General features: G+C 38.5%; 12 protein-coding genes and 1 long non-coding RNA gene across 15 annotated transcripts; 7 read left to right on the top strand and 6 right to left on the bottom strand.

Annotated features, from left to right (window-relative positions):
- Window positions 1-2,332: 2,332 nt before the first annotated feature.
- Window positions 2,333-8,955, top strand: LOC122649186 (phospholipid-transporting ATPase 1-like). The gene is made up of 7 exons (XM_043842562.1): window positions 2,333-3,882; window positions 3,987-4,290; window positions 4,624-5,305; window positions 5,408-5,531; window positions 6,771-6,990; window positions 7,441-7,899; window positions 8,569-8,955. Exons 1-7 carry the CDS (start codon window positions 2,346-2,348, stop codon window positions 8,795-8,797), a joined length of 3,555 nt encoding a protein of 1,184 aa, XP_043698497.1. The 5' UTR covers window positions 2,333-2,345; the 3' UTR covers window positions 8,798-8,955.
- Window positions 8,956-14,049: 5,094 nt separating this feature from the next.
- Window positions 14,050-16,744, bottom strand: LOC122647042 (WUSCHEL-related homeobox 11). Its single transcript, XM_043840563.1, has 3 exons — window positions 16,130-16,744; window positions 15,344-15,519; window positions 14,050-14,128 (listed from the first exon to the last, which is right to left on the bottom strand). The coding sequence occupies exons 1-3, from the start codon at window positions 16,692-16,694 to the stop codon at window positions 14,111-14,113; spliced, it is 759 nt and encodes a 252-aa protein (XP_043696498.1). The 5' UTR covers window positions 16,695-16,744; the 3' UTR covers window positions 14,050-14,110.
- A 13,743-nt stretch (window positions 16,745-30,487) lies between these two features.
- Window positions 30,488-33,673, bottom strand: LOC122642616 (cyclic dof factor 2-like). Its single transcript, XM_043836151.1, has 2 exons — window positions 33,419-33,673; window positions 30,488-32,210 (listed from the first exon to the last, which is right to left on the bottom strand). The coding sequence occupies exons 1-2, from the start codon at window positions 33,548-33,550 to the stop codon at window positions 30,816-30,818; spliced, it is 1,527 nt and encodes a 508-aa protein (XP_043692086.1). The 5' UTR covers window positions 33,551-33,673; the 3' UTR covers window positions 30,488-30,815.
- A 33,506-nt stretch (window positions 33,674-67,179) lies between these two features.
- On the top strand, window positions 67,180-69,982 carry LOC122649066 (cinnamoyl-CoA reductase 1-like). Its single transcript, XM_043842425.1, has 5 exons — window positions 67,180-67,341; window positions 67,433-67,587; window positions 67,867-68,052; window positions 68,135-68,487; window positions 69,792-69,982. Exons 1-5 carry the CDS (start codon window positions 67,224-67,226, stop codon window positions 69,961-69,963), a joined length of 984 nt encoding a protein of 327 aa, XP_043698360.1. The 5' UTR covers window positions 67,180-67,223; the 3' UTR covers window positions 69,964-69,982.
- A 3,470-nt stretch (window positions 69,983-73,452) lies between these two features.
- Window positions 73,453-74,123, top strand: LOC122649069. The gene is made up of 3 exons (XM_043842429.1): window positions 73,453-73,575; window positions 73,708-73,763; window positions 73,876-74,123. Exons 1-3 carry the CDS (start codon window positions 73,488-73,490, stop codon window positions 74,017-74,019), a joined length of 288 nt encoding a protein of 95 aa, XP_043698364.1. The 5' UTR covers window positions 73,453-73,487; the 3' UTR covers window positions 74,020-74,123.
- A 3,761-nt stretch (window positions 74,124-77,884) lies between these two features.
- LOC122649067 (transcription factor IIIB 90 kDa subunit-like) lies at window positions 77,885-88,533 on the bottom strand. Of its 3 annotated transcripts, none has more exons than XM_043842427.1 (8): window positions 88,325-88,533; window positions 87,548-87,617; window positions 87,297-87,418; window positions 86,635-86,715; window positions 83,901-84,038; window positions 80,020-80,109; window positions 79,753-79,806; window positions 77,885-78,293 (listed from the first exon to the last, which is right to left on the bottom strand). In XM_043842427.1, exons 2-8 carry the CDS (start codon window positions 87,555-87,557, stop codon window positions 78,060-78,062), a joined length of 729 nt encoding a protein of 242 aa, XP_043698362.1. In that variant the 5' UTR covers window positions 87,558-87,617; window positions 88,325-88,533; the 3' UTR covers window positions 77,885-78,059. The 3 variants fall into 3 exon arrangements, with proteins under 3 accessions (XP_043698362.1, XP_043698361.1, XP_043698363.1); XM_043842426.1 differs by lacking the exon at window positions 88,325-88,533 and adding an exon at window positions 87,990-88,170; XM_043842428.1 differs by lacking the exon at window positions 88,325-88,533 and adding an exon at window positions 87,990-88,170 and having other exon boundaries at window positions 83,901-83,975.
- A 4,744-nt stretch (window positions 88,534-93,277) lies between these two features.
- LOC122648119 (FT-interacting protein 7) lies at window positions 93,278-110,585 on the top strand. The gene is made up of 3 exons (XM_043841401.1): window positions 93,278-96,293; window positions 96,328-96,337; window positions 110,574-110,585. Exon 1 carries the CDS (start codon window positions 93,287-93,289, stop codon window positions 96,272-96,274), a length of 2,988 nt encoding a protein of 995 aa, XP_043697336.1. The 5' UTR covers window positions 93,278-93,286; the 3' UTR covers window positions 96,275-96,293; window positions 96,328-96,337; window positions 110,574-110,585.
- On the bottom strand, window positions 102,470-104,509 carry LOC122648399 (beta-glucuronosyltransferase GlcAT14A). The gene is made up of 4 exons (XM_043841643.1): window positions 103,901-104,509; window positions 103,732-103,807; window positions 103,471-103,586; window positions 102,470-103,152 (listed from the first exon to the last, which is right to left on the bottom strand). The coding sequence occupies exons 1-4, from the start codon at window positions 104,385-104,387 to the stop codon at window positions 102,635-102,637; spliced, it is 1,197 nt and encodes a 398-aa protein (XP_043697578.1). The 5' UTR covers window positions 104,388-104,509; the 3' UTR covers window positions 102,470-102,634.
- Window positions 109,945-111,389, top strand: LOC122666657 (protein PNS1-like; the record flags this gene model as incomplete). The annotated part of the gene is made up of 2 exons (XM_043862731.1): window positions 109,945-111,105; window positions 111,220-111,389. Coding segments are annotated over 2 exons (1,296 nt in total), but the record flags the coding sequence as incomplete, so codon positions are not given.
- A 1,404-nt stretch (window positions 111,390-112,793) lies between these two features.
- On the bottom strand, window positions 112,794-119,845 carry LOC122648476. Its single transcript, XM_043841684.1, has 3 exons — window positions 119,690-119,845; window positions 113,466-113,730; window positions 112,794-112,879 (listed from the first exon to the last, which is right to left on the bottom strand). Exons 1-3 carry the CDS (start codon window positions 119,843-119,845, stop codon window positions 112,812-112,814), a joined length of 489 nt encoding a protein of 162 aa, XP_043697619.1. The 3' UTR covers window positions 112,794-112,811.
- Window positions 119,729-137,454, top strand: LOC122648484. Its single transcript, XR_006331086.1, has 3 exons — window positions 119,729-119,857; window positions 128,813-128,817; window positions 137,431-137,454. It is a non-coding gene; the product is annotated as an uncharacterized LOC122648484 (long non-coding RNA).
- LOC122648305 (cation/calcium exchanger 1-like) lies at window positions 128,694-130,588 on the top strand. The gene has a single exon (XM_043841564.1). The coding sequence runs from the start codon at window positions 128,839-128,841 to the stop codon at window positions 130,528-130,530; it is 1,692 nt and encodes a 563-aa protein (XP_043697499.1). The 5' UTR covers window positions 128,694-128,838; the 3' UTR covers window positions 130,531-130,588.
- Window positions 137,455-138,560: 1,106 nt separating the features above from the next.
- On the bottom strand, window positions 138,561-140,529 carry LOC122648210 (cation/calcium exchanger 1-like). The gene has a single exon (XM_043841481.1). The coding sequence runs from the start codon at window positions 140,392-140,394 to the stop codon at window positions 138,577-138,579; it is 1,818 nt and encodes a 605-aa protein (XP_043697416.1). The 5' UTR covers window positions 140,395-140,529; the 3' UTR covers window positions 138,561-138,576.
- Between the last annotated feature and the right edge of the window lie 3,650 nt (window positions 140,530-144,179).

Genomic DNA, 144,179 nt, shown 5'->3' with positions numbered 1-144,179 from the left:
GTTTAGTTAGACAACAAATGTATGTTATTATTGCTCACCTAATCCTTAACTTTCGTTAGATTTTATTCCAAAACTATTGCATTATTTGTCACTTATCAGGTGAGTTCTTCTAGGCAAGATTTAGTAAAGGGAAAAATTAATACATGGCGGACTCTATTATAGAATTTTGATTCAAATTTTGACAGATGAGCAGCAATCCACATGGTTAGTAGTTTAAATTACCAAATTTTTTTAGGGGCTCAATAGAAAAATATGCTCGATGGTAGACCACTTTGTTTTAGATGGGCCCTTGAAATGGATCAGATTAGTGGATTTAGATAACTATCTATATTGTAGATTATTCTTTAATGAACTTAATTTGTTTTTTCATAAAAAAAACTAATGGATCTACAAAATAGGATCATCTATTTGGGGCAAATTCTACTCCATTACAAAAATTTACTCATGTTCAAAATGATACTTATTGCAAATTTATATACCTATAGTGTTTAAGGCCATCATATTCACACTCCCCTTTTACCACCAAAAAAACAAACAAAAAATCACACTCTCCTTATTTCTCCTTACCATGAACAAAATTCTTGGCTCAGTGTTTTAGAAATTGGATCGAGTTTTTCACATCTACCGTCAAGGGAGACTATGGGGATCAATACCATCAGATGGAAATGGGGAGGGAGGGTACTTTCGACCAGTACAATAGGGGGTGAGACATCGCATGGTCAATCACCAACGGAGAGGTGGGGTTTCTTCCCACTCTATTGGTGTAGGAAAACTTCTGCCTTAAAAAGTTTACGTGAAAATGTAAAATCTATTTGAAAATTATCGAATGTTGGAAGACAAAAATAAAAAGAAAACATTTATAAACAATTTGACATGTGGCTTGTCAAAAAACTTAATTATCCAATGATTATAATTCTTTTGCTCTCTATATGAGAAAATCTCTCACTATCTATGGAAGAAACAATTTCAAATAATTTCTTTTTGGATCAATGCTTTTTGTGGTGTAGCAGGCTGTGTCTAGACACATGGATGCAGTATTTTTACCATTTAAAGGATGAAACGGTCATTTTACCCACCATCGGGGGGCAGCTTGCGTCTGGCACAGAGAACATTTGGCTTTTCCTTTTACTTAATCACTTAAAATTCCATTTTACTATGTTTCAGTCCCTATTCTCGAGCTTAGGGCATAAGTCCAAAAAGATTTCGTTGATTTGGTTGACCAACTGAATTTTGAATGAGATGAACAGTTAGATTGATTGGTTGAACCAATGACCCAGATGATGGACCAGATCGAAGGCCGGCCATTTTTCAGAGTGTTGGTCTAGGGATTCGACTCCTCTACTTCCAAGGTAGGCAGTACTTCCGTGCACCCAACTTTGTCCAGCATACAAGGTGGGCGAAAAATACCGCCTTACCCCCGCTCGGGCAGGGTGCTCAAGCAGGGGGCAAGACGGTACTTTCTGCAGCCTTGTATGTGAGGCAAAGTTAGGCGCACGGAAATACAGCCCACCTTGAAAGTAGAGAAGTCTCTTCCGTTGGTCCAGTGACTACCCCAGGTTGCAGAGGAAGAGAGGAAGAGAGGAAGAGAGGAAGAGAGAAAGAAAAGGGTGGGGAACAAGGGAAGAGAGGAGAGAGGTTCCGTGAGAAGAACGGTGGGGGAACAAGGAAGGAAAGGAATGAGGTTCCGTTAAAGGTCGTAGATTGAAAATGATGACGAAACGGCTTACGAAAAAAGTTTCTAAATTCTTATAATTAATTTTTTTTTAAAATTTTCGTTAAAGGAAGAGTGGCCGCGTGTGGAAAAACAATGAAGTCAAAGTCAAATCCATGAAATTTAAGCGCTCAGTTTTGACTTTTGATTCTAATTCACCCCTTCTGTTTTTCTTCTTCCCAATCCTTAATTTTTTAAGTCTTCTAGAAGCGAAACAAGAACAGTCTTCTCTCTCTTGGCCCCCAGGCTTCCCTTCTCTCTCTCTCTCTCTCTCTGTGGGTGATTTTTACTTCTTCGCATTTCCTAATTCATTGGTCTTTGTCATTATCTGTTATTGCCTCCCATAATCTCCATTACGATTTAAGACCTTTAACGATTCTCATTCCTTGTATTTGCATCTCTCTCTCCCTCTCTGTGAGTTGTTGACTTGTCTTTACTCTCTGCAACTGTAATAAGAAGAAAGAAAACCCAGAAAGAAAAATCCCTTTTCTCTGTTCTGCTTTCCCTTTGAGTTCTGGGTTGTTGCTTTTGTTACTACTCTTTCTTGTTGCTAATTGGTAGAGGGAATTGAGTATCAGTTGGAGGTAGAACATGGGTGCTTTATGAATTTAGAGTTTGCAGTTCCTTTGCTGCAATGGATCAGCCAAACCCAGGTGATGATCAAACCAACCCAGGCACCGTAACAAAGTCGTCTTCTTGGCGAAGTTTGTCTATATTATCCAAGGACTCCAGTAGGAACTCTGTCGGGGAGAGAAATTCTGTCTCTATAGATGGCTATGGACGTTCAGGATCCAAGCCTGTGCGATATGGGTCGACGGGTGCTGAATCCGAGGGGTATAGCGCGTCTCAGAAGGAGATCAGCGACGAGGAGGCTAGGTTCATCTACATCAATGATCCGCAGAAGACAAACGATAAATTTGAATTAGCAGGAAATTCGATCCGAACAAGCAAGTATTCTGTCCTCTCTTTTATACCCCGAAACTTGTTTGAACAATTTCACAGGGTTGCCTACATATATTTCCTTATACTTGCCGTCCTCAATCAGCTCCCTCAGCTGGCCGTGTTCGGTAGAGCAACTTCAATCTTGCCACTGGCCTTTGTTCTTCTCGTTACGGCTGTTAAAGATGCATATGAGGATTGGAGGAGGCACCGGTCTGATAAGATTGAGAACAAACGTTTGGCATCAGTTCTGGTAAATGGGCAGTTTCAGCAAAAGAGATGGAAGGACATTAAGGTTGGAGAGATCCTCAGGGTCTCCTCGAATGAGACTATTCCCTGTGACATGGTATTGCTATCCACCAGTGATCCCACAGGGGTTGCTTATATTCAGACTATCAATTTGGATGGAGAATCCAATTTGAAGACTCGGTTTGCGAGGCAGGAGACCCTTTCCAAGATGATTGAGAAGGAAGGTGTACTTGGGCAGATCAAGTGTGAACGTCCCAATAGGAACATATATGGTTTTCTGGGAAACATGGAGATTGATGAGAAGCGGGTGTCCCTTGGTCCTTCCAACATTGTTCTTCGTGGTTGTGAGATCAAGAACACATCTTGGGTGATTGGTGTTGCAGTCTATGCTGGCCGTGAAACCAAAGTGATGCTCAACAGTTCTGGAGCTCCATCAAAGAGGAGCCGGTTGGAGACCCATATGAATAGGGAGATCTTATACCTCTCTGCCTTTCTTTTTTCATTGTGCACACTGGTTTCTGTCTGTTCTGGGTTTTGGTTGCATCGCTACAGTGATGAGCTTGATTACATCCCTTTTTTCCGAAAATTGGAGTTCTCTGATGAAAATGATAAGGATTACAAGGAAAAGAATTACAATTATAATGGATTGGCATTGCAGATATTCTTCATATTCCTCATGTCAGTCATTGTGTTCCAGATCATGATCCCTATCTCACTCTATATTTCAATGGAGCTAGTTCGCCTTGGCCAGGCCTACTTTATGATTCGAGATAGAAGGATGTATGACGAGAAATCAAAGTCAAAGTTCCAGTGCAGGGCTTTAAATATGAGTGAAGATCTAGGACAGATAAAGTATGTCTTCTCAGACAAAACTGGGACACTAACTGAGAACAAGATGGAATTTCAGTGTGCCAGCATAGGAGGAGTAGATTACAGCGGTGGGAGAGCTGCTCTCCCCGAGGAAAATGGATATTCTGTTGAAGGTACTGGAAATTTATCTTCTTATGTAACTAATTCATGCCTGTTTGTTTTTTAAAGGGGATACCTAAGTGCAAACTTTCATTTCTTTTTCTTCGTCCAAAATCAGAGGATGGACAGGTTTTGAGGCCAAAGATGACGGTGAAGGCTGACCCAGAGCTCCAACGGCTTCTAAAAAGTAGCAAGATGGAGGAAAGAAAACATGCTCATGATTTCTTCCTTGCACTTGCTGCTTGCAATACAATTGTGCCTCTGGTTGTGGATACCTCAGACCCTTCTCTAAAGTTAGTAGATTATCAGGGTGAGTCTCCCGATGAGCAGGCATTGGTTTATGCTGCTGCCACATACGGTTTCATGCTCATAGAACGAACCTCTGGCTACATAGTCATTGATGTTCAAGGAGAAAGGCAAAGGTAATTTCAAATTGGTTATCATTTTTTTTTTTTTTTGGTTAGTGGGGTACTTAGTTATCTTGTTTCTGTGTTTCTAGTGATGTCCCATTGTCACAGTAGCAGTAGTTGCTGTTTGTTGCTTTTATTGTGACTAAGTATTGGTTGTGAAGGTGTAATGGTGGCACCATAAGTATTGCATTTTGGTGTTGGTTCTGGTGGGGTGTCTAGTATTTAGTGTTGGCTGTAATATTCTCTTAGTATATGAATCTCTTGTCATGACATGATCTATAATTTTTCTGAAGCTGTTTATTTATTTATTTATTATTCTAAATCTTCATATCATGGGCAGTGCAGGTTTGATGTTCTGGGTATGCATGAGTTTGATAGTGATCGGAAAAGAATGTCAGTTATAGTTGGTTGCCCTGACAAGACTATGAAAGTATTTGTGAAAGGTGCAGATACTTCCATGTTTAGTGCAATTGAGAGATCTCTAAATTTGGGTGTGATTGGTGCAACTAAAAAGCATCTCCACAGCTACTCGTCATTGGGTCTGAGAACTCTGGTTGTTGCAATGCGGGAACTGAGCAGTCCAGAATTTGAACAATGGCATTCAGACTATGAGAAAGCGAATACTGCATTGAGTCGTAGAGCAAGGTTACTCCGTACTGTTGCATGTAATGTGGAAAAGAATCTCCACATATTAGGAGCCTCTGGCATTGAAGATAAGCTGCAAGAAGGTGTGCCAGAAGCCATAGAATCACTGAGGCAAGCTGGGATTAAAGTGTGGGTCTTGACAGGGGACAAGCAGGAAACAGCCATATCAATTGGCTACTCCTGTAAGATCCTAACTAGAGACATGAACCAGATCATAATAAACAGTAACTCTATGCAATCCTGTAAAAAGAGCTTAGAAGACGGAAAGGCAATGTCCAACACTCATACTAGAGGAGGTGTTGAACCTGGTGGAACCGCTCTTGCTTTGATCATTGATGGTACTAGCCTTGTTTATATTCTTGACACTGAACTTGAACAACTGGTAAGCTTGTGTAAACTACAAGTTCTCTACTGTACTTTCTTTTCTTTTTCTTCTCCGGTTGCATTGTATGCTGACCTGAGTTGGTTTCTTGGGATGCTGTAGCTGTTCGAATTAGCCACCAAATGCACTGTGGTTCTCTGTTGCCGAGTGGCCCCCTTGCAAAAAGCTGGAATAGTAGCCATCATAAAGAAAAGGACAGAAGACATGACCCTTGCTATTGGAGATGGTAAGTAATGTTCCCTTGGCAGGCCTCTGTGTGAGTGTGAGTGTGCATGCGAGTGCGGGCGCACATGTTTCTCAGGCAATTTCCCTTTCCAAGTGTCGATTTTGAGTCCCTTTGCTCTATGCCATGTGGTTAAAAGAGTGGTTTTCTAAACCCTTGTTTATTTACAAAAATTCAAGAATATTGGATGGCTCTTTTATGTATAAGTAGACCATAGTGGTGTCTCGATAAATCAGCTGAAGATGTGGCTTATTCAGAAGGTTCCTATCATTGGGACAGTTCGGACTTGCCACTTCAGCTTTCGCATGGCATGAAACACTCTGTTGATTAGAGTATAAAGCCTCCAGCATCCAAACATAAAACCTCTGAGCCTTTGTGGAGAAGCTACCCTAGTTGGGACAGTAGAACTGCATGAAAGGTTGATTTGGTTGTTCTGACCATTGGGTAGATGTTGGCGCCATCTAGAATGGCCATTTCTCAAATTTCCTAGCCACTTCACATCTATGGTCCACCATTTATTGTACTTCTCCCTTGCATTGTATCCCACCAACCTATTTAACCATTCTTGTTTAAAAAATATTGACTTTTCAACCAATCAATTTGGAACTTTCTTTTCTCCCTTCTCTAGGCACACATACAAAACATGAACTCCTGTTTGGTGAAACGCATGACATAGTTAGATGGTCGCCATGGGATATTTCTCTCTTGGTGACCTCTCTGATTGGGTGGATCATATATTTCTTCACTCAGTAACAACTCCATTAAACCAGAGAAGGGATAATAAAGTTGGTCATCAGACTAGTCAAGGTACATTAACTAGGGGACTTTTTGGATTTTTCCATATGTCTAGTTCTGGAGTCAACCGAAGCAGCATTTCTGCAATATATCTTGCTTCCCATTTTGTAGTTAGGTAATCAAAACTTGAAGTTCCCTAATATGAAAATAAACAAAAAAGATAGCTTTATTTTTCTATATGGCATAATGGTTTTGGGCAGAATCATAAGTAGATGGTAGATCAACATTTGTTTTCTTGTGAACTGCTAACTAAGATTTCACATGAAGATTTCGGTGGTTATCTAAATTTCAGCTAGCAAAGAATTCCAGTACCCTCCCCCTTTTTGGATAAATTTCTTGTCAGCTTATTAAATAATCTTGATTTCTTCATTAGTTGAATCACTTAGCAAACCCATGCCACATGTATATATTGGCCCTGTTTTTGAAATTCTATTTGATGCTAACCAGGTGCAAATGATGTTTCGATGATCCAAATGGCTGATGTGGGAATTGGCATCAGTGGCCAGGAGGGTCGCCAAGCTGTCATGGCATCAGATTTTGCAATGGGACAGTTCAGATTCTTACTTCCACTTTTATTGGTCCACGGACATTGGAATTATCAGCGTATGGGCTACATGATATTATACAACTTCTATAAAAATGCAGTTTATGTTCTTGTCCTGTTTTGGTGAGTATTTTCATTATTGATAAACATGGCTGTATCTTTTTCTTTTCTGTAGTTCTTTCACGATTATCAGGATGGGATTTCATTGTTCTCAGAGATGCATATTCCATTGTTCTGTTATTCAATGGGTTGGCTTTCTTGTCCAGGCCATGTAACCAATGGAGTTCCATTGGTTTCTTTATGGTTGGTCATTACAATTGATTGAACCTAACCTTCCAATAAATCATCGAATGTTATGTGATGACTACACTAAGGTTGTAGAATCTGAATACAGCTGCAATTTTTAGAGAGATGCATCCAGTCATCACATCTTGTGGGCTTTTGGACAACAACAGAAAATCATGGGGATAATTATTCATAATGAAGAGAATTCCTTTTGCGTTACATTTATGATTATGCTTTTATGCTTCAAATACATAATAGCAGCTGACAGATTTTGCCCTTTTGTCTCAGGTATGTGCTTTACACTGCCTTCACGTTAACCACTGCAATCAATGAATGGAATAGTGTGTTGTATTCTATTATCTATACTTCCTTGCCTACAATTGTTGTTGGGATTCTTGATAAAGACTTGGGTAGGGAGACCCTGATGAAATATCCTCAACTATATGGACCTGGCCAGAGAGAAGAGTGCTACAATCAGAGATTGTTCTGGCTTACAATGATGGATACTGTGTGGCAAAGTGCTGCTACGTTCTATGTTCCTTTCCTCGCTTATAGGCACAGCACTCTGGATGCATCTAGCATAGGAGATCTATGGATCATTTCAGTGGTGATTCTAGTTAATATCCACTTAGCCATGGATGTAATACGATGGTCATGGATTACTCATGCTGCCATGTGGGGGACTATACTTGCAACATGCATTTGTGTCATCATCATCGATGCTGTTCCTGGATTGCCGGGTTACTGGTACTCTCTCTCTCTCTCTCCCTCTCTTATATAGAGAAAGGCATACAATGTTAAAAATTATTCTTTTTACATCTGATTTCTTCTGTTTTTGTTTTGCATTATTGTTCAAGACATTTTTCATAAAGCTCATTAAGGAAGCATTTTAAAATTTTGCCAGTTGTACATTATGGTCTTTAATGTAGTAGTTCCTGCAATATGGTGCTCTGCCTAGTTTGCCTCACATTGTAGTCCTTACTGTTATAATTGACAGACACCTCTTTCAGTAGCTGCAATGGAACATCTATTCCTAATTAGAATTCTAATGGAAAGTAGATAACAGGAGTCCACAGTGAAAAATTCGTTTTTTTTTTTTGGCGCTTACAACTTTCCCCCTCACACTCCATCCCCTCTAAACCAACCCGACAGAATTCCCCAAGGTGAAGACAGGATTTGATTGCAAGACCTGGTGACAACAGGCCAAGGTCCTACCCATGCGTGAGGCTGGTGTAACTTAAAAAATTCATGGTTTTCAAAATCCTAGGGTTGAACATATTTACTGGTCATGATTTATCATACAATTTACCTGTCCTGCTATACATGTACATGCCCATGGATTATTTTATATCTTTTTTTTTTTAAATAATTTCATATCCTTTATTAAAGTGTCTATGTGGACCTAATTTTTTGCAGGGCCATCTTCCTTCTCGCAAGGACTGGAGTGTTTTGGTTTTGTTTAATTGCAAGTGTGGTAGCAGCTTTAGTTCCTCGTTTTGTTGTAAAGGTTTTTAATCAATTATTAAGTCCAAGCGATACTCAGATTATAAGAGAAGCTGAGAAGTTTGGGAATACAAGGGAGTTCTTGGGAGCAGAAGTTGTAATGAATCCAATACGGGAACCCTCACAGGAGATGCCAAGGTGAATTTGTACCTATGCATTTCCCCTTCTATTCTTTTGTTAGTTTTGTATTCTTTAGGCTGCGTCAGCTGTGCATAGTGGTTACCATTTACAGGGTTGCTTCTATCCGAAGGATAGAGTTTGTAATATTTTTACATTTATATCTTAACATTTAAAATTTTTGTAATAATCTTCTTGTAACCAAAGTTGGTGAAAAAGAAGTTGATCCAACTAAATTTTGTAAAAAACTTTCCTGTTCCTTGATGCTATTTGGAGAGTTTAGTCTGAAAACCTGTGTCAATGTGGGTAGCTTGTGTGCTATATGAGATTAACACTTTCATTGTTAGGGAAATCTAGTGTACCTGTATATTGGATTCTAAGGTACAGCGTTCTTGTCCCACATATTCAAGGTTTTAAAGCATCCTAAAGGGGTTGTATTAGTGATCTCCTGCGCTGGATTTCTGACTTGATGATATGCCTGGACACTCAAAATCGTTGCCATTAGGAGGTTGGATCCGCTCTCTGGAGAAGAGGTATCAAGTCCTCTTCATTCTCATAGGTGGAAAGAAGCAAATTAAACTCATATAAGAGTGTAAATATATGCAGGAAAAGAGAAGGGGGAAGGGGGGGGGGCATGGCCAGGGCTCCAAGCCGAGCCCCTCACAACCCTTTGCTAACATTACATCAAGGCGAAAGTTCTTCACCTGCAGAGGTCCATGGGTGAAGTGACTATGTGATTGCATTCTTCAGTCATTACACTCCCACTCGCATTGATGAGGTTAAAATTACTCTTCCCTTTGGCAATTTGACACTATCATGCCCATGTTGAAGGACCCAAGGGTGAAGAAAAACTCGGTCCTAACATCAAATACATGGGGGTAAAATTGAGTTGAGTTTGAAAATGATAGGTAAGACCTTGATAGTGTTGGGAAAAACAAACTTTTTCCCTCCTATGTGCAAATTGATAGAGATACACAACAAGCAAGTATGTAGAAAGTTGTAATATGATGACAATGGAATGTGAGAGATGGGCTTACCTTATACTCTTATGGCTAACCAAACACAATGTTACTGCCATGTCGAATGTTTTCATGAACTATCATGTATGAACTTGTATTGCACCAACAAAGCCTATAATTGTCAAGAGCTTTAAGACTGTAGATTCTCTCTTTAGTGCAAACTGGGTATTGTGAATCAACCTCAAAGATGAAATAGCCTTGCGGGCCCTTCTGTAGTTGTTATACTCACTTATTAGGTCATGTTGTGTTCAATCAATAAGACAAAGGAACTCTCTAGACTACGCAAAATAGTACTTGAAATTAACAAAATCAAAGAGGGAGTTAAAGAGAAGAAAAGTGAGACAGAAGAGGTTTAGGAAACTTAGAATATTTCCCTAAATGCCCAGGACATCTTCAAACAATTGTGTCCCCCAATTGTGTCTCTCGTAGAGATACAAACAGAAAAAGGTAATCTCCTCTAAACCCTTAGGGTTCCAAAACCCTATCTCACAACTCACAAAGAGAAGGGGAGAGAGCATGCGATTTTACAAAGGTAGAGAGAGACAGAGAGAGAAGGGGAGAGCATGCGATTTTACAAACGTAGGGAGAGAGAGAGAGAGAGAGACTAATACGGAAGGGATAAATGCTATAGTATTTCTGAATCCGGATCAGCTACTCACATGGGGATGGGTGGGGACAGATCTGACCCCTCCGTGGGCTGTGGGTCCCACATCCTAGAGGCGGATCCCTCACCCCCATGGAGGGTTTAGATTTGTCCCCACCCATCCCCATGTGGGTAATAGATGTGAATCTTACCTTGTTTCAGAGTAATGGTCTCATTATGAGATGTGTGGTGGGTTTCTTTATTTATTTGAACCGAGTTTCCCTCCACCCATGGTTAATGGAATTTCATTCACCACAGGGCGGTAGCTGAATTTTTTTCACCTACGGTTCCCCTGCCCGGTACGGTTCCCTAGTATCTCTAATAAAAGGGGGGTGGACCCTACCCAGGTAGTGTATTCGGTCAGGGGGTGGAATGGTTATTTTTCCCCTCCCCCTCCCCCTTGTTAGGGGCACTAGGAAATTGTACCGGGCAGGGAACCGCAGGTGAAAAAGATCCTGCGAGAGCTAGAGGGCAGGAAGGGATATCCGGAGGGTATCCCTCCAACTAACATCTGATGGATGGAGACACTCGGGATGTGTGGCCGGGTGCCCCCAGCTGTTAGATGCGCGCTAGATAGGATCCGGGTCATATGTCAATAGGTGCCACACTGCCACAATGACTTTCATAAAATTGCTTTACATGGTCCACATATATCTTGTGGGACCATATTAGACCAATAGCATAAGGGCCCAAAAAGCCGTCGTATGGGCTAACTTCAGAAGCCCCTAAACAAGTCATTGGGCTTGCTCCCATTGTAGCCCGGGGTTGAGTCTTTTTCGATCATTATTGATTTTTATTATGGTACATATATTCCACATTTTACCCATCCATCAATCAAATGCCTACTCCACATATTATTTCCCTCTTTGGCAGTTACAATATGCAGCCAGTGATGAGGTAACCATATATGTGTATTATTGAACTTTAATGAGACAACTGTACGTGGTGATGTATTGGTACCACTCTCCAATTCGATCAGTACTGTATTTCACCCACAAACCTACGTATTATGAGCTTTGATTAACGCTAACCCCCGCTCTTTGCTCTTTGCTCTTTGCTCTTTGCTCCTCGCTCGTTTGTCATTGGCAGAATTTGCATACAATTGCTCTATATATATGAGCCATTCAACTGGTTATATTCCTTTCATGATTGTTTATTGGAGGAAAGAGACTTGAGATCTTAATTGTACCTATTCCAATTTCCTGGGAAACCTCTTGTTAAGGTGGAGGAAATTGTTTCTCAGGTATACCTTATACATGACAATTGTGCAACAGAACTTAGAGGTAAGTTGGGAAAATTATAAGAAAAATGGCATCGGCGGCATCGTCGTCGTGAGGTCATCTTTGAGCCTAGAGATTCTGTTTGGGTACTGTTACCATCATTAGAGCAGCATCTAATGTTTTAATGTGAAAAATCTGACACTTATGTTCGAGATACGTCAAATGATGGAGAGCCAAATTCGAGGACGACTTCCTTTCTAACTTGAGTGGAATTGATTATGCAGGCCCAAACCATGCATATTGATGAAGTGTTGTTGGAGGCTTGGAGCAACAAAGGTCCTTAAATCGAAGATATGCAAAAATAATCAAGACCTGCAACAACAAGGCTGGACTCGGTCCGATCCACCTCAGCAGCTCAAGCCTTAGACCAACAAGGCCAGCTCGGTTAGGGTTACCTTGGCAGTGTTTTGAGGCAGCAACACTGCCTTGTTTTGATTTTATGTTTTTAGACATTAATAATTTATCAAGGAATCCAACTCTGTTAGGGTTACCTTGACTTTTTATTTTATTATTTTTTTATTTTATTGCTTTTGATCTTTCATTCTTATTAGCCATAGAATTATATATAGGAGTCGAGCTTGAGGATTAGGGTTTTTATTTTCTATTTAAATGTAACTTTTTGGTTGGAGAATTAAACAAAGATTTTTGTTTTTTTATTACTGAATTGACTCAGTCAAGTTGAACGTAGAAGATTTCATTCTATTGAAATCTAAAAGAGTTTCATTGCATCGTTGAAGAGTTGTTGCTTTTCCTTTTCGGCAATTTTCTATTTTGTTGTGTTCAATTCCCTTAATTAGTTGCTATTAAGTTGCACATCTATGCAATTAAACTCGTGCTCTAACGCTTCCACCAAGATTGCATCAAGTTCTTTCGGTTCCACCAAAGTTTCATATATGGAAAAAAGAACACTAATTGGTTGCATGGTTCTTGTGTCCAAGCATAAGACCATACGAAATTACCACTCAGTCCTTGATGAAATAAAATATCACATTCCAGATAAATCCTTATGAGGGTAGACCTTAGTGTAAACAGTAAGATTGCTCTATTTTGACCAAATTAGAATGGGTTTTTTGGAAACAGCCTTTTTGTGAAGTGAGGGTTAAAACTTTTTGGCCTGCCTGTCCGTAGTAGTCATAACAACACCCTAATGAGGTGTGCTGCAATGACCACCTTACCCCTGTCCGAACTCCTTGCCCGAACAAGGGTAAAACGATCATTGCAACTCACCTTATTAAAACACTGCTATGGGTGCTACAGGCAGCAGGCAGACCATCCTGAGCCCTCCTAAAACCCCGTGTGATGGAAGCCTCGTGCACCTCATTGGCCCTCGTACTAGTGCAGGTGCTACATATTCATAATTAATAAATGAGGTTTTAAATGATTATAATGGATGTGGGGGTTCTGTATAGGAAGACTTTAAATCACATCAAAGATGCCACTCATGAATGTAGAATGCCGAAAAGGAGTCAAGTAGGGCTGCAAAGTAATAGTTTATTGGTAGAGAACGGCAGGTAGTAGTAGTAGCAGGCAGAGAGGAATTGAAGTAATTAAATTAAATTTAGGTTTTAAAAATTTCATGCCGACCAATGAAAGTTGTCGACTTCATTTTCACATGATCCTTTCCTCAATACCCGTGCACCTTCGCACCTTCGCACCTTCGCACCTTCGCATTGGAATAAACTATAACAAACATCCGTCTCCTTTGGATTGGACATAAAGACCGGTGGTGAAGCCAACTTGCCTTTTTAATTTTCTCTCCATGACTCCATCATCATCGATTTTAGAGAACCAACCAATTTTCCAAAACCCCACTCATACATACTAATGTGTTCCTATCAAAGCTGCTTGCTTCTTTATCATGAAGTTCATCAACTCCAATGGTTCCAACTGGTCATCATCCTTTTTCTATTGTAATAAAGTAAAAGAATAATAATAATAATAATAGAAGAAGAAGAAGAAGAAGAACCCGGCAAAGAACTCTCTATAAAAGTACTGAAAAAAGGGTTTTCTTTAGTTTCCAAGAAACACACCATGCCATGGACCTTACCAGCTTACATCTGAATCTGTAAATTAAAACCCATCCATAAGAGGAAGATCTCATCTTTACCTAGATTTTCATGAATTTACCCCTCCTTCCCTCTTCTCATTGCTTAGTACAAAATTTCAGTCTTCTCATGTGTTACAACATATATATCATGTTTCAACTCTCTTATTACTTAACTTATCAGGGATAACAAAAACCAAAAAGGAAGGATCGAGAAAGGAGCTTAACAAAACAGAAATGAGAAATTTTGAGAGAAAAAGGCAGGTTGGCTTCCTTAATTAGCTTCTAAATTAAAGAGTCTTGAATCCAGATAGAGGAAGCTCCCATTGGTGGCTGCAACTTGGGCTTCTATTTAAATGGGTCTTGAGACCTGTAAACATATATTAATTAATTAATTAAACTATAAAAGCACTTTTAAGTGTACCTAATTAAACAACCCATTAATCTATCTACATAAAATAAAGAGAGAAAGAAAATAAATGGGTTAATATCTTTGGTGGTGCAACTCCAGCATCGATTCCTCGCATCTAATTTAATATCAAATCCAATTCTAGTCTTTGGTTTCTATTGGCTACCAAATTCTTGCAAACTCAAGCAGGACCACAAGCTAGGAACGTACACACTAAAAATGATGAGCTATAAATGACACATGTCAATGATTGAAGTAAGACAAATGTTGCCTTTGGAGTCAGTACCCTAAACTGGAAAAAAAAAATTATATGCTCATCTCTTACACACGTTTAGAGAGAAAGAGAATTAACCTTTATATTAAGCAAATTAAGAATAAGAGTGAGACTAATAAGAAACTTAGTTCAAAGGACACCCGGCCAATGATTATAATCAAAACAGAACAAGGCTATTTATAAAAATAAAAATAAAAAGTAATTATAAAGCATCCTACCAAACAAACCCTTAGAACCCTAAATTACGTGGGAGAGGAAATAGTCAAAATATGAGAAAATAGAGAGTTATAGTTTGTCAACAGGTGGCCATGGATTTTCCCATTTCCTGTCAAAATCTAAGGAAAACAAACAAACATATAGAAAAAGAAAGGAAAATACTTCCAGCCATGCACCCACCCATTTCCCATTTCTCGCATGGATTCGCGTTTAGCTGGAAACCCATTTCGAGACATTTATCTACCTACCTCCTAATTACTACTATACTGATCCTGCCCATCTTATCAGGGGTTGTGTGTGTGTGTGTGTGAGAGAGAGAGAGAGAGAAAAAGAGATGAGTGAAGCACAGTAAGAATTGTTTTGGGGAATAAGAAAACAGTGGAGATCGAGTTTGCCGGAAAGTGTTTGAAATCTGAGGAATCCTATCAACCATCTTCAACTACATGCATGACACGTCGTGTACAAACAGAGTGTAGTGGGCATGCAATGGAAGGAAACCCTTTTTAGCCTTTATCAAAGTTTTGGCCTCAACCACCACACCTTCCATGCATTGGGCAATGGGAGGAGCCGAGGAGAGAAATCCAGCTCTGGAGTTTCAAGGATTCTTCACCCAAATTGCTTAAACCAAACAAATCAAATCAAATCAAACCAAATCAAAAGAACCCTAATTAATCAAAAAATCTTACCAGGAAATAGCTTTCACCAAGCTGCAAGCTCTGCAATGAAATTCCAAATTCATTGAAAGGAACAGGAACGCCTGAGGAGTGCACCAACAATAAGTCTTGACCAAACATGGCTTTCAAATCAAGTGGTCCTCTTGGAACCTCAGTTGGAATCCCATTGATGAACACTGTTATGAACTCTGCAAATCATGTGAAATCAGATGCTGATGTCATTAATTAAATATCATCTTCTTTTGGAATCAGTTTTCTTTTTTCTTTTTTTTGTTGTTTTTGTTTTTGTTTTTTTTTTTTCCATCCTAAACTTACCTTTAACCTGTCCAGTTATGAGGAACTTCAAAGCAGAGGTGAAACCCTAAAAATTGTACAATTCTCCTTCAAAAAATAAAATGATATGAACAGTACAAGTACAATATAGGGAAAAAGGGAATTGATGTAGGAATTAGATGATTTGTTTCCATTAGTTTATATACTAACCCTCGATCAGTTAGGAATTAAGTGCAGCATTGACCAAATCTTCCAGGTAGAGAAGCCCATTCTTTTTTCTTTTTTTAATTTTTTCTTTTTTGGGGGAAGGTTGGGGAGAGGGAGCAGGGCAAAACTACTATTAGAAATTTAGAAACCTTTAATTACAAGAAACAAGCATCTCTTACCTGAGTAATTGAAAATCTAAATCAAATGTGATTTGGGTCTTAACACTTAAAACCATACAAAAACTTCTTCACAGAGGTGAAATAACTAGAAACCATAAATTATTAAAAAAAGAATCTTGGATGATGAATAAGGAATTACCAGATTGATATTGCAGATGGGAAGTATTAGATGGGCACCAGATGGGAGTAACAGTGGAGCTTTGGTCTATCTCTGGAAGACCCATTTGATGAGAGAAGGAAAAGAGATCATCAATACCATCATCCCCTCCACATGATGAAGAAGAAGAACCAATAAAACAAGAAGGAGCTGGAGATACAGAGACGCTAGAAGAAGAAGAAGTAGTAGCAAAACATGCAGCAGAGGAAGTGGGTTCATGATATTGAATTGCACCAGAGGTAGTTACAATCGGAATTCGGGTATCACCGGCAAGCTCGGCTTGCAACTGGCGTTGACGGCGGCGAGATCTTGATCGGCGGTTTTGGAACCAATAGAAGACATTAGCATCTCCAACAGTTCCGAATTTCTCAAGTAACTTCCTTATCCTTACAGTCTCATCCTTAGGAGGGTTAACCACCCCACTATTGAAGATGGATTCAAGTATGAGGATCTGCTCAGGCTTAGGAGTCCACCTTGACCTCACTGGTTCACTTCTCTCAGAACCATGGCTTGGACTGTTGGTGTCTCGGCCTCCTCTATCTTCCATTACTGCACCAACTGAGGTGAAGAAAACTGCTAGCTACTTAGGGGAGCCAAAGTCAAAAGAACCGACAGACAGTAGAGTTCATCAAAAAAACTGACCAAGGTGTAGGGTATTTAAAGGCATGATATGGAGATGTAGGGAATTTTTATCTAGTAACTTTGGGAGTGAAATAAATTACCTTACAATATTACCCTCATTTTTCTTTCCCGGAAAACTGAAGTGGGTTTATTATGTAGGAAGCATGACAATTGAGAGGGATTCGAAGAATTTTAGACATGATTGATTTTACCAAAATACCCTCTTCATTGATGGGAATCGACTGGTTTTTTTTGGTTGGTATTGGGTGTAGTATGAAGTTTCTATCTAGGGTTAAAACGGGGTATTGAATTGACACTTGTTGCTTTGTAAGTTTAAGTTGGGGGTGGGAAGAGAGAGAAGAGAGGTAGGGTTTGAATCGGCAGTGGGAGTACATGTGGGTGGGGGGAATACATGGGGAGCAGAGTCTAGTGAGGAACAATCCAAAGGGAGGGTCAAGAAACACTGCCCTAATTTATTAGGGTAGTGAGTTGTGACGAAGAGTATGTGTGTGTGTGTGAGAGAGAGAGAGAGAGAGAGCCAATAATGGACAATCCTGCAAGCTATATATTAAAGTAGAGGAGGGAAAATGGACACAGGGGTGGCTTAAACATCGAACACGTTTGTATCCCATACAAGACGAAAACAAATTACTTGTCCTAAACGCACTTTTCCTCCTCCTCCTCCCCCTTCTGCTTTGCGTTGTTCTGTTTATGAGATGTTGCTTCCTAGTTCCCATCGTCGTCAAGGTTACCACCTTGTTAACTTTTTGTTTTTATTTTTTATTTTTAGGAAATATTTTTCCGAGTGTTGATAAGATTGCAATTCAATTTGGTTTGATTATGTGAACCAGCGTGGTGCATGACAGCTTGGTACAAAAAGATTTAGTGAATGCATTAAGTGTGAATGGCAAAAAATTGGGAAAATATGAGAAAAGATTCATTGAATTGTGGCATCTTGGCTTGGATTTTATTGTAATATATGATGCGGAAAGGGTGTTGGGGTTTCACATGGAAGGCAAAAAAAAATAGTCTCATATCGGATATGAATGAAAAATATGTGAATGTGGGGTGAGGTGGGGTGGGGTGGGGTGGGGTGGTGGTTATAGGTACGTGGCACCCTCAGTTTAATGGTTACCTTTTGAGGATGAGTTCTATCCAAGTCCCTAACAAGTTGTATCAAAGCCAAAGTTGTGGTAGGATCAAACTTGGGGCAAAGCCAGGGTGTGTGGGACCTTTATCCCTTGAGGTTCGTTGACCGGTATGGTTGTGCGGTTCTTCTCATAGGGGGGTTGAAATGACCATTCCACCCCCTGACCAACACACTGTCCGGGGGGGGGGGGGATCTACCCCCCTTTTATTAGAAGCACTAGGGAACCGTACCGGGCAGGGGAACCGTAGGTGATAAAAATTCGGGTGTGTGAACCCGGTGTGATCTTGGTAGCTCCCGCATAGAGGGGAGATGGAGTAGATCTTGGCGTCCACAGCCTTTTCCTTGTATATGATTTTATAACAGTTATTTTGTCTGTATAGGGTTCATATATGCACTCACTCGAAAACAAGAAGAAGAAACAATCATACAATCACATGCAAGGATTTACAAAGTTTGGCAATGTACCTATTATTGGGAGAATAATCCCATGCCGATTGCCCCTGAGACCCTTTGTCCTCCTCATTTACCTGTGGAGTTCCTCTACTTAATAGTTCAAGCTTTTGGGTTATATATTTACATGGTATCAAAACGAATTTTCTACAATCACACAATTTTTGTTCTGCTTACAAGTGAGGGGAGGGGAGTGGTAGGAGATTTTGAGTTGGATATTTACATCTATGTTCATAGAGTGATGAGAGTTGTTTTCACTAACAATTGAGAATATGTAACACACTCTCTTCCTCACACCTATTTGTGTTTACAAAGAATTCACATAACCTAATAACCTCCATCGCAACAATTTATCGAGAATCAAAATGTCCCATTTAACGATCCAACTTTTCTCTTGGCATGATATTGTCCGTTTTGGCCCAATAAGTCTCACATCATTAAAACACGTTATACCAAGTAGAGGAGGCTACTCTTTGTCAATAGCTTATGATTTCCCTCCTTAGCTGATGTGGACTAAGTTTGCACTCCCACACCGATCTCCCAAACCCCCTGGTACTAAGTTGTCTTTTGGTGGGTACCCCTAAACAATCTCCCAAATGCATTACTATACGTCTCTTAGGTGTCACAAGACCATGCCAAGAAAGAGGCTGGGTCGTTACACCCCATGCAAATCCTAAAAAATTTTCTCAAGGGCGGCGCATGGATCCCCAAGATCTACATACTTTTAATGGTTCTTTGGAGTCAACCCACGATCCAATCCATAGCATACAAGATATCAAAAGTACTCATTCGAATGTCTACAAATGAAATCAAATACGAGAAATCAAAGAATCAAATGCCTTTACTAAGAGGCTAAGAATGAATGTTGTCATTGATGCCTATGCCAATCGACATGGCCTGTGACTATTTGTGTAATAAATTTTATTCATAGATAAAATCAACTTTATTAATTGCAAAAAGAGAAGAAAATATGAACAATACAAAAGGCAACCCCACCTACTACTTTTAGAAAGAGGGGAAAAAACTATACAAGGCAACGGCAATCCTACCTGCAACTAAGGGACATACCAAGAACGAGAAGGAAGCAATCAAGGCTAACAAAGCCACAAAGCAGAGAATCAATTGATGGACCAAATAGGGGTGATCCCTCAATTTCGAACAAGAAACTGGTTTGAGTGACTCCTAGCCCCCTTGGGGGTATTCTCTTTGCAACCATCCTCCACGTCAGCACAAATGGCCTTGATGATAGATGGGAGGGTTCTAGTCTTGTTAAAAAAGATGCGAAAATTTCACTCCATCCAAATTTGAGAAATGATACTACTAAATGCAAGCTTGCTTATGCCACCAATAACATCATCTCCTTTAAAGGCATTTGCAACCCGGATGACAAAAAGAATGACACTAGATCCTGAACTTCTTAAAGGAGATCGAGCAGAGTTTGAGAATGTCACCCCATTTTAAGTAGTGAAGGCACACTCGAAAAATAAGTGATCTCTACTCTCAAGGCCCACCTAACAAAAGCAACAAAAAGGAGTCACTTGAATATTTTTCTTCCAAAGCTAGTCTCTAGTTGGGACTTGGGAGGCCATCAACCATACACCGCCAAGCTATAGCTGGCTGTCTTGGAATGCAATTCTAGAACCACACACTAGAAGTCCAAGCAACGGGAGGACTAGGGGTACAGATAATATTCCAAGCCAACTTGGAGGTGAAAAGACCAGAGGATTTAAGTTTCCAAATGATCAATTCTGAATCCAAGGCTCCCAACCTGGTTATAGGGCTCAACTGATCCTAGATATGGATGAGGTCCACAGCAGAAGGACTAATAGGGTCCCAAAGCTCATCTCACAAGATAGTGGCCACGGCAGCAAGCTTATTAGAGTCTGCATCATACCGAATCCAGTCTCCAAATCTATTAATAAGAATTCTTGCCAGATGCCAGAGATCAAGCCATAACTGAGTAGAATCTCCATTTCCAATCACATGGATGTTAAAGAGCACCACGAGAACGAAAATTGAGAATCTTTCGCCATACCCAAGAACAATTAGCAGAAAGGTGAGCAATCCATGAAAAGTCAGCTTTCAAGTATCTGTATCTCCGCATGAGAAATGCCAATTCGACAGGGCCTCTACTTGTATCTCCACATCCACAACCATTTCTGGATATAAATGATCAGTTTCATAATTGAACATACTTCGTAAAAGAAAATTATTAATCTTTTAGTTCATTTCTTATGCTTTTGTAATGTCAATTAAGATTGAGATTGCTTCTGCCTTTTGACAGAACCTCGCCCTAGACCCTGATTTTGCCTCTACACCATATTATTCAATGTTATTTAAAAAAAAAAAAAAAAAAACAATTATTTTATTTAAAAATAGAATCAATGAGGAAATAAAAAATATTGTCTTTCAAATATGAAAAATATATCATCTTTCCAAAAATTTAAGCCAATATGAAACCCATTATCATGTTAATTTATTTTAGAGACATATGTTATATAGGTCCATCTCAAAAATAATTTTAGGGTTGGGTTTCATGTTTGGGAAGATCCAATATTTACCACATCTCCTCCTTTAGTCAATTTATCTAGACCATGGGCGCATTGTTAAATAATCATTGGAAATGACTTCTTTAAAGAGAACCCTGAGATGGCCCTAAAGACTAGTTTTCTCTTCTTCAGAAATATCAGTCTAAGAACAAAAAGCCTTTTCCGATTGTTCAGATAGAGCACTAAAATAGCCGTGAAGGAGGAGATCGAGAAGACCCACTATAGATGTCTTTGAGAAAAATCAGGCGATGTTGGACATAGCCCGTACATACATTCTTAGCCCTCTTAAAATAATGTAGATGTAAGAAATCAACAAAATCAGGCGATGATGGGTAAGAAGATATCTAGCAAGGCGTTGGGTTCCTCCGTAGCGCGACATGATGCGTAGAGCACATTCAACGACCCACAATGTTTGGGCACGCAGTCCAACACCTCACCTGTGTGTTTGGCTATGAACTGTCAGCTGGTGCGCTACACACCATGTCGTGCTAGAGAGTGCCCAAATCCATGTAGCAAGTTGATTTGAAGTCAATGAAATCAGACATTGGATTAAATGGTTTCCACAAATATTGTAGTGAGTAGAACTACAACTGTAAGACATTTTAGTCTGTATTAATTTAGCCTAGGCAAGCCCCTCTTCTATAGCTTAGAGCAAGCCTAAGTCTAAGTGATCGATCATTGAGCAAAATAAATGAAGACCTCCAGTAAAATTCATGGGCACAACACAATAAAATGTTTGGGAAAATGTTCTTGCACTGGGGGAGCAGGATACGCCCAGACACATGGGGGTGGTCGAAATGATTGATCCGCCCCCTGAATGACTCAAATGACTTGTCCGTCTCATCTCATGTATCTGGACACAGCCTGTGCCTCTGTGCGCTCCCAAACAGAGAACATCACCCCAAAATGTTTATAAGTCTAGAATCTAAAGATTCTTTAAGCAACATATAATAGATTCAAACAGGAACGAAATGGTGACTAGGTTGATACCAAGCCTGGTCATACCCTGTAGCGACTAGTAAAATAGTGAATGATAGGCATTCTGATTTTTTCTCTGAAAATATTGTAGGGATTAATTTAATGGGAGAGGGTTTCCTCCTACACCCGTTTTTTGATGTGGGTGTCTCAGGTCTCCCATTCCGAATCTTCAAATAGACGAAACCATTTGGAAGGCATTTAGGACATATATATGACCTCTCACATGAACAGTGATATGTGAGGGGCGTGCAATTTCGTTTTTGGGCCAATCTTTTGCCTTAATTTAATTTATGAGTTGATTTTTGAAGGAAATCTTATTTAAGGTTTTTCTCTTTCTCCATTCTTTGATTCAATCTTCTTTCTTAACTCAATTTTCATCTTTGTCTTATATATAGATTCTTGAGTAATGTAATCTTGTTAGGATTACTAACTTAATTTGGCTTAGTGCAATTTCCTAGGTTATAGCTCTCTTAATTAGGGTTTTCTTGAATAATCTGCTATTATCGTTGGTCCTTGCACTTAATTACCATCCTCTTCTTGTTCGATCCCTAACTCGATCCTCTCTCTTCTACTTCTCCTTCACAATTTAATCAAATCTTTTACAGCACCAATGCAGTCAAACCCATCAACAAGCTCCTCAAGCACTCTGATCAGCTTCAGTTTAAGCTAGTATAATTAGGTCTAATGAGCCTGAGAATATCAATTTTCTCTTTTCTTAGTAAGCTTTCGTTCTCTAGTCAAAACATTGATTAGGATTGTGGTTTTGATTCAAATTTGTAAACTTATTTCTGATGTGGACAATTATCTCTACCCAATAGACACCTCACAAGTGGTACTATACACAAAAACACGACTGAATTACACACGTGATCAATGAGGACTCTTCCCAAATAGAAACAAATCATCAAAATTGACACCTCATCATTTTCCTATTATGTCTCATGCGCATCTTCAGACTACTGCAGAGAAAGGGGCCGGAAAGTCCTCCAAATTAGGGATTCCGGAATCCCTATCAAAACTCTTGTCAATTCAAAGTTACTTGACTATTAAGGGAACTAACGATTAAACGTATAAATACAGCAGCAAGGCCAAGAGGTAAGGGATCCCAATCTAAATACTTAATTACTCTTCTGTTTCCCATTACTGAAATTCAGAATATCGATTTGATCGGTCAAAAAATCCAGGATCGCTTGTGAAGAAGAAGAAGAAGACAGTTTCTGTCGGAAACAAATTTGAAACCAAAATCAATTCAAGAACATGAGCACAACCATATGAACTTTAGAGTGAGAACTAGCCAAACATAGGTTTAAGTGGAAGAAAAAAAATTTCTTCCATATTCTAAAATTTATCTAACACGGTAAAGTGCATATATAAAGACAGTGAATCATCTTGTGCTTAATGCTTTAAACACCTTTATAATTAAGTCACATTCTGAGTTCTGCATCCAATCTAGTACTACCAGGGGTTGTTGTCTTGTTGAGCTGAGCTAGGTCTTCTTCCTTACAAAAATTATTAAACATATATATAACAACGGAATTCTAGATATCTGAACTAAACAAAAGGTAGTAATAGCTAGTAGTAGTAGTAGTAGTAGTAGTAGTAGTAGTAATGGGAACAAAAGTACCCAGCTCATATTTATAGAATCCATCAGATCCTTCATAATGTACGGCCCATTAATCTCTTGTTAATAAACTAACCATACTTTTGTCTACCACATGTTTACGCACTTTTCATTTCTATATATATTCATCATCATCATCATCATCATCTACCTCTTTTCTCTTTTCTTTCCTAATTTCCAAAAACCAGATTTGAATTTCTCTATTCTCTCATGAATTCAAAACCAAAGAGAAGAGAAGAGAAAAGAAAAGAAACTTCCCTAAGTGAGGGGGAAGAAGCTAACAGTATTCTTATTATTGAGTAGAGAAAGAGAGAGAGAGAGAGAGAGAGAGTAGAATACAGAAAGCGCGCGCATGGTGTGGTATGATAGTGTTCTATGGAACAGCTAGCTGTTAAAGGTCGAGCACTTTTAGGAATTCCAAGTGTTCATTACATGCATGTGCCATTGTGGCCCCACCAAAAATGTTAGTCGGTTGGTGTATCCAAGAATTAATTAATTAATTAATTATATATATATTCTCTGTTTTTATCTGATAGAGGTTGGTGGGTAGCCACTTAATTTGTTGTTAATATGTAGTACTACTTAGCAAGTAAGTAATGTACAACGTTATCTAGGGTTTTGGATTATAGCCATGAATGGAAAAGAAATGGCTGGCTGGCAGTGAAAGGGAAAGGAATCTCACATGCTGGCGGATGGCAGGCTTTTTAGGATTCTAAAAAGTTGTTAGTTTCTTTATATTCATTCTTATGTCTACTTGTGGGATGGGAGTAGTGTTGATACCATAGAATAGAATATGGAGTAAGATATCGACCTCATCATAACAACTTCGAAATATCATATCACTGTGGCCCTCGATCAGGTTTTTTCAAAAACCACTTTCTTTTCTAATGAATGCATTCTCCTTCTTTTCCAATTCTCCCTTTCTCATGGAGGGATGGATTCACTTATTATAATAAGGACAGCAGCAATACCACTGTTCTATTCAATATTTCTGTAAGATGTAAACTGTAGAAGCATTTCACAACTCTGTTCCGCTCTTCTCCATCATCACAACATTTGAATAGGTTCAGAGAAATCGGTGAGGAGGCTAAGTCGTGCCACTTTTCATTCTCCTCTACGTACACCTTAATTCTCCGTAATATAGTACAAACTGGGTTGGGTGAACTGCTCTACAAGATGAAAGAGCCCTCGTGTAGGTCTGATTAGTACATTAGCACGTGCTCACTAGGCCCCTGTGTAGGCCACCCCACCTGTGAAATGATTATCCCACCCTTTTTTTTTTTGTTGTCATTTCTCCACCTCCTGCATGACTGGATAGAATCCTTTTCCGAGAGATTTTCCGAGAGAGAGTGTGTGTGTGTATGTGTGTGTGTGCAGTACCTATATATTTTACTGTTTAAAAATAAGCCCAAGCCCATGTGACAAAAAATAGGTTATTGAAAAAGAAAGGCACATGTCCATATAACACATCCAAACCCACGTCTCGCTCTCTGCTTTGGTTCAGTTTGGTCTGGCTCAGCATGCATGTGTGAAAAGCAATCTAGACACTTGAGAGAAGAGAGTACAAATTCTCCAAGGGTTACAATCTCATAAAACCACCTCCATTAATAAAACTCTAACAACAACAAACTCAGCCTTATCTGAACTTAATGGGGTCGACTAAATGGATTCAAACCAAACAAGATAGGGAAAACTAAGGTCTAAACAAAAAAGGGGAAATAAAGAGATGAGAAAAGAGGGATGTGAAATAAGATGAGAAATGAAAAATGGAATATGACAAATGAAAAATGGAAGTAAGTGGAAAGAGGCACAACCCTACAACTCATGAGAATCGCAGCTAAATGAGGTTTGTTACATGAATCTTTACCCTCCAATAGGCTCTGTCCAAGGTCATACTTGGAACAAGACCTAGACTATGCATGTCCTTCCTTATAACTTCTCCTTGTGTCATTTTAGGTCTGCCCCTAGCCCTTTTAGTTCCTTTAATCGGGATCATATCACTCCTCTTTACTGGGACATCGCTAGGCCACTTTTGAACATGACCATACCAGTAATATCACTTCAAACAACTCTCTCGGAGCTTATCCTTGATCAAGGCAACTCCCAAGTCAGCTCTATTAATAAATCTCTCTTCCTATTAATTCTCAAGTGATGTGGGATTAAAGTTCCCAAAAGCAAAACACTTATGTGGGAGATAAAAAGACAAAAACATTAAAAGTTTTGAACATATTAGAATGATATGATACATCATTATTTAGCAAAAAAAAACATAAAAAAAGATATGACACATCATTATAGATTTCTAATGAACTTAAATCTACATTAGATCCAACAAGCCAAGCTATAGAGTACGGGTATAATCAGGCTTCTTGAACCTTTTCTCATATATGTAGCCAATTGACCTATTAGTCATATCCTACCATTCAACCTTCGAGCATCCCTTTCGATTATTTGGACATTTATGTCCTTGTCCCCATCTCAGTGTCATGGATATTTAGAAAACTCACCCATGAAATTCTCATCGTAAGCGGCATCACTTCCTATATCCACTTAGGTCAAGTACCACATTTAACATACCCCCCACATTTTATAAGCTCTGGTTGATTAAAAGTACTATGACTCATCCTTTTGTCATTGTGGTAAATACTACTTTACCATCTAACCACAATGAGCAACACATAGTAGTACGACACAAGTCATCTAATGACTTCAATCTTATCCCCCCCCCCCTTGAGTCTAATTCAAGTGATCCTATCACAGAGGTATGGTGTTCATCACATGACTTATGTCACGGGCTTTAAGCTTATTCCTTTAGATGAATCATATATAATCTTAGTAGTTTGAGACTTCGTGAAGATATTAGTCAATTTTGTTTATAGCCTTACAAAATCTATACTATAACCCCTTCACTTATAATATACTGCCTCACAGGGTTATATCTTAGGCGTATGTATCTTCTCTTTTCATTGTATGCTTCGATTTTCAAATATTGCTATAGCAACTTGACTATCACATTGAAATGATATAGGTGGTATTGGGCCCGTGGCCCAGCAACCCAGTGTCGTTTGATGCCTTACTGGACACTCCCTCGGCGCTGGGCTCGTAGGAGAGGACCCGATTTTCCAATTGTAGGAAAAACCTGTCACTTCATCATTTCTAGCTCCACTTCCAAGTCCATCTTAGCCATATCCAAATCTAGCCTAACCCGGAACATTCTTTGTTCTCCTTATGATATACCAAAAGTGGACCAATTTGTGCCCAATTCATCAATCATGAATAGCGGCATCAATGAAATATGGACCGAAGTTCAAAAACTTAAGAAAATTGTTGATAATGTCATCGAGTGATTTAAAATTTATTACATTCAAACCGTAAATCCAATCCAGTGATTCATAATGCGTTGCAAAATTCTGAGTAATATTTAATGGTGTAAAAATAAAATACTATATTTAGATTAAAAAAAATTTTAAATTATTTAAAAGTGGATCTCACATGGGTTAAAAATAAATATTCTATAAAATAATGGGAAAAAAAACTCATTTTCAAATATTTTTTAATACAACAAGGCTTTTAACAATAAAATCACTTAATCCCAAATTTTGGACTGATTTTAAGATTGTTTGACCCACCGTTGATCCGGTCAACCTTTTCAATGGTATTTTGGACTTTGCAGCCTGTGCTGCTGCAGCTGCTCCTCCTCCTCAATCTCAGCATCAACATGATCACCAACCCATTGCCAGCGCCAGAGTTGAGGAATCCGCCACCAAAGAGGAGCAGCAGCCAGTGGCTGACGAAGCTGCCATAAGCAAATTTGTGATGACGATCGATCAACCGCAACAGTCGCAGGTGGTGGGTAACGCGCCACATCCCATGGTAGAAGTTCTTTCCATCAGTGCCTCATATGCTTTTTTTTTTTTTTTTTTTTTTTCACGCAATCAGTGCCTCATTTGTTTAATCCCATAATTGACAGTATTTTTTTCCGTTCCATTTCCTGTCCTCTATAATTTTTCAAGTTCCTTTAATAGAGGGGGACTGGACCCTCTACCAAGGCACTGTGTTCGGATAAGGATAGGATGGTCATTTCCACCCTCCATTAGAGGAACTTTAAAAAATAGAGCAGATAAAGGTCCTTCAGCCATTTGATTACAGGCTCTGCTCATCCATTGCTGATGAAAATCCAACAGGATGACACTATTCGCGTTTTCTTGAATTAAAAAATAATTCACTTTTCATGTAGCCCCCACTCTCCCTCCCCCACCAAAGTTAATATGTATGGGTAAAATTAGAAAGATGAAATAAATATCTCAAACATAAGATTTATGAAACATAATGTATCCAAAACATAATATATATGAAACGTGAGGTTCCTCAAGTGTAATTTCTCCAATCGTTAGATATCTTTAGTGTAATTTACCCTTTTTTAAATGCCAAGATCACTTCTTGTGCCCTAAAACTTAATGATGCTCTACTCCCATATATCATTCTCTGTTTTCTTTTTTTTGATAATGCTCCCATATATCACTCTCACGGATCAAGATCAGGAAATTGCACTTCCAGCTTAGGATCACTCTAGCATAGCACAATTATTACCAGAAGGAACTTAAGTGTAGGGATGTCCTCAGTTTTGGACTGGGAATGAGTGAGACAAAAAATCAAACCATTAAAAAAGTTCAAGATTCAGATTTATTTTGAATTTCAATATTGGGTTTGTACAGATTTAGATTCTTTGCTTTTGGGCTTGAACCACAAAGAAATCTTACATATATAACTTCTAATGAGTAAAGATTCGGTAAAAACACTTTGAGGAATAGTTTTCTATTCGAGAGCGAGGCCCTTGCACCAGCATAGGAGCCAATGGGAATGCACGCTAACGCATCAACAGAGGTGAGATTTTGGACTTTTATGGGGAGCATGGTGGTAATTTCATCCTACCCTATGTCTCTACTTTCGAACAAAGTTCGTTTTTCGTACGCTTTAAATCTTCTTCTCCAAGTCAAACAAGCAAACAATCAGGAAAAAGAAATTGATATGATGTGTTCATATTATAATCCGAACAAAAAGGGATAAACTGTAAGATGGTCATAACTAATATTGAAATCAATGAATAAATACAATTTGTAGCGAAATCATTGTTAATCATTCTAAGGGAAACATAACTATTATTGAAACCAATAAATACTTATCAGTGAGAAGATAACTAATATTCAAATCACAAAATGAACCCTACTATCAAATCATTCGTTAAACTATCTAACTAATTTAGTATAATAAACAAGAAAATCATTGGAATCAATTTCCCTATTTATAACCTCACTCATTAATTTGTAGCAGTTCTCCTTACAACTATAAATCTTCTTACTAATATTGAAATCAATGGATAATTAATTCACCTATTCATAATTCATAATTTTGTACTCAATGAATTTTTTTTCTTCTCAATTTCATTGAGTTCGGTTTTAAGTCTGAATATCAATTGGTTCAGTGTGATCTAGTTTTCAATCAGTCCCATCATACCCAATCCAAAACCAGTCCAATAAAGATCAATTTGATTTGATCCGAGTTTTTTTACTCGGTTCCAGTCGGTTTTACCATTTCAGATTAGGTTTTGACACCCCTACTTAAATGTGTCCGTTAAGGAGATTCTTTCCTAAAGGATCGTGTGGAGAAACTTTCTCTGCTTAATTAAATACCAAGAAATTCATGGTTGGGATCATTTGACCAAGCTGATTTTTGGTTAGATTACCTGTTCTGGAAACCATCTAAGAGATCTGACCGGCATATACCTTTTTTTAGGATACATGACCAGCTAGAAAAAATGTAAGAAATGGTGCAGTCATTGGGGTTCATAATTGATTGAGATTCCAAAAGGCATGTATTATAAGCATACACTTCTTGATCTTTACCAAAACAAAAAAAATGTGTACACTTTTTGATCAGCTTAAAGATAAAGCCATTATTTCAGATTTTCAGGAAGTACATCTACAACTTTAGATGGGTTCCTTTTAGGAGTGTAACTGACTCTTGCCTCAATTGGGCCTTTTTGAACTAGGCACAATTGCACAAAGACCTTACCCAAAAAACAAAACAAAAAAGACAGTCACAAAGAGAAGACTACGGTAATATCTTAAGAGGTACAAGTAAGTTTTTTGTTTTTTTATAATGCTTTGGAGTGTCTTTCTTTGTGTCACAATGTCCGCAGTCTTAACCCTTGCCCTTGCTTTCGCAATGAGACCGTTTCCAGACTCGAACCCCATGAACACTTCGTCACAATGGACCAACCTCCTGCCCTCCTTTGAAGTGTCTAATCCACAGGATAAATATTTGGCAAATAAAACTCGGCCAGAGGTAGCAGTATATTAACTTACAGAGTTTACCAGAAAGGCATAAACACATCCAATACCCCCTATCCATAAGAGAGGACTTTTTCTTTTCTAATTTCTATGTTCGCTACCAACTGAACTATAGTAGAACCTGGAAGACGGTAATGAAAGGTTACGAGGGTGCGACAACCCTGAAGCGCAATTGTAATACTCCAAAACCATTAGTGGTGGCTTAATGATTAAAACTACAAGGCGATTACAACAACAACAATATATGCTTCAAGTATTTGGCTTTTCAAGTCCAAAAAGCATGTACTGAAACCAACAAAAAATCAACACTGGAATTAGTACTCCAAGTAACAGATCTCCAAAAGCAAATTATAAGCATGCTAAAGCAATTGCAATACAGATTTATACTCTTACAGAATTCAGAAGAGATGTTCTTCAAAGCTACAGCCTACACATAGAAGATAATTCAGTATCTCGATCTCACATGGAGTTGGGTTAAGAAATTCAGAACATCGCTTCCAAAGCTGCGGCGCTCCTCATAAGCCATGAACAAGACCTCACTGATGGTGAAAGCGTTGGATGAAAAAAGAAGCAACTGATGGAGGAGGGGACTTGCAATCGCATCCCTCTTTCTCTCACCAGTTCAAAGCCAATACATATGCATGAGACTAATTCTGGAATCTATAAGTCTGGGCAAAGTATCAGACCCCACTATAAAAAACTCACCACTAATTATCCCCTACTATTTACAGCATAGAGTCTCAAACATTTTAGATGGTGTCACCAACCTTGTGGATTCTGGTGGCTTGATCATCCAAACCAAGTACAAATATAAATCACTGCCATGAAAGACAGCACCTGCAAAAAGCGGCTACCTTGTGCTCTATACAACAAATGCTCAACCAGTATGCATGAGTCAACCATGGATATAAGCTCTACCAAAAAAAAAAAAACTCAACGCACAGACCAGTTATGTGCCCTCTTGAAATGTCTGAGAGCGAGACAAAGCTGCAGGGTTCGCTTGTAACACCTGTGCTGCATCTGATGCAACTTGGTCTTCCATTTTGGGCTGGAAAGCTTTGAAAATGCCGCCTTTTGTTCTTGGTTCATTCTGATCCAGCTTAATACCCAAAGTAGCCCAAATAGAACTCTTTGCAGCTTCATCAGGGTCATCAATTCTCAGTGTCTTAGGAACCCAAAGACACTTCTCTAGCTTCTCCTCCCCCTGTACACTTGCATCTCTAGAATGCTTCCCTAAGGTTGGTGAACCATTCCCAGAACAGCCACTGTTGCTAGTGGAGGACGATGATGAAAGGCTACCATTAGACCCAAGCCATGGTGCATTCCATGCACTTGCAGGCCAATTAGGCATACAACCCCAATAGGAAGCATGCATATATGGGAAGGGGATGCTTGGTGTGCAAAAGGTGGGAGCAGCCACCATAGGTGCAGAGGCCCATTGAACCGAACTTGGGTTACTGCTATCCTGTCCATAAACCAACTCAGATGAGCACCGGCCTGCTGCCATCGCAGCTACATTATTCCAACCATGGCTCCATGGGTAAGCCCAAGGTGGACCAGGGTAACACTGCAGAGGATGCATAGGAGTAGGCCCATTACAACATTCTGGTGTATCGTTTTGCAGAATCTGTGCCACATTTTCAGGATTTACATTTTCTTGGCACGCTGAGACCGCCATTGAAGAGACACATGAAGGCTGTTCTCCATTTTCTGCACAAGCCACAATTCCCTGCTCAACTTTCCTCTTTTGTTCTCTGATATTAAGCACAGATGCCATAGACTCGCATAAAGGTGCATCAGGACCAAACTTTAGGACTGTCCCATTTCCCTTCAAAGGTTTTGATGGGGTGGGCAGGCCCCCACAGGAAGCAACTTGGTGATTTGCTGAATCAGGGTGGTCGATCCTTGTGCTTGACATTGCATCAGAGGACATCATCATGTGACGATACTGCAAGGCTGAGTTCTTATTCTTGCGCCGTCCCGCGCCAACAGGAACATTTCTCATTGTTCCCCCAGCAGTCCAATATCTCTGGCAGTTCTTGCAGAAGTGCCTAGGTTGGTTAACATTATAATTATTGAAGTAGCAGAACTTTGTGTCCAAGCTGTTGCACCGAGGACATGGGAGGAGCTTGTCAGGCTTCTTGAGAATCTTCTCTTGGGTGGCCACATCAGTATCAGCCTGGTCTTCATCTTGCTTAGAATCTATTGTTGCTTTCTCCTCCTCTTCAGTGGGAGTTTGGTGCTTGCCTTCCCTACAATCATCGCCAGAAGACCTATCTTGATTTCTAGACTCTCCTGTTGGACTGCCCTCATCCTCTGTCTTTTTTGTTTCTCTGCATACACCCTGAAATGAAAATTAAATCCATTTGAGTACACAGTAATTTATGAATGAATAAGAAATCATTAGCATCTAGAATTCTGGGTAAAGTTTGGCATGAGGTGTAACCATTCAACCATAAAATAAAGAAGAATCAGTGTTTCAACTAATTGTTACTTCCAAAACAGGAAAAGGTTTATCCTAATCAACTTTCCAAACAAGCATATAAATTCCATCAAATTTAAGAATTTAGGATCCTTAATTGTATCTCAAAATGGACTCTTAGCCACACAAATAACAAAAATTTATACCAAGACCTAATTAAGGAACTCAATTCCAACTCAGCTCAATCAAACAGAATAAACTCCCTATTGATTGCCTGAAAATAAATCACAAATAAAATAATTATATTTAGGTAGAAGCTGAAAGAAAAATAAATTAACAGTTTCAAGAAGGATAGATTCTAAACTTCCATAGGTAAGAATCCAGCATCAGTGGACAAAACTGCAGATGAATTCACAAACCAGGCATACTAGCTTAAAAAATCTCCACTCAGCAGAAAAGACGATATAACTGCATGTAAATAGTATGTACCCAGTACCCAATTTGCATACGCTGTTAACTAGGGCACATGGAAGTCCCATAACAAAAACATAACCTATTTGGTACTACTGTCTGCTTCCCCCTAAAGTTTAATAAATCTAACAATTCAATATCCTCTAGAAATATTTAAAACAGCATGAACAAATATTAGGTTTCTTTTCCACATCAAAATGAAAAACCAAACAATACGAATCAAGACAAGCCCTTAACCTAATTCTAATAGAATATATTTACCTTATAGTGCAGGTTATATTACAGCACATCCATAAACCCATCAAAACCAAACATTGAAACACGCCATGAGAAAAGGAAGAAAAAAAATCAAACAGAAACTTCAAATTATAGTGGGGAGAATTCAAGAACCCAGAAACCCAAAAAAATAAGAAGGAAGAATCGCAGAACACAAATTTAAAAAGAAATCAAAAGCAGAGTAATATTTACACAAATTAAAACTATAAAACAAAATTTGTGTATTTCACTACCAGTTTCAGAATATTCACCCACCACAAGTCCCTAATCCAAAAAAAGTAGCAGCAGAGAAACAGGAAAGTAAAGAATCTAACAGCGGCCTATTAGAACAACAATCACAGGTAGTGCAGTAAAAGATGAATTGATATATGCATATATCATACCGTTTCCTCTGATTCAACCGGAACCTGACACTCCGGATCGGATTTCTCCACTGGATCAGTCGGAATCTGATTCTCCGGCAACGGGATAGTCTTCCCAAAGAGCTTAATAGCAGGATCTTTGACTTCTAACATTTTCTAGTCCCTTCGATTTCTGTTCGAGACTTCGACTTCGTCCAAAACCCAAGGAGATCGATACGCATGTCCTTCGCAACAAATCAAACCAAACCAAACTAAAAACACAGATCAGAGAGAGAGAGAAAACAGGAGGGCAGAGCGACTTTGGTTCGAAGAGCAAAACCCAGAGAAAAAAAAAAACCCTTGGAACAAGAAAATAAGAACTCTTAAAAGCACGAAGAACGTGACGAAGGGAGCGTGCGATACTGCGATGAAGGGGGTTCTTTTTTATTTTAAAATCCTCCTATCTCCTTTCCCTTTTTCTTTTCCTCTGTTCTCTCTCTTTTATAATATATATATATATTATATAATCTTATCTTTTTTATGTGATTTTTTACTGGAAAAAACGTCGGTTGTATATTATGCCAGCTGGCTTCCTAGTCAGCAATGTGACAATTCTCAGCCACGAATTCTCGTGGCTGTAGATCCAGTGGATGACGTCAGCCTCTGAAAAGTAGCAAAAAAGAGACTCTTTTTCTTTATCACTTTTATTTTTTAGTAGTTTCGACGTTCCGTAGACGTAAAGAGAGAGAGAGAAAGTTTTCACTTTTTCACTCCCCTTTATAAAGCTCTCTTTTTTTGGATAAGGAGTACAAGGACAGGGAATGCCCTCTCTTTTCTGCTGTTTCTTTTTTCCCTTCTTTGGTGGGAAAATCTTTTGTTCTTGTCACATCTCAATCTAGACGGCTCGTTTAGAATCTAGATTTTTTCTAGTTTCAGAGGTAACTCTCTTCCATCGTCCACGTGTAAGTATCAAATGAGATGATGGTCCATAATATGCTGACTCATTTTGCTGTTCGACTACTCACCACGTGTTTGAAATCTTACGGCTCTTTGGGTTTTTATTGAGTATCGTGATTACTATAATACCCTCTTAAATGACGAAAAACTCCTTCACTACGTCTACAAGGTCCTCTCGCTTTATTGGTGCACGCATCTGGCTGGCCTTGGGCAATTGGGCTACCTTTATTGCAATAAAATTTAAGCTTCTGCGAAATTACTGAACACACTCCTTTGTTCTTTGAAATGACAAAAAGGCCCTGATTCGAATCCTTAAAAATTTCTTATTGTAACAACTTGAAAACTTTTGGAATATTTTTTTTCTTGGACCGAGTTTTTCTTCAGCCAAGGTTTTGTTTCGAGCAAAATGATGACTATGAAAGGGTACAAGAGGGTATTTTGGGACTTATACTAAAAAACCTTATAGGATTTGTGAACTCTAGAATGGATTGATAAACCTTTTTCTCTTTTTTTTCTTCCACCTCCAAACCTTGCCTTGGAGAAGTCTATGTGTTAATTTGATCTCTAAAAAGCTGCATTACTAATTAAAGCTATCTAACAATGCTCATGTGGAAAACCTTTTATCTTTGAAGTTTTAATTCATTTAATATGGAAAGTTGGATTTCATTCAATTCCGCCGCGTGATCTATTTTAGAATCAAACATAAATTCTTTCCATCCATGGTAAAGAGAGAATTGTTTCATCCATCTCATACTTTTGATTGGATTGAAGAAAGGTATTTTGGATCATAAACAATAGAACTCAGGAATTAATGATGAATCCATAATTCAATCATAACGTTATATCACCATTGATGAATTGGGTGAAAGAAGACTTAATCCTTCAGTATCGAAGTTCCATATTTCCATACTTAATTAGTTCAAATGACGAGCTGCTCTTGCTAATGACCAAGTAAGCAAGTTCGTACCAACTTGGTACTTCTATTCATAAGACATACATTTCATTGAAGTTTTGGGCTCACTTTTTTGTTTATGAGTTACTGCATGAAATAATTTTCAAGGATTAGTTCATGAACTAAAGAAACAAATAAGATTGTAATTTTATTGGAACCAACCTTGGTTACAATAAGATTTTTCCTTTACAAAAATTCTTTATAGACCTAGAATGGCGTCATAACCAAGAAATTAAAATTGATTTCTTCACTTGGTATTGATCATCATGCATCATAAGAGTCCAAGTGTAGGTTATCTCCAATCAAGAGACGTAGGTAACTTGATCAATGAAATTGACACTCATTTCCAAGACCACTTCATAGATGTGTTATCACATTATTGAAAGAGAGAAATAGAAAAGTAATACATCTTCAAATGAGCTACACTTAACTCGTAACATTCCAATGGATCGAGTGTTTCAACCAAAGAAAGATACAACTACAATGTTGGTACTAATAATTTCTTACAATTTTAAATTTTACTCACCATCGTAAAAAATCCAGTTATTTCTCCGTCAACTAGTAACCCAAAAAGGAAAAATGTTTATTTGCATTGATTAAATTCAATTTTTCTTTATTTTTTTTTTCTTTCAAAGCTAGTCTCTTTAATCAAATCATCTACAACATTTGTCACATGGAGTTCTTATGTTCAAGCATGATAAGAAATAAAAAGCACCTTGCTACTTGCAATCTTGCATAAAAACATTACCAAAAAAACAAATCTTTAATAAAGACAAAATGAGTGGTCAACTTGGAATTTGAGGAATTAGTAATATATAATTTATTATTGAGTCACTAATTTTGTCTTTTAGCAAGATTGCTTAAGTTGAGAGTCAATTGCTTCTTTCAATTTGTCTTTTCCTTTTAAATTATCTTTCATATCCATATTGAAAAGCAAAAGAGTTTCCCATTTAGGTAAAAGCAATAACACTTTGTCAATTTGTCTTTTTCTTTTTTTCTTTTTCTTTTTTTGTTATTACAATGGATCGGGTCAGGGTGGAGATTGTTGTTCATTGATATGTTTTACTTATGATGCAAGTTCAAAAAATAAATGAAAATTGCAAATTCATATATATTTGTAGGAGGAGCGAAGAGGTCACACACACGTGGCAACCAATGAGAGTGCATACAATGGCATCTCGGGGGCAAGTTTCCACTTTTCATAAGTGGTGGGGTGGTCATTTCACCCCCAACTGTGTTTGGGCGGGGCTTCCCACACCCCCCCCCCCCACACACACACACACAAAAAACATTTTCTCGTACTTTTAATCGTATTGTTCAAAATAACATACATCAGCAAAATAAAAGCAAGATTAGTGCCAAAAAATAAATTACAATAAAAGAAAACAATTCAAGAGGCAAGAAAAATGCAAGCTCAATAGAAAAAGTACACTAAAGTGTCAAACTAGAGACTTGATTTGATCAAATGATCCGTCTTGCATGACCCAATTTCCTTCTTATATTTTCAATGATATAACATTATTCATATATTTATATTTTTAATAATATTTTTATATTATGTTTTGACATTTGGTGGGGTTAGATTGTAAACAAAACATAACCATTGGAACAATGAAACTTATCAATAAATTACAATTAGATTTTTTTTTATGTAACTACGATTGATTACAGAGCTTGTAACCATCACGATCTTTGTCTTCTCAGCAAATCAACTCGTATAATAGAAAATATTTTGAGTAATTAAAAATATTGTTCTCATGATATCTTTTGTCTTATATGTAAATTTCTTTTATTTTTTTATATCACTTAAGATGATGACAATTCTATATAATCATGCATAGATTAACTTATTAAAATTGGGAGTGAGTGACTGAATGACAACTTTACTGGTGTATTTAAAATTCGACATATTCTTTTAATTGTTCCTTGTATTATTCTTAAAAAGATTTTTAAGATAGGGTATAAAAGGATTTTGAAATATATGTTGCAAATGACATATCTCAATTTCTATCAAATGTTGAGCCTTTGGCCTCAAGGTTAGATACATGCACAACAAATCTTTGAGTAATTTTTTTTAAGTATAAATATGAAATGACACTATTACCTTCATTAAAAAAAAAAAATGTAATTATAATAAAAGAAAAAAATTAAAATTATTGTTTATTTGACTCTTGAGGGATATTAATAAGAAAATCCCATTAAAATTTAAGCCTACCAAACATAATATGTCGGATCTAGGACGGACTGACGGACGGACGGACGGACGGAGCTGCAACGGTTATCCGGAGGAGAAACTTATCGGTTGGAAATCAATGGCATTATCCTGTAAATTTGGGGAGAGAGTAGGGGCATTCTAGCAATGAATAATTCAAACAGGCCATGACTTTAAGTCACCTTGTCGTGGTCGACGACGTGTAAAAAGGATTAGAGAAGACAAATCGCATGATCATCATATTCCCGGAAAAAGGTATAGGTGGGGGCCCACCAAGAAAGAAACAACCATGGTGGTGGCTGTGGTTGTTCGACGCATGTGGCAGTGGCACAAAAGGAACAGAAATTGTCCGAATGGGTCTTTGAAAGGGATGACTCTGACCTAGTGGTAGCTGAATGGCTGGCGTTGAGATATTAACACGTGTCATAGCTCGACATAAGTATCTCCACTAGATACAAAGACGTGGCCATGTGAATCAATGAAAAAGCTGTTGCAAAAAGTGTTCTGTTCTTCGGTAAAAGGCCTGACCTTTTGGGTTTTTAATCTCCCCGTTTTGCCCTTTTTCTCTATTTTGATAGATATTTTGAGAAAGGGCTTTTGGACAGCTCACCACCTCTTTTTCCTTTTTTGTTTTTTTTTGGATAGGTAGCTCACCACCTCTTTCCTTACTTTATCTTCGTTACACTTTATCTTCGCAGTTCGCCCACACGCTTATATTCAAAGAGTTTTTATATTATTATTAAGCGAAAAAATGCTATCTGGTGTACAATGCGCGGCCCCTGCACCCGACACGGTGTGTGTTACAAATGACTGTGACACTCCATGGAAAAGTATGGATCATGTTACTCATTTTGGGTGTTGTTTGGTAACATGGTCCTATGGTGAGACTTGGATGATTTTGGTCCGAGATGCTGAGAATCCCATTTAGTATTCTAGATTGATTTTTTGGGTTTTAAAAAATGAAGGCAAAATTCTTGAATCTTATGTTTTTTCTTCTTATATATTGTATGAGGTCAAAAATTCTCTTCTTCATATTAATCAAAGGTTTCTTATTTCGAAATGAGGGGTTTTTTTTTTCCACTATGGATGAATAGAAACTGGACCTATCTACTAATATGGTAAGTAAACTAAATATTTTATCAACTCATTGGGAGGATAAAATCAAAGTTTTTGTAGCATTACAATTATAAACATTAAACATTTAACTCAAAAACTATTGATTGATAAATTTTTTGGAATGTACAAACTTTAACTTAAAATTAAAAATTTAGCATTAAAGTTATAAACATTACACATTTAGTGTAAATGAAAAATTTTCTTCAATCTTTTGTTTATGGTATATCTTTAATATTCCTTAGTCACCAAGAGGAAAAATAATTATCAATCCAATGCTAGCCTTACTATGACAATAACCTATTAAATATTTAATATTTATAGACTTGTTCCTTATCCGAAAATTTTAAGTATCTTCAGCATCAAGTTAGAATTTTATGATACCAAAGTGACATCTCTGTTGGTTTGAAGTTTTCTATATAGATATCCACAATTATTATGTATTAAATTTCAATTCAATCATATTTCTCATGTGGAGATATAAAGCTTTAAAGTTGATTGAAAATGGAGTTGTTAATAAACTTTGAAGTCTTTTAGATTTTCAATATAAAATTGAAAGTACAATGACAGTTAAAGATTCATAAAAATAAAAAAAAATAAAAAAAAAATGGTACAATGACAGACTAAAGTCTTAAAATTTGACATATGGTTAATTCACATTGAGGATTTACTATTTAATAGCCTAGTTTGGAAAATGGTAGACCACCAAGGAAAGGCTTCTAATTAAATGACTTTTTATCGAATGGAATCTTTTACATTTCTTTATGATATTATATTTATGATTGTTTTTAGTGATTCCTCACATGTGTTCGAATGTGAAAATACATGTTCTTATTAGTAAATCTAATTTATCTCTAAAGTCTCATATTGTGCAAAATTGTTTTGTCTGTACTAATATAATGAAGAGAAGCCAAATGGTATGATCAAGATTCCATCAATAAGATTATGTGTGGAGATCGTCATATTCATCAAATGGGTTAAGAGCTACTAGTTACACATGGACAAGTGGCATGGTAATGACTTCAGACAACATCACCATTTGAAGACATACCTACCGCTAGTCATTCGACAAGTGTCAAGAGTTGTGTGGCTATTGGCCAATCGCATGTCAAAGAAAATCTTGGATGTCCAATAGCACCACCATTGATTGTTCCACCCCAGCTAGGGTTTCCTAGCTTTTGATCGATGTTCATGTTTCTTCAAAGGACCACATAAGAGGGGAAGGTGTAAACACCTTTAGATAAGCATATAATATCCAATTGACAGGTGTCATATATCGGGCCTTGGATCCCAGTTCTGGTTTTTTGTGCTTTGGGTTTTAGCAATCAAAGAATACCCAAGTGTAGTAGAGAAACTACATCCTCATCTTAAAAGATTCAAGTGGGACCTCGGATGCTCCACACCCCTCCTTTTAATGAAGGGGAAAAAAGGTCCTTAAAAGTGGCTAACAAAAACTAGCTAGGCTATTCAAGATCCAAAGACAAGTTTGCAAAAACTAGGGCTTCCTTTTGGGACTTTGCTTTAATTTCCCTTTTATTTCAAAGTGGCTGAAGCAAAAAGATTCAAATTCCCACCGGGAAATGCCCCTAAAAGCAAGTATATATACTATTATGGTTAGAATGAGGAAGAAAGTCAGAAACCATTTTATAAGTCTCCAGGTAAGAGATGGTTTAGGCAAGAAATTTTGTATAATATACAAAAGTATATATGTTTACAGAATTGGATATGACACGTAAAAATTGGATGTGCGAAAATAATGAGGACAGGAAATAAAACAGGCATACAAATAAGAGACGAGAGATTTATGTGGTTCGGCAATATCACCTATATTTACGGAGTGATTCGTTCTTTCACTATAAACAAGAGAAGGAATAGAATGCAATCTTTGTAATTTGATTTCCAAACTCAAGTCCTTTGTACGCCTCACTCTTTCTCTCTCTCAGTTGGCCACTCACTCACTTTCTTTCTCTACCTTGGTGTCGTACCACTCCTAGTTTCACGATTAAAAATCCTCTACTATACATTGCCTTGCAGTTCGGGCTTGAGAACTCGACACATGGAAAATGTTTCATCCAATGGTGCAAGATTGAGAAGAAAGAAAGAAAGTAAAAAAAAACTAGGTCAATACAGCTAGCATTGTTGTATGAAGCATCTTCCACGTATTGTGCTCTCAAGCCCGAACTACAAGGCACATCAAGATTAAGGCACTACAGAGGATTTTTATCCTAGTTTCACACTCTCTTACTCTTTAGATACATCTCTCCTTTTTATAGATTCTTCTTCCATATGTTGGAAGACTCCACTCTCTTTGAAAGATTTTCTATCTTTCATTCTCTTAGAAGCCTCTATTTTCTTGAAGACTTCACTATTCGGAAGATTCTACACTCTTCAACTTTCTTGAAAGACTCAACTTCTTTGAAAACTTCACCCATTTGAAGATTCTTCCCTTCCCCATTATAAAACCCTAATAGACTACCCAATTAGATTATTGAACCAAACCATCAATTGTTCTAGATAAAACATACCAAACCTAAGGCTTAAGGTTGGATTCGTTACTTCATTTCTATTTTAATAAAAGTAGTTTTGGATAGCTGAATTGTTTTGACAAGGCATTTGAAGCAGAAATATTCATGAGACAATTGTGAAAATGTTACATGTATAAAAATTTGTAGGTCTTTTTTCCACTTACCTCCCCTGGGTTATCATGTAATTATGAAAACACCTTCAATTTTGGAAAATTCTGCATACCCCCCTTAGGTTCTTAAAAGTTAACACATCATGCCCTCATTCCATTAGTATAGGATTAATTAACAACGTTAAAAATAAAGGATGAACTGACAAAAATGCCCTCATCTTCCCCAAATCGTTCCCCAAAACCTGCACATCACTTCCGGGCTCTCTCTCGATCCTCCCACAGTGTATCGCCTGCAATTCCAAATCTTCTTAGCAGCAACGGCTTCGCTAGAGTGATTGAGAGGGCCACTATAAACTTTCGCCGACCACCAAGCCTTATCTTGCTTTTAGTAGGAATTAATTAAGTATAGGGGCTGGCAAAATCCGTCTTCAAATCATTAACTAAGCGTGTAGCTGTTTTGGGTACTAAGGTTGCACTAATTCTATTTTCTGACCTTTGTTCTTTTGAGTTTTGACTTTGAGGATGCCCAAAATCAAGCGGCTTCAGATCATCTTCAACGCTTCAATGAATTGTAATCGTCTTCAGATCAGGTTTGCTTTTGTTACCGTTTTTTCTTTTCAATCGCACAATCCCAACTCGATTCTTCTATCATTTTTCATGTTTTGACAGTTAATTTGAGTTCATAGTTGGATTAAGATTTAATTTTAATTGAATTTCCGTTGTTCACAGTATAGTTTCCTGGTTTGCATTACAGTTTGGTTCACTTTGCTAGGTTTCCAAGTTCATTATATTTTGGTTAAATGTTGAGGGAAAGGCGGAAAGCTGCCACGTTGGGTTGAGGATTTAAATTAAATTAGGTTTAAAAAATGGAAGAAGAAAGGAAAGTGATGGGTAAGTTTGGAGAAGATGAGTGGCAGGCTTTGGGGAAGGGGGAAGGTGAGGGCAGTTTTGTTAATTCACTCTTTAGTTTTTAACGTTGTTAGTCCTACACTAATGTAACTAATGGAGGGCATGTGTTAACTTGTAAGAACCTAAGGAGGTACGTAGAATTTTTCAAAACTGAAGAATGTTTTTATAATTACGTGATATCTCAGAGAAGGTACATGAAAAAAACCCCAAATTTGTATAATTGTATGACACGTCATTATAAATTGAGGGATAAGAAATACAATTTCTAAGTAGTTATTAGTGTAATAGAGACAGTATACTAAGTACGGAGAGACTTTGGAGGAATAATGAGAAATGGGGAATGTGTGGTTTCGATAACTAATCTTTCTATTTGTAATATTAATAGGGTTTCATTGAAAAGAAGATAGACTGTTGAATTCTTAAATATCTCTCTAAAACATCCGATTTCATCCGTAAAATCAAACCCTTATCTTAATTTTTTTGTTCTCTCGCTCTCCATAGCTTTCGCTCTTCTATTATTTCTTTATTTTTTTCATATTTTATTTTTTAAATATCGGTGTACTTATCAGATTGGAAGAGGAAGACCATTATTTTGTCATTAGAAGGAGACCACCTGTTGAGGAAAAATAACATTGACCACCCCAAGAAGCTTTGAAATGTCAAATCATATAAGAGTCGAGGCATGGCTTCTATCATAAAGCGCGTGCAAATGTTAGGTTAAAACCACTGACCCTTTGATTAAGATTACATTATCATTTTTGTTTATGATTATGGTTACATAATTTTTATTATTATTCTTTTTGATGAAAACGAACTTTGTATTAAAAAGTAAAGATTACACAGGTTACATAATCTTCTATTTAGGATTATGGTTACATGATCTTTTCTGTGTATGATTATCGTTACATGTTCTTTTATGTGTATTGTGTTCATATGTTTAATCCGAATTCAGATCCTCTCCAACGATATTTAACCATTAGAGTCGATCTCTCACCATCTATGGGGTGTGGTCCCCACATCCAAGAGGTGATCCCCACACTCCATGAATAATGGGAGATTGATTCTAGAGGTTAAATGTCATTGGAGAGGATCCGGACTTGTTTTACCCTAGCTGTCCTTCCAAATTTTAATTCTTAAAATTTTCTTTTATCTGTCGTCATGTCTGCCATGAGGATGGTTGTTAGCTTATTTTTATTGTAGATAGATGTTTACACCATTCCCTTAATATTTAATTTTTGGGGCACTGTTTTCTGTGCCGCAGCGTAGGCTACACCCAGGCACATGGGGATGAGTGCAATGACCACCCTGCCCCCCTTGCACAAGCTGCCTATCTCCCTTACATTGTAAATATATTAATGATTAAAGAATCCAACTGAAAAACTACAAATCCAAAATAGAGTTTGAGCCAAGCGAGGAAAACAAGATTAGCCCGGATTCACAAGGTCACTGTTATCTTAAAAATCTAAAGCAAACTGGATTTCTCATTTCAACTTTTCATTCTTCACGAAATTCAAGAAACCCAATTTCTCCTTGTTGTATTTCCTTCTCTCCTCCTTCTATATTTCGTGCTCAATTTCCTTTTCCCTCTCTCTACATATTTTTGCGATGTTGGTTTTTGTATCTGCAAGATATGATAAGAAAGATTATGATTTTGTGAAGTTCTTAGGAGGGAAAACAAGGTCAAATAAAATTTCACTGGCTTGGATCAAAATACAAGAAAATAAAAAGGGAACAGAACCTTGCTCGGCAGCATCATCCTGTGCTAAGGGTGTCAAGAAAACTCAGCCAGCCCAAACCCACCCTAAGCCCGAACAGGGCTGGGCCGGGTTGGGTTTAGTGTTTTTTCTGGACCTGATAGGACCGTGTCGGGCCTAATTGAGGGCCTTAACCATGGCTCACTCAGTATTATATAATATATATTTAAACAATTTATAGAAAGTTGCCCCTGGTGTAATGGTCAAAGTTCTTTCATTGTGACCAAGTGTTCTTGGTTCAATTTTGAAAAGTCTCTTTCCATAAAATGCCCCCTTTCTTTTTTATAGCCTGGGTTATAATTGGGTTTTGTTAGTTTCACAACTCAATCGGTCAATATATTTATGGCCAATCAGGATCAGGCCAGACCGGGTCGGGCTTGGGAAAATCCTGCCAAGGTCAGGCTAGGTTGAGGGTATGCTAAGCTTGGCCCAACCCAGGTCATTGACACCCCTACCCTGTGCCCATACACAAGAGAGGCCGAAATGACCGCCATGTCCCTCATGTTGGATGCTGCTATGTGCCCCCTTATTGGCCTCCACACTAGTGCAATGGTCACGCAGTTTGGCAGCAAACCCTTTCCCTAGGCAAGAGATTGCTATCTAGTCATGTAGCTCCTGCACTAACACGAGGGCCAATAAAAGTATGTGCATGTGATTGAATGAGATTTTTTAGTTCATGGGGGGCTGAACGGTAATTTATGCGATCCTATATCTAGGCGCAGGAACCATGGGATCGATTATTGTACTTTAAAAAAAAAAAAAAAAAAAAACATAGTTCAATTGATTGTACGAATTCATAAATAACTTGTGAAAGCAAAGAAGACATGACCTTCGAACTGATTTAAGAGACAAATAGCATTGAAATTGATTTGGCATTTAGTTTTTTAATTTAGGGAACTTTGTTTCAAGAACAACCCACAGCTTGTTATTAGCCTCTTACCATCAATTGTCAAAACTCACCGGCAAACCCTGAATAAAATGGGTCAATGGTTACTTCGTTGGAATGTGAATAAAATCTCTAGCACTTTTTATTTTGGCAAGACTACCCCTGCACGTATAAGTTAAGTTGTCAAATTAACATTGTACGTAGTAAAAACAAGTGAAAATTTCTCTGAGTCCCCGATAATTGCCTTATAATTACTCAAACTCCCCCCATCAAGAATTTTTGTGATAGATTCTTCCAGAAAAGCAAACTTCTCTTCTCCTTCGATATTTTACAATACCTAGATTACTCCTTTATTGATCGAGCAGGGCAACCGGTCTTTCCCAGTTTCATTTGAGCTGATTCAATTTATTAATATAGTTCATTTGGACTAGTACCTAGTTAGTTAGGTAATCCTAGTTCATGACATATTTGCCCCCTTGTTATGATAAGTTCTTTTACTACTTTAGTAAATCCCCTATTAGCTTCCCAAGTTGTCTTCAAGTTGTCAAGTATGCCAGAGCTTGGAGCTTTTCCATTTTCATCTAAATAATATTATATATATTCTCTAGTAACCATGACTCCCCTTAGCTGGGCCTAAGTCCAGCCTTGACTCAAGGTCAGAAAAATTCAACCCTTACCCGGCCTCAGGTCGGGTCGGGTCGGGCCGGGTTGACCTTGATTGGCCCTGACCATGGGGTGGGGGAAGGAAGATGCATGGGCTGGCTGAGCTGGGAAGAAGAAGACGAAGAAGAAAAAATAAATAAAGAAAGTAAGAAAGAAGAAAGAACATGAAGAAGAAGAAGAAGAAGACGACATAGTTGGGCTGGGCTGGGCCAAGGCCAAGCTCAGTTCGAGACATCAATCTTGACTTGGCCCGGCTCTGACTCAAGGCTGGAAATTCCCAACCCTGACCTGCCCTCAGGGTTAGAGTATCTCAACCCAGGCCCTGTTCAGGCTCAGGGCGGGTTTGGACCGTTAGGGCCAAACTTGCACCCCTGAGTCATACTTTAGGAAATATTTGGGCTTTCTCATTATGACAAGTTCCTATGATCCAATCACCATGTTGCCTTCTATATAATATCCAAATATATGTGAGAGTTTTTCCATTTTCATTCAAATAAAACTTGTGTACTTATGTACAAAGATTTACCAAACTACGTACCGTACTAGGTGAATCATATTAATAAATTAAACCAACCCAAATGGGATAGGGGGAAAGATCGATTCCCCAATTCAATAGAGGGGGAGTCTAGATAATTTAAAGTTGTAGAGGAGAAAGAGAGGGGGAAGTTTGCTTTGGTCTAGTGGAATCAAAACAAAATCTTGGTCCGGAAGTCTGAGTACCTAAATTATATGGCAAGTAATTTAATGGGCTTAAAGAAAATTTCCCTTCAAACGACCATGTGACCAGATAGGCTCGCTCATCTTGGGAGTGGTCAACATCAATCCTCACCAATACATTTTGTGATCTTGATGGTTATACTGTATTCTACTAACCTGCATTAATTCTTTTCTTTCTCTTAATTCCAACTAGATTCTTAGATGTAAGGAAAGGGAAGGAAATAGTACGTATTTTGTGCAGTTTCGGTTTAGATTTTTTTTGTGTTTGGGGAGTAAACGGTTTAGACATATTACATCATGAATAGAACTAAAATCGAACCGTTTGGCCAGAACCAAATCAATAAATTAAAACTCTTAATTTGGATGAGGGGCTGGCATTTTGTACACAAATTCAACATTGCCTTCATACTATAAGGAGATTAATGATTCCAATTATGTGGTGTATTGCTTTAGACCACGAATTCCTTTAATTGCTCCACCAACCAGCGAACCTTTCACCTTTGATAATTATATAAATCAAAGGCATATTTGATTGCAAGATAGAGTAATAACCATATATTTAGAATTGTTTAGAATTAATTATATAATCATGTGAAGTAATTTAATATTGATTTGATTTCACTCCCACTCTTACAATTGTATGATTAATAGACTGGGGAATTGTGTTACTCACAAGTCACAACCAAGTCACCCCCTCAATTATATGAAGAAGGAGAAATTAACAATTGCTTGATATGATCCTATATAAATGTAAGCAATTAACCGTGACAATTGGTCCAATGCTTCAAACCCGTGCATCTGCGTCTGGCCGGTACCCCTGCCTCGGCAGCGTGCTTCACCGGTCTGAGATCGATCCTTTCCATGCTTCTTGATAGGTTCCCCGGCTACCCTGTCCGAGTAATTAAGTTTCTAGCTAGGGATCAAACTTTCCCATTATCTTTATTTTGAATTAATTATGACCTTAATCTCATATACCTATGAAAATCCCATTCCTCATGCATATATATACCTATGAATCCCTTCCCTTATCAGATATAGATATCGGTTTTTTTGATATGGAGATTTACTTGGTAATCAGAGCAAGTTTTGTCCTGTCTCCTTTCCAATTCTGGCCTCGCCTTTCTATTTCTGTCCACATTTATTGTGGTACTATTGTAGCCTACTTCAAAGCTATAAGCGGAAATCAATTATAGCTGTTCCAACTCCCAACTCCCAACTCCCAACTCCCAACTCCCATTCATGTGGTAATTTTCAGCCAAAAAATGAATTTCACCATGTGGCATTCAAAAGTAGTATCATAAGTTTCAATACAAAATCACACTTTTTTTAGAGGTAAAGGTTTCCAACAGGGTCTACTTCAGAAGTGTTATCTACACTCTCCAAAAATCTGTGACTTTGGCAAATCAGATGGGCTCAATTTTATTGACAAGTAAACCTACAAAAATGGGGTTGTGTAAAGGCAATTTTCCTAATTTATCGATAAACTTTAACCCTCCCAAATCCAAAATCCAAACTCCAAACTATATATGTTGGGTATTCGTTTGTGTTTGGCTGGTTACAAGAAGATCCTCGTGGAATCTAATAATGCGGAAGTAATACGATGCCTTCAAGATCCCCATCATCCCCCACCATTCCTTGCGGCTTCTATCATAGAGGACATTACGCTGTTATGTCTCTCTTTTGAGAATTTTACTTTCTCTTGTATTCCAAGGCATCTCAATGTTGTTGCAGACACTTTGGTTAGGTTCCACTCCTTGGCATCTTCTCCTCTACGAAGGAGAGGAGCCGGGTGATTCAAACATTCCTCATCAATAAATCACCATTCTACCAAACAAAAAAATAAATACTATATATGTTGTGTTTGTATAATGGAATTGAAGTTGTTCCAATTGTTACAACATTTTGAGGGGTGGATGGGGTGGCAATATGCATGGGGTGGCTGAAATCACGGAGGAGGTGGGGAGGGGGGGAGGGTGTATATACGCTTGTTTGTTAAGGTAGGTTTGGCTGGATCCCAATTAAACTGAGACAATTTTACCAAGTTTGTTTTCTGTCTTCCAATTCTTTCTTTTTCTCTTTCCCGTCCAATGCATATGACAAAGGAATAAAAGAAGAAACAAACCTCTCAAACTCTGTGTCTCTGTCTCTGTCTGTGTCTGTCTCTGCAACATTTGAATCTCTGATTGGAATGAAGAGGGTTGCCGCGCGTGATGATGGGGGAAGGTTCATTATCCTCTCTCTCTCTCTCTAACATGAGATATCATCCATGAACGTACCTTCCTCCTGCATCGATCCCTGCAACCTCTTCATCCCAATCACAGCTTCAGGTGAGAAATTAAGCGACTGCATAGATGATGATGATGATGGTGATGATAAGTAAAGAAACCAGATACAGCATCATCGGGAATAACGAGGTATCTATCTCATCACAAAGGAAAAAAACAGAATAAGGGAATTAATTAGATGATAATATTGCAAATTAAGTACACAATTACTTTAAAAATACAATTAAGCTACAAGATAGATAATCCATTAATTAATTAATTGCAGTAATATTATTGCATTTATCGTCTGGCCCACATTCGTCTTGCTGTGATCTGAATCAGGGCATTCAAAGTAATTTAGTCAAGATTTGGTATGATTTCTATTTATTCAAATGGTGTAAGAATTGGAACAACTTCCATTAAGATCCGATAAATTGAATCCAAGAGTGAAACCATACTACAAGTTCTCAAACCAGATCGAGGCTCATGGATCTCCTGGGCCTTCAGTTCACACCTGTGAAGGAAGGACTGTACGATAGATATGGTGATAATTAAGCCTGCAAGAGAAAAAAGATCCAACTCACCACAGTCCCCAGAACTCCCCCCTTCACGGGTTTTTTTATTATCATCAATCTTGGCTGCTCCTGCACTTGCATATTTGAAGACCCTAAATTTATTTCCAGGCTGTGATGGGCTTTGCCCACCCTCCAACAAAACCATTAGAAAGGCTCACTTACTGTATACCAGCTTGGTCATTATGATCGATACAGGGAGCAGGGGAGAGAGGGGGATGCAACATAGCAGCAACCTTCATCATACTAGACCACGGAATTCTTAGACAAACTTTTCACAATACAATAATAGCATACTCTGATCAGCTTAATTGCTACTTCTTTGTTTTTGTTTTCTTTCCCTTTTATTGTATGTAATTTGTGTTGTTGGGCTTCACACATGTGAGCATATATATATATATATATATATACACGTAAAAAAACACGTGCATTCATTTGTCAAGTGTTAGAGAGCAAATTGTTTTTGTTTTATAAGGTAATGAAACTTTCTCGATGTGCAAAATAGTATCAAGTACTTGATTTTTTTTCAATAAATGTTGATGTATATCATAAAACATTATGGTATAGAAAAATGAGAGACAGTATAGTAGAAACGAATACTAATAAATACACACTGAAGGAGCAGTGGTAGATAGCTTTGTAGTTTGTAGTAGGGGTGTCAATGGGTCGGGTTGGGCCGGCCCTGCCCTAAACCTTGACCCGATCCTAGAGGCCTTAACCCTGACCCTGACCCTGACCCTGACTCGACCTTGTCAGGGTCAAGAAACTCTCAACCCTAACCCAACCCTACCAGGATCGGGCAGGGTCGAATTGGCCCTGATTTATGACACCGTCCACGTGTCTCATTAGACCATGTTTTTGTAACATAGGATCTCAACCTGTGGGACAGCTAATAAATATGTTGAAAAAAAACGACGTGTATATAGACTCTCTCTCTACAATTGTAACGGTGTCCCCTCAATAGACCTGGAAGCTTATAGGGGCTACAACTAAATAACAATCATGTCAGTGACTCTTTTTATGGCCCTGATCAAAATAGTAGATGATCTACTCTTTTTATAGCCCTGATCAAAATAGTAGATGATCTACTCTTTTTATGCGTTCCCACTTCATGATGATGACAAAGCTAGTAGTTATCTCTCTACAATTCTCTTCTGTTTTTTTTTTTTCCTCTTTTTTTTGGGTTAAGAAAATACTATTATTAAGTATATATATATACTTATAATTAATACAGGGTCGGGTCGGGCTGAGCCGGGCTAGGCCCAGGATCTAAACCCTGACCGACCCGACCCTGCCAAGGTCAGACTATAACTAAACCCAAACCCACCCTCAGGGTTGAAAAATCAGGGTCGAGCCTAGACTAGGCTCAGGGCGGGTTCGGGCCAGCCAGGCTTTATTGACACCCCTAGTTTGTAGCAATTGATTTTACAGATTTGGAAGACATAAATGATGATTGAATTGACACGACACTAAAGCATTTAAAAGGTCATCAAGATCTTGTATCCATTGAAAACTACTTTCTTAAAATGAGCTAAGGTATTTTAGCAAAGATAAATTAGCTAAATTAAAAAAAAAATTTTAAAATGGAAACTATGGGTTGAAAGAAAAAAATTATATTTCAAAACTTTCATAAATGTTCTGACATAAAGTAAAATGAGAACCTTTACCATTTCTCCTTTTTGAACTATTTAAGGATTGAGATATTTATTGTTCTAATACGGCATAATTCTCCAATTCTTTCTAGATATTTTAACACCATCAAGAAAAACAACTCCGCGCATGCAGTCGCTCAATACCAAGGACAATTTGTTCAGAATAAGAGGGATTCCACTCACTAAACTGAGAGTGCCTGACGACGCTACAACCCTTCATGCCCTAAATCCATACAATTGGGAACCTACCGAGGGCACCATAACAATCCACAATTTCACAACAATTGAACCAAATAAGGTCCAATAATTGGCATGAGGGAGAGAGAGAGAGATCACGTTCTAAAGGTACGACACAGATTAATAATCTATAAAGATCATTAAAAAAGAGTTAAATAAGTTCAATAGAGACACAATTTAAGTTGGCTTCTCTACATCATGCAATACCAATTCCCATGACACTACAATTGAAGTTAAAATGAAAATATAGATAAACGACTTGGTGGATTTGAACCACCATCCTCTTGAAGCATGGAGTCATTTCTCACACCCTAAGTACTCTGCCAATTGAGCTAAAGACCTATATTTAATACTTGTGAAATCAGGAAAAGAAGAATGCTATTAACCAGCAAGATTAATTTACCAACAAAACCCCCCTACTTGCTTATTTTGCTGGTATCCATGCCACTTCACCAACTGGAATAGAGTTCAAGAATTTAACCTATATCTTTTAAAGTCCACATACAGTAAAAAAATTCAAGTCTAAATTGAAATAAAAGCAAAAGTATCAAAAGTAAAATTGGAAACAGAATTTGAACCTGTAATTAGAAGATAGACAACCAAAGTATTTTTTCTGTAAATGGAAAAGATCAGAAAATAATGAAAGGTATTATTGGATAAGACATCAGAAAAGAATAAATTACATCTGAAGTGAGAAAAGTATAAATTACATCACTAAATAATGGAAGGTATTATTTGTCCATAAGAAGGAGAAAAGTAATTAGCTGTAATCACAAGGTCACAAAACTTAGAAGAACTCATTCCAAAACAATTCTCATAATAAAAAGGAGATGTGAACATGATGTATAAGAAAAACCTCTTCCTATATAGAGAATGACATCAATCTCAGAAGTAAATATCTCACAAACAATGAAGGGAAACCCATATAAAAAAATAATATCATAAATAATGAAGTAATAAGTAAGAAAAGTCTACTTTGGATGGTTTCAACAGTGTAGTACTTGAAAGCATGCATGCTTTCAGCACACTCTAGAGCTTCTTCCACAATATAGTGCAACAACTATTCCACCAAAGCTCTATCTCGCAAACAAATAAAATGAATTATATGACAATAATTTCAATCAATTTATTTGTTAGAAATAAAGTAAAAAAGAAAGTACTCCACAAGAAACAGGTCTTGAAGGTTAAAACAGAATATAATGCAAAAGAAAAGGAAATTACAGTGGGACAAAGTTCATTGATTAATGAATTACCCTCGGAAGTATACAAGCCCGAAAAAGCAGTCAGAATAATATAGCAAGAAACTGTGGTAGATAATAACATACTTTCTACTCGATCCATCAAGAGTTAAAACACATTGAAGGAAAGAAATTAACAATTACCATAGTAAACAGAATTGAGAAGAGATTCACTTACAGGAGAAGAGGCAGAAAGTGCGGTCATGCGCCAAAACATTTTGAAGGCTTATTTTCTCACAAAAAAACCTTGTAACAGATAGGGAAGCATAACGTCTGTCCAACGGTAGAGGAATCGAAAGAATACAAAACAGTTTTGAAGATTAGAAAACCCTTGCAGCATGAAGGAGTTCGAAGCTTGAACGAAAAAGGGGATGGGAAAGGATTCCCACCAAAAAGAAAACGGAAAGGGAATTTTAATATTGGAGTAGCAACAATGACTATCCCTCGATGTCCTCTTAGAAGTATAATTACCTTGAGAAAAAATGAAATTTAAAGCCAATTGGGATGATGGAAAAGTAGAAACAAAACCAAACAAGAATAAGCCTGGGAAGCAAAAGTTTTTACTACACATCGAAAACTCAAACCCCCAACTAAAACAGTTTCCGCATAAAACAATACATGAAGTATAGATATCAATGACAAACTAAAGCTTGGGCTGCCCAAACAAATGAAACATCAAGTAACGTCGTTTAGAGAAAAAGAAAGACAAAGAGATTATTGTAAAGAAGAACAACGCCGTTTGGAGAAAGAGAGAGAGGGACGAATCTGCCTAGCATTTGAAAATTTTGAATGAACCACATATCAAAGTCACCACAAAATCTCACTCAACTCGACCATAAGAATAATTTTCATGTTGAATTTGATTTTCTAGTAAATTATACAGGACTTCAATTACCTTAAACTCAAAATAATTGCAGTGTCAAACATAACAACGAATACATTCTCACAAATACAGAGTTCACAAAATGCTCAAGCAAAGGAATACCCAAGGGCTGCATAAAGTTTGATTGCATCAACCATTCGTAGCATCTGGCAAATATGTAATTATAAGATTGTCCTCAACTACTTCCAGAGCAGATCCTCAAATTCTTTTAGGACCAAATTCTAGTCCAGAAAATTTCAGATCATCTTTCCACCAATAGAACAATAACTATTAAGATCATATCTCTTTTAGAAATGAAGAAAAATAAGGAAGCACAGCAAAAAATCATACATGGTTATTAATAGATAAATGAACTAAATGAAAACACTCAAAGCAGTGGAGAATAAACTGATAAGAAAATTACAGTTATAATTTATTCCCCCCCCCCCCCTTCTCCACAAAAAAAATGTTGATACAACTGAATTAATCAAATAACTGAAATATAAGCAGATTTTGTATCAAAGGAAGCTATCACAAGGAGACTCCGTTAATTTTCCTATCCATGGTGTAACAAAAAGGCAACAGAGATAAGAAGCTTGACACTCAATGGTGGTTAGCAACAGACTAAAACATTTTGGTGCATCAAGATACAACATAGTTAATCGAATGTTTGATGAACGAAATTTGATCCAGTAAGAAACTCACCGGAATGTTCCCTAGGTGGGCTGATGCATCTATTGTAAGGCTAGTGACAAACGAAAAATTTATTTAGAGGGGGAGGGTTCAAGACTAAAATTGTGCAAATAGACATTGGAGACCAAGAAAGCAGCACCTCTGATATAAATAAACATTATCCATACAGAATTACTGCAAACAATGACCTAAATTGACAATCCAATACATTGTGCATAAGTTGGTAAATTCCCCAAATTCTTCACCACAGTTTTTGGCCAAACTGTACAGTCAATTGCTGACCTGTTTTTACATAGAAGAGGAACTACATAATAAATATGGACATAAGATTGAATAAAACGAATGCTTCAGTATTTAAATTCAAATCCTCCTTGAATTCAGATATCTGATTAATATTTTATGGCATGTAAATATTAACAAAACTAACACAAAGGATGACATAATTATCTCCATCTTAAACAAATATAAAAATAGTACAAATATCAAGTAAGTCTGACTCTAAGCAACATAGTTTTCCATCTCACCTCTTGGATTTCCATTTCTATGAGAAATTCTTTGCTTCATTATAATTCAAAGTACATGACTTAAAGTGGAGGTCTGAATTCCCGTTGACCAGAGGAATTTGATGAGACAGAGATAATAAAAGTAAGAGCCATAGATAATCATAAAGATGGGATGCAACATCAAGTCGTGGAAACAGAAATCAGAATGAGACAAGTCCAATCATCATTCATGGTTTTAGAGTGGTGATTCAAGGTCACATTAATAGATGAACTATCTCACTTCAATACACACCTTGTGGAAGTCAACTGAGTATTGGTTTCATTTTAAAGGCATTGGATATGTTATTTGAAGGCATCTTTGTCAATAGCCCACACTTTGGTTCAGCTCTTGCCTCATCATAGGCTTAGCCACATAACACGCCATTACTTTCAAGTCTTCAGCAATTCTTGTCAAGATCTTGATTCTTGAACACCAGAAAGCATTTCTTACTTCAAGCCTTTGACAATGTCAGGGGCAAGGTCATGTATGGAATCTTCATGAAACTGATAATCCTTTAACCAATTTACTATGTTTAGATTTTGAAAGCAACAAATCTTTTCATCTCAATGGAAGTTGCTTAGAAAGTTGGCCTTTAATTTTATCACTGGGCACTCATTTTCCCTCATTTGCTCAAATACAAAGGAAACAAATATGTGACAGGAGATACCTAGAATAGTCAATAAAATTTTGCACAACAACGCAGGTTCAAAATTGTACCTCATAATCACAACCATAACAGCATTAATAAAGACTTACCTGAGTCTAGAGAGATTATAAACCTAGGATAGGAGGAACACAACAGCGATCGACGCCAGCGATGAAATATAACAATTAGGGCAGCAAACAACGACAATCGATTCTAATCGGCAACAAAATGAAGGGGTTATAATTAGTGTGGAGAGACAAGGTAGATGTGGAGAGAGAAGGAAGATAGAACGAAGAAGAAGCCGAAGAAGAGAGAGAAGTGTAGAATAGGTTTTCACGACCACAGGGAAGGAAAAAGTCTTGGCAAAGAGGGTTGGGGGTCTGAGAAGCCACTGTTCGACGGAAAAAAAAAATGCCAACAAATTTGCCATTCTGCTTAAAGGAGAACAAATTTTCATATAGAAGTCTAGGATACCCCTTTCTGATGGGTCTACGAACCTGGTAGAATATAGTAGGTAACTGGGGAATAAAAAGCCCTACCATATCAAATAGATTTGATGAAGATGTATTATCCAGCAGTAACCAAACTCAATTCTGAAATCACACACACAGAATTTGCCATTCTGCTTAAAGGAGAACAGATTTTCATATAGAAGTCTAGGATACCCCTTTCTGATGGGTCTACGAACCTGGTAGAATATAGTAGGTAACTGGGGAATAAAAAGCCCTACCATATCAAATAGATTTGATGAAGATGTATTATCCAGCAGTAACCAAACTCAATTCTGAAATCACACACACAGAATTTTGGTGATTTTTGAAATCAGAATATCACATTGTCGGATTGACACAACACCAATGTTGAAGTAGCCTTCTTGATAGTAGATCCAATCCCCAAAATATCACAGGATCCAACGGTTTTCAAAAGCAAATGCATGTGTGGCCATATGTTGTGGGAGGGAGAGAGGATTTGTGCGAGGGGGGAGATTGAAGAGAGGGGAAGGGTTTTTGGAAGAGAAAAGGAACTTGGGAGAAGTAGATAGTGTAGAATGAGAGAGAGAGAGAGAGAGAGAGTACGGAATTAATTTGGGAGAATGAATTTTGGAGAGAGGGGGGGTTCATATAGAGTGTTTGCGAAGAATATGTCTTGAGATGAACAATATTCTATTATAAATTTGAAGACTGAAGTCCAACAATAGATCAGAAATGAAGAATCACATTATGTTGCTTGAATTTGGGATCAATAATCAGTAATATTACAAAATTTTCAATGTGTTTCTCTTCAATATTTGGCATGAATAAGAAATAGAACAGTTAAACCCAACACTATTTCCTCTCTTGACGATGAACTTAAAATCATAATCGAGACCCATAAGTATTCAACAACCAATGCAAAAAGAAAGAAGTAGAATCTCTATCAAAAGCTACTTAGTCACGTCGATGTGTAACGTACAACACTCGCTTCATTAATATGGTGACATTGACAACTACAAAGGCCTTATTTGAACAATGATTTAGCTTGAGAAGCAGAAATCCCTTTTAACGTCAATGACCCTTTTCATACAAGAAGCCTTAGATTTACCCAGAATTGCAGTTGCAATCTTCTTCCATCTCATGGGAAATCTTTCGAAAATGCCTTTGGAGCATTAAGAGCAATATCTTCACCAGAGTTCCAATTCGAACCACTGCTGTTTCTTTTTTGACCTCGACAATATCTATTGACCCAACTGATGATTCTGCATTCACAACTTACAATCACTTGTCCAATGGTTTCCGTTGCTTCAAAAAACTGCAAGAACGGATCCCCCACCTGGTTTCATAAATTGATTTTCTTAGTACTAATCTAGTGTTGGTAAGCGTGAAGATTAAGAGAATAGACACACTCTTGAGAAGAAATGTCTGTTCTGAAATTACATAATTATGATATCAGAGGCTGATTTGGATCCACATAAACTGCACATTGACAACTACAAAGAGGGCTTTTTTAAGCTTATGTGATCCAAATGTTCGGAGCTTTATTTCTACATTTTTATCTTCACCTGCACAAATCTGATTTTTGTGATGGGAACTCAACACAGTAGATGAACTTTAGGTTAAAAATAATTTCCTCCATTTCTTAAAAGGAATAACTGCAAATAACCACTACAGTTAAGCAACCATTATAATGATTTAAAAACAAATGCAAGGAGAAGGAGAGAGAGAGAGAGAGAACTAAATATTACTGAAAGAATGGTGGTTTTCTAATTTAAGAACAACATTGCGAAAGGTTTTTATTGCCAGTGCGCAAAGACACATACTCTTGATTTTGCTCTACGTATTGCTTTCCATTTTAAAAGTTTTTGTTCAATTACAACAACCTATGAGACACAGATTGGTTGTCTGTATACAAGCAGAACAAGATTTCGATGAATTAAACTGACAAATAGCTAGAGAGTGGAGAAGCTTACTTAAGTACCATTGGCATTATGAAGGTAATGGCAGGGAGAGAATTAAACATGGCTGAGGTAAAAGTGTGGAGGTGTAGTTCATCCCCATGTAATACAAGTTTTGATCAAGCACTGGCCTGTGTTAACTGATCAAAATTAGCAAGACAAGTCAATAAAGATTCTCTACGACACAACAGAGATTTGTATAACATAATGGAGCTCAGGTTCATTATATGAGTTTGATAATTAATTAAGTAGGGGTTTAGAGAAATACTTCAGTAAGCCAAGCACCATAATCTTCAAGAATATGGAGACTGACATCTTTGGTCTAATTTTCCTGCGGAAGCAGACATAAGAGATCCCTCAAAGAAATATTCGATAGAAGTGCCCAAGCCAAACAAAAATGAATATGTGAACAAATACATACTATCTCAATGTGAATAGATACAGTACAACCTTATGCTTCTGAAACATGTTACCCCAATTGAATAACAGAAACATAAATGAAGAAATCACAAATACCTATAAGAAGAACACTTTTCTATAGTAGAAACAGTAACTAACTTCAGATTTGAAGATGTGAAAAAGAAATGAAGAAATCAGAATTGAATGGGAGTTTTCGCCTTGTTCTGGAATTAGCACAAGTAATTTATTTTGTATTATTGTAACTCAGCATAGTGATAGCTGGATCGAGGGAAGTGGGAAGACTTTTACTACTAATTGCCTCATATAGAAGGTGTTGCTTTGATTAAGAATATGCCCCGTGGGGTTTTTCAGTCCCTTCTTTTTTTTTTTTGTAAGTGTGAAGGGAAGGGGGTTTTGGGGGGGGGGGGGGAATTGTTTTCAAATCATCTTGGACATTGGAACTGTTTTTGTTGTAAAAAGGATAGTTGATGTTTAAAATGCGTGTCATGCATGTAGTGTGGGTGTTTTACTAATATGGCTCCTTTTATAAGTAAAAGAGTATATAAATAACAATCAAATATAAAAGATAAAATCTTTCAAAATGGAGTATGGCATTGTGTCAGACACATGAGATTCTTGTAGCACAGCCCAAAATCCAAGGTCAGCTTCTAGTCTAAGAAAAAAACAAAGACAAAGAAACCAAGCAACTTAGGGTTATCTTAGTTTTAGGAGTCACTACTGTAATTAGTGTTATCTTAAGAAAGCCACCAACACAACTACTGAACCGAGCTCTAAAACAATGCAATCAAGCAATCTGTGAGTACTTATTTTCTTTGTCCACCAGATACATGCTCTCAACTTCCTCTTACATCAACCAAAATTGAAATTTATATGGAAAAATAAATAACTATAAATTGCAGAATACCTGCTACATCCATGATAAATTGCAAGATCATCGAGAGCACTCAAAGCAAGACCACCCGTGAGACTAAGCAACACAACTGAGACCACCTTGCGACCCAAATTCTTGGTCCTCCCTTCGTAGACTGGGGAAGCCTGCAAAAAGTTTTTTTTTCCCCCAAATTTAGAAGACAATGAATTGGGCTTCTCACATAAATTAAGCAAATAAGGATTTGAGATTAGCAGAAATGATATCCTTTCTCCTTCTGATTAAAAAAACAAAAATCGTTTCCCTTCAATTCCTTTAATAGAAGATAAAATTTAGCTTAGTATCATGAATACCAAACGACAACCCCTAAGAAACCACTGAAATTAATTAATTAATTAAGCAAATGGGTTACTGCGAATTATAGGTCAAGTGATCTTTTCTTTTATACATTCCGTTTTTCTTTGAAATTTTTGATGAAAGACGAATTCGAATTCTTTGGCTACAGAATCATTGAGACGTAATATGGGTCTTAATGGGGTATTTAAAACTTGCAAGTTCCTGAGACTAATAGCAAGGTTTTGAAGGATTTTTTTTGGGTGAATATGAAGGATTCTTTTACCTCGCAGATTGGGTTACCAGAGAAATCTTCAGAAGGGTAGAAGCCGACCTGTTTCCTAGCATCCTCTCTCTCTCTCTCTCTCTCAAAGGTCTCCCTCTTCCCCTAACTGTACTTGTTAGTCTGCTAGAAAGTCATACGGCGCTGACGACGAACTACAACGAGAACAATGAAGGGGTTTCATCCTCTGTAGATCTGGAAAGGCAAGGGTTAGGTTTTGCAAAGAACTGAGGACGAAGCAAAGAGGAGTAGAGTGGGTTGAAGGTTGAGGATGTGAGAAGGCATTGGTCGATGGAGAGAATGTTATTGTAGAATATAAAAAGTAAATAACTTATAAAAATTTATGATAAAAATTAAATAAATAAAAAGGGTACCAAAAATTTTGAAGTATTTCGAAAAATTAAGGAAAAAGATAAAGAAAGATATATGGTATTTAGATAAGACTGAAGGGTAGAATAGATAACTGAAAAATTTACCACAACGTGCTTTTATATAATAGTATGATAATATGATATATTGAATATAATGAATGTAAGCCCATTGGGCCGTTTTTAATCTACTCAGGAACTCTAGTTGGAAACCTCATTTTATTGTTTCACTGTACTTTTTAATTGTATCTATACTTTGAATTTTTTCCAAGTTTAACATTATTGAAATGTAGAGTGAAATTGGCAAAAAAAATAAAAAATCTCCCAAAAATAAAGCAAATTGGATTCCTAATTTATGAACTTCAAGAGTCCAGTTTCTCCCTATTATATTTCAATCTTTGCCCTTCTCCCTTCTCTTGTATTCTATGCTTAATTTCCTTCTCTCTTTCTCTCTACATTTTTCTAGGATGTGGGTTTTTTTTCTCAGAAACAACAGATATGATCGGAGAAGATAATGATTTTAGGAAGTTCCTAGGTGAGGGATAAGGAGGTCAAACAAAGTTTGGCTGAATTGGATCAAAGATGTGGAATTAAAACATTTCCAAAATTCAATTGATTATATAAATTCATAAATAAATGGAAGAGCTCCTTACATTGCCCGAGTGTAGTTTTGGATGAATAAGGGAACCCCCTTTGGAATTTGACAAAAGGGGGAGGGCATTTATGACATATCACCCCCTCACATTAACAGTGATATGTGATGAGATGTGCAATTTCATTTTTGAGTTGGCATTGTACAAAACCTTTTTCCATAACTTTTGAGACCCAAGAAGTAAGGGATTTTCGAATCCCAACTTTTGAAACTGTCTCAAGAGTCAAGAGCATTGAAACCTGGTAGATTGGCAGTTCTCAACTCGGGACCTTTGTGATTGAGAACAACCACAACTGGATATTAGCATCTCACCATCAATCAAGGTTGGTAATCTTGGATCCTATTGACCGATTTTGATCGGATCGGTTTGGTATCAGCCGAGATTGATCCCGATACTGATTCGATCCACCTTTACAGACAAAGGTAAAAAGGTGAAAAGATTGGATTTTTTTATTTTTTTTACAAAACAACAAGGACAAAAGTGTCAGATGTGCCTGAGTTTGGGCAATCCCGATCCGATACCAAGATTACGAACCATGCCATCAATCCTTGTAACTCATTTGCAAATCCCCTGTGTTAATTAATATGAGTTAGTAAGTTAACACTGGAATATGAATAAAATCTCTAGCTACCATTCCTTCAATCTGTTTACACCCTATTTCTACACTGTACTTTCGGTCCTTGATCGAAACACCATGCATACTTTAAAACCGTCCATTGCATGTGCCATGAAAGGGGTTTCTTTTTTAATTTGACCAATAAAATGGGAAGGTGGTGCAAGAGATTGTGAACAATTACTTAACCACTTAAAGATGTTCAAAATTCAAATGCAAAATGAGAAGTAAAAGTTGCCGGAACTACCCCAACTCCAAGGAAGCAATTATAAAAAGAAGAGAATATGAAGAAGAACGGGCTCCCAGCCAATACAAGCATGTCTTTACACTGCAATTTATTTTTTACTTTTTTTTTTAGATGTTTATCTTTCATTCTTTAGTTTTTGCTGGAGTTGGATTTCAGCCACCAATGTCTCAATGCCTGTGTTTCAAGGGGCATTCCTGTAGGTCTTGCTTAGAGAATAACTTAAGCAATATGTCTTTTGGCCCATGTTTCAGAAGATGTATTCCTATCGATCAAGTATTCTTTTTGAGTTCCCTCAATGTTATGTTCTTTGAATGTACGAGTATTCAATTCAATAAAATGCTTGGTCATCTATTATCATCAAGTTGCAAGCTTCATCAGTTTGTGGCTAGTAGAGTTGTGAAGCTAGACTTCAACAAATTCGTTTATGAGAAAGTAAGCGATTTGGTTGTAGAGAGAGTAGTTGTAGTGTAAATACCAAGTTGTAAACATCATCAGTTTCGGATTTGGCAAGTTGTAATGACTTCAACAGATATAGACTGCAAGTAAGCAATTTGATTTTCAATCTTGTTCATTATTTTCTTCTATTGCGATTTTCTTTTCCTTAATCAAAGTCTTTGGAGCAATCGAGGCTCTGAAAGATCTCATTTTCGTTCTGATTAGAAGTTGGATTTTATTCCATCACATTTCATTGAGTCGTACAACTTTGGCACGACATCGCATCACAATCAGCCGCGTCGATGCCGAATTGTTTTTTTCCGCTAAAGATCATATTGTATTAACGAAAGAGAGACGAATGTACAAAAAAGCCTCAAACTGGACAACCCCAGAACCCCCACCTTCGGCAATGCCATCGGCAGAGGGCCTGGACCCCAACTAACACTTACCAAAACCGAAACCTAGGTTTCCCAGCTACATCTCAAAAAAGCTCCTCTTGCACTGTCCTAGGCAAGGGAAGATCAGTGCTAGATGATCCCCATTTTGCTGCCTCTTTTGCCAAATACGTTGGTGCTGAATTTGTGGGTAAACACAATCCCATGAAGAAACCAATTGATTAAAAGTAGAATGATTCAAGCTTCACAATATTGTCAATACATAATTCAAAAAAAGTCATATAGGTTTTCATATTTTTGGCAAGACTGCACCACTGCATATATATATATATATAAGTTGTCACATGCATGGCTGATTCCTATTGCAACTGATCATGATCATCATAAATAGTAGGTAGGTCAGCATGCATCAATCCTCACAAGCACATCTTGTGATACTGAAGGGCTACTAATTTCTTTTCCCAAAAAACACAAAGACTACTATTTTCTAGAGTCATGCATTGATTTTTTTTCTTTTCTTTTCTTCTTTTTTGATGCCTTACATTTGTACTAAATTACTGCAACCTCTTCATACTCATCAAAAAGCTTATTATTTGTAAGACCCCACACCCTAAATTATATCAAGAGACCATTGAGGGTACTGGGTTACTTGGAGAAATCCTGCATTCTATTGTTTGATGACTTCTTCCCTGATCTTCTCACTCCATTCCTTCCGCATCCGTCTTAACTTCTGCTTGACTAGGCGAGCCTCCGGATATATTGGTAGTTCATGTTGCACAGTCTTTGGATCGATGCCGGGCATAACCTTGTAGGACCAGGCAAAGACTTTCTCAAATTCCTTGAGGAGAGAGATCATTTGGGATGTTTCGTCGTTGTTGAGAGAAGCACCAATTTTGATCATTCGAGGGCATTGATCAGTCCCTATATTTACGGGGTGGGTGTCCTCTCGGACGAGTTGAGCTATCCTTTGCTCCAATTGTTCTAACAAATTACGATGTTCTAGGATATTATCATCATTAGAAGAATAAGAAGAAGAAGAAGAAACATACTCGAAATCAGCAATTTCATTCATGATAAGGGGAAGAGTACAGACAGGCCCAATGGACTGGACATTTCCACAGGACTCAGATATAGACTCAAAGACAGACTTAGATATGACTATGCTAGAGCTGGTTACAACTTTAGACTCATTAATATGGAAATCTTCCATCATTCTTGGCCAATTCGCTATGGATCCTTGGAGAGGTTATATGAAAAGATGTGTGCCGGTCCTTCTTCCTATTCTTCAATGATCACTGCTACTTCCTATTCTTCAATGATCACTGGTATGATGATTGGAGTCTTGAGGGTTGTAGGGTTAGTTTTTCGGACTTCTTGCTCTGCTAGTCCAGCTATGGATCCGCCCTTAGATAGTTCATTGATCGACTGAACTAGTTGTGCCATGAGTTATCGCATTTCGGCCATGTCTACTTGCAGCCTATCTTCTCGATTTTTGATGTGACTTTCAGATAGGTGGTCCTCCGTAGGATCCATGTTACTCACAAGCGATACCTTAGATGATGAACTAAAAGGATGAGAAGGAGTCGAGGATCCTGAGAAGAATGGTGGGTTGGCCCGGGTTAACCTTCCACCGCGTTGAATCCAGATGGGCAAGGACGGAATCGTGCTTCTACGAAAGAGAGAAGAATACCAAGTTTAGGCCCTAAGAAGGCTAAAAAGAGAATTTTACTTTATATATATATTATCATTTTTTTTTCTTTTGAGTTTTTATGATTTTCTTTGGTATTTTATAACATATGTTTCATATTATTTTTTTATTTGACTCAAGTAATCGGAGTGGTCATTAGAGTTTCAACAGACTCCTTCTGAGACCAGACTTCGAATGCCGTCATTGCCCAAGCATGTTTGAACACAACAAAAAGAACAAACCAGAGAAAGATCCTAGTTACCGGGTAATTGACGATTATGTCTGGAGTCAAAATGAGATGCCCTTATTTTAAGGGACATGTAAGGTTCCATCATATGGAAGTGAGCTTCCATTCTTCTTCGAGGGACCATCGCGGGACTATGGAATTCCTTACCTTCGGTGGCATCTCATGTCAAAGCCAAGTTAATCGTCAAATGACCCTAAAACTCGGTCTCTCTCTTATAGCTAACAAAGGTTAGTTTGTGTCGTACCCTAGTCATATATGGTCTATTTTCTTATATGATGCATGTAATGGGTAGGCTTTCATAGGACAGAACAAGGTCACCCTTGATAGAACCGATATACCTATCGCTCGTGGTCGCGAATTGTAGGCACGTGGTTCTTTTGATATACCTGGAGAATAGGTCACACAAACTCATAGTAATCGAGCTAGTGCCTTTTTTGAGTGGCAAAACACTCCACAACACACTAGTGAATACCCTCGCGGTGATTCTAAACTCGTACAAGAAATATCAAGGGTCAGTAGCCACACGAATTACCCATGACTACTCATGGGGTCCAACGACTAACTACAGGGGTAAGAGGGATTCCCATACAGTGAATGTGTGCAAGAAAGTGGTACAGGAAGCGGCTATCATCCGATCTCAGAGTACTTAGTATGACGTGCCTCACCTCCCTGGGGGTAAAGGCACGACAGGGAGTACCCTCGCCGTTTGATTTCACTTCGAGCACTATACATGATGCGGTTAGTACACACAGGGGTTAGCCAGACAAACATATTATGGTATTTATATTTTTTTTGTGTTTTGTTTTGTACATTTTTTTTTATTTTATATATATATATATATATATATATATATATATATATATATATATATTATTTTTTTATTATTATTATTTTTTTTACATAAAAGTTTAGAGAGAACATTCTGTCATTTATTGATAGCACCTATTTAGAAAGTTTGACCTCTGGTGGACGTTTGTCCACCGTCCTCAGTGGAGTCGCCACTGTAAGTACCGTGGTCCTCGGGATGAGGGTTTCCCCCGCCCTTATATATGGTGACATGGGGTTTGGTATTGTATATATGGATATGGATATGGATAATATTGTCCATGTATAATATTGATAAATAGGGGCGTGGGATCATGTATTAAAATATGCTAATATAATGTGAAGTCGTCACCTAGGGTTAGGGCCTAGGACCCATTAAGTGTAGCCCTATCCGTTGTGAACAGGATCGGGCTACGTGACTCCATATGATCTGACCAGAGGTTTGGGTAAGGGGTCAGGTTACGAGTGTGGGAAGGTGTTAGGCAGCCACCTCGCCCGGCCGAAGCCATTCTCTCTGTATTAGATGCTATATAAGGACGAATGTTCTCTCTCTTTTATTACGGGGATGGGGGATATTATGAACTACATTCAGATGCTATGAATTGAACTAAAACATAATAAACTACGTTACATATATGGACAATACGAAAGGACTACATCGAATCAACAAGAATGCAGTTATTATACCTGTATGGTTGTATTCCCCTGGCTCAGGGGAGATAGACGAATGGACTGACGCCGATTCCTTTCTGGGCAGAGTAACAGCTCTTTCAAGTGATTTAGAGAGGAGTAAACAGACGGAATAATTTCTGTAATAAAAGGGTTTTGATTGTTAGCCGCACACTGACGGGATAACAATGCCTAGGAGCAAAGACGTTCTATACTTAGAGGGATAACCGAAGGATCTATCCGCAACCAAGAAAACTTCACTCACTCACACTCTTATGAGAGAAGGAGGAGAAATGAGGGTGAAAAGGGAGAAAAAGATGGTAGGAATTACTTGGGGAGGGTCTCTCCACCCAAAATTCCTTGGGAAATGTGGGAGAGGACCCTCCTCTTTATAGGGAGGGACCCTCTCTCTGTCCTGGCCAGATAAGTCCTCCATCTCCACGACGCCGTGGGGGACTTTTCCACGGCGCGGTGGGTGACGTCAACAAGCTGATGTCACACCCCCTCATGGCGTCGTGGAAATCCAGTACACATCCCCACAGTGCCGTGGGGGCACAGTGCTATTTTTTCTTCTTTTTTGGCCTAAAATAAGCCATTTTGTGCTCAGCATGGTTCTTGGTCTTATGGGTCAGGTATCTTGGGTCTAAAAAGAGGGAGAGTGCGTTGTCCATCGTCCATGTCCCTTTGTCATCATCGCCAATTAGGGGGTGACAAAAATCAGCGCCTACACAAGCCTAAACTAGGGAACAACAAGAGCTTTAGATCTAACCAAACTCCAAGGATGCTCTTGGGACTGGATAAATATTTTCCCCCCTTGATTTTTAAGCTGTATTGTCCAGCCTAGGTGAGGACCAGTAGGTGAAAATATCTTTTCCCAAGAACAACCTTGGCAACAAGATGAGCCAGATTTACAGGGTCTCTAACAGGATCTTTATCCCCTCCAATTCCATACCCGGTCTAGTTCCCTAGTCCCCCTAACAAAGTGGGGGCCCAATGATCACCCTACCGTTGCCCAGGTGGGATCCACCCCCCTTATTAGAGGGATTGAAGAACTGGGCCAGGCAAGGAACTAGAGGAGATAATTTTTCATCTCTAAGAATCCTCCCCTCCAACCCACAAAAAATGCACAAAAAAGAAAGGATAGAAAGAAAACAAAAACACTCTCCCAAACATAAAAGCAACTTGGTTTCCTCGCTTAAGAACTTCAAGGGCCCAATTTCTCGCTATTGTATTTCTCTCTTTGCCCTTTCAAGTCTCCTCAAGTCTCCTTAAAGACATCAAATCTACATTTACTTGCTTTCTAAAAAGTAGAGCCCCTACGGATAATTTTTGACAACATTTCAGACCTGCACATTGTTATTATAGAGTCAATAAATACGCTTTCATATTGGTTTTTTTGGGCAAGACTCCACGTCTGCACGTGGTGCACCTGCACATAAAAGTTAATTGTCACATGGTCGGTGTCTACTGCAACTTTGGATCCTACAATTGTAGTAGCTAGGTCAGGATGCATACGTCAATCCTCACTCCTCGCTCCTCATCACCACAAGGCATCTTGTGATACTCATGAATTGAAGGTTATGTATGTATATATGTATGTTTAATTTTTAGACTCACTCACGTATGTTTCATATGTATGTACTGAATTATGCAAACACAAAAAATTTCCTTTTTATACCCATATAAAAAATATATAAAAAGCTTATTACCTGTAAGACCCCACACCCTAAATTATATCGAGAAGGAGACAAATAGACAATTTAACATTGTTTGCTCCTCCTATATAGATGAGGCCTCAACCCCTACTTTCTACCATATTTTCTACTCCGTTATCTCCTCCTCTTTCTCCTTTTCAAAATAGAAGAAGAATGATGGTTTCAGGCCAAACTGTGTCTGTGACCGGCGCCGGAGGTTTCATTGCTTCATGGCTTATCAAGCTTCTCCTAGAAAGAGGTTACTTTGTCAAGGGAACAGTTCGAGACCCAAGTAATAAGTTCTAGCTTCCATAATCCTCTCTCTCTCTCTCTCTCTCTTTTCTTTTGAGACAATCTCATTATATATATTTCTGAATCTACAGATGATCCCAAGAACTCTCATCTGAAGGACCTGCCAGGGGCTAAGGAGAGATTAACTCTTTGTAAAGCTGACATTCTTGATTATGAGAGCATTCTCGATGCAATCAGAGGAAGTAGTGGAGTCTTCCACTTAGCCTGTCCCGTTGTCAATGATTCTGTAACTATTCCATCTTACCTATAGTATTACATAGCCATTCCACTTTGAACCAATTGATTGGTTTTAAGATGAAAGCTTAATATATATGATGGGTCCTGAGATAATCCCACATCCGTTGTAGGTGCTCTAACTATCAAGTATAGAAGAGCCACAAGTGGACATCCCACCTTAAACCAATTGGTTTTAAGATGGAAGCTTAATACTCGTTTTCTTTCTTTCAGAAATTATACTACAATATTAATTATTCATTTATATAATGATTATGTAATTTGATTCAAGAAACGAGTGTTGGAACCAGCAATTAGAGGAACCATGAATGTGATGAATGCCGCAGCAGAAGCCGAAGTTCGACGTGTGGTTTTCACATCTTCAGCAGCAGTGACTTACATGGAACCCAATAGGAATCCCGACAAGGCCGTGGATGAGACTTGCTGGAGCGATCTCAATTATGTCAAGAGCATTCCGGTAATTTTTAACATTAAAAGTACTGTCATAGCTTCACAATGTAGTACGTACGTAGTAGTTCATATATATATTATTGGAGCAGGACTGGTATTGTTATGGGAAGATGTTGGCAGAGCACACAGCGTGGGAGATGGCAAGGAAGAGAGGGTTGGATCTGGTGACTGTCATCCCTCCCCTGACGATCGGACCACTGCTTCAACCAAATGTGAATGCTAGTGTAGTTCATGTTCTCAAGTTTCTGAATGGGAGGAATAAAGAGTATGGAAATGAAATACAGGGTTATGTTCATGTAAGGGATGTAGCCTTGGCTCATCTTCTTGTTTATGAGAACCCATCTGCATCAGGGAGGTACCTCTGCCTCGAGAGCGTGCTTCACCGAGCTGAGATCGCTGCCATGCTTCTTGACATGTTCCCCTTCTACCCCATCCCTACCAAGTAAGTAAGCTTCTTTATCTCTCAACTCAACTAACCCTAATTCCAAGTTCCCAACTAAACGGAAAAAATTTTGCTGCTTCCCAGGTTGTTGCAGGAATGTTCCCGTTACCTGGGTTTGCAACTAAAGAAATGGAATAATTCACTTCCCCTTAGAGTTCACAAATACCCTTGTACCTTATATATTTTCCAAAATACCCATTTTGAATTCATTTCTCTGGCTATGAACCGGATAGCAGGAACATTCGTTCAACCCAGGTAGCAGCAAAATTTCGTCCCAACTAAACGAGTTTACTTGGACCTGATCAACTTTGTAAAGGGTACAACTCAAGTCAATCCATAAGAAATTGAGCTTATTTTTAAGGCGAAAGTTTTCCTCCGCCCATAGAGGATAGTTCACAGAGTGTCCTAGGGTTCACAAACCCCTACAGTGTTTTAGTACTTTTCCAAAATACCCTAGTAATGCCCTCTCCGGCCTTCTACCCCCCGCGGTGATTTGGAAAATTATCTCCGCCGGTTCTTGCCCGGCTCAGTTCCCTAGTGCCTCTAATAAGGGAGTGGTGGACCCCACCTAGTGTTCAGGCAAGGGTAGGGTGGTCATTGCACCCCCTCTTGTTAGGGGCACTAGGAATCTGGGCCGGGCAGGGACCTGGAGGGGATAAAGATCTATAGTGATTTACCATTGGTGGAGGCAAACTCAATCAAAATTTTAACTGTTTGATTATTATTATTATTATTTTGGTAAAATATTTGTAACTGTTTAAGCTCAGGTCTTGGGCTTAGGCTTGTCTGAAAAAATTGAACACTAATGTTGGGAGAATAGCCCACATTGTACCTTGAGACTGTCCATCCCCTCATATACCTGTAAGTCCCTCCTCCTAATAATTTGAGCTTTTGAGTTGAATATTTACATGGTATTAGAATAGATTTTCTACAATCCATGTAGACCAAAAAAGTGGACTGTTTAAAGACAAATTTTCCATTATACATAACAATTTCAATAGCTAATTAAGTTTCCGCAAAGCATCAATAAAGAGGGGGGGATTTTCACCTTTCAAGAGGGTGGGGTGGTCATTTCGTCTCATCTTGTGTTTGGACGCAAGGGTCATACTCCTGGACATAGTAAATCCTTTTTACCATTAACCTAAAAACAAAAAAGGGAAAAAAAAAATATTTCCTGCTATTCTTGTAATAATTTTTTTTTTTTGGGTTAAAGGAGAACCAAACAGTCCAAAATCCAAACTATATATATATATATATATTTAAAGTTGGGGTTTCTTACGCATTTTTGATATGGGTGGATTCAGGTGCTCCGATGAAGTGAATCCAAGAGTGAAACCATACAAGTTCTCGAACCAGAAGCTCAGGGATCTGGGCCTTGAGTTTACACCTGTGAAGGAAGGGCTGTACGATACTGTGATAAGCTTGCAAGAGAAAGGTCTACTCGCCTCAGCCCAACAACTCCCCTCACGTGTTTGATCTTTCAATCTTGTCTTGGCATGGCTTTCCAATTAATTGAGCCTGATGTACTTGCCTTTCCCTACAACCACATTAATTGCAACTTGCAAGGTTGTGATCGATGGACCTTTTACAGTCCAGTTTAAGCCCACCCATCTACCATTTTCACTGGGTTGGTTTTGTGTATGCGTAAAGTTATTGGATGTTGAATAACACCAAAATTTTATGTAGGAATGAATATATTTGGATAATACATTTTCCAAGTTTTTCCTTGAGCTATAACTTGGATTCCAAATTTACCCTCATTGAAAATACCCGAGTAAATTAATTTGGCAAGCAATGAAAATTAATGCTTTAATTGTTATTATGTAAAAGGGTCAATAAAATGGGCAAGAAAAGAAAATAAGAAGTGTTGTTACTTGTTAAACATAACAAGGGGGTGGGTAGATGATGGATCGGATCGATATGATTCTCTTCATTCTTATTAACTCAGTTCAATATACAAGTACATATAAATAGGGATGCCAAGTGGCATGATAGTAACAGATTCAAGAACCTAACAAACTAGATCAAGTGGTCACGTGAACTGTTACAATATGGTCCCTCCGGTGGTCCATCACAATCACAAGTCTCTTGGTTCACAACTTCACACCTCCACTCACCCCCCATAGAATAGAATAGTATAGAGTTAGACCTATCAAAATAAAATCTTGGATGTCAAATATGTATACATAATAGCACCACCAATCATTTTTCCACCCTAAAAATTTACCTTTCAATCGGTAAGTAGGTGCCATAACTGGCTGGGCCTTGGATCTGAGGATCTCAGTTATATAGGAAAATTATCACCTCCAGTTTGCTGACCGGCTCAGTTCCCCAGTTCCTCTAATAGGGGGATGGTGGACCCCACCCTGGCAGGGTGTTTGGGCATGGGTAGAGAGGTCATTTCAGCCCCCTTTTGTTAGAGAAACTGGAGGACTGGGCCGGTCAGCAAACTGGAGGTGATAAAGATCCCAGTTATATATGGGGGTTGTAAAACTGAAACTTGTGGTTTGGGTTTAAGCAATCAAAGAATTTCCCAAGTATAGTACGGAAACTACATCCTCCATCTTATTAAAGACTCAAGAGTCTAGACCTCTCCTTTTAATGGGGAAAATGACTCCATAAGAGCCACTTTGGATCCATTACTCTCGAGCTGCCCAGTAGGACCCTACTGCTAAGACACAACAAGGCGGTAAATGGCCGCCTTACCCCCATTCGGGTAAGGCGTTCGGGCAGGGGTAAGGCGATCATTCCCCACCTTGTGTCTTGATAATAGGATCCTGCCGGACAGTTCGACAATAGAGGATCAGGGTCCAGGCTAACTAAATTATTCAAAATCCAAAGACTGATTTGTGAAAACCACCCATTTTTGACAAAGATAATAAGGTTTCCTTTCGAGACTTTGCTTTCTCATTTATTTCAAAGTGGTTGAAGCAAAATTTCAAATTCCCCACCACAAAATGTCCCTAAAGCAAAAGTATACTATTCTGCTTAGAAAGAGGAAGAAACCCATTTCATACGTCTCCAGGTAAGGTTAAAAAAAAGATGGTTTAGACGATTTGTTTGTCTTTATGTCTCCATCTTTTGTAGCAAGAAACAGGTTTTGATTCAAATTAATGAACAATTATTTTTTTTCTTCTTTTTCTTGGTTGAATGAACAACTCTATATAAAGCCAACGAGGCTATCCAAGGGCAAGGCCTTAACCAAACAACACAGCCATCAAAGAAATAATGGAGCAGAAGGGCCCGGCGGCGGAGGGACAAAACAACCATTAAATAATGGAGGATACGCCAAAGGTAAAAAGGGAGGAGGGTATGTTAAGATGATAGAAAGGGAGGGATAAAAATCTTCTGCAGTTCTTAAATCTTGTGGTTCCTTGCAGTTCAGGGTCCAATGGTTGACAAGTGGCTTTAAAAGATCGTGCGGTCGAGATTAAAGCAACCCATTACGATATAAACGAACCCATATTCCTATTTGAACCCGATATGAGGTTGACCCGCCCTTTTTGGATCCCAAAATTCACCAATGGCAATGGCTGACGAAGCCCAAAAGCCTCCTACTCAACTCTCTGCTCTTGAGCCCTCCAGTCTTTCACGAATGGAGTAATAATCCGTGATTATAGAGGTTCCTCATCTGTTCTAGAGAATGTCATATCTTGCATCCTTTGACTCCATTCTGCTCGGAGAGGCATTGGCTTTACACAGTCGATAAATTTTGGAATGCATTGATCACATTATGATCGAGTCCAACAACAAGGAGCAGATTTCATTCCTCTTCTTTAAGACCTCCCCCACCCACCCTTCAATGTGCAAATTAAATGTGATCTCAGACATTTTGCATCTCTCTCCTTACTTCATATCATGTCAGTTGCTTCATATTTCTAGAGAATTCAACATTGTTGAGGATTTTTTAGCCCGAAAGGCCCAGTCACTTACATGTGTAGCTACATGGCCTAACTCTATGACTCTTAGATCTTTGTAACTCAACAACCATGTTACACATAGGGGTGAAACAAGGTCGGGTTAAGCCGGGTTTTTTAAAACCCTAAATCCAACCTTGAGTCCTCTTAGCTCAACCCAAGCCCAACTCGGCCCTAGGTCGGGCTGAGATATCTCAGCCTAGGCCCATCCCCTGTCGGGCTCAGCCCAGCCCAACCTTGATTAATCTTGATTGGGTCAAGTTGACCCTGATTGACCCTGATTTTTGTTAGGGCCTGGTTGGCCCTGATTGACCAGTCTTATGTGATTGGGTATTGATTTGTTTTATCCTCAATTAACTATTAAATTTTTCTTTGGGTTAAAAAACTTATTTCAACCTTAAAATTTTAAATACTTTTGTTTAATAGATAATTAGTCTTTTTTTTAGTAAATCAATAGATAATTAGATACTAAACAAAAATTGTAAAATATAACCTAACACAAGGTTGGGCTGGGCTTAATCCAAGCTCTTAACCCTAGCCCAGTCCGAAATTTCAATCCTAACTCGCCTTCAGGGTTGAAAAATCCAGCCTAGACTCTGTTGGGGCTAAGCTTACACCCCTAGTTACAGATGTTCTAATGAACGGATCTCTTTTTAACCCTACAAAAAAAAAAACAAAATGGTACGTATGCATGTGCTTTAACATCACTTAATTAGTCCTTTTCTTTGTAGGTTTTGTATGTTTTTTTTTTTTTCTTTGAAGCTGTCGATCACTTATAACCACGGATAAAATAAGAAAGGGTAGAAAGAGAAAAGCAGAAAAAGTTTGGCGAGTGGGCACTCACACCTCACATTATTAAATCTAAGTTGACTTTTAAAGGATTATTATATTCTTGTCTATATTGTCTCAGATTCCTGGCCTTTTTGGTTCTATAAAAAAACATACAAACCCCATCACCAGCTGCCACCGCCATAACATGATCACATCCCCATTACAGAACCAATCAAACTGTTTATATCATCTCTCCTTTGTTTTTTTTTTGTTTTTTTTTTATCTGCTATCCTTTGCTTTGCTTTGATTTTCATGGAGCATAAGAGGGCTTTGCTTCGATTTCTCATACTCTTTCTAGGCTTCTCTTATGCTTTTTCCTCCATATCAATTCCTCAATCTGGTAAGATGATATATATTACTATTATTATTATTATTATGTTGCAACCTCTGAGAGTCTCTTTCTGTTCTATTGATATTTATTCTTTTCTATCTTCAAATAACTGAATGTCTAGAATGATCTATATATGGTTCTCAGCTTACCTCAAATCAGATAATGAAGACACATCAATCCAAGAATTTGTGGAGCAGGTATTCCTCCCCCCCTGGCCTTTTTTTTTCTTTTCGTCTCTCGATCTTTCTGTGTGTTACTTCAGTGCAGATGTAGATGGTTTTGTAGTAAGCTTTTGTTTATATGACGCAGGATTTAATGGATGAGAGAAACTATGGAGAAGAGTTATTAGAGTTTGATGAGGCAATAAGAGGCAGAATGGTTATTGAAAGCGATGACTACCCAGGAACTGGAGCAAACAATCACCATGACCCTAAGAGTCCTGGAAGAAGTTGAATTAGAATTTTTTTTATATCTGGGTCTCTACATAAGCAAGGAGAGATGTAACCTTAGTTGCTTAGTTCAGGGTTGGCTTGTTAGACTACTCTCTCTCTCTCTCTCTCTGTAACATAAACTCTCATCCTTTTGTGCTTGGGGTTCATTGTATATTAATAACCATGGTTTCTTATTCTTCCTACTTGGAACCGTCACACCCACATGGTTTATTTACAGATAAATAATAAGTAGGATGTGGGTTTTGTAGTTTACTCTGCGTTGCTGATAATTTTAGCAGTGAATTTAGTCTGCACTTGAGGATACGAAACCTAATTCTGGGGATTGGGGAAAGGTGGAAGAAGATTCATTCACTTCTGACCGTGTTGAAATCCGGCCCAAATGCTTAATTTAGAAAGGGATTTTAATCTTCTCCAATTCCCTAAAAAGTACAGAGCAGCAGTTCAAGCTGGAGGTGCAGACACCAAACAGCTCGGACATCCAACGGTCCAAGCTTATTGACTTTTAGCTTTTCTTTCTTTTCGGACATCGTTAGATGTCTGAACTACCACGTGTTGGACTGGACTAGGCTGGACTAGGCTGGACTAGGGTTAATAAATGAAATAATACGATCTAGCCATGGGTCAAACTAGGTCAAACTGATGTCATGTAAGCAAACTTCTCCGACGACTCCAACCTTCCCAGTTGGAAATTCGATCTAGTGTTCCAGACTGTCTGGACAAAGTCAAATTATTAGTATTGTATGGGCACCGATTGGCTGAACTCAGAGACCTAAAAAAACGAAAAAAAAGGAGAGTGAGAGGGGGGGAGGGGTCTCTCTTTTCTCCTCCCTTTTGAACAGCACCCCCATTGGTGCTGCCCGTTAGTGTACCCTACATTGGCGCTATGCCTACTCCTTTCCTTCACATAGATGCAATGCTTTGTAATCATACAAACTAATTAGCTCACCAGCAGGTGTGGTGTTTTTTATTAACTCATTCTTTTTCCTTGCTTTTTGGATGGATAAATGCAATAGTTCTTTTAAAAAAGCTTTCTTCAATATTTGTGTTTGGACAAAAAAAAAAAAAAACTCATTTGCCCTCCCGCGGCCAATCCTTTGATTGATGTATGTCACTCTAGTTTACCGGGCATGTCCAACCCTCTCACTTATGGTTGCTTATGGAGGTTTTCTGAGTACCAAAGCCATTATTAACCTCACTTCTCTTTTCTCTATTCAGATAAACTCCCTTAGTGTATTCTCTTGTAGAATAATATATAGTTGGGGATTGGGGAGTCCTCCAGATCTTTAAATAAGCCTAAACGTTATTTTGAACGTATGAAATCTAAGGGTTTGGAAACTCATGTTTCAGTTTATGTAACTTATAAAGGAAGAGAATATCTCTTGATGTAATTCCGGATTCTTTTCTTCCATGGATGCAATCTTTCCAAGGGAACAAGAACAAGGCTCCCGCTATAAGAGGATCTGGGAGGAGCAAATGAACACAGCGTTAACAATCTCTTTTAAGATATTCTTGGACAAAATTTTCTTCTACCCATAGAAGACGGTTCACCCACCATCTTAGGGTTTTATATGTTCCAAAATACCCTCCTGATATCCATTCTCGCCCTCTCCCGCCCCTTATTGAATGGGATCACCGTGGGTGGAGGGAAACTAAGTCCTATATTCTTTACCTAAAATTTATATTTTCTCCGTTACTCAACTGGTGTCTGTACTGACTCTATAAGGTTCTCTGTCATTCTATTGGGTAGGTAAGATTGGCCAAAATTTCTTTAGACTTGACCTTACTTCCCAACCACTTAGCCAATGGGAACTGATTGGAAATAAAATTTTCAAAAAGAATAAATAAATAAATAAATAAAAAACAGAAATAGAATAAGATGCATAAATCTTTCTAAATCACATATAAAACCTCACCTTATTAAATTAATCTTCATTGGTTTAGACTTTAGGGAGAGTTGCGTAAAAATCCCACTTAAGGTTGGTTTGTTTTTTCATGCTAATAAAGCAATCATGTCGGATGTTAATGGTACACCTAAAAAAAATATTAATCAATGAAGGTCTTGTGGGTGGTCCATGTCACAAGTTTGGCTGGTTTGTTTTTCCACCATTATGTCAAGGGCTGATTTGGCAATTCCAACAGTGAGATCCATGGGACCCCTAATTTAGCCAGATATATGGGTTGCTCCATGATCAAGTGGTCATGGGTTTGAGTCTTGGGAAATAACCTCTCTGCAAAACGGGGGTAAGGCTGTGTACATCATGACCCTCTGCAAACCCCATAGTGGTGGAAGTCTCATGCATCGAATACGTCCTTTTTATTATCAGTAACTCACTTTGTTCTTGAAATTTTGATTTCTTTTTTAATTAATTTTCAAAATTCCACTCCACCACATGGCAAACTCTGATTGGGTTGAGAGACTCATCAATTAAACAAAATAAAAGGTGATGCGAGACATGTGTCCAACAAATGAAGCACCAACTTAAGTGCCAAATGAAAAAATAACTCCACCAACCCAAGTTTGGCCAAATAGCACCACTATTTTATGATTTTATCAAGTTTTTGGTAATCATATGTTACATCAATCCCTTCTACTTTCAGTATTAATTTTTTTTATTTATATATTTTTACTTTTTAATTTTAAGGTTCCCGTCATTATGCCTAGTGAAATATAATGTTTCATTACCACATAACAGTATATGGGTTAGTCGATTATAGTGGATCAGGCAAACATCTCATTGGTACAATTGCAACTTAAAATAAGTAGAGAAAATAACTAAAATTACAAATAATTTCGTTTTTATTTTTTTTAATCATCTCCATTTGATGATATTTTTGTTAATTTTACTAAAACATTGAACAAGAGTTTAGCAATTTTCCTTGTTTACTTTGGACTTAAATTTGACCATTGAAATGTATGTGGAGTCATCTATCACATGGACTAACCCATGTACTACCAAATGGCAAATAATGAAGCGTTGTACTTCACTAGGCATTAAATTGGAAGAAGAGCAGAAGCTAAAAGAAGGTTTCCAATAGGGATTAGATTGGAATATCACTAAAACACAGCGACTGGACCGGCATCCAAGAGATTCCATTCTGGACTTGGTTGTCCAGAAAACACTTGACCAATTTTTAATGTAGTTGGACAGTACCATTCATTTAGACCAGTTGTGCCCAGACAACTACATTGCACCCCTTTACCCTATTGTGCTAAAATAGCATGCAACAGGATTGTTTCCCCCCCCCCCCCCCCAACCCCCACCCCAAAAAATAAATAAATAAAAGTGGGGAGTGGGCATGACACAAGGCAACAGGACTCTGGAATTCAATAGCTAAAATTAGGGTATAATAGAATTCCAAAATGATCTCAAAGTTGCATCCAGGGGTTGTTGTAAATTAATCAGCACAACAGGTTAGAAAAGAGGTTAAAGTTAGTATAGCAATCATCTTCCCACTCAATGGAGTCCTTCCAGTAGAAGATACCAAGTCAATGAATTCATAGTTAAGAGAGATAATGAATCAGAGAACATACGAAGCATCTGAAGAGGCCGAGTAAAATGTCTCGCAATCAACAAGTTCCAGACTTCGTACAACTTTTATACCATTAATCTACTAGCACCAGATCTACAGAAAAAATACCTCAATCTCTCTAAAATTCAGAAACTTTTATCTGATAAATAACAATTCATAAATGAAGGGAATCAATAATAGAGTATAATACCAATCCCCAACACTTTTTTCAATACAATGCAATCAAATAACTTGTCAAATGAATTCTCAACAAATTCTGAAACATCCTGAGCATGAGTTTTGTCAATCACTAGAAAGTAAAAGAAAAGCAATAATACAATTTTATTTCATGCTTTCATCCGAATTTCAGGACTTGAATTATTGGCCTGGCCACCGAACAATGGAACATGATGGTCATAAGGTACAACTTGTATGGTACCTCCATCACAGCTGGTAGAGTAAAACCTGGGTGCAAGCTGAAATAAACTGTTTTACTAGAAGATATACACATAAAAGGAGTTGGGTTCCACATCAATTATCATCATATCCGTAATCATCATCATTACCATACCCATCCTCCTCATTTCCATAATAATTATCATCATAAGCCCCATCTTCATAATCATCCTCCCAGGAAACATCATTGTTGCCCACCACATCCAATTCAAGTTCTTTCTCACCTGATTTTCTGCCAATTTCTTGCCCATAAGCATCACTGTCTGGATCAGATCCAAAGCATTTATTCTTGGGGATCTCTGGAGTCGTCTACCATGGATCCATGTTAACTCAAATGAGAGAATTAAAATATAATCCAAATATATAATAGAAACCCGAACAGGCAAATGCGCATGTGATATACAGAATCTCTACCTAATCCCAGCAGAAGTAAAACAGAACTGATGATGAAACAAACAATTGGTAAACTAATACATATACTGGTCGCTAGCTTACAGAACTCCACCCCCACCCCCACCCCCTTTCTTCTAGTTTGGAATATGATACAGAAGCCTTCATGCATGACATCAATAAGTTCCATCTGTCTCGGCACACCTCTTCCTAATCCAGGCCAATGACTCTGTAGGTAACCACTTGGGCTGCTAGAACCCAAGGTTACATTCCAGAAGCAGTATTCATATAATTTTAAGCGTCCCTACAATGCTGATAGCGCAGTTTGCAGGCTGGCACAAATTATTTAACACTCCAAAATAAGCTTCATAATGATCATCCAGTATCAAGGGCAATACCATATCCAAGTTGGGTCCATCCTGGAAGGCAATTTGTTGGACGCTTCCTCTTTCTAGATGTCCCACGTGTCCAAATGTGTCATGATGTGTATAAAGATAAAAATTCCAACACTGCTTTGTGTATTATGGATATAAGTTTAGCTCAACATTTTCCTACTTGGACATATCATTTTTTTCTTAAATTTCCCATCGAAATTTAAATGGATTGAAATTAGTGTGGGTAAAAGGTATGACAATGAGGTGGAAAAGAAAAGTGCAAACTCTGATAAGAGAATAGTCTTAGGTGGAGCAGAAAAGAAAAAAAGGGTCTAATTCAGAGTTCAAACATTACCCGCACAGAACCTACTATATGAAAAAAAAAATATTTCATACCATTATGGCAGATATGTGGTTTGACTGGTCATCTGCTTTTCATTTTATTCCATTTTTGTCCAGACATTAAACCATGACCCTGTTCCTTACAAGGAAGGAAGGAGCTTTCCTTATGTGGTGGCTGATGTGGCCAATGATAGGGATTACTCGCCAACAGAGTTACAGGAAGTCCCTGATACAGTAGCATTATCGTGGTTGGGCCAACATGACCCGATCTGGAAACATAGACTGAGACGAACCAGAATCCAACCAGGATTTTGGTATAATAATGATTGACTTTTATATAGCTAGCTAACATAGGAAATTGTGAAATTACCAATTATTCTCATATGTGGGCCCATAAAGACTGGAAAGCAAGGTTTCATGAACCGGGGTGGCATTAGTCTCTCAAGGGTTACTTTATCTTTTAAAGCTATTTAAATGGCCAAGTTCTCACATGTACAAATATAGAGTATATGCTAATCTAATCAAAACAAGTATATATGTTTTTATGCAGGCAGATACATACATATGAATGTACACACGCTTGCATGCATATATATAACATGTGAGAGAGAGAGAAATGAAAGTGGGGGGAATATAAAACTATAAGGTGAAGATGAACATACAGAATCACCAAACAACTTCTCCAGCACGTCATAGTTGATTTTTGAACTTAGCCTCCTCTGCCAAAGAACAAATTGATCTCAGCAAAGACTATCAGTGTTCAACATGCAGAAACAAGATGAATGCATTCAAAATTATTAACAATAGAAAAAGCAAACTGGCAGAAAATTGGAGTATGAACCATGTCGATGCCACAACCCTCCTCACCATAATTCATTTTTATAAAAGAAATCCATATCACATTTAGAACTGACTTTTCTGCAGCATACCTTCTTAGTTAGCATTTCACAGGTGGCTTCAGCAGCAGTTTGAGCTGGAGTTCCATTCTTGGCATTTGCAGCGCGTTTTTGTTTCCTTTCCTGCGAGAAGCAATTAAAACAAAAAGATTTAAAGGGTGAGAAAGCATAAAGTATAACAAGCCCAAAAAAAGGTCGATGGGAGATCAAACAGATGGTAGAGCCGGACAGAAATTTAAGATACATCAAAAAATTCCAGAATTATGCAATGGAAAAATGTCAACATTATTCATTTAATCATCACAGATGTTGAAAAATTGCCATACAGGCAAACCATCCTGGCAGGAGGGGCGGAGCAAGGAAATTTTTTTTTTATTGGATTATTTGGGCTAGAATACTGTGGGGGGCTATTCTGGACTTTTTAGTCTTTTATTATTCCTTTTATTACGTACAAGAGTCGGCTATGTCAGGGGTAAATCTGTCCATGTAACTTTGATTGATTATTATAAATACAAAGCTTGGGATCATTCATTGATCATCCAAGCATTATACTCTAATTCTGATCTGTTAACATTGTATCAGAGCATGATCGTACTAAGCATGAGGAGGTCGACAGACATTTCATCAAGGAGAAGCTTGAAGCCGGACTCATCTGTGTTCCCTTTGTGAAGTCTGTTGATCAGTTAGCCGATGTGTTCACTAAGGGGTTGAGTGGCAAAATGTTTCATCCTATTTTAGTCAAGTTGGGCATGTGTGACATATATGCACCAACTTGAGGGGGAGTGTTGGATTGTATGGGCCAGAATACCGTGGGGGTATTCTGGACTTTTAGTCTTTTATTATCCCTTCTATTCCTTAGAGTCGGCTATGTCAGGGGTAAATCTGTCCATGTAAATTTGATTGATTATTATAAATACAAAGCTTGGGATCAGTCATTGATCATCCAAGCATTATACTCTAATTCTGATCTGTTAACATTTTTTTTTTTCCTTGGGGGTGGGGGGGGCAAAAATCTACTACTGTAAATGTGGGGTTTGGTCGGATAGTAAGTTATATCAAGCTTGGCCAGCATATGCCATTAATACCACATGATAGCTTAGGGGGACCCAAAAAACTATAAGTGGTATACCTTGCCTTCCCAACTGATTATGTATTTTAATCAAATAAATTCATCATGTTGTAAAAGTGAAGTGCACCTTACTCCTAATTCAACCTAAAATGTCAACTTTTGGACAACAGAAACAAAAAATACATAATTGGTTGCAATTAGTATAATGGGCCTTCCTTTTTTCCTTTTTCTTCTTCTTTTTTTTCTTTTTTTCTTTTTTTTTTTGGGAGGGGGGGGGGGGGGTGGGTTAACAGCCATATGGGGCCCTTCATGTGGTCAAATCAAGCCATCCACCATACTAAGCCTATAAAGATTGTCTTCTTTAAAGAGGGAAACTATAATGAATTACATACTTACACATATGAACAAAAGATATTTTTTCAATCAGAAAGATCAGGAGAAAAATGGGAGTTGTTTCTCTCCCCAGAAAAAAAACATTCTGTCAGAACTGAAGAAGGCCAAAATGAGGGGAAGTGATCAGAAGAAAAAAGAGAACAAAGACACATTTAAATTGGAAGTAAATCTTCCAATTAATGAAATCATGTGATCAAGGATGATATGAATATATCTGAAATTTTCCCCACCGAAAACTCCCCCATGCATAAAAATGAAACCTCATTGAAATACAATAAGCTTATAAAGACAAAGATGGGCAAGAAAAGGCAAACATATGGGAAAAAATATAATTTTAATTGAATTTTGAAAGGGAAAATAATATATAATATATAATATATATGGCAAAACTTTTCATGCATGGCTGTGCATGTGCCCAACCGGCATTAAGTCAGATTGGCATAAATACCTATCCAAAATGTCATAAATACCTCTGTCCCCCACTATTTGACAGAGTCGATGGGAGAATCTCCCTTGAATGAATACCTTCCCCTATATATATATATATATATATATATTAGAAAGAGGAGACAATAATATTTGGAGCATTGATAGATGAAGTATTTATCTGTTTTCTAACTTATTATTTATTTACAGTATTTTTTTCATGGAGAAATATATAGGAGCTAAATAGGAAGAGAAATTAGTTATAAAAATAGGAGTAATAGATTTTCAAGTCATAATTCAACAGAGTTGTGGCAAGAATTGAATAAGAAAGTTGGACAAGAGATACAGGTATGTATTTTTTTTTTTTCCCTCTTTTTACTTAAGTTTTCCTATTTCCACTCCATGGGCCTCATAGCTGGCCCACCTACCTTCATTTGAAATGGCAAAATTAAAGGGCTGTCAGCCATCTTTCGCAGGGGGAAGAAGTAACAGATGGAAAAGACAAAAAGGTAATACAAAGAAGCTTCCAAGAGCGACTCACTCAGTAAGGCAATAACTTGGGTCTGGGTAGGGTTCAAGAATCCATGTAATGTTCATGGAACCTCTTAACTATAGGAGGATGTTACCCAACAATGAATCTGCCCAACCTATGAAACAAAGTAGATAGGGTGCAAAAGGATAATAGCAATAACAACAACAGAAGCAACATACTAATTGTCACCAAGCCTGGTTACAATAAGCCCATACATGGTCCACATGGGTACTTCCATGTGATAAATGACCCTACACCCATCTCATTGGTCAAAATTTCAGCTCAATAAAGCGAAGAAAATGTGTTAAAAGTGAGTCTGAAGTTTCAAGAAATTGCAAGAATGTCAGTGCACTGGGTATGCCCTTTTTTCATTTCTAATTAATAGTCTAGTGGCATTTTTGTAATATTTTGTCACATTGACTCACTTTTGAGCCACTTCCCAACTTATCTGGCCTGTAAAATTTGATCCATGAAATGGCTGCAGGGTCAGCCATCACATGAACCACCAATGTGGCCACATGGCAAAAAAAACTGTGATTTGGCAACGGGCTAATTTAGATTTCTTTTTTTTTTCCCTTTATACAAGCTGGTTAAATCTAGATTTGGCAAAAAATAATGATAATGATGATGTGACAGTCTTTGTTGGTGACTTGGCACACAAGCTTTATGGACATGTCAATTTTATTTTTTAATCCTGTGTGGATTTTCAGTCCAAACCTGATATCACCACATGCCAAAGAACCTTTGAAGTTCAACCATTTAATACTTGAACACCTCCTCTTACCCATCCTTTTCCCTAATGCACACACCCAAAACCATGAACCTGTTACTCCATTAAGCTCTTTCCTGGGATAACCTTATAATCCTCAGATGCTGACCTCTCTATCCTCCCAGTAAGAAAAAGTACTCTCCTATTTGCACAACCCACCTTTCAAAATAAGGTTCCTGCTTCATTCATATGAAATACAATAGAAAGGTTGGGACTTTACTGCTTCCTGAGAAACTTTACTGGAGCTGCAAATGTCAAAGCTTAACAATTTGCTTTATCATCTATAGAGCTTACATATAAATGCATACAACAACTCATGCAAGTCAATAATCCCTGAAGCTTTATTATGATAGAAGCTAATAAATGCCTCAAAGCTTATTGTTGTGTGCAGTTAATTGACAGTTAATCTAAATACATTCAAACGTCATTACAGAATACGAAATGAACCATGTTGTCAGACACCACATGAAATCTTCCAACTAATGTCTATCAAAGATAACTTTTTCAAGTTAAAGACATACATATCCTACACAACTGCACAACTACCAGCCCATTCATGGAGATAACTAATGGTTTAGAATATCACTCTGATGCTCATAACATCAAAAGTCCACTTCTTGTCAGGTGACAACATTTTAATACAAATTTTCATTATTCATTATGACTGAAATACAAACTACAGTAGTATAATCATAGAAGGATAAGACATAAGCCTGATCAACTACCTTTCTTGATTTTTCCACAGCTGCAGTAGTCGCAGCAGCAAGTTCCCGCGCATTGAGCAAGTCTCCCGAACAATTCTGTAAATTTGCCTCCTGTGCTTCCTTAGCAGCAGCAGCTGCTGCTTCCTTGACTGCTTGTTCCTGGTACAGAACACCTTGACCTGAAGCTTACGATGAAATAAATGACAGTAAAATCTGAATCTTAAGTAAAAGAGTAAGTGGAAGCAATAATTGACAATTCAATTTATATCAAATGCTGCAGAAGAACCATTTCATTCTATAACAGGACACATGTCCCACTATACAGGTCAAACTCTAATATTTAATAGGCTCCACCAATCCTCTTTGAGCCACATGGATTGTTCATCTAGTCAAACTGACCAGCGGATGGGAACCAACTTTATTGGATTAGCCACATGGCAAGTTTCAGATCCTATCTTCACTGTATGGCCTATCATTGTGGGCATTTATCCTTGTTTATTCAACAGTTGAACTGAAATTGCTATAAAGTTGCCAAAGTATAATTTTAATCCAACTTCCAAAGCTACGTATCTCCGTATGGGTAAATGAGGCCGGGTTGAAGGTTGAAACTAATTGGGTAGATAGAATAGAGCATGAATAACACAAACCAACAAGGTATACTTTTCTCTGGTAATAATAGTATAGATTCCTCTTCCTTTACTATAGACTATGGTCTATCCAAATTCCACAGAACTACAAGTGTCTTAGTAAGGAAAGTCTACAAAAAGATTAATGTCTTGTGACATGCTTCAGAGAAGGCACACATGAGGTGTCTTCTACCCCATGTTGCCACGTGTAAGACAATGATGAATCAACCAAATTAATGGACCATCCATTTCTTAATACCCTTTTCAGTTTAAGGCAGTGATGAATCAACCAAATTAATGGACCATCTATTTCTTAATTGCCCTTTGCGTGAAATACTTGTTCAATTTGTTTTTGTGGAAAATTACAGTAGTACAACTCAAAGGAAGACAGCCAACAGTCCCCAAGACAATAACAAGAACCGTATAAAATAGCAGTACACCTCTAAGGAGTAACACCAATAGCCCCATAATGAACTAGAACAATATGATAGTCCCTATCTTACAAATGGGGGCTATGCCCATGAGGCTATGACATATCCTCAGTCTCACAAATCCATTCTTTGTGAGGGTATCTGCTGAATCATCTGTCGTCCTAGATCCAATGAAAAGAAGAGTTCACTAGAACCCAAATGCCTGATATGTCCAAGGCAAGAATCGATGAAGAGCACTATCATTGTAGGAGAGGTTGTTTCTTTTTTTTTTTCTCATTTTCCCCTTTTTCCTGATAGTTGTCAGAAAAGAGCAACTTAAGAGTTATCAAAGACAGGATCAACCCAGTTGAGCAGCTGACTGGCAGTATCTTAAAAGGGTGGGATAATGGATTGTGTCTTTGTAATTCTTGAGTATTCCTGACTGATATCATCTAGAGGAGAAGTTTATCCCATCAAGCCCCTAATCCATTCTGGAAACAGATCAATCATTCTTGGGATCACCCCCCCCCCCCCCCTAAACCTGGTCTGGTGAAGTTCAATTTCGAAAGATGCTCATTTGGTAACTTTAAGCCTTCAAAGAATGTAGTTCTTTGCATGATTAAAGATTGCACAATTTTAGAAGAATATCCTAATTGTCAGGGGAAGGCACTTCAAAATGGACCAAGATACTGTCATTGCCCTTTCGCATTTCCTCTGGTAGTGATAAAGGACTTCCTGTACTGCAATGGAAGTTACTCATCCAATATTATAGGATTTATTTGAAGTTGATATGGTGGTCCATGAAGATTCACACATCTAGTTAGGAAGACTTGTTCTTTGACTTCCTAATTGAATTCATTCCCAATAAAAAGTCCCAATCACTGAATTAATTGACCAAAGAGTTCGCTAAGCTGGGGGCTTTTTAGAATCAGGATTTCTGGTGAGTTATTATACTACTGTTGTTGGACACAACAGCTTTTAAGATGCCAAGGCAATGGTCAGGGGCCCAAGGCATCACCTTATTGGTCAAAGCATGCATAAAGCAGGTTTAGTTTAGGTACTTTCAGATTATGTTAGTACTTTAGTTTACTGATATCCTCACCAAGTTATGTTAATATTTAATCTACTTAGTGGTAATTTAAAGTATAAACAAAAAAAGAGAAATGAAGCATTCACCAATCAATCAACGATCATTCAACATTCATTAAAACAGCAATAAATGATCAAGGAAGTGTTCTGCTTTCTAAATACCATGATTAAGCTGCAATAAGGTGCATCATAAAAGCATACAACCATACAAGGATTTTAAAATTTAAAAAAAAAAAAAAACCAAAAGGAAAATGAGAGAGAACAATACTATACCAAGGCAATGCCAAGGCAACTAGGCAATGCTTAGGCAAGGCCTTGGCATGCAAACCAACATCTAGATGAGTCCTTCACAACCAAGGGAGGGCCAAGTTGTAAAAAAATTAGGTGACTGCAAGTCTTCACATTGTGAAGGACCTTAGGACCTAGGCAAGGCCTTAAAAACCATGTTGAACACAGCAATTCTGTTGGGCTTCCACCCATATGTATTGTAATCTCACTTTACGTCAAAGACTAGATTCTTATCAGTCATACATCCATTTACTATTTATTCATTTCTTCTTTTCTTAATACAATATTTGTTATCTGTCCAGACAGGGGAGGGGGGCAAGAAAAGAAGAACGAGTTTTATACCTCAAGATACTCCCTGTTCATTTCTTCCCAGATGATCCTTTTATAATTTTTCTCCTCCTTATTGTGAAGGTAACCATCAACCTACGCAGCATTAAACTTTTTTAGGGTATAAATCCTACCAATTTGAACAGAAACAGAAGGGTTGGGGAGGAGACATAAAATGAAAAACATGCATGGAAGTACATAGACAATGAAAAAATGGATATAAAAACACAAGGACATCTATGGATGCAACTTCTAGGTCAGAAACCTTCTCATTGAGCAAAGCTACACCTAGGATTTGGAATAATTTAATTAGCAGAGCTAACTTATGTTGTTGATGTTTTCAGGGAAAAAGAAAGACAAAAATAAATTGATTGCATCTCCCACTAAACCAACCAATCCTATGGATGGAAAAGAATTTATCAAGCATATTTACTAGTTAAACAGCTGCTGTGTGTTTACAGAAATACCCCTGAATACCTTTGTTCACTATTTGATTTGATCAGGTAAGCTATGAAATCACTCCTCAGATAAAAAAGTTACTAAGAGGAAATATGGGAGAATCAGGGGATTGAACATTGAAAAACTATCCCAAGGACATTGTGAATATTAAAGATTGGATTGATGATTGGATTTTTCCACCAATAATAAATATAAAAATGTGCAGCAAATAGTCACACCTCAACATCGTCAATATCAGAAAAGCTTTCAGATTCATCACCAACTACATTATCCATGTTCTCATTTCCATGTGATTGACAAGAACCATACTGATCAAGAAAGTGATGTTCAGCAGCAGCCCCTAAAACAAGACATCTTCCCGCAAAAGTTTTCAGCATCCGTTCTATAAAACAATGAAAGATTAGAACATTGTCATGAGATATTTCTTTACTTAAAAAAATGAGTTAAACTTGAATACTTGCACACTCACCAGAATCCATCCTGTCATTTTCGATCACATCTGGATTTTCTTCTCTTATAGGTTCCTCTCCTTTCTCAAACTGACAAAATGGCAAATAAGAAAATGACAAGTACAATAAGAAATAAAAGAAAGGGAAAGAGAACACCACCCGGTCGTGCAAGCCACGCTGCCCCAGCTCCCAGACACTGGTGCGTGAAATGACCGTCGCACCCCTGGCCAAATAGTAAGTAACACTACCAGTCATGTATCACTAAGAAACTTAAATCAATGAGTATATGGGTGCACGTTCTCTGTCCGGGAGTGCATCTGGACGTAGGCTAAGCCCAGACACATGGGGAGGGTCATGGGCGGAGTTTGGGTCATCAGGGGGGCAGGCCAGTCATTTCGCCCACCCCTCCCATGTGTTTGGGCGCACCCTGCGCCCCAGTGCAGAGAACTTTATCCCATATATATTTTATCCATGCTCCTCGTACACGCATGATGATGTGTAGCATGAAGCAGGGAATTTCTTCAGGAAAGGAAAGCTCCCTGAGGAGAAAACTTCCATTTACACATTTGGTTCTTAAAGGTGAATGCACAGATCCAATCAGTGAGTTTCAGCCTATTTCAGTTTGTAACATTTTCTATTAGGCTTATTCACCCCCAAAAAAAAACATTTTCGATTAGGCATATTCTACGGTTATTGCAAACCAGTTGAAGGTGGTAATCCCACCCTTGGTCAATGAAGTACAGGATGATTTTATCAAGTACAAAAGCATCCAAGAACGTAAGTTGTTGCACCATTACCTTCTCCTCATACACCTGGATCAGGGTATTGTGGTGATGGCTATTTAACTAGATGACTCTGTGAACAGAGCCCTTAGGGCTAGATTCTGATGCATTTTGTGGGTCGGATGCAGCAGTGCCTCCTGAATCCAGTGTTTTCAGTGATGATCAAAGTGAACGCCGAAGGGTAATTTGAAGGTAAATATGGATTACAGGACGGAAACCCAATGTGACTTGTTTTTTGAAAAGAAAAATACCCTTAAGGAGCAACTCAGATGTTTTTGAGTATAGTCTGATCAATGAGAATAATTACCTGCTTGTGTTTGTTGTCCCTATGGCACGGTATAGAACCATGACTTGATTCTTTGTCACCGTCGGCAGAAGCTTTGGCCATTCTTTCCCTTTCACCACGCTGAAAAGCTGGTGGTTCTGAACCCCCCTTGAAGTCCTCCAGAACGCTCAACAAACTACACTGATAAATAGAAGCGTTAGACGAAAAGCACAAACTGAGAACTCAGGACAAACATTACCATGTAAATATGAAGGTGCAGTGGAAGTACATTTTTATAGCAAAGCTTGCAAAGTCCATTAGCAAAATGAGCATGCCCACGGGCCACGACCCTTGTGTTCACAAAGCAATTCCGTCATTCCCGACATGCTTAACACCACATTCGTTGTTGAACTCCTCAAGGCCGATATCTCGTGAACTAAAACTCAAACACATGATGGGCATCTTGGAGTTAATTGAAGGTACAATGCATGAAATTTAAGAAACTTTTCTAAACCTACGTGATTGGCTTATGGTGAGTGACTTGAGTAACTAGATATCCAGCTTAATTGAAAACCTAATCAGCATCAAAGCCAGCCCTTACATTGCCAAATAATTGCCAAATAATTACTGTTGCGCCGAGAAATCTCCACCAAGGATCCTCCAGAGCTCGGACTTGCATAAGAGAACAAGATGGTCACCAGAGAGCCGATTTTCACCAGCAGGGGATTGTCCAATGCCTAAATCAGATATCTCTGAACAATAATTAAGAATAGTGAAGATGATTTGTAAGGAGTTATACCTGAGTATATATAGCGTTTAGCCAGGGAGTATGCGGTTTTTGCGCGAGTCTCAGTATGGTAGTTTATGTTCTTTGTGATAATATTTCTGAGAGAGATCTCTTTAAGAGCGAGATCCTTTCTTTATTTTCTTCCAACTTCTTCTTTAGTAGTTTCCATATGGGAATGGATGATTGTGTGGCTCCTAAGCAGGGATGTAAACAGATCGGATTTGGGTCGGATAGTGCTATATCTGCATCCACATCCGATTAGCTTGCGAACGGATTCAGATAGTGCTAAACGGATACGGACACGAATACGGATCAGATATTTTATACGTTTACATGTAAATATAGCTTTCGGATAGCTATAGCTTATCCGTATCCATATCCGTTTAGCTTTCGGACGGATTCGGATAGTGCTAAATGGATACGAACACGGATACAGAAACGGATTTCGGCTATTCATTTACATCCCTACTCTTGAGGCCGTATTTGGTTTTCTCTTTATGGATTTGGATCTCGGGTATGATCTACCAGATCTCAGGTCGTCATCCCCCGATGACGTGGTGCGATCCTATTGGGTGGTTATATTTTGGGTATAACAATTACCTTAAAAGTAAAAAAATGTTGGCCACAAACTTGCCTAATGGGAAGAATAGGTTTCTTGCATATTTGAAAAACTAAAGCTCCAACTAAGTTCTAAATACACTTATAATTACTCATTGACACTCCCTTCTTTTGAAATGAATATTGTCTTCTTAAAAGTTATTTAATGAGTATATAAGGGTTTTCAAAAATAATTTGAAAGTGACCTGTCATTGATATTATTAAAAAGTAGGCAAGAGATCACCACTTGGGCGCATGGTCTCTATACAAGCGTCTAGGACAATGGGGGAGCACGCCTGGGTATATACCCAGGGGACAAAGGTGTCATTTCATGGTGTCCTATGAGAGGGTGTAGGAAACACTACCAAGTAGAGATCTTTTTCCCTAAAAAGTATTATTGCTATGCATATTTTTTTAGTATACATATAAAATGACCCTATTACCCTCATCAAAGAAAAAAAATTTGTTTGTCATACTATAAAGGTAAAAAGGTGAGATTACTAATTATTTGACACCTTTGAGGGGTGTCAAATTATTAATAAGAAAATATCATATAACTATGCTACAAATTGTGTTAGATTACGAATTTTTAAAATTTTTTTAATAGGTCCCACTTTATCCTATACTATGGAGGAAGGGAAGATGTGAACCAAGAGACTTGAACTCAAGATCTTCTGCTAGCAATGAGCTTCCACACACCACATGCTACCAAGTGCGCTAGACACTGGTTCATGACTATGAAAGTTACTCAAGACTAACATGAATTAGGTGATTACTTACTTTTGTAATGTATGTTTGTTAATAGTAATCAAACCATTCTAATAAACAAAACAACCTTTTTCTATTTCTATTTTTTTGGGAGAAAGTTCTCCAGATTGCCAGTACGGGTGAGATGGAATCTCCCAAGAAACACCAATGGTTGCATAGAAAACGGTATCATGGGACTCATAGGGGAAGACTCGAAGAGAGAAAATAATAATCTAAAAAGCCATGAGAGAGGGCATATGGTACAATAGCTGCATGATAATTTTTTCCATTTTTTGTTTAAAATGAAAATAAACAAAACCACCATTAAATTCCTAATAGGTTAGAATCACTTCATATTTAGTTGCACATGCACAAATTGAGCTAAGGTGATAGATTTAGTATAAAAATAGTAAGTCATTAGTATCACAAGACTATAAATTATTTTTCCTAAGGGCGCAAGACATTTATTATTCTACAATGTAGACAAACGATGTGTCCATTTCAACTGTTGGTGCAAGAGGTCATGATTTAGATTAGTTGCGTATCAAATTTCATACTCTAGTTCAATCAAATATGAAATTAAATACCCCTCAATATAATAGCATACATCTCATGTATGTCCATACATGTGTACCAATAATATACACATCGTTATCGTATAGTCTCCCAAGTCTAAACAAGGATAGACAGACTCTTTAGAATATAAGAACGTTAAAAATTGATAACTTATATTTATTTTGTGATTTACCCCCACCCCCTTACAAAAATTTAAAAAAAAAATTACATAATTCACATGCACTAACTCAAACTTTTAACTTTGACACAGTACCCTATTGTCCACCTTATCATTATTCTATTGACATTTTTTGTGCGAGTCACGTAAATGGTATTAAATCACTCATTAAGGCTGTACCATAACCAATGTAAAGTTAAACTTTCCATTCTCTTTTGAGTTTGTTCATAACCTTTATTATTAAGCTCACCAACTTTCTGAAAAGCCTCTTAGGTACCACAAGAACAGAACAAGGCAACGTTCATTTTGTACAGAGATTCAGACAAGCAAGTGGGCTTTTGTCTGCAAGAAGCCAAAATCCAACTCAGTCCATTTTAAGTCGTTTGATCTACTTAATTGAGTTCAATTCAATTCACAGGAGATGGTCCACCCAAGCCACAGCTAGGGTTGGCAATGGGTTTGACCGGGTTCAATCACATATTAAAATGTGATTCAAAGTTCAGATTTCAGAGGTACAACCAACTTGTTAATCTGGTCAATGGTGCCAATACGGTCTCGTATTTCGAGTAATGTTCGATTGGGTCATGAATTTGTTCCTGTAGTCATATTTGGTCTTGTTACAATTGTATTAGGGATTATATCGATACGTATCGATTGTTATCAGTTCGAAACTGCGAATCAGTTGAAAATTCTAATATATAAATAAATTTTTGATCGCTACCAAGATACGTAGTGATATCGTGTACTAATATCAATCACGACTAATACTTATATGAATTGGCCAACCAATACTGATACCTAAAACCCTGATTTTAGTATTGGCAACCTACCAATTTTGACCGAATCCGTCTCCAATTTAGGGTTTAAAACTTTGATCCAATGCAAATAGAAAGCACACTCATAGAGTAAGTGTGTTTTTTTTTTTTTTTTTTGGGGGGGGGGTGAGCTTTACATATATAGTTGAGAGAAGGGGGGGGTCGAACCGGGGAGGGGATAAGATACCAGCCAAGAGACTCGAACTCAAGACCTCTTGGTGAGCATGGGCATGAAGCGCACCAGGGCTCACCAACTGAGCTTAGAACTCGAAACCTCTTAGAGTAAGTTGCCTATTGCAACGACCCATGGAAAAGTTTAGACCGTTTAAGTAAGAAGTAGCCATATGTGGAGGAAATTCTTGAACAGATCGGCCAGACCAAACCAATAAATAGTTGGGTTTGGACCGGTTTTTGGCTTACCCGTGAACTGAGTTATTTCCCACCTAACTTCGATGGTCCAAATCTAACGGTAAAAAATAAGTAAAATGACAAATCCATTGAGAATTGCATATTCCGTGTCTCGCTGGCATAAAAGATGTGGAGTAGCGCATAATTTAATTGATCCAATACGTTCATCGTGATCAAATGGACGGTTAATTTGTTATACACGTAGGACACAGGGATACTATCGTAAATAACCGATTCCGTTGTGTTTTTAATTCCGCACCCAATCAGTAGTCAGCACCAGGCACGCTGCACATCAGCAGTAGGTCAGTGAAGCGAGCGAACACACACACGAGATGCCCTTTAGCCCTTGGCTCGTTCACCGAGACTCCACCAACGTTGCCATCACATAACTACGTGTCATTATGACGTGGCACAGTGGCACTACGCTCCCTCCGACCGACCTTTTTAAGCTTTGCTGTCCCTCTCTTAGAGCTGAGATTTTGTAAAGCAGCAGTCAACAGTAACATCTGAGTTTGAATTTGAGTTTTGAGTTACGAAAGAAAAAACTGTTATTTCGCAGTTATCATCTATTAGCTGTCTGAAATTCATTTCAATAGCAGAAAGTTTTTTTCTTTGCCTTGTAAGAATGGCAGATAGTTGCAGTCGGAAGCTCATTGTTGAGGTCTGTAACGCGAGAAATCTAATGCCCAAGGACGGGCAAGGAACCGCCAGTGCTTATGTGATCGTCGATTTCGATGGCCAGAGGCGTCGGACGAAGACGAAGTTCAGAGATCTGAATCCACAGTGGGATGAGAAGCTCGAGTTTCTAGTTAATGATCCGGACTCCATGGCCTCTGAAATCCTTGAGCTCAACATCTACAACGACAAGAAGACAGTGAGGCGAAGTAATTTCCTCGGTAAAGTCAAGATCTCAGGTGGTGGTTTTGTGAAATTGGGATCTGAAACGCTAGTTTATTATCCTCTGGAGAAAAGAAGCGTCTTTTCGCAGATCAAAGGAGAGATGGGCTTGAAGGTCTATTATGTCGACGAAGATCTCCCTGCAGCTCTCGACACGGCCTCACCACCGGAACAGAAATCGGAAGCTCCAGCCGAGGCTGAAGCCGCACCACCGGCAGAGAAAGAAGAGGAAAAGAAGGAGGAGAAGAAAGATGAACAGAAAAAGGAGGAGGAAAAACCAGCGGCGGCGACAGAAGAAAAACCACCGGAGAATGCAAAACCTGCGGAAACTCCAGCAGCGGCGCCGCCTCAGCCTGAAGCCGTGGAGAGTCCTCCGATCGCTCACAGCGATAACCCGAAGCAGCAGAAGGAGAAAACGGTAGCAAGGAAGCAGCAGAATTCCGGCGTAAACGACCTGGAGATCCGTTCATTCAGCAAAGATCGCAGCCGTAGCGCGTATGATCTCGTCGATCGTATGCCATTTCTCTACGTACGCGTACTCAAGGCCAAACGCACAAATGCTGAGGCTGATTCCTCCATATACGCCAAACTTGTGATCGGCACTCATGGTATCCATACGAAGAGCGTGACTGATAAAGACTGGGATCAAGTCTTCGCCTTCGACAAGGAAGGCCTCAACTCTACAGCTTTGGAGGTATCAGTATGGGTAGAGAAGAAAGACGCAGAAGCCAATACCTCTACGGATTCGTCTCTAGGTACGGTTTCTTTTGATCTACAAGAAGTACCGAACAGAGTACCACCAGACAGTCCTCTGGCTCCACAATGGTATACCCTCGAAGGTCCGCCGGAGAACTTTACCGGAACTGACGTTATGTTGGCGGTTTGGATCGGCACTCAGGAAGATGAAGCTTTTCAGGAAGCGTGGCAATCGGATTCCGGTGGGCTGATTCCAGAAACCCGAGCCAAGGTGTACCTCTCCCCGAAGCTGTGGTACCTGAGGCTAACGGTCATCCAAACCCAAGATTTGCAGCTAGCTTCGGCTCCCGAGCCTAAGGCTCGTGGCCCCGAACTTTACGTGAAGGCTCAGCTTGGCGCTCAAGTTTTCAAGACGGGTAGGAGCTCTATTAGCTCTATCAGCTCATCCAGCTCGGCTAACCCAACTTGGAACGAAGATCTTATTTTCATCGCAGCAGAGCCATTTGAACCGTTTTTGGTGATAACCGTGGAAGATGTATCGAGTGCACAGTCGGTGGGCCATGCCAAGGTACATGTGCCTAGTATCGATCGGCGGAACGATGATCAAACAGAGTTACGTTCCCGATGGTTTAATCTAGTGGGCGATGAGAGTAGACCGTACACCGGGCGTATACACGTTCGAGTCTGTTTAGAAGGTGGTTATCACGTGCTAGACGAAGCGGCGCATGTTACAAGCGATGTCCGAGCCGCAGCGAAACAACTATCCAAGCCACCGATTGGTTTACTAGAGGTGGGTATACGTGGGGCCACCAATTTACTGCCTGTGAAAACGAAGGACGGGACGCGCGGGACCACCGATGCTTATGTGGTTGCAAAGTATGGGCCCAAGTGGGTCCGTACCCGTACGATCCTTGATAGGTTCAATCCACGGTGGAATGAGCAGTACACATGGGATGTATACGATCCATGCACTGTTCTCACTATTGGAGTGTTCGACAACGGACGGTACAAGCATGAAGAAGCAGGGAAGTCTGGGAGGGATGTTCGTATGGGAAAACTGCGAATTAGGTTATCAAACCTTGATACCAATCGTCCGTACCTGAATTCATATTCGCTAGTGGTTTTGCAACCTGGTGGGGCCAAGAAGATGGGAGAGATCGAACTAGCCGTGCGTTTCTCGTGTTCATCATGGGTGAGCCTGCTGCAGGCATACACTAGTCCGATGCTCCCGCGGATGCATTACGTACGGCCTCTGGGTCCCGGCCGACAAGACATCTTACGGCACACAGCGATGAGGATAGTGACGGCACGGCTCGCACGGTCTGAACCACCGATGGGTCAAGAAGTGGTCCAGTACATGTTAGACTCGGATATCCATGTGTGGAGCATGAGGCGGAGTAAGGCCAATTGGTTCCGGGTCGTCGGATGCATGACCCGAGCCGCAGCCCTTGCGCGATGGTTGGATGGGATCAAGACTTGGGTCCACCCATCTACGACCATACTAGTCCACGTGCTTCTCGTGGCAATCGTGTTATGCCCTCACCTTATACTTCCTACTGTATTCATGTATGCCTTCTTTATCGTGATCTTGCGGTTTCGGGGCCGACACAGAACCCCATCTAGTATGGATCCGAGACTATCTCATGTGGATGCAGTGGGTCTTGATGAGCTTGATGAGGAATTTGATGGATTCCCAACCACTCGATCAGCCGATCAGATACGCACAAGATATGAGCGGTTACGAGCATTAGCAGGGCGGGCTCAGTCGTTGCTAGGGGACGTAGCGGCACAAGGCGAGCGTGTGGATGCGTTGCTCAATTGGAGGGACCCACGTGCGACAGGGATATTTGTGGTATTTTGCCTCTTAGCATCTTTGGTATTTTACGTGGTACCTTTCAAGGCGTTCGTGTTGGGTTCGGGGTTTTACTACTTGCGCCACCCAAGGTTTCGCGACGACATGCCATCCGTACCTGTCAATTTTTTCCGGCGTCTCCCATCTCTCTCTGATCAAATCCTCTAAGAAATTTTCCGGCGAGTCTGTCTGTCGCACTTTTCTAGCGCAGAGTAGGGATGAATGACTTTCCTAATTTCCCCCCACCCCCAATTTAATGTTATTTAAATTGAATTAATTCAAATTTTTATTATTTTATTTTGCTTTTGGAAATTAGAAAAGTAAGACATTTAAAAGTGGAAAGGAAACCGTTACTGTGGAGTATTGGCCATTAATGCATTGTTATTTCGGATTTCGGGAGTCAGTCCAAAGTAAATAAAGCCAGGTTACCGTTATAGCCTTCCCTTTTTATGTTTGATTGAAGACCGTTATAGCCTTCTTATAGAGAAGGCAATCTGCTTGTGTAAAGGTAGGGTTGGGCCGGGCTTTTTAAACCCTAACCCAATCCTGACTCCATTTTGCTAGGCCTAGGCTTAGCCTGATCCTGACTCAGGGTCGAAATAGGCTGACCCTGATTGGTCTTGATCATTGAGTGGGGAAAAGGAGGGTATGGATTATGGATTGAATTGAGTTGGGCTAGGTCGGGGAAAAAATTATCAGTTTTATATGAAATAATATTATAATAAAATATGGGGAAGCAGTTTTTTGTCCGAGAGTGTGCCCTATGCCAGCACTCCCATGTGTCTATCTCTCTCCTCCTTAAAACAAGGGGGCAAAGGTGTCTTTTCACATGGGAGGGAGAGAGATAGACTCATGGGAGTGCTGGCGTAGACGCTAGCACCCAGAGATCTTTTTCCTTAAAATATATTATTACTTATTATCTTTATATATAATAATATATTATATAACATGTGTGACATTTAAAGTTTATAATATATATAGTACATCAATATAGGAAAAAGAACTCTACTTGGTCTTGTAGATAGTTTATATTCTACATAGCCAACCTCATGGTCATCGGATTAGAATCATGCATTAATGACCATTGATGTATTTTAAGTATTTAAAATTTAAAATAAGGTCGGGTTGGGTTGGGTTGGGCTCAACTCGAGGCTTCAACCGTGGCCCAACTCGATCCGACCCTAACTCAGGACAAAAAATTTTCAACCTAACCTGCCATGCGACCCCTGCCAGATATCTCAACCCAGGCCTTATTCAAGCTCAGAGTAAGTAGATTTGGACTGACAGGGCCAAACTTGTCGGTCTAAACCTGCACCTGTGGTAAAGGTATTTGATTTTTGTGTGCACTTGTATTCTTCTAGTACTTCGAGAGTCCGTTTAGCTAGACATGATTGGGTCATCATTATTTTGCTTCTAAGAAGCTGACCATCGTTGACTATTTTATAATTGGTGAACTGGACATGGGTACAATCAGATCATCATCCTGGGCTTACATTAAGGAACAAATGCGTGCATCTCAATCAGGCAGGGTACCCGTACCTCCTTTGCTACCTGGTAGTCCAATGTCCATATTCCATATCATTAGTAAGGGAAAACTTTTCCTTACTATTGAAAATATCTTGGGATAAACTCGAGTACACGTCAGAGCACACAACCGGGTGGTGTTCTTTCTCCCCTTTGATTAATTGATGGATTGCGTTTTTTACCCTTGTTATATGGTGCACGCTTGATTTAGTCTTGTTGGTTTAAGTATTTCTAGTTCTTTGATGAATATATTTTATAAAAAAAATATTGAAAAAATACTCACCATTCATTTTACTTTTGGGGAAATTCTTGTATTTTGGGGAGATAAAATTTTGACCAATGAATGCTTGTGAGACTTTTATCACATGAGCCATGATTGTTGACACACAACAAAAGATAATGAGTAAGTGTGAGGCTTCAGTTTGGCACGTGCTTTGGCACATGGATAATGTCTTAATTGTTTTTTGATAAAGGATTATGTGTTAGTTGTTAAAATTATCTTTGGATGGTAAAGGATAATTTATTTAGGGAAATTTATACATATCATCATTAAGGTTTGATGAAAGGATATTTTCACCCCCCAATTTTGAAAAATTCTGCGTACCTGCCTGAGGTTTGCAAACGGTAACAAATAAGTCCATTCTGTCAGTTCATGACTAACACGGTTAGAAATTAGGCTTGAACTGACGGAATTGCCTTTCTAAGAAGAATAAAAAAAAAAAAAACCTGCAACTCATCTTCTCCAAAATCGATTGGGGAAGATGAGTTGCAACCATCCCAACGCCCCATTGATTATTAAAACATTTGCCACTTAATCACTCCTCTTCACCATCACTCTCTGCTCTACCCTCAAACCCTAACCCTAAACTCGATTCAGGAATGTTACCGAACAGAAAGTTCCCCAATAAGATCAACGTCTCAAGCCGATTTCCAGAACAGAGATCCGGAGGGAGAATCCCCGTCAGCTTGTTCAACGACAAATCGAGGAGCTGAAGCTTGCCATTCCTTCCAAGTCCCTGAGGAATACTTCCAGTAAAATTATTCACCCAAAGCTGCAACACTTCCAACTTGGGCAAATCACCAATGAAATCGGGAATCGCGCCGTGCAACTTGTTCCTGAACAAATTCATCATAGTCATCGAAGACATCGATTGTTCCATTGATCTCACTGGCAACAGGAAGAAGAAGGGGAAAGACAAGAAGCTACATGCCATGTTCCCAAGCTTGAGGAGGTCTATGCAGAGATCTACAGGGTGTTGAAGCCTGGATCAATGTATGTGTCCTACGAGTGGGTCCCGACCGATAGGTACAGGGCGGAGGACCCGGAGCAGGTGGAGATCATTCATGGGATTGAGAGAGGTGATGCATTGCCTGGATTGAGGAGGTACGATGAGGTTGCAGACACTGCGAGGAAGGTTGGATTCGAAGTTGTGAAGGAGAAGGATTTGGCGAAACCCCCTTCAAAACCATGGTGGCAAAGGTTGAAGATGGGAAGGATTGCTTACTGGAGAAACCATATCTTGGTGATTTTGCTATCTTGGATTGGGATTGCACCTAAGGGTGTTGTCGATGTCCATGAGATGCTATCGTGATTGCTGATTACTTGGCCAAAGGTGGGAAGACTGGGATTTTCACTCCGATGCACATGATCCTCTACAGGAAGCCGGAATCCTCACCTTCCTCCTCTTAGTGTTTTGTTTGCTTAGATTGTCAAATCAAATTCCAATCTTGAAGTTTCAAAGGGGGATTGGGCTGGGGATTATTGCAGACGGAGGTACCCCTGCCTTCTCTCTCTTCTGTTACTTTCTTCTTCGCCCCTCCCCTTTTTTTATGTTAATTTTTTTTCTTTTTCATTATTATCATCTTCAATGTAGTTGTTCTTCTTCTTTTAGTTACTTTTCTGTTTGGGAGCATGGCAGGGCTTCAACACCCTTATGGTTTTGAAACCTTCAACTCATCTTCCTCAATTCGATTGGGGAAGATGAGTTGCAGGTTTTTTTTTTTTTTTTTTCTTTGTAAGGGTAATTTTGTCCATTCATCTCTTATTTTTTTTTGGGTTCTTCTTAGAAGGGCAATTCTGTCAGTTCAAGTCTAATTTTTAACAGTGTTAGTCATGAACTGACGAAATGGACTTATTTGTTACCGTTTGCAAACCTCAAGGGGGTACGCAGAATTTTTCAAAACTGGCGGGTGAAAATATCCTTTCGTCAAACCTCAGGGGTGGTATGTGTAAATCTCCCATTTATTTATTTTTATATAACTTCTGTGTGGTTAAAAATACAGAGGAAGTTAAAGCTCATAACACAAGCATAACAAATATGATTGTAGACCTGACTTATTATTAATTGATCAACAAATTTAGATCAAACTCTACAAGTGTAGATCTATTTGGTATTGATTTGTTTATATTTAAACAATTTAAATGTTTACAAAGTTGGATTTGCCAAACAATAAATACATCAATCCAATGTAGATTTCTTTTTACATGTACATTATGAAGTAATATATATATATATATATATATATATATATATATATATATATATATATCTTTTTACATGTGCATTATGAAGTAATATATATATATATAAATAAAAACAACAACTGCCTAGCTCAGTTGGTGAGCTGTGGTACGCTTCATGCCCATGCTCACCAGGAGGTTTTGAGTTTGAGCCTCCTGGCTGTTAACCCCACCCCTTAGTAATAATAGTAATAGTATATAAGCCCCCTTTCCAAAAAAAAAGAAAGTATATTTATAATTTTATATATATATATACTTGCTCCCGAAATATATTTTATAGGATTTTTTTTCTTCTGAAAATCAATACAAAAGTGTATAAAGAATTAATAAATAGAAAACAGAAAATTTTTATATGAAATGCAACACAAAAGATAAAAACAACATTCATTTAGATTTAAGATGTTGTTTTCCTTAAATGATGATGGCATCTTAGTCATTGCTACTCTTTACACTCATGGAGGACTCCACTGCATTATATGGTTGGATTCTTTCTCTCACTTAATCGTTTTCAAATATGTATCTTATCACGTCCAATAAAAAAATGCCAAATGATAAAAAATATAGAATAAAAATTTAAATAACAAATATTTTTATTAGAAAATTAGTTTACATTGATTCAAATGGAACCTTAGTGAATAATGACCAAATGTGCTTTTACTATTTAATAATATGATATATAGAATTACAATTAACTTCAAAGAGTTTTGTAACTCAAAATGATTTAACATAATAACAAAGATAGGAGGTAGCAATGTCCTTTAATATCTAAGCATCAATTTTGCATTTTAAATATAACAATGTGTTATAGAAAAAGTACATTAATATATCTTACATCAAAATAGTATAATATGACAAGAAAAAAAAAACAACAATGGAACTTTATATCATTATATATAATACCAATTATGCATTTAAATCGCAGTAGTATGATAGAAAAAATTACATTAAAAGATGTTAGATTAACATATTTTTCCTCATGATAATTCTATATTACAAACAAAGAAATGAGTAATTATATCATGAGAAAAAGTTTTCTAAGCCGTAGAGGAAGGATATGGTAGCAACTTCTGTGTCTATCTCTCTCTTTCTCACATAAGAAGACTTTATTGATGCACTCTCTTATGCCGCTTGCTCAAAGAACCCTCTCCCTTATATCATTTTATAGGATTCAGATCCTCTACTGTTGAGCTGCCCAGTAGGACAGTGCTGCCAAGACACGGTGAGGCGCGCAATGTCCGCCTTACCCCTGTCCGAGTGCCTTGCCGGAGTGGGGGTAAGACGAACATTGTATGCCTCACCGTGTCTTAGTAGCACGATCCTGCCGGACAGCTCAACAATAGAGGATCCAAATTGCATTTTACATAGGATGACTAGAGGTATTTAAAACATGATAAATACAAAGATTTAATTACACTAAATGTGAGTACATATGTTTTGTTCTCCTCTTTTCGAGAAAAAGTTGCCATAAATAGAGAAATCTTCTTTTGAAAGAGAATTTTATTAAAAATAGAAAAGAAGAAGAATACAAGGCCTCACAACTTGAAACAATGCGTAAAAAAACTTATATCCACATGCAATCCAGATCCTCTACTGCCGAGCGGCCCGACAGGACCGTGCAGCCCAGACACAGTGAGGTGTGCAGTGACCACCTTGCCCCTGCCCAAACGTTTTGCTCTAGTGGGGGTAAGGCGGTCATTGCATGCCTCACTGTGTCTGGGCTGCACGGTCCTGCCGGACAGCTCAGCAGTAGAGGATCAAGATGCCATAAAATAGGGTAGGATAAGGTAGAAAAACACCAAAATGAACCAGATTCCCAAGCATCCTGGAGGATAGTATTGAAGTCTCTCATATATGCTTTAAAAAAGGGGCAAATTACTATCACTCAAAATTCTTGCACTTTCACTTATCTTTCTCCCCAGATAATTCAAAAACCCAAAAATACCCGTAGTCCACTCCCCTCTCCTCCCGTAGCGGAGTAGGGACTCCCTACTAGGGAGGTAGGGTGGATCCGGAGGCAAGGGTGTGCGGGGGTGGAGGAGGGAAATACAGAGGGCGGAGCCGCGGAGGGCAGGGTGGGAGATTGGCTTTCAACTCTAATTCTGCAGTTCTGCTGCTTCCAATATTGGCTTCTTGCTTTTCCTAAATTGACTTCTTAGCTTTCCCAAGTTGTACTCAGATTTGCAATGATGGTGGACTCCTGGTTTATTGTTTGTTTCAATTTTTAGTTTACCAATTTGTATAAACTACTTTACAACCGTATTGGCTTTTGCCATCAACAATGAGCTTTACTTTTATTTTTGTTTCTGCAAATTTGCTCCTCAATTGAATTAAGATAAAATTCATCATTTCCAAGAATGAGAGAAGAAAAATATGCTCTCATAAAGCCAATTCAATTTTATTCACTCCAATCACTTCAAAAAATTTGTCAGATTTATTTATAAGAAAGCCATCCTTTTAATCTTCTATTAAATTTCATAAAAATTTCATCTACATTGCCTTCTCCTGAAATTTCTCACCGAAAGCATCTTAGTTAGCAAAGCTTTCAATCTTTTGGAACCTGGTCCAGGCTTTAGAACACCGAATCTCTTGCTCTTCAAACCTGAACATGTATAGTATCTCCCCATTTTTTCTGAACACCAACCCCCAAATGTAAATTGCCCATGGAGTCGCCTGAGAAGCTCTCGATCGATCTTGTCAAGCACAGGGTCATCTGGCTTGAACTTCCTCGAAAATGCGGCATTGCTAAGAATCATTCTTCTGTAATCTTTCAGTCCAAGGGACCTTGGATGCTGCTTTGGTGGTGTATCCCATTTAATGTAATGAAGATCATGGTTCACTGTTGTGTTCCTGTAATCCTCAGAATTGCAAATTACTGTCTGGAAATATCCCTCTGGAGATGAAACAAAATTTGTGTAATATAGAAGGAGAGTCCTTGGTAGGTTCTCCCAACCCACTACACAGTATTCAGCGAAGGATCTAGATAAAACAGTCCAAGCAGAACCTGGAAGCAGGAAAAATAAGGAATGAGAAACATAAGTACATTAATTATATCAATGTTAATGTTTCCCACTTGGATATATGAATGTGTTATTGCCTTGGTTTGCAATTTTTTTCATAAGCACTGGAATGGTTTTTGGTGGTTACTGTTCTCTGCCAAGCATTTTGATTTTCATCTCATTAGAAACATTAGTCACACAATGAAGTTCAACTACATGGTTTATATACTTTTCTGATACTCCTACATGTCTTGCAGGTGCCCTTTTTCCATAATGAAGCATAACATTGAAGAAGAAGTGAGAAAGGATTAGGGGACAAAAACCTGTATATAGCTTGAAAGCAGTTGGGAGAGCCCTCTGTTTTATAACCCACCAGATCTCTGATTTGTTGTGGCTATAGAGACCAGGGTCAATGATGATAGGTTTTCCTCTCTTATTCCTACAAATTTTAAAGCAAGTTAGTTAATTTTGTTGCACTAACTTCACAAACTAAATAATCAAAAAGCATTTAAGGAGTATGAGTTTGAATTACTGCCAAGTGAAACAACAAAGATAGATAAAAAAACTGCAGAAAATTTTCTCACATTTTCCAACCCAAATGGCTGCTGTGCTGTATGAAATTGAGATCTTTAGGTAGGTCAGAGAAGGCATGGATCAGATCTGAGAAAAAGGGTCACAAATTATCCAATCAGAAAGAAACCCAGAACAAGAAGGAAAGAAGGGGAGAAAGAAAAACAGGGGCACTCACCTTACCATCTTGAGTGATTAAGGGATAGTCAGAGGCACTGAGATTAATAAACCAATCCCAGTTGCAGGTCCTCAGAAGCATGGCCATGGCATGGAGAGTGGTGGCAAGCATAGTGGGTCCTCTGTAGGTCACCAAATTCGATTTCTGCACCACCCAAACATTACCCATCTGGGCAAAAACTGGGTTGCTGGAGACGAATTGGGTTAGCTCCAGATGCTCTGTCGCCGTCGCATCGTGGTCCATGTGGAGGAGGTAGTAATTCCCCGGGTGGTACAGTGCTTGCAGAGCACGTTTTAGCTTTGGAAGGTCTCCCTTTGATGCAGAGATCAGGTAAGCAAAGGTTACAGGGTATGAATTTTGGGATTTAGGTAGATGAACTGTGGTTACTGGCCGGAATCCGGTGGCAGGTCTGGTTAGTATTGTGGGGATGAAGAGAAGGGTGAAGAGGAGTAATGTTACCAGGAAGGAGATCATTAGTTCTTTGATGCCCATTGAAGACAAGTTGCAGAGACCATCTGTTTGGAAGAAGAAGAAAGGCGGTTGGTGGTAGTTAACTTTTATGATGGAGGGTAAGCTGTGAAGTGGGAATTAAAGCAGAGGGAAGAGTGCAGATGAGATCACAGAAGAGAAGACGGTTCCTTTGGTACCAGAAAAAGAAGATGGTTCCTTCCTTGGAAGGGATGCCTCCATCTGTCACTCAAGTATTCAATCAATGGGTTATGGTATTGAAAGTGACCCTTTAATTCTTGGAAACAAGTGAGAATTACCAAAATGGAACTCTATCTTCTCCCAAGGAGAGCTAAAGGATTAGACAACCAAAGGGGTTTTGTAGGAATCAGATTGTTGACAAATGAAATTGGGAGGAATATGAAAAGATTTCCATAGATATTTAATTTTAGTTTTAAAATTTTTATTCAAAAAATTTATACATTAGTTTCATTAATTTACTGTTATATTATTAATGAAAAAAAAAAATACCAAAAGAATGAAATTCGATTGATTCAAAAAAAGATTTAAAGAATAAGATATAATCGAAATTGATCTTGATCTATTTCTAAAGGGTAAGAGATCATTGTCTGATTGTGTAGCGCAAACACCAATGTAGAAGCCAATGCAAGTGCACGCAAGGACATCAACCTAAATGTAATTTTTTATTTCATGGAACAGGGTGGTATTTTCGTGTGATTTTTTCCCATATCCAAATTAGTCGATTCAACAGAATTTCAAGCCATTTGATAAATCCTTACTTATAATTAATTTTAGGGAAGCAGTTTTCTGTATGGGAGTGTGGCCTATGCCAGCACTCCCATGTGTCTATCTCTCTCTTCATTAAAACAAGGGGGTAGAGGTGTCTTTTCACATGAGGAGGAGAGAGATTAGGGCTGCAATAAGGTCGGGTTGGGCCGAGCTTTATAGAACCTTAGCCCAACCCTAAGTCCCCTTAGCTGGGCCCAGGCCCGACCCGACCCTGACTTAGGGCCAGAAAAATCCAACCCTGACCCGCCCTCAGGGTCAAGTCGGGCCGACCCTAATTGGCCCTGATCATGGGGAGGGGAAAAGAAATGCATGGGCTAGAATGGGCTGGGAAGAACATTATTAATTTTACATAAAATAACAATATAATAAATTATATTATAACACTTATTGTCTTCATATATAATATATTATATAAAAAAATGTCGGTGAAATTTAAAGTTTATAATGTATAAATTATATCAATAAATATTTTATAGTATAACTGAAATCAGGGCCGGGCCAAGCTTAGTTCGAGGCATCAACCCTAACCCGACTCGACCCTAACTCAGGGTCAGAAATTTCCAGCCCTGACTCGCCCTCAGAGCCAAATATCTTAGCCCAGATCCTGTTCGGGCTCAGGGCGGGCTAGGGCGGGTTCGGGTCGATAGGGCCAAACTTGCACCCCTAAGAGAGATAGACTCATGGGCGTGCTGGCATAGGCCACACTCCCAGACAGAGAACTTTTTCCCTTAATTTTTATAGACAAGGAGGAGTCTTCATACTGCTAGTGTGACAAAGAATCTCCACGTTCCAATGGATATTTTGAAAAAAATATCATCAATAAGAGAGTCATATTTTCAGAATAAATTTGAAAAAAAAAATCTTTTTCCCACAAACGGAATCATTGAAACAAGGGAAGGGAAACCCTTTTTTTCTGTTTTTTAGATTGTAAATCCTATTTTTTATTCTTTATTTAATACAAAGCTCCTTCTTTCAAGAAGAAAGAGTAATGTTATGGTGCTTTGCCATGCAGTTGTATTAAGTGATCCCCTCGAGACTTGAGAATTGGGTTGGATGATTGGATGACAAATGGTGTCAACATTAATGATCAGATATGCCTCCATAATGGACAGTCTGGATTGATGACGATATTTATATCATTCATTTTTACATGTTTTTTTTTTTTTTTAGAAATTTTTATTGGAGAATGTTCTCTGTGCCGGGGGTGCAGGCTGTGCCCAAACACATGGGGGTAGGCACAATGGCCATCCTACCCCCTGAATGGCAGGCTCATGTGTCTGGGCGCAGCCTACGCTGCGTCATAGAGAAGATGAGCCCAATTTTTATATATGATCGATCACTTGGAACTTGGAAGGTTTCCTCATAAATAACCAAACCCCATCAAAACTACAAAATCATCTTTCTTTCTATTATGCTTGGAGACAAAGCCCAATATTGTCTTTTTGTTGGAAGGTGGGGTTGCGTGGGTTGTGGAAGCCTATATTTTTTTCTTTTCTTGCAAGTTGCAATGAAGAAAGAGGGAAAAGCCCACATCCATCTTTACTGATTTCCTTTTATGAGGTGGCGTGTCTTTTGACCAGAAACGGATGGCACTTCGCAACAAGTGGTTGATAGACCTGCCTTTGCATCCTATATACGGAACAACTAATCTGTGATCTACATATTAAAAACATGGGAGAATGTTCTCTGGTCTCATGTGTCTGGGTGCAGCCTGCGCTATAACAGCATCCCTAAAAACATTTTCTAAATGAGATGTAAAAAAAAGGCCATCCATCCCGATCCGATCCTAATCCACCCTGAGCCCAGATAGGGCTGGACCGGGCCTGCGTTCCTGCCAGGGTTGGGCTGACTTTAGTATTTTCCTGGCTCTAGCAGGATCGGGCTGGGACTAGGTTGAGGCCTTGGCCCTAGCAGGGCCAGCCAGACATGTATCACTGTATGCACCTAATAAATATGGGCCTAAGCTTGTATGCACTTATAACCCATTAGTGCATTTTAAGGCTAACGCACTTAATAAATATGGGCTTTGTTAAGTGGGCTGGGTTTTTGTTAAGTGGTCTATGATGGGCGATAGTTCACTATTCAATTCCAATCAGGGTTGGGCCGGACTTAGGAAAATCCTGTTAGGATTAGGCTGGGTTGAGGGAATGCTTGGCCCTGACAGGATCGGGTTGGGCTTGGGTTTACGTTAAGGCTGTCAGAGTTGGGCTAGGGTTAAGGCTAAGCCAGGCCGAGCCCAGCCCGTTGACACCCCTACTTCTAAAATAGTATACACTTGTTAATATTTCTCTGGGTTAGTTGGGAGTACTGTTAACAGAAATCCATCACCCAAGATGGAAGGGGGATCGACTTGGTTATCTTTTTCTTAGTCTGGCCATCATTTCATTTTCGTCAATGTATGACATTAGGAAGAAGAAAGTAAAAAGATCCTCAATTTCTAGAAATAGAAAGGAAAAAGATCCTCAATTTCTCATTATTGAAGAAGAAGATCGAAGAAGAAGAAGAAGAAAAAGAAAAGTAACACGAGAGGGAGAGGGAGAGGGAGATAGGTATTTGTTTGGTGAGCCCGTTGTCCCAACTTTTCAAACCGTTATTTAAGTACTAATAAATGATGACCGCCATTAGCTAGTTTGGCCACGAGATTCATCCCTTCAAAAGTTTCCAGTCTATATCTTTCCCCCCAACGCCCAAACCATGCTCTCATATGTACCAAGATATTAAGAATACGCATTATGGATATAAGTTTTGCATATATTTTAGCCAAAGTCAAATTCTTGATTTGAGTGAGAGTATGACACACGTTGAAAGATGATATTTCTATTTCAACCATTATGAAGTACGTAAGTAAAACTTCACACATTGTCTTTTAATTTGGAAGTATCTTATTTACGTTGTTATTATTATGCATATTTTTTAATATATATGTCAAATAAGAAGATTTACTCTCATTGAAAAAAAGAAACGGATTATATTAAAATGAATAAAAAAATAAAATTTTAAATAATTAACACCTTAAGGGATGTCAATAAGAAATTCTATTTTTTAAATGATTATTCTGCCCATGATTTTAAAACCCAAACCCTAGGGAGTAGGGACCCACTTTAGTTTTTTCCAGGTTATCCGTTGGTTTTCACCAGAGATTGGATTTGATTGGAAATTTGTAAAGCAATTTGTGCCTATTCATGTCTATTCCAATTTGACCACCCGGTTTGATTTGATTTGATTTTAAAATTATGATTTAATTGCCTTGAGTCATTGATAGAATATCTAACCAGAAAATACAGGGAAGATAGACAAGGAAAACATGGTTATTACATTCCAATTTAATAATATAGCTGCTACATATGGATAGATGATATGATGTAATTATTCTCATTGTTGGATACAAAGATTATGGTTTGGATTGGTCACATATCATATTTCAGAGATTAATTCAATTAAGGGGAAAAGATTCCCACGACCCAAGTGTCCCAATATTCCCAATCGCTTTCCCACACTCCAACCCATTTTACTGTAGCAACCCCCCCCCCCCCCCCACCTTTTTATGGGTTTCTATAAGTACCCCTTCCAACGTGGCAACGCCCAAAACTGCACATGGGTGTCGGAAGGAATCCTCTCCTTTCTATCAAATACCCCTCCCCAATCCCCATGTCTTGAAATGGATCTCCATCAATTTCAAACCTATATTTTGTAGTGTGACATACTTCAATGGGTTCAAACTAGAAACTTGACATATGAACCAGGGACCTAGGCTTCTATCTATACACAAAATTTCTACTCTTATTTACAAAGATGTTCCTTAAATTGGACGGTGCAGATTGCTAACCAAATGTGTGAGTGGAATGAGGCATCACACCAAGGGGAGGGGATAGAAAGATTAGAAACAAATTCAGTTAAGCTGTTGGACTGAACCACAGTATCAAACAGCCTTTAGTGTTTACCCAGAAACTTAAAAAAGGAATTCCTTTTTAAAAGATAACGTATTTCGCGGGAAATTCCAACTGCCCTCCAGCCAAAGAGGGTTAGAAGAAGCTTATGCTAGCACGTCACCATGGCTGACTTGACTCTGTCTTCCACGTCAAAGTCTCCAAGTCGGCAATTGGCTTAGCTCAAAGAACGAACCCATACCTAGCTCCCCAAGCAAAGAAGACTAGTAGAAGTCTAGAAAAGATTATATTTCCACTTTTCTTTCTTTTAATTTTTGATTTGAAAGAGAAGAACTGGAGTACTGGACTGAGAGAGAGAGAGAGAGAGAGAGTGGTAGAAACAAGAGATTGAAAGAGATTCCGTCTAAAAGGTTATAGTGAATCGTAGGCGCCAAGAAATAGAAAGAAAACCCAGAATTCAAATATAGATTAGAGAAGAGAAACAGTCAGTGTGTCATCAGATGGCAAGAATCAGTCAGTCTCCCTCAAGCATCAACATTCACATTCAAGAACCTGATCAGTTCATCAATATTAATCCTTCAATCAACAACAACAACAGCATCACCAAAGAGGAGAAGAAGAAGAAGACCGGTATCACCCCTAATCAAGTGCATTCCTTCTCCTCTCTCTGTGTTAATCTTCTTTTCCAGTCCAATCTCTTCTTTCTTACCCCTCTTGCCTCCCCTGTTTCTTCCTCTTTTCTCACAAAAAAACCCATATGGCTAGATGCTATGTTGGTTAAGAAATCTCTATTCTTATCAATCTTGATCTATTCTTGAATCCACCATGTTTGGATTTTGGAATTCAACTTGCAGAGTCTTTTCAATTAGCTTTCCTAATTGTTCTAACTTTCTTGTTTTTGGTGAAATGTGCAGGCAGGAGAATCCACAACCTACCGGAAAACAACGGCCGGACAGATCACCGGCAAGCTGTTCTTTATCATCTTCTTCATCCAACTTTTTCTCATCACAGTCTTGATCGTCTTCCTCACCATCCGCAGCTTCGTCTCCCATTCAAGTTCAAACCACTTATCCCACCCTCTTCACTGGTATCTCCCTCTCCTCACTTCCATCGGATGCTCCGCCATTGCTGCATTCTCATGGCTGTTCTCTATCCGCTGCAACCCATCAAGAACCATAAAGACCGCATTTTGGCTCAGCCCTTCATTGACATGCGTTGCCGGACTCCTCCTTCTCGCCGTTGGCACCGCCTGTAGCCTAGCAGTCGCTGTAGCTGCAATCATCTTCGCCCTCATCCAGTCCCTCTATGCCTGTTGGTTCGTCCCCCGGATTGATTACACGAGCAAGATCTCATCGATCTCCCAAGCCATACCCACTTCAGGGACGACCAAGTTCATCGCTTTATCGATCCTTGCCGGCGCCACTTACTCCTCTTTGGCCGTCTCTGGCCTTGGCGGTGCCACCGTTGGAACTGGGTCTCTCTCCCTCTCAGATGCCCTCTTCGTCTTGGCCATTCTGCTCAGCCTGGCATGGACAATGCAGGTAATTAGGAACATCTCTCATGTCTCAATCTCGCGTGTTGGGTACCTCTACTTTGTTCACGGGATTGAATCCAACACATTTGGGGCTTACCATGGCACGATTAAACACTCCATGGGCAATGTATGTTTGGGTTCAGCTATTGTGCCTGTTCTTGGAATCATACGGGGCTCGGCGAGGGTAATCAGTTCGGTTGCAGGAGACACGGATGAGTTCCTCTGCTCTTGTGCGAATTGCTACGTAGGTGTCGCTGCAAGGCTTGTGGCGTATGGGAATCGATGGGGGTTCGTTCATGTCGGCGTTTATAATAAAGGGTTCGTTCGGGCATCGATGGATACCTGGGAGACGATTGGACGATCTGGGCTGGAATCGGTGATTGACTCGGACCTCACTGGGTCCTTCTGCTTCCTCTGTGGAGTTGCAGTGGGAGCAGCTTGTACGATTGTGAGTGGGTCATGGACACTCGCCATGGAAAGAAGCTATGCTACTGAAGTCTCGATTTATGCCTTCTTGATTGGTTATTTCATGGTAAGCTGTCAAAGTAGAACTAGAAAACCAACATAACTTCTCTAAATTGTATCTTTAATTAAAAATTCAGTTTAAGAGTCTTGTAATTAATGAACTTTAATGGGTGAGTTGCAGTGTCGGATTGCGATGGCATGGCCTCAAGCAAGCGTGTCAGGATACTATGTGGCATACTCGGAGAACCCACAGAGCCTTCGGTTCGACTCAACCATCCCAGATTGCATCACACAGCTGCAGCGTTCTAGTTATTAAAATGTATTTGGGAAGGGTTTAAGATTGGGTCCTTGCTGTGCTGCTCCAAAGGGTTTAAGATTGGGTCCTTGCTTTGTACTAAGATCTCCTTAGATCCATCTTAGTGTTGCTTGATTGTTGATAGTTGATTCCTTTTTTTTTTTTTGGCGGGGGGGGGGGGGGTTGGGTAAACATGTTGGAACATTGTTGATAGTCGATTCTATTACATTGGAACTTGTAAGCAACACATTAATCAATAATTTCTTAATGCTGAACTGTAATAGAAGAGGTGACTGGTGTTGTAATGTAGCATTGTTACTGATGAGTGGTCGAGCTTGCCTGCCTAACATGGTATTACAATGTATTATACTATTGTTTAATCCAAGGCCTCAACCCTGGCCCAGCCAGATCCTGATCCGGGCTTGAAAATTTCTGTCCTAACCCACCCTCAGGGTTGAGAAATCAAGCCCAGGCCCTGTTTGGGCTCAGGGTCGGCTCGGGCTGACAGGGCCAAATTGAGACCCCTAGGGGAGGTGGGTAGTTACGACATTTTCCCCTCCCCTTCATGCCCCTCCCGACCCAACCCAAGGTGAAGGCCCGGATTTGATCCCCCAAGATTTGGCAACAATGAAATAAGATCCTTACTAGCATGCTAGGCTGGCACCTTCAATTGGCCATTTACCTTTGGTCATGACATTTTGAGTCCATACTTAATAATATTGAACATTTTGGGTCCTCCAGGTTAGGTGTACTTGGAATTGGGTCCTCCATATTATAGATAATATGTTTTGGATCCTTTAAGAGTAGAAGCCATTGCTGAGATATGGGTGATGAATTTGACGAAATTGCCCATTGAATAGGAAGTGGAAACCACCAGCTGCCTGATAGTCTCCATAAATTTCTCTTTCCCTTTCATCTCTTAATCTTTACAAGATGCCTATCCCCTACTCTCTCAATTTGCCGCAAACTAGTGGTGTATCTTGATGAATGTAAGCGGGCTGGCCTCGGGTTGGGCTATGGTTGGCCCAGCCCAGCCCGACCCACATTTATATATGTCGGGTTCAGTCTAGCCCACCTTACTATAATGTTTATATGCATGTCATATTTTTCGCATAAACAATTTTCAAGGAGTTTAAGATTGACGTAATAATTCCTTAAATTAATGGAATAACTTATAATCTACCATTGTATAAATATCATTTTACAAGTAAAATGTAGAGTATAAATACTATCATTGGATATATATATATATATATATATATATATATATATATGTACAATGTATATAACTAATTGAAGGATTTGGATATCAAAAAAGAGGCACAACAACAAATCAATTTCAAGACAACCTTTATACATTTATCAGAGATTAGATCCCAAAACAATTTAAACTGCAAAAATCTATGCAGACCTCTAAATCAGAGGTTTGCATCTACTACACAAAATCTTCGCGCAAGCTGGAATGGTAACCCATAAAGTCATTTAGCTCCAAGATGACCCCGACCCCCACATTCTGAACACATAATATTGCCTGTGCCTCCACAACCTATATAAAAGAAGGAAAAAGGTAGTCAGAATGGGTGATCTCAGTGACAGTTATTCTGATGTTGGAAACCTATATTGTTAATGATCTTATGCTATCAACTCCAATATAGTGGACTTTGTTTTCAAGATTACAACTTGAGAGAGGGTATTGAGAGTGAGTCTCTACGTAAAATGATACTTCTTCAGGTGTTTGATCAATCAGATACATAAGTCTATGCTGTCTTTACATCCTAACTCTGCGCTTTGTCTTTCCATTCTCCACAAACCACAACTCATGTCATGAGAACTGCCTTCGGCCTAAATTACCAAAAGAACAATAACAAGAAGAATTTCTGACCACTCCTGCAATGCATGGTCTGCTGATTCATTGAACTCCCCACACTTCTTTTTGGCCAAATAGACCTTCATGTTATTTCCAAAACATGTTCTCGAACTAAGTGTAAGATGCCCCCCAAAAGTCAGCAACTTATTTTATTGCAAACCATTTAAGGATCCAAAATTATTTTTGAACAAACAAAAGAAAAGAATCACAGCTTCTATTATAAAAGGTCTCAGGGTGTGTGCCTTTCTGGAAACAAGATTATTACCTAGGCATCGGACTTTGACAATGATTCCCTGGCTTTCCAATATAGAGTCGATATACAACCCTGAACCAGAGCAGGTGCTGCAAAGAATTGCACCTATTGCTTGACAATCAAGGCAACGGGGATTGTCCCCAATACTTTTTTCAGCCAATGACAAACCAATTGGCTTCTCAATTATCTCCTCGGGTATAGGCTTATCATAGCAAAACCGAGATTCAAGGCTACTACTGCTTTTTTTATGCACATCTGCTACTGAATTCAACCTAGCCTGAACACAGTGAAAACAAAAGATATAAGCTTTAAAAGAAATAATACATTAGTAACATGGTCACAGCCAGCAAACCTGGCCCACAAATAGATAATCGTAAAACCAAAAAAAGCTTGAACCTTCAATTTTAGTAGTAAGAAGAGTTAAACCTGTCACAAAAGCTATATTTAAATGGAAGACAAGTATGTGCTAATAAGTATCGACTAATAAATTAGATGCAGTTAATATAAAACTGGGGAAAACTGTCCGCCTTCTACTTGAATAAAAAAGAAAAAACCGTGAAACCAGTTTAAGCACAGAGGAGTTGCCTCCTGGAATTTCACATATTCTTTGCTGACTTTTAAAATTTTGAATCTTCCATTACAACCTCATAATAGTTGGATGTTGTGGGATAAACTTCCTAATTGTATGCACTGACAAAGACTACACAAAAATAAGCTGCAATGGAAACTCCTGTAATGCTGGGCATTTAGGAGCTGGTTGATGCAGCTAAAAAGGGGAGGATTCAAAATAAACTACAATATAAAGAAAAGTACAGGATAATAAGGGTCAGAGAGAACCACTTAACTCTGGGTCTCTTGGGGACTCGCTCACCCAAGTGTGGGACTCACTCACCACTAGAGGATATCAAACTCACAATGGGGCTCATTGGCTCACCATGGCACACCCACAAGTTTCTAAATTACAAACTATCAACCCCACCATCTACAAGCCAAAAGATACATATTTGTAGGGGAGGGGAAAGATCCATTGGAATAGACTATAGAGTCGTTGAAATAAAGCCATTGGAAAATAGCAGTTGAAATAGGGACCAGGATCCTCTACAATACCGGCGGGGCGGCAGTGCACATCCGACGGCACAGCAGAGACCAGGTGGTACACATGGCACACATGACCTCTGCTGTACCGTCCGATGTGCACTGCCGCCCCGCCAGTATTGTAGAGGATTTTTATAATAGAGCCATTGGAAAAGAGTCATTGGAAGAGAGGGAGAAAGTGGAATGGGCATTAAATGCTTGTAGTATCATGGGAGCATTAATGACTAGTGACATCATGGCTGCATCACTGGTCTACGTAGCTTCACATTAAAAGTGCTGAAGGACCAGAAAGAGTTCCTCCAACAGTTCAGGTTTAAGCTCAGCATGATCAGTAATGAATTGTGAACAAGGATTCTTTATGTCTGACACAGCAGGAAATTATAGCTGAAACAAGTGGGAAAATATTTTAGGCCCTTCAGACCAATTAAGAAAAAGATCAGAGGGGGGGGGGGATGGGGAAGAGAAAGTAAAATGATCAACTGCTCAAATGGATGATTAAAACCTACATAGCCAGCCATGTATGGGGTGTTCCCAGCCATTAGGTGGGTCACAAATAGCACGACCCAATGGGGATGGGCTAAACTATATAGCTCCACTGGGCCCCACAACAATCTAGGCACCCAGCAGCATTTTAAGGTAGATTAGGAATAACTTGCACAGATTACTGGTGGGCCTACTGATACTTGGACATAGACTCGAGGCATTTTCTCTGCTGTTTCTTACCTTGAAAAGCAAACCACCTTGTGCCCTTGAACCATTTGCTGTCTATGGGCTAACTTTTGAACATTTGAAAGAAGCCATTTAAACCACAAAACATAATAGATGAAAAAGTACCAAAAACAGCAGCAAACTTCATAAACAATTTTATGAAGAAGTTTACAAACTACTAAATGGGAGTCCAAAAATCATATAACTCATACTATATTTGCACATTGCAGTAAAGTTGATGGAACTGAGGCTCTTTTGAAACCCTCAGAGTCCAAACTGCAGGTCATTCTATGATTTAACTTTGGAGCTGGTGGAGGTAATCAACATCATGGGAATCACTTGCTTTCATCACACAGATCCAACTCCCACAACGTGTAGGAGTTCAAACATCCATCTAAGTTTGTGGAGTTTCAGCTAAAGTAAACCAAGGAATTGCCTATCGTACTTTTTCAGAAAAGGCATAGCCAATAGGAAGTAAATCAAGTAGTTAACTACCGTACCTTTTCAGAAAAAAGGAATTAGCTATCATAGATAGGATATAATCAGCAGGAAAGGCAAAATTTCAACACTGAAAGTAGTTTCAACTCTGGCCATCCAGATAGACACTAAATATAAATCCAAGAAATTATTCAGTTTGGGCATTAGTACAACTAATTTTCCCCCTAAATTGGTTTGGTTTAAGGGAAATCCTAAGTCCAGTTCTTGAAGTGGACTGCTGCTAAGGATAGTATTCTCACTATCAACCGTCTAGTATCCTGAGACTTTTACCTGCCTAATGTCTCTCTGTTGCTTGGGTGCTGCTGGGTCAATTTTGTCCCTATTGATCCACCTCCCTTTCATGTTTGAGGTTTGGAGTGCTTTGTTTGAAGGAATTGGATGGAACTGGGTTATGCCCTCTAATTTTGTTCTGGCTGCTTTGATGTTGAGGGAGGGGGTTGGAAACTGCCTTGGAGGGAAAAGAAACTATGGTTCATCAAGCCTGCTGCCATGATCTGGAGTTTGTGGCTGGATGGGAACAAGAGGGCCATCCAAAATCATGCAGAACCTGCACATGGGTTGTTGCCAAGGCTAAGGAGAAATCATACATGGGTCTTCTATCTGTAATGCATTTTTTGACATGTCCATGGGTAACATCAAAAGAGAACAGTCTCTGTTTCTTGGCACTTTTCTAAAGTATAGTGAGCCTTAACCAATAAAATTTGACTTATTGAAAATAAGAAAATCCAAGAAATAAATGTGATGTTCGAACAAAATCAAGTACCAAGTTTATCAAAAGTTAGACCAAGTTTAACCAAAGTTTTGACACATGCAAAAAAATTAAGATTGGGGCAAAGCAACCCCCCACCCCCCGCGGACAGACATAATGAAAGGCTACAAGAAGCTCTGCTACTGCTCAATTTCGTGGACACTGGGTCCCGAGGGACCTGCCTGCCATTGGATGGGTTGTACACCGTGTGGAGTAGCCACATGTCCATTAGTGGTCCCATCTTAATTATATGAAACCATATGGCCTATGATGCATTTAACTTTTTCCTTGCGTTTTCAATGGTGGACCAAACTATAAAAAATTAAATTCTTAACCAGTTTTTGGAGCTTTATATTTCCACCTGGCCCAAAACTGATGAAGTGTAGTGAGAGGGCTCTCATCACAAGGCTGTGAGGTGGATCTTTCCCCTTAACACTACTATTTTCTTCATACTGAGGCAAATTCAGGGAGAACCAGCAGATCTACGAATGATAAAGAGGGAGGAAAAGAGAAAGAATAAGAAGAAAGTTCCTATTGAATCCAATCACCATCCACACCAGTACACAGTACACACACAGAGGCGAAGATAGAGAATACTGATAAAATAACAATACTAATAAACAACAACAACTGAGCCTTATCCCAACTAAATGGGGTCGTCTACATGGATCCTTGCAAAGACAAGATAATAAAAATAATAGAAAAAAGAAAAAGAAAAGAACACAACAGCATCAACATCAACTCAACAAACCCACCTAAATGGGGTTGGCTACATGGTTCTTTTGTTAAGAAAACAACGCCCAGAATGGCGATTTGCAGAAGAAAAACGAAAATAGAAAGAGCACACACAACGCACAACACAGAGATTTACGTGGTTCACCTCCAAGATGGAAGCTACATCCACGGCCGAGCAGTAGAACAGGTTTCACTATTTTTCTCTGAAAATGTTACAAACCCTCATAACCCTATCTCAAAGAGAAAAGAACATTATATAGGGAAGCCCTAACCCTAGAAAGTACAAAAGTGCCCCTAGCCCAAAAAATGCCAAAAAAACCAGAGCCGAACCACATGGCTCAAAAGTACTCATTTCGAAGATCTCGACGAGCCCAACAGAACTCCACGCCTAATTAGCCCTGCCATTTTTCGGCATTCCGAGGTTGTTTCAAGGCAGAAACGGCCCTCCGAAGGTCTCAACCGCACTTTCTGAACCAAATCAGGCTTCACCAACAACATCTTTGCCCTCCAATCAGCTCTATGCGGAGTCATACTAGGGACAAGGCCTAAACTATACATATCTTTCTTTACTACTTCTCCTAGGGCCATTTTATGCCTGCCCTTAGCTCTTTCAATCAGAACCAAATCACTCTTCCGTACTGGTGCATCCCAAGGCCGCCATTGAACATGGCCATGCCACCTAAAATGACTTTCACGGAGCTTATCCTGAATTGGGGCAACTCCCAAGTCAGCTCTAATTTGGTCATTCCTTACTTTATCTTTCCTAGTTTTGCCGTACATCCATCTCAACAGCATCATCTCTGCTACACTTAGTTTATCTATATGACGCGTCTTAACTGCCCAACATTCCGTCCCGTACATCATAGCTGGCCGAATGACTGTCCTATACATAGTTGTCAAGGCGTCCAGGCGCCTTGCCCTCACCTTGAATTCTGGTGTCGCCTTGGTCGCCTTGCTTTCCAACCCCTTCGATTGCCTTGATTCGCCTAGGCACCTTAACAACTATGGTCCTATAGAGTTTTCCTTAAGCTTTAAAGGAATACGCTGATCACACAACACTCTGTCGCACCTCTCCACTTCAACCATCCTATTTTGATTCTTTGAGCAACATCATCTTTTATATCATCTTCTTTACTCACAATAGAGCCCAGATATCTAAAATAGTCACTTTGAAGAATCTTCCTCTCTTCAATATTGACAATCTTCTTTACTGTCATCATGCAACTAAAGTTATACACCATATACTCCAACTTTGTTCTACTTAACCTAAGACCTTTTGATTCCAGAGTTGATCTCCATAACTCCAACTTGGTGTTAATTTTTGACTTAGTCTCATCTACCAACACAATATAGTCAGCGAAAAGTATACACCAAGGAACCTCGTCTTGTATGTTTCTGGTTATGTATTCCATGATCAGCGCAAACAGATAGGGGCTTAAGGCTGAACCTTGATGTAGCCCAATAGTAATTGGAAATTCACTACCTTGGTCCCCCATAGTTCTCATGCTAGTCTCTACACCAACATACATATATTTGATTATGTCAACGATTTACATGACACTCTTCTCTTCTCCAGTATATGCTAGATTAGCTCTCTAGGGACCCTGTCGTAGGCTTTTTCTAGGTCAATAAAGATCATATGGAGATCCTTCCTGCTCTCTCTAAACTTTCCCATGAGTCTCTTGAGTAAGTAAATAGCTTCCATTGTGGCTCTTCTTGGCATGAAGCCAAATTGGTTATCTGAAATAGTAGTTTCCTTTCTCAGGTGGGCTTCAATAACCTTCTCCCAAACCTTTATCATATGACTCATAAGTTTTTATGCCTCTATAGTTATGGCAGTCCTGAATATCCACTTTATTCAGGTAAAGAATTGCACAAATGTTCTTTTAATGATTTCATTAGGAACCATTGCATTATGGTCCGACAAAAAAAGCTAAATTAATTACTAAATAATTGGACATCTTACAACCTTCCCAGTGATTCTATCTTTTAAACTGCCTTCTCACGAAAGTTTTGATGGATAAATGCTAATTTAATCTGTTGTAATGAAAAAATGCTAATATGATTTACATTGGGGTATCTTGCTTATTTTCTTTACGTGGAGAAGCTCAAAACGGAAAGTTCAACATCGCAGGCTAAGCCAAAAAGTACCCAATGAAGAAAAACCCCACAATTTACCCAAAAATTATAATCTCTTAACAATCCACAACTTGTCCAAAAGCCATAATCTCTTAACTATAAGAGCAGCAAATCATAATAAATATTAGAAGATGAAGAGACGCTGAAAATAAGAATTATGACCACGCAACAAATTATCCTCGTGTGGAAACAGACTATCATTACAACATAATTACGAAGGAAAAAAAAGCTTGAAAAGGAAAAGTTCAAGGAATTAACCAAGGAAAAAAAAAATCCAGACTCCCAGAGGAAAAAAAGAAAGAATTTCACTAACCCGATTGGAAGAAGAGCCGTCATGGGAGGAGATGGCAGAAAGTTTACTGATGGGTTTCCTTCCCCTGAGCTGAAATTTTAAATCCCTATTGAAAGGGGAACCCAACGAAGGAGTCGGCGATGGAACCGAAGAGATCCAAAGAGCAGTGGTCTCCATTAGTTTATCAATGTTCAGTTCTTACAGATTCGACCCTTTTATTGTTTATCAGTTGTCATTAGCAAGACGATATTTCAGATTTGGTCTACCAGAGGGGAAATCCAAATAACAAACCAACTTCTACCCTCTATTCATGACCCAATTATGAGAGCTTTCAAGTTTCAACCTTGAATGTATCGCCGTATCGCTCGCTGCCTTTACTTGCCAAAGATACAGAAAGGAACGTGGCTGTAGCCTAGCCGCCTAGAAGGGAAACGGTTCGGGTGGGGTCTGATAGTGCTTTAGTGCGGCCAAATCCGGTTGGACAGGAAATGGTCTAACTGGGTGTGGAAGGGTACTCTGCACGCCCAGGGATTTAGATACCGATCGGGAACTGCCCATTTCGGTCTGGAACGGATGGATTTATCCTTTGTTTTTCTTTAAAAGGTGGTTTTTTTTGTAAAAAACTTTTTTATGTTTGGTCCATATCGATCAACCGATACGGGATCAACAAGAAATCGATATCGGCTGATCTGGCTGATCTGATACCGATTCTAATAAATGGATGAACTTACAATCATGGTTTAAGTAATCGGAATCCGCGCTTCCATGGTCGTGGGGCCAATGAGAGTGCGCTCAGGGGCATCAACAAGGTTGGAATTTTTTATTTCAGGATGGATTGGGCAGTAATTTAGTGCACTCCTGTGTCTGGGCATAGGAGCCACGTGATCAAGCAGCGTTTTCATCCCCTTGTTTAATTTACTAATTCTTTTTTTTGTCAAAGTTTAATTTACTAACTTAGATTATAAGTAAATGATACACATTCTATAACAATTAACCCTTCATCAATGACCCTCATTGAAATTGGATAGGTGTCAAAGAATAGTAGATGGCAATTCGGACCTCCAATAAATAGGAGGTAGTAATGACCATAGAATGGTGGGTGCAGTTTACTTCACCATGAGTGAATGAAAACTTTCTCCTAAAAAGAGCTCATGTAGAGATCAAATGGTTAAAATGTTAAGAGTCCATATCTACTCTCATTACATGAAGAGTAACGGCTCTCCACCTACAGTTTCGTGGCAATAATAAGTGTGTCCTTTTGCTTCCATAAATGTTCTTCCACTATGCTGATCCGGCCTCAAATGTTATGCCGGCATGTTTTAAGTTTTTTACATTAGTGACAAGAATTAAAACATTTTTTCTTGTATTTTACGATACTTAAGAAGGCTCGACCCCCAAAAGAGAGTATTCTACGATCAACTTCCATAAACATCATTGAGCTCATCCCTTGCTTGGTTCTAGCACACTCTACATTTCAATAGGAATTGAAAGTGAACCCTTGTTTTTTATGCCAAAGCCAGAAGCATCAGACAACACATGTTTTTGTCCTATTTTCTTTTTAGTACAGTAAGGAGGCGATATGTTCACTATAGGTGATTCAGCTAGCCAAATTGCACTAACCTAGACGCCCTACTATTCTACAGTGCAACTCCTCAGTCTCTGGTGATTCATTCTATTATATCTGAATTACAAGGCTAAAGTAGATGATTGACAAAGGAGAAAGTTTTCTTCCATCATGGGTGAAGGAAAAATACATTTATCTAGGGGTCATAAATATTTTGTCCCCTATGGTATGAAATTGATAATATCCTCTTATTATCCTCTGATACCATTGAAGCCTTGACTATGAGTAAAAATTAAAAGACAAGAAACACCCCCCCAAGAACACAAGCAAAACTAATTATCATATTCCATTAAGAGAAAGAAGGCAGATATGTTTACATAGTGTTTTGTTTTAATAGTGATTATGTTTTGGCTGTAAACTTTACATCCATGCGTTGATCTCAATCCTTACAGAGTTGACATGTGCCAATATTTGGTGTTAGCAATCTCTAAATGCCTAGTTAATATTAAGATTTATATTTGAATGATGGAAGAAAGAATGTTTTCTATGCCGTCTTGCGCCAGACATAGGGCTGCACGTAATGATTGTCTGTTATATCTATGATGAGGATGACACTATTAGTTATAACAAGGATGTAATATGTATTGGTGGTGGCAGCGATTGAAAATGAAGTGGTGATGATGATGATGATGTTGAAGTGCTGCTTGATAAGGGTGTCAATCGGTTCGGTTTTGGTCATTCAGTTTAGTTCCATGAAGAAATACTGTGATCCAAATCCGAATCGAGAACCGTATCGGTTCTAGAATTAAATCCAAATCCGAACCTACTCGGTTCGGTTACGGTTTCAATTTGGTTATAGAATACGGTTCCAATTCGGGTCTTGATACGATTTTAATTCAATTATACAGCTCGGTTCCTATTCGATTTGCTAAATGGTTCTACTATTTGGCTTTAAATTCCCAGCAACATCTGCTACTAAAAGTCCTATAAATGCACATCTAGTATTTCTGGGCCTTACATTTTTAAATGCACAATTTGAAAATCCATTTAACTCAAAAATTATAAAAGGTTGGAACTTGGGATTGGAAGAGACGAAGAGTCGTAGAGAATAGACATAGTAAAACCTTTTAAGAATTATAAAAGGTTGGAACTTGGAACTTTGGAAGGTAAAGAATATCCTGTGAGAAAGGAATGAAGGAATAAAGCATTAAAGCCTAAAGCCTAAAGCCTAAAGCCTAAAGGTCAACTGTCAAACATAAAGTTGTAAAACTAAAAAATCTAGGGATTTAGGTTCGTTCATACGGTTCGATTTTGGTTAGAACCGATGGTTCTTACATCGAAACCATATCCAAATATAACCGAATTAAAATCTTGCTTGATCGATTCGATCAATTCGACTCAGTTTTGGATTCAGTAGTCGATTCCGGTTACATTTTGACACCCTTCCTGCTTGATGATAGACCGACCACATGAGAAAGAGAGAAAGAGACAAGACGGCTTGACATTGTATCTGGATATCACGGTGGTTACGTTACGTTATGTGCATCAATCATCAGTGTGGAAACATGGTGATCGATATGTACATAAAAAGTGGAAGAAGACGTGAAAGATCTTTCAACACCATCGTTTTTATATTTTTTTGTTGAGTACTCCACACTATCGTTGATGAGATCACACAAAGGGTTTAATATTATATGTATAGAGATTTTTGCCCTATTACCTAATACTTAAGTACTTTAACAATCTCTACTAATTCTTGTTCGTTTTTTTATGTATACATACATCCTAAAAACAATCATAGCAAGATATAATTTTATACGAAGTATGAATCCGTCTATATTTCTAGGCTTTTGATGCAAATTGTGTGAAAGGGTAGGAGAGATCGTCTTTCATTGTGGCTGACCCACGAATCTCTAGAGTTAATGTAACTCCTCCCCCTATTTGTTGAAGGTTTAAAATACATTTCACTATTCCCTTGCACCCATCTAGAGCCAATGATGGTCATTTCTTCCCCATGGGCGAAAGAAAACTCGATTCAAAAGGATTGCAATGGAATGAAATGAAATGAAAAAAGACTGGTATACGAATTAATATTCTACATATGAGGGTAATGGGGACTTCCATAAAATTAAATCCTTCATCTCTCATACACACATACATGTCCTTTTAGACAAATGGTGTGTAGTTCAATTTTATATCCTCAAAATGATTGCGACTACTTTGATTTCCTGACTTGCCTAATACTAGCATGATGAAAGATCCACTGAGATGGAAGAAAGAGGCGCGCGGAGGGAAGAAAAACAAAGGAAGTTTGAAGCTAGAAGAAGAGAGAAATGTGAATCCTCTCTCGATAAATGAACGGAAAGAATTTTGTTTCAAATTAACTAAAAGTGAAAGAGGCAAATTTCTCGTATGATCGTATTCAATGTATACATAGTATGTACACTTGCATTTGTGCCTTAAAATCTTTATTCTTAGGAATACACCCGTCCCTAATCGTAAATGTTTTTACGTTAAAATCTTATTATGACCAAGGCCCATGATATCATACAAATTAATATAAATTATAAGAGAAAATGTTCTCCGTGTGGGGGGCATGCCACACCTAGATACAATGGGGGCGAAATGATCCTGTCTCCCATGAAAGACAGAAATTCCGTCCCTCAAGATGCCAGCACGCACTCTCATTGACTGCTGCTCGCACATGTCCCTTGTGCTCCCCCAAATTATAATACATCAATGGATTTGATGGATATATTTTCAATACTTTAACCTTACCAATATGCCCAATCAAGAAGTCAAGGGCTTCTCAATTGTAAGAGAACAAAGGAAAGCAAAATGGATTGCACTAAAACGGAAATAAGATAAATAATCTAAGAGAGGGTAAGCTGAACTTTGAATGGACTTATTGCTTGACGAAGGAAATGTCAAATTCAGAATTTACATCAATTATTGAACTCGGAGGGTTGTGGACTAGATGATAGGGAACCCCGGCCCAAGAGATTTTTGTCTTGCTTTTCATCTGCTTCTAATACAGCAGCTCGGTAGGTTTCTTTCACTTTCAAAGCAACAGCTCAGGTGATAGGCATTCGTCTTCTAACGTAAGTCAAGTCCTATGTCCCCCCAACCCCACCTCAAGGATTTAGAAATTGTTTATTATTATTATAAAAAAAACACTGCTTAATTGGTCGTATGGTTCCTACTCCCAAACATAAAGAATGTAACACTATCGCTCTATTCCTCTTGAAATTAAAAAATCTCATTTGTATTGATACCTCTATGTGTGTTCTCATTGACTCCAATCAACGAAAAGCCCTTGTGAAATGCAAAGGAAGGGTACACTTGCACTAACGCCCTCTCTCTATCTCTCTTTCTCATATAAAATGACCTTGATGTCCTCCTATTATGAAACCATCGCGTGCACCTGTTGGTGTGCTTCTTTCAGATGGGCATTTATTGCCATTCAAAATGATCGTAAAACCCCACACCTCTATTGAATGAATGATGTATGAAATCTACCGTGCACGAATTCCTTTCCCATTATCTTTGTTTGTATGATCATGTGTGCCATTAATTCCTTTCTATCTCCAACCATGTAGCATTGAATTTAGGTTATGTGATGGTGCAATTCCCAATCCTCCATGACTTTTCCTTCACAATTAATCTCCAATCATAAAAGGGAGAGCGACTCACCAACACTAAGGTTTGATTTCTTAAAAGTTTGGGTAAGTTGTCACACCATTTGACAAAGTAAATTAGGTTTGTTCTGTAACCTGGAGAGTTGATGAGTTGTTTTTTCCCACTTTATTCAGGTAAGTTGGAGAAAATTTTCCTAGAATTGGTGACCTGCAGTTTGTGGGCAATGGTTTCACCATAAAGGCTTAAAGCCTAAAGAGTTTTACGGCTAATTTTGTTGGGTTTGTTGCTTAGTCGTGTGGTTTCTATTCCCGGACACATGATGATGCGCGAAATGATCATTTAGCCTCAGTGAAATAAAAAAATCTATCTAGATAGATGTCCCTGCGTACGCTCTCATTGGCCCTTATGCTGATACAAGGTTACATGACCAATTAACGATCTCTTGCCCTATAATTACTATTGTGATTGTATATGTTTTACTAGGTTACTCTTAGGTCCATTAAATGTGTATGGGTAAGATTGTAATTGTGTAGGAGGTTTTTAGTGTATCTATTTATTATCTCTTTGAGGGAAAATCTTGATTGAGGAGCATATGGTGAAGTGGAGGAAGGTGTAGTATTTTCTGGTTAATAGAAAATTCTCTGATTCTCTCATATAGATATGTAGGCATACGTGTTGAACCGTTGTATATTTCTCTTGTTGGTATAACCGTTTTGCTTAATTTATTTCTCGTGTTTGTACGCTCAACCCATCAAATACTATGATTATAATGATTATCTAAAATTTTTCAATCCCTAAAAAGTTTTGTGCCAAACCCCTAAAATATTTTAGGGCTAAAGGATCTTCTACATAGACTTTTTTTTTTTTTTTATTATTCATTTTCAGCTCTATCTTTATTTTGGCATTTGATGTACAGTCCCTTCCACTTTCAAGCTTGTATTTACATTGTACTTGGCTTATTTGTACATGCCCACCCTTTTCTCTAAATTTATTCTGTGTTAACAGTTTGGATTCAGTTTAACGATTTACCAGTTTTAAACGATTCTAAACTGTTTATAACAGTTTATTAGTTTAAAATCAATCTGAACCATTTACTCTTTTTTTCTTCCCATAATGCTTAAAACCAAACAATAATCGATCCACTGATTCCAATTTAATCGTTTTGATTTGAAATTGACACCTTTAAGAAGATCTTTGGATCTCCAAATATTGAAAGGCTTGGAATCTTAGATAATAGAATGATGATGAAGTTAGAGTCTAGGGCTTTTATGGCCAAATTAAAAGCTATTACAAAACACAAAGGATTCCCTATCAGTTTTTTCTCATCAAAAAAAAAAAAAAGAAAAAAGATTGATGATAAAGTTTTTTCTTGCCCATCTACCATTATGTGATCTTATGATTTAGGTATTAAAATTTAAGGTTAAGAAGTTCTCAAAGCTTGAAAATACTTTTTATCACTAACACTGTCTAAATTCATCAATGAATTTTTAAATAGGAAAAAAGAATGCTGTCTGTTCGTGTGGTCCATTGAACCTAAACACATGAGCATGCAAAATTACTGTTCCATCACTATGAAATAAAAAATATTATCTATGTTAATGTTCTTGCGTGCTCTCAGTGACTCACACTGATGCAGGGGTTAATTGACTAGTCAACGGTCACTTTCCCAAATAAATATAAGCTCGTTACCTTTGAAACTGTGACTAAATTGTGTAGGAATCATCGTTATCAACCTAGAAAATATTCTAAGATGAGTCAACCTAGTTTATTGGTCCAAGTGTTCAACCTAATGACATCAACTTTTTTTTTTTTGGGTAAAAATGACATCAACTAAAAAAATGCAACATGTACATGTTCCTCTTATGTCATTTATGGGAAGTCAATTTTTCATTTTTTCTTAAAGGAAAAATGAATGGGGAACGGTGGAGGAGTGGATGATTGCGAGGCCATTTCATAAAACCTTTACCTATTAGATGTGAGAATTGATAAGTCAATACTCCCTCTAGTTGAAGTGAAGAGACATAAAATAAGATAAAAATAAAATAATTTTTTTTAATCATTATCAATAACGATCATGTAATTAACTTGAAAATTTATTAATTATAATAATTAAAAAAATATTATTATTCATTGTAAACCAATTTTATTGGATTTATATAGAAGAACATGATGAGCAAAAGAAATAGCTAATGTGGAGACAACTAACAAATATAAATATTATTGCCCATAAAAGATGGAGAAAGTTTGCCTTAACCATAGGTGAAAGAAAAGAATATTCATATAGGGTCGTTATTTATCTGACTTCTACTATATAAGTCGATAATAATCTCCCATCGTTCCAATACTCATCCTAAGATACCCAAATCCATAGGTAAGAGATTCTCCCGTCATCGTGGGTGAATGAAAACTGCTTCTTATCCATATCAATGAGAACCCTAGATTGGTAACAGTCCCATCCTATAATACTAGAAAAAACCTAAAATATACAACATGTTAGATATAGAATAAAATGAAAACATAAATCCTCCCATATACATCACTTGATCACAATTTACCTATGCAAAACTTTAGAATAAAATCTGATTGACCAACACTTCTGAACTCCTTGATAGCCAAAACCCTATCCTATTAAAATTAAGGAAGGAGGGTTTTTCACAATGCTTGTGTGTCAAGGGTATCTCCCATCCCATGTCACATTAATGACGATGTGGAAAACGATACCATCAATATAGAACCCACATGATCAAAGTAGCATAAAACAATAAAAACAATCCTATGTGAAAGAGCAACAACACACTAACATCCCCTGAAAAACTTTTTTACATTAATTTAAGGGCAAGAGTCCTCTATGGGGAGTGTGGCTTCTATACACGCACAAAGACCAATGCAAGTGCACATGGTGGCATTAACAAGAATGACAGCCTTTCATGGGGATAGGATGGTAATTTTGCCCCGTCTAGGCATAGGGTGTACATTTCTCCACAATAAACTTTCTACCTTAATTTAATTTGGTTTTTCTTATTTTTATATTAACTCGATTTGAACGATTTGAATCGGATGATTCTCCAAAATCTACGTAGACCAATCATCTTCTGGGTCAACCTATTACCGCTATTACCATGATGTTTATTGAGTTGGGTTTCTCTGCACGTACCAACAGGTGATTGTACACGTGAGAGCCAACCACTTCCTATTTTTACCATTTATAAGGGAAGGAAGGATTTTTATAAAAAAATATATATATTTAATATGTGATTGACTCTGAGATGTACGTTCATCTATAGGTACGTGCAGATGATCCAATCCCACATTTTTGCATATTTTTACCCAAAAAAAAGAAGAAGCTGTTATTGCATATTCAAAATCCCACCACTTTTTCCGTTTTTTTTTAGAACAAATCCCACTACTCCATTAACTAAGATACAGATGATGAAGAAGATGAAGATGAAGGTAACTATGTCGGCAGTTCAGGAATTTACTTTATAAGGAGTTTCATTTATTCTTTATTCGACTCTGAATCAACTTTTTCGTGAACACAAGAGACACGTGTATTAAGAACACGATTCCCCACCTACGATCTGAACTTGGGAAATTGCATTAATGGCTTCCCAATCCCAATTCCTTCTGCGTTAAGGCGGGACAAATTAGAAAAGGGAACCAAAGAGGGCCCGGATCATAATCTTCCCAACTCATAAACATAAAGGTTAGATTTCTTCCTTCACGCGCTTCTGTAATACTGTTTACCTCCTTCTTTAATAGAACTTCTCTCCAAATTTCTAGCTATTCGGTATGGAAAGATTATACTGTTAATCCCCTTCTTGAATTGAACTTCTCTCCAAATTTTTAGCTTTTCGGTATGGAAAGAAAGAAAAACCCTTCTTTTCAGATACCCATTTCGTTTCTTCTCTCTGGATGATGATTTGTTCCTTCAATTTTGAGAGCAGAGGTTTTTGTTGACCGTTTCTTAATGGCAACTCTGTTTTGTAAGCCCCATCCCAAGGAGCGTCTCGTCTTCCTCCTAATCATCTCCTTTCTGTCAATCTCTTTTTTCTTCATCAAAGCACAAGGGTCTGTTCTTCCCATTAATTCTCAGTCCTTAATTGGAAGCACCGACCCTGTTTGTGAAGGTTTGCAGAAGCTAAAAGACTACAAATCGAAGTGCTCATTCCTCAAATCCAATAAACCTTGTGTCTCTCAAGGCTTTCTTAACTATCTATATCTCTTCTATTGCATTTGTGGGCGATGGCCTCCTTTAGGCTATTCTCTTCTGTTCCTCTGGCTTATTGTGCTGTTTTACCTTCTGGGAAACACAGCTTCCGAGTACTTCTGCTCTTCACTTGAGAGCTTATCGAGGATTCTGAAGCTCTCTCCTGCCATAGCTGGGGTAACTCTTCTTTCTCTGGGCAACGGTGCACCTGACGGATTCTCTAGCCTAGTTTCCTTCACGGGAACTGGAGCACGCCGTGTGGGCCTCAACAGTGTTGTAGGGGGTACTTTCTTCGTCTCCTGTGTTGTGGTTGGAATCATAAGCAAATTCATGGGGCCTCATCAGATTCCCATCAATAAATCTGACTTTGTAAGAGATATTTGCTTCTTGCTTTTAGGAGTTCTATCATTGGCTTCTATTATGATCATTGGAGCAATTAATGTTTGGGGAGCAATGGCTTTTGTTTTTGTTTATTTCTTGTATGTGATTGTTGTGTACCTCACTCATTTACGTCAGAGGAAGGATACAGTGGACTTTGGGATGGATCTTAATGGTGAATTGGGTTTACCCATCTTAAGAGATAGTGAAAAAGATGTAATTTGTGAAGACACAGATGATCTTGAAGGTAATTGTCATAAAGATGCTGTTTGCAATTGTTTCTGCTTCAAATCATCAGTTTGTTTTGGTAGGTTCTTGTACATTGTAGGGCTACCACTGTACCTACCAAGGAGATTGACTATCCCTGTAGTTTGTGAAGATAGATGGTCTAAGCCCTTTGCAGTTGTTTCAGTCACATTAGCACCAGTTCTCTTGGCAGTCCTTTGGAATTCTCAGAAGGGAAGAATGGGTTCCAAAGCAGGCCTTGTGGTATATATAATTGGTGGTTTGTTAGGGATTACTTTTGGGGTACTTACATTACTGCTGACAGAGAAAGCCAGTCCTCCAAAGAAATGCATCTTCCCATGGCTTGCAGGAGGATTCTTGATGAGTGTCACTTGGAGTTATATCATAGCTCAGGAATTGATTGGCTTGTTAATTTCACTTGGTCATGTAATTGGAGTGAGCCCTTCCATTCTAGGGCTAACTGTACTTGCTTGGGGAGACTCACTTGGGGATTTGATAACGAATTGTACAATGGCTTTGAATGGTGGGTCTGATGGAGTGCAGGTGGCGATTTCAGGGTGTTTTGCAGGACCCATCTTCAACATATTTGTGGGTTTAGGTATGTCTCTTGTTGTATCTTCCTGGTGTACATATCCATCTATTGTTTTGATACCTAAAGATCCATTGCTCTTGGAGACACTAGCCCTGTTGGTGGCTGGGTTAGTTTGGGCTCTTGTTATTCTACCAAAGAGAAACATGAAGATTGATGGGTTGTTGGGAGCAGGGCTTTTAGCAATATACTTGTTATCTATTTCTTTGAGAGTTATACAATCCATTGGATCTACCTAGTTTCATCATTTTGTACAGTTAACCATACGATATATGAAATCAATGAATCAATTGTAGTTGATAGCCTAGGATTGTGAACAATGTGATGATTGACAATGAGATCTACTTGTGGTTTCTGTCTTCAAATCAGTTCTTTTTTTTTTTTTTTTGCCTGTAGACAGATGGTGTTGGCTGCTCTATTACCTTTGCTTGATTGATGCTCATCCAGAGCTGTAGTATTTTATTTTCTTGTTGAGTAGGACTCCTTTTCTAAGAGGTAAATTAAAAAAAAAGTTTAGTTTCAGACTTTCATTACTGTGTGGGTTTTTTCAAGCTTGAAAATAGTGAAAGCTAGTATTCTCCCTCTGTTTCAAACTTGATGGGAACTGGTGTCAAAAGCAACAGATATCCATGTATCTTATGCCATTTATGAATTCTAAACATTGGAATTAGTGAGAGAAATAGAACAACAATAACTCAATGAGCAAGCAGTTTGCTTTAATAATAGGTGTTCAATCCATTGTCTCTTTTAAAGAATGGTTAAATGGGTTTTGACTCCTTTTCCGGAGAAGGTAGAGACTTCTCTGTACTTGAGTTTTAAAATCCAAGTCTGATAACCAAAAAAGGAAAAAAGGGTAACCATTGCAATCAAGTCTATGAGTCAAACCAACAACTGCTTAGCTCAGTTGGTGAGTCCTTCATGCCCATGCTCACCAAGAGGTCTCAAGTTCGAGTCTCTTGGCTGGTATCTTATCCCCCCCCCCCCCCCCCCCCCCTTTCTATCACCTATATATGTAAAAGCTCCCAATTAACCAAAAAATGTCTAAGAGTCAAGACTGGCGAGTAGATTTTTCTTTTTTCTGTTTTCTTTTTTTTCCTAATAGAAACTCAGAACAGTCAGAAGTAGTTAATAGCCCGTTAATCAAGAGGATAAGAAATTATGCTTTCTTTAAGAAAGGAGAATTAATACCCATAAAGCACTAATAAGTAATAACCCACTAATTTGAAGGAAAAAAACATTTCTGGTAAAGGAGTATAATCAAACTTATCCAAAGGGTTTGATGATTCTAGCGGTCCAATTGTGGTTTTATCTGGTTCAGTCTCAAGTTATTTGGCTCGGTCCAGTTTTCAAAACATGTTATTGCACTAGTAAGGCTGCGTTTGGTAACGGTCTGAACAAAGAACGCTCGTTCTTGACTAGAAACGTTCTTTTATGTTCTTGGTCTAGAACGGCGTTCCGAGGTCAAAAATGACGTTTGGTAACGTTCTCAAGAACGCTGCTCGAACGAAAATGATGTTTGGTAAAATCTGTTCTTTTCTATTTGATATTAATTATAATAATGTCATTTCTTTGTCAATTATACCAAAAAAAGACTTGTAAAATCCTTTTCTCTTACCAACCTCAGCATAAAATTAAAATATCTCATTAACATAACCAAAGTAAGTATAAAAAGATGTCAAATTTCAAAGATGCCATTAAAATTAGGTTCTTGAGTGGACTCGAACCACCATCCTCTTGGAACATGCTCATGTTCCAAGTGCTCTACCAATTTGAGCTAAAGGCCCATCAAGTTGTCAATGAATTAACACAACAGATTAAACCAAATTATATTCTCCATTCTTTTGAATTCTAGAAAGCCAGGAGATTCCATAGACTGAATGATCTTAACTAACTGAAGCACTTGGCTATTTTGGACATGAGAAGTAAAGAAATTTTTTGTTTTTCAAAGAAAAGGCAATTAGTACAAACAAAAAAACTGAGGCTCACTATGCCTAGTTTATTAGATTCAACCACATAGTTAGATACTTAACACAAGTTTGCTACCTTGTATTGTTCAATCCGTTTTTTCAACTACCTTGTGCTAACCTCATCTTCCGGAAGCTAGCTTTTGGTTCAAATGTTCCATCCAGCATATTTAGTTTTAAAATTCTGCTCCTACTGTCTATCAACGAAATATGATTTTTCAAACATTCTTCATTGATACTCCAGACTCAAACAAATTTTATTAAGCTAGAGACGATACTGAAAGTAAACAAAAAAAAAAAGGGGAGGGGGAAAGAAAGAAAGAAGGAACATATATAATGGTCAGCATGAAATCACAATTTCCTAGTTGTGGAATAATGCAGAAACAATAGGAGACTGATTCTGAAACATCTTGATTTGTCTACGTATTCTGGTGTAGGCGATTTCACATGAAGATGACGATCGCAAAGAATCTATCTTAAAGCTACTATTCGGCTTTGTGTTTGCTTTGATTACGATGACAAAACAATATCGGCTTTGTGTTTGCTTTGATTTTATTGCTTTTCTTTTGGTTTATCTATTGAAAGAGAGCCGCAAAATTGAGCTACACAGGCATGTAAATAGTTTTGGGAGAAGGTTAACAAGCGCCATATGAAAAAACATATTACATTACAATGGAAGGCAGTGGGAAGATACACAAACAACTGCTAGTTTATCCTATAGCAGAGATCGGGAAAACCTTTTCCCAATAGTTTTATGACCTTCAAGGGATGGTATATATATATTTGCAGTAAAAAGAACTGTCCTGGATATGTTAAAAAAATATTTCCGATTGAGAAGGTTTGGTTCATCTGTTGGGATTGAGTATGCCTTTCAGGATGAGGTGAGACCTGGGTCTTTTTCATGTGCAGTACAACTATGTCCATACAGGTAGTTCAACCCAGTTCCTCTTCATGCTGACATAATATGCTCGTGTCATAGTCGAATTTCCAAAGATTCCATGAAAAAAAACCAATTATTTCACATAACCACCGTTACAATAGAGCTTCTTAAGCTGGAAGATGATTACTCATTCCTCTTATTTCCCCAGGATTAGTTTATTGAAGCAGGGATAGAAAAAGATGATGATTACTCATTCCTCTTATTTCCCTGGGATTAGTTTAATGAAGCAGGGATAGAAAAAGATCCCAAATTATGCCTATGATTTGTAGGCCCAACATAATTAATGGCACAAACAACCAGACAACTAAGAGAAAAGAAGGGTTCTACCAAAAAAAAAAAAGAGAGAAAAGAAGGGATCATGTCTGTAAGTTGAATAACAACCCAAGACAGACCTTGTGCAGATGTAATAAAAGGGGAAAAAGAGAAACCAAGTGCAATGTGTTGATAAATCGGAAGAGTTGGAGAAAAAAATGCATAACACACAACGGAAATGGAGAAGAAGTACCTATAAAAAAATGGAGAAGAAGTTCGGTAGCGGATCTCGTGACAGAGATGAAAATCTCACAACAATCGGCCGATGAAACTTCGAAAAACATTACATTTCAGGAAAAAATTGGCAAGCAATCACAAATTTCAAACATTACACCATAAATCATACATCAACGCATGAAAAACATTACAGGAAAAAATCGGAAAGAAAAACGAAGAACAAAGACGAGATTTTCTAAAATCGAGCGGATCAAAATGCCTCTTGGAAAACCTAATCCTGAAAAACTAAATCGAAAACCCAATTGGGAACCACACGGACCAAAGCGAAAGTCACAAGAATGATAACCTAATTAGAGAGAGAGAGTCACCTTCTTGTTGTCAACTTCATTGCAGAGGGGATCGTGCTAGAGAGGACCACGGTAGCGAAACCTTCAAATGTTAGGGATGTTGCTCCAAATCCCGAGACACAAGGGAGAAAAATCGATAGAGCCCTAATCGGATCTTCGTCCCAACAAACGACCGAGAGAGAGAGAAACAGAGAAGCGAGAGAGCGAGAGAGAGAGAGAGAGAACGAGACAGAGAGAGTGAGAGGTAGAGAGAGCAGAGAGAGGAAGCGAGAGAGAGAGGGATAGAGAGCGAGAGAGAGAGAGTATTGACTGCAAGTTTCGCCTATTCTTCCTTCCCAGATGTCTCTTCCTTTTTCTTTTTTTTGTCTTCAAGGCTTGCTCACGTGTTTTGCTCGTGGATCGCAGTAATCGATCGTTCTTTGTTCTTTTGGTGCTCAAGACCTCCGGTTCGTTCTAAAAGAACGAAAAACGAACCGCAAAGCCAAACACTTTTTCATGTTTTTTGTTCTTTTGAACAAAAGAACTGTTCAGAACACTGTTCTGAACGTTACCAAACGCACTCTAAGTGTAAGCCCATATTCTACTTTTCTGGTTGAACTGTTCATTGAGCATTAAAATTAATAGCCTATAACAGATGATATCTAGTGATGCAAAATATAGAGATAAGGTTGGAATTTTATTTCTTTAGATTGACACACATTTGTGATCAAGTGGCCGGCAAAAGCAAGAAGAATCAACCTGCAAAAGGGTATTGATCTCCTAATGTTGCTTTTTAATGTACAAATGGTTTATTATTGTACAGAATGTTGGTTGATGTGGCCCAAATTGATGGTAGAAGTTACGCCTAGATAGGAATTTTGTAATGTGGGGTTTCTGGTTTTGCTTTAGTTGAATTAAAACAAGAGGGTGTGAAATGACCACCCCACCTTGCTTGTTGGATGTATTTGCACACCCCCTCATTGGCCCTCGTGCTGGTGTAGGGATCATGCGATCGGGCAACGTTCTTCCCCCAAAAATTTTAGGTAAAAGTGTTCATGTACCAATGGTGGTGCAAGATATTTATGGCCATAATTATCCCACTACAAAATAGTCCTTACCCTTGGGTGTCCCTATCCAACGACAATAATTAGGCAAGAAATCTCTATTCTCTATACCCACAGTTTAGAGAAACTCAGAATTGGTCAATCAATTGAAACCCTAGACATTGGAATCGGATAAAAGAAGTGAACAATTTTCCAACATTTGTGATCTTTTAAAGGTTTTTTTTTTCAATTTGGCAAATTTGTTAAGGTCATGGGTTCAAGTTTGAAAACAGCCTCTCTACAAAAACAAAGGTAAGATTGCATACATTATGACCCTTCCCATACCTTATAATGATGGGAGCCTTGTGTGTATGTTCTGTTTTTGTTAGATAAGTTTCATTGATTTGTTGTTTTTTTATTTACTTAAAGGAAGAGCCACAGGGGGGAGGGGGGGAGGGAAAGATGAAACAAATTCAAAAGAAGATTTCAAAAATAAATTAAAATTGGGATTTAGGCTGTCGAATCTGATTCAAATCAGACGATTCACTTACTCCAATTTAAATTCCGATTCCTTTGAGTAACTCAGTTGGCAAAGGACGAAGCCTAAGGAGTAAGGAAGCAGATGATGGAGGGCCTAGTTCATCTTTTGTCCGTACCTTGGGACTATTGTAAATGGTTTCATGGTTCTCTTGGGCGTCACCCTTTTTAGTTCACTTGGTCACGGGTTTTTACATAGAACGCAGGGTTTACCTTGTCTATCCAATTAAAATTTAAGATTAGGATTGTCTGCCGGTGGTTCCTCATTAATATCTTTTTGCTTTCTCCGTGACTGTGGCATGCAAGGAAAGTAAATCGAGGGAGAATCATGAACCACCCAACTGCTGGAGAGGAGGTGTTGTTTTGGTATGATTTTTATTTCACGTACGGATCATAAATTGAAATTATGGTGTTTGGTATGATATATTACTTAATTGTAAGAATCAATTACATATGGTTCCACCATTGAAAGGTCACTGGTCCACCCTTCCCCCTCCCACTTGAAAGCTCCATGCATGGACCACACAGAGAGAGAGAGAGAGGCAAGCAGCTCCAAAAGTTATATAATTATATCATTTAGGGACAGGTTTTTATATACGATCGTGTATGATACACGGTTGTACTTTCAACCATTAGATGAGCATGATCTTGTACAATACATGACTTCTCATCCCCATCCAATGGTGGATAGTACGATCGTGCATCATACACGACCGTGTACGAAACCTTTTGCCTATCATTAATTAACAAACTCCAAAAAACCCATAATGTCTCCTGCTGTCTTTAATTTGTGTTTCAAATTTTGAAATTTCCCATGTTTCTAATGTGACAATGGAATGAATCGAGAACACTGATCATTCACGAGAAAGACACCAAGAAATTTAAGATGGCCACGTTTGTAACAACAAGTGGTGACAACTGACAACAACTAATAACTGGTAATGGTGGGAGGCTATATATGCATGCCTATGGGGACCCAACTTAAACATTATTGATTGATTGAGAGGCCCAGGCCCAGGCAATGGATGTAGCCATTGTTTGTGAGCTAAGTTCATAATCATAATTAATATGAGCCTCATCCCTTGGTGGGTTATCTATCTAGAATTAAATTTTATCTCCTCTCAGTGAAACTGGATGTGCAGAGACGATCGATGCACCTGCAGATGATGTCAATTGGTGAAGATTAGTCGTTAGCTAGCTGGGGGAAGAGTAGAGAAGAAGACAGATTTGCTGAGTGAGGAGTGAAACATATATATATATAGGCATGCACATAGCCACATATTTGTTAGTCAGTTAATACCTTCCTAAGGTAGGCTTTGTCTGAAAAACACCATAGGAAGACATTGATATGGATGATCCAGATTCAGATCCAGATCGAATGTAGTAGTAGTAGTAGTAGTAGTAGTTGACTTACCTTTCCTCACTCACCTTCTCACTCACCTTTCCTCACTCACTCACTCGTCAAAAAGCCACGAGGAATTTAAGGTGGCTACGTTTCTAACAAGTGGTGTTCTGTTCTGCTCTGTTGATGATGACTAATTTTAGTTACTGATAAGTTAGGATGGACTATGGAGTCTGTGGGGACCCAAACTCAAACATCAATGTTGATTGATTGAGCTCCAGCTAGCCATTATATATATATATGAAGCCATTGTGAGCTAGCTAACTCAGTTCATCCCATGCTCTTTTTGTGGGTTCTCTACCTAGAATTCAGTGTTTTAAGAGAAACTGATCGAGATGTGCAGACGTTTTTGTTTGATTCAACAATGGCGGCGCCTACGCATCTGTCAATTAGTGTTTAAGCTTTGTCTAAACAACATGTGTGTTTATTATACACGAGAGAGAGAGAGAGAGAGACCAAGAATGGGATGGTGAACGGTGATGTTAGGAATTAACAACGCAGTAGACAACGATTCGCAAACGAACACAAAACACAAAGATTTACATGGTTCATTCAAGATGTGTCAAATTCACAGTCAAATGATAAATCAATCAAAGCTTCCACTATGAAAAAAATTACAAAATCCCTAACCTTCTCCTCCTTATTATGAGATAACACTTTATATAGTGTTTTGACGGCTAACAATGCCTCCAAAGTACAAAATCACCCCCCAATATAAACAACTCAAAAAAAAAAAAAAATTGGATCGGGTTCCCGTCCCCTGTCTCCCTCAATCCACTTTCCAGTGAACGGGACTATTGATATTGGGGAAAAATGAATAGTACTTTCTGGATTAAACTGGGATCACGTTTCGTCAATAACAGGTGATTCACCAAATAATCATAAGTTGGAGTAAATGGAGTGAGTTGGCTCATTTACTTTTAGGGAGAGGAGGAGCATTCTATGTGGGGAGCATGGCCCCTCCACAATGAGAGCATGGGCAAAAGCATCATGGGGTGGGATTTCCACCTTTCGTAGGGGTGGGGCGGTCATTTATCCCCTCCATTCCCACACACCAACACTGTGTCTGAGCATGGGCGGTACACTCCCTCACATAGAACTTTTCTCCTTACTTTTATTAGATCCATATGCTTTAACTCTACTTTTCCATTTGGCAAAAGTCCCTTTCTCGCAAAAATTATAATTTAACATCAATTTTGTTTCATTTCTTCTGTGTTTGTTTTAGGCCATGGATCTTGATATGTGTGCCTTATGAATACGCCTACATACATGACTCTAATCTATGCTGGTGCAGCAAGATTGTTTTATTTGCTTTTAGCTATGGATCTGAATCAAGGTAATAACTTGATGAGCTGAGTGAATTTTCAGCTCTGGATAAAGTCGATCTTTACAGGGTCGGGTTAATTTAGCTCTTCAGAGAAACATATTACTGTAATTAAAATAAACAAATCCTTTCAAAGTGTAGGTTACAATAGAGTAATGGATCTGAATTGATACTGGAAGTATAAAATTTACTGGCTACACAAGAGGATTACAGACACAAAATACAGGAAAAAAACAACTATGTACGATATGTTCACCTCTCTAGAGACCAAAGGAGGAAGTAGAGCCATGAAGTTGAAGGAGCCCAGTTGCCCTGGCCAACCTAAGAGATATAAAGCAAATGTATATGGTCAACAGCCCTGCACCCAAAGTCCTATCAATTCTCATATTTTTCTTTGGAAGGATTACTAAAGCCCAGAGCAAGCCACCTATGAGAAACCCAATAGTCTCATACAGAGAAGAGTCGCCAGGGATGACAAAGGAAGATGGGAATGAATACCAAGCTGAGAAAGCAAGTGATAAGCCTAAACCCATTAATGTGTTGAAGATGGGTCCTGCATAACAGCCTGATATCGCAACCTGCACCCCATCTGGACCACCATTCACTGCCATTGCAACATTTGCAATTAAATCCCCAAGTGAGTTGCCCCAAGCAAGCACAGTTAGTCCTAAACTGGAAGGGTTTATCCCATATACATGGCCAAGTGAAACTAACAAAGCAACCAATTCCTCAGCTATGACATAAGTCCAAGTGATACTCATTAAAAATCCTGCTGCAAGCCAAGGAAGTAAGTAATTCCTTGGTGGGTTAGAATCCTCTGTAGTCACAAATGCAAGAACCCCTAAAGTAATTCCTGCCAACCCACTCATAACACAGATCACTATGCCTGTTTTGGAACCCATTTGGGAGTTCCAAAGTGCGGCCAATAGAAGTGGTGCCAATGTAACTGAAATCACTGCCAATGGCTTAGACCATCTTTCCTCAGAAACAACAGGAATTGTCATTCTCCTAGGTAAGTAAAGAGGCAGCTCCAGAATGAACAGAAATCTGCGAAAGTAATAACAAGTTTGTGAACCAAGATTAGACCACCTTGTTCTTTGCTTCTGATCACCATCTCCAAGACCACTTTTTTCATTCGGATTGAGCTTTCCATCATCAATATAAGACAGTAAAGGCAAGCCCAATTCATCGGAGTATCTTTCGGTTTCGTGTACAAATAAGCTCCTAGAAGTGGGCAATATAGGAGATCTGGGAAACTGATTCATCTCTCTTTCTTTCTTCTTGTACAAATATGTGGTTGAGACAACAAGCACATACACTAAGTATAATGAAACGAAAGCTATTGTACCCCACACGTCAATTTTTCCAGCAAGCAGGATCAGAAGGAGAGAAGATAGAACTAGAAGGAAGAAAACAACATCTCTTATGAAGCTAGACTTATCAATGGATATCTGATGAGGACCAACTGAAATGCTTATGATACCAACAACAATGGTAGATATGAAAAAAGCCCCACCCAAGACACTGTTAAGGCCAACTTCGCCGGATCCGTTTCCCATAAAAGAGACAATACTAGCAAAGACATCAGGGGCACCATTGCCTAGAGAAAGCAGAGTGACACCAGCTATCGTTGGAGAAAGCTTCAAGACTGTTGACAGTCTCTCCAGGGAGGAACAGAAGTAATTGGCAGCTGTGTTACCCAAGAGGTAAAACAGAACCACAAGCCAGAGGACAAGGACAGTGTAACCAAATACTGGGTATCTGCCACAAGTGCAATAAAAGAGCTGAAGATAGTCTATGTACCCTTCAGGCCTGCATCCCTTATCAGATCTCAAGTACGCACACTTAGCTTTGTAATCATGGTACCTATGGAGGTTGCTGCAACCATCACCATTAGATTCGTACAGGAACATGAATGAGGAAATGTTGCTACTAGATTGTTTGGACTGATCAAGGAAATGTGGACCGAAGGGATACAAATGGGTAGTGATCAGGTAGAAAGAAAAGAGAAGGAGAAAGGATACGTTGAGGAAGAGATAGAACACCTTGCCTTGGAATAGAGAGGCCAAACTTGCCATCCACAGATGATATTGGGGAAGCAAGTGTTAGAGATGTTGAGGTCTACAAGCTTAGTCCATGGCTTTCAACACATTTGGAGGGGAATGAGACGAAAGATTGTTTGTCTTTTAACTATGTTAGTGAGGGAGGATTTACATGAATGTTTACAATATGATTTATTAATAAGATAATTAAGGAAATGTGTGTGTGTGTGTGAGAGAGAGAGAGAGATGGGTCCCTAGTATGAGATAAGAAATCACTTCTCAGAGGACATCTAACAAGCATATAAGGGGATGAAGAAAATTTTCTTTCCTAAATGTGTGACTCAGGCTCTCCCTTCCCTTTCTCTCTTGTGTTATATTGTAATTCAGGTTAATCAATAGCAGCATCTTCTTCGCCCCAGCTGTGGCCAAAAAGCAGAACTGGAATAGAAAGCTATGTCCCTGAAGAGTGCTTTCATTCCTTTAATGATTTCAAGACATCCAAACACTGAAGAAGATGCACATCTTGCCATTGTACTCTGTACCTTGTACAGTTCTGCCATATTTCTGAGAAACAAGTGGCTTGGCATCCCCCACTTCTTGTCCTAGTTACTCTCTTCCATCCTTAATGTGCGTGAATCTAATTCAAGAAGAGTTCAAGAAATTCCCCAGTTTATAAGAAAGTAAATCTTAGTAATGTACCCTCCTGCTCTTAAATAACATAGCCCTGCTTAATCTTAGTAATCCGGCTGTCTGTGTGTGTGTGTGAGAGAGAGAGAGAGAGAGAGTTTTCAGAGAAATACAATGTGTGGATTAAATGTCTAAAATTTTGACATTCAGTAAGAGAGAACCAGACAATAGCCTTAGGAATGCTAAACTGCAAACTAAAGGAATAGACCAAAAGACAGACAAACAGGACATTATAAGCACATGGTATCTGAACACTATACTAAAATAGTTTTTTTTTAGTAAGTTGTACTGGATCGTTTACATTAATTCTATTAACTGGACAAATTTACTCTTTAGTTTGAAAGGTTAAAGACCCTCCTGCCTCCTGTCAATCAGATTTTCTATCTGGGTCTCACCCTTTGATCAATCGAGTGAGTGATCATAGTTGATGAGGTGATGGGCCACATGTACAGCACATCCACGAGCACCATATAGGATGTAAGTAGCCCAATGTGAAGACTTATAAGAACCTGGGCACCTGATGTACCTCCGAGGATGGAGAAATATCCCAAAGCAACCTATCTTATATCGGATGTGAGTAGCCTGATGTGAAGCCTTATAGGCTAGCATTGAAGGGTAAGTGAGTTTTACCCAAATCCCAATAGAGACTGATTGAGGAATATGAAGGAGGATAAACCATACATAATCCTAAAATTTTACCTTATGGTAGAATACTTTTTAGTTAGTGAATGGGATCTCATTCACCAAAGGGCGGGAATGGTATCGGGAGAGTATTTTAGAACATACTAAAACCCTAGGAAGGGTTTGTGAACCCTAGGATGGTGGGTGAACCGTCCTCCATGGGTGGAGGAAAACTTTATCTTTTTGCTAACGTCAACTTACACGGCTTGAAACTGAAATATATTTGAGAGATTGCAATACGATATGATCTTCAATGGACTAGTAGATTGATGAAGATAGGTTAATATCAAGATAGCATCTTTGAATGAAGTATAAACCCATTTTACGGAAAAGAAATTTATTAGTGGGTATATCCATAGTTGGAAAACCGAGTTTTGACTGGGTTGAGTTGAGTCAAAATTTTGGAAAATCTGATCAAGAGTTGTATAGACTAGGTCATGGTAAAAATCGATGAGACTCGGTCATAAATCGTCCGAGTCAAATAAGACTCAATATTTTTACCTGAGTCATCACAGATTTGGCTTAGTAGTTTATTAAAAAACCATGAAGCCGATTCACTTAGAAACTGAGTTGAGTAAAATAGTAAATTCATATTTTAAAACAGTAAGAAACCCTCAATTCCTCATCTCCCTGCTCTTGTCCAATGGTATAAACTCAAAATGCATTGATAATGTGATTCCTTGATTTTTATTTTTTTCTAGTTTTCCCATATTTTTCAATATTTTCTGATTTTTTTTCTAATTTATATATATTATTGCATTAAAAAATAAGTAAAAATGTCACTCACCCTGACTGGGTTTGACAAGACCAAGTCACCAAGTTTTCCTAGTTTTCCAACTATGGGTAAATCAGAATTTAATCCAGGATATAGACTGGAAACTCATTATTTTCACCAGAAATACTTGAGGTAATAAATAATACAAACACTAGGTGAGATTATTTTTGGTTTTCCTTTCCTTTTCTCCTTTTGTTTTTGTGGTCATAAATGTAAAAAGCCGTAGAGCCCATGTAGGGTAGGTCACCCAAACAAGTCACAATTGAGATAGTCATTTTACATTTGTCCTCTCCCTTTCAACCCCACAAGATACCCTTCACCACTTCCTTCCTTATTAAGAAGGTAAGTTGTGCCTAAACCAGAGAAAGACAATTATTTGAATTGAAAGGTTTCTGCATTCAAGGAATCTATGACAAAAACAAAAAAAGGGGAAAGTTGTTTTAAAATTGTAATCAAAGTATTAATATAAGTAATCCCTAGTCTTCATTCTTTGATCAATGAAATTGATGTCTCATATAAAATGCCAAAACACCCATTAATATTATCCAACAAGCAATTCATTATTATGGATTGGCTTCATTTGACGGTGGGCAAGGCTAAATTTTACTAAATCTTCAATAATACAGATAAAGACTGATGCTTGATGAAAAATCCAATTGGCTTTTATCATTTTGTATGAAAAATTTAAGAAATAGCAAACAAGATATGAAGTACTTTAGCAATCACACACTTAATGACAACTTGGTAACCAACCAGATTCACATAAATTAGGGAATTTGCTGAACCCAATTTAAGGATCCCGGTATTGAGCTCCAATCTGAGTTCGACACATGCAGTTCCCCACCTAATTGAAAATGAGCCTTCTCTCTCTCTCTCTCTCTCTCTCTCTCTCTCTCTCTTATCACTTTTAGTTCACAAATGACCCCCCAATGCTGTATCTGGATAACGAAGTGCAGAAAATAATGGCTGGTGATAGACACTAAACATGATTGTGAACCTCTTGCTCATAGAAGGTTAATGTCATACAAAATACTGGGATTTATCATTTCTGGGAATTAGGCAAAACACACAGTTACCCCTAAAAAGAGATTAGCATAGTTTTATAGAATAATGAGAAAAGGAGGGTCTTAACCAAATATTAAGAATATGAACAAATAGAAGAGTTTCTATGAAAACCAAACTGGATTTTATGGATTTTTTTTTTGGTAAGAGGATTTTATGGATGATTACTGGTTATTTTTCACTGAGGAGCAATTTTGGGCTTTGGGAGTAGGAATCTGAACCCCTATTGATCCAGATACATCCAAGATGGAGTTTGGCTCTCTACACTTGTGTGGGTCTCTTGTTTTGGAGCCTACCTCATAGGTTTGATAATATTTCCTTTTCATACACATTTGAAGGGTCTCTCACTAGTCACCACTGAAGACCAAAAATAAATAAATAATCAATGCAGCAACAAATTAAAGATTAATGAAGCAAAATGACATTATCTTTAAGAAAGGACACTCCTCTCTCTCTCTCTCTCTCTCTCTTTTAACAGTTAATATTCCTACTTGTTTGTAGTTCTCGTCTAATTAGGGCATACTCAATGCACGAGGTTTCCATTAGTATGGGGTTTGGGGAGGGTCACAATGTACTCAACCTTAACCCCAGTTCGTGGAAAGACTGTTTCCCAACT

Source organism: Telopea speciosissima, chromosome 1, assembly GCF_018873765.1.
Source record: "Telopea speciosissima isolate NSW1024214 ecotype Mountain lineage chromosome 1, Tspe_v1, whole genome shotgun sequence".
NCBI classification, from domain to species: domain Eukaryota; kingdom Viridiplantae; phylum Streptophyta; class Magnoliopsida; order Proteales; family Proteaceae; genus Telopea; species Telopea speciosissima.
This window is presented reverse-complemented; position numbering and strand designations above follow the sequence as displayed.

Coding starts and splice junctions, on each gene's coding strand:
- LOC122649186 (XM_043842562.1), top strand. CDS start 2,346: ATGGATCAGCCAAACCCAGGTGATGATCAAACCAACCCAGGCACCGTA. Junction 3,883..3,986: donor AAATGGATATTCTGTTGAAG/GTACTGGAAATT, acceptor GTCCAAAATCAG/AGGATGGACAGGTTTTGAGG. Junction 7,900..8,568: donor CCTGGATTGCCGGGTTACTG/GTACTCTCTCTC, acceptor AATTTTTTGCAG/GGCCATCTTCCTTCTCGCAA.
- LOC122647042 (XM_043840563.1), bottom strand. CDS start 16,694: ATGGAAGATAGAGGAGGCCGAGACACCAACAGTCCAAGCCATGGTTCT. Junction 15,520..16,129: donor CCATCTGCAATATCAATCTG/GTAATTCCTTAT, acceptor CATGATTTGCAG/AGTTCATAACAGTGTTCATC.
- LOC122642616 (XM_043836151.1), bottom strand. CDS start 33,550: ATGTTAGAAGTCAAAGATCCTGCTATTAAGCTCTTTGGGAAGACTATC. Junction 32,211..33,418: donor CGGTTGAATCAGAGGAAACG/GTATGATATATG, acceptor TTTTCATTTCAG/GGTGTATGCAGAGAAACAAA.
- LOC122649066 (XM_043842425.1), top strand. CDS start 67,224: ATGATGGTTTCAGGCCAAACTGTGTCTGTGACCGGCGCCGGAGGTTTC. Junction 67,342..67,432: donor GGGAACAGTTCGAGACCCAA/GTAATAAGTTCT, acceptor CTGAATCTACAG/ATGATCCCAAGAACTCTCAT. Junction 68,053..68,134: donor ATTATGTCAAGAGCATTCCG/GTAATTTTTAAC, acceptor TTATTGGAGCAG/GACTGGTATTGTTATGGGAA.
- LOC122649069 (XM_043842429.1), top strand. CDS start 73,488: ATGGAGCATAAGAGGGCTTTGCTTCGATTTCTCATACTCTTTCTAGGC. Junction 73,576..73,707: donor CATATCAATTCCTCAATCTG/GTAAGATGATAT, acceptor ATATATGGTTCT/CAGCTTACCTCAAATCAGAT. Junction 73,764..73,875: donor TCCAAGAATTTGTGGAGCAG/GTATTCCTCCCC, acceptor TATATGACGCAG/GATTTAATGGATGAGAGAAA.
- LOC122649067 (XM_043842427.1), bottom strand. Junction 84,039..86,634: donor TGAACAGGGAGTATCTTGAG/GTATAAAACTCG, acceptor GTTCTGTACCAG/GAACAAGCAGTCAAGGAAGC. Junction 79,807..80,019: donor GTGAAATGCTAACTAAGAAG/GTATGCTGCAGA, acceptor CTTTGGCAGAGG/AGGCTAAGTTCAAAAATCAA.
- LOC122648119 (XM_043841401.1), top strand. CDS start 93,287: ATGGCAGATAGTTGCAGTCGGAAGCTCATTGTTGAGGTCTGTAACGCG.
- LOC122648399 (XM_043841643.1), bottom strand. CDS start 104,387: ATGGGCATCAAAGAACTAATGATCTCCTTCCTGGTAACATTACTCCTC. Junction 103,808..103,900: donor TCCCTTAATCACTCAAGATG/GTAAGGTGAGTG, acceptor CCTTTTTCTCAG/ATCTGATCCATGCCTTCTCT. Junction 103,587..103,731: donor AGCCATTTGGGTTGGAAAAT/GTGAGAAAATTT, acceptor TAAAATTTGTAG/GAATAAGAGAGGAAAACCTA.
- LOC122648476 (XM_043841684.1), bottom strand. CDS start 119,845: ATGGAGACCACTGCTCTTTGGATCTCTTCGGTTCCATCGCCGACTCCT. Junction 113,731..119,689: donor ACGGCTCTTCTTCCAATCGG/GTTAGTGAAATT, acceptor CACTGTGTTCAG/GCTAGGTTGAATTCAGTAGC. Junction 112,880..113,465: donor TGTCAAAGTCCGATGCCTAG/GTAATAATCTTG, acceptor TCTTTTATATAG/GTTGTGGAGGCACAGGCAAT.
- LOC122648305 (XM_043841564.1), top strand. CDS start 128,839: ATGGCAACTCTGTTTTGTAAGCCCCATCCCAAGGAGCGTCTCGTCTTC.
- LOC122648210 (XM_043841481.1), bottom strand. CDS start 140,394: ATGGCAAGTTTGGCCTCTCTATTCCAAGGCAAGGTGTTCTATCTCTTC.